The 133,093-nt window shown below is 49.1% G+C and overlaps 11 protein-coding genes across 20 annotated transcripts in view; 5 read left to right on the top strand and 6 right to left on the bottom strand.

Moving 5' to 3' along the window:
- Positions 1-5,749: 5,749 nt before the first annotated feature.
- insl3 (insulin-like 3 (Leydig cell)) lies at positions 5,750-7,044 on the bottom strand. Its single transcript, XM_062481533.1, has 2 exons — positions 6,836-7,044; positions 5,750-6,510 (listed from the first exon to the last, which is right to left on the bottom strand). The coding sequence occupies exons 1-2, from the start codon at positions 7,020-7,022 to the stop codon at positions 6,239-6,241; spliced, it is 459 nt and encodes a 152-aa protein (XP_062337517.1). The 5' UTR covers positions 7,023-7,044; the 3' UTR covers positions 5,750-6,238.
- A 3,494-nt stretch (positions 7,045-10,538) lies between these two features.
- On the bottom strand, positions 10,539-15,633 carry si:rp71-39b20.4 (potassium voltage-gated channel subfamily V member 2). The gene is made up of 2 exons (XM_062482379.1): positions 14,111-15,633; positions 10,539-10,871 (listed from the first exon to the last, which is right to left on the bottom strand). The coding sequence occupies exons 1-2, from the start codon at positions 15,416-15,418 to the stop codon at positions 10,575-10,577; spliced, it is 1,605 nt and encodes a 534-aa protein (XP_062338363.1). The 5' UTR covers positions 15,419-15,633; the 3' UTR covers positions 10,539-10,574.
- A 1,544-nt stretch (positions 15,634-17,177) lies between these two features.
- rps28 (ribosomal protein S28) lies at positions 17,178-18,614 on the top strand. The gene is made up of 4 exons (XM_062481149.1): positions 17,178-17,301; positions 17,599-17,646; positions 18,016-18,141; positions 18,531-18,614. Exons 1-3 carry the CDS (start codon positions 17,263-17,265, stop codon positions 18,136-18,138), a joined length of 210 nt encoding a protein of 69 aa, XP_062337133.1. The 5' UTR covers positions 17,178-17,262; the 3' UTR covers positions 18,139-18,141; positions 18,531-18,614.
- A 10,931-nt stretch (positions 18,615-29,545) lies between these two features.
- angptl4 (angiopoietin-like 4) lies at positions 29,546-40,273 on the top strand. Its single transcript, XM_062481922.1, has 7 exons — positions 29,546-30,032; positions 32,612-32,722; positions 32,813-32,894; positions 35,985-36,101; positions 37,323-37,418; positions 38,014-38,307; positions 39,155-40,273. The coding sequence occupies exons 1-7, from the start codon at positions 29,550-29,552 to the stop codon at positions 39,337-39,339; spliced, it is 1,368 nt and encodes a 455-aa protein (XP_062337906.1). The 5' UTR covers positions 29,546-29,549; the 3' UTR covers positions 39,340-40,273.
- Positions 40,274-46,793: 6,520 nt separating this feature from the next.
- Positions 46,794-49,818, bottom strand: rps15 (ribosomal protein S15). The gene is made up of 4 exons (XM_062481921.1): positions 49,669-49,818; positions 49,089-49,174; positions 48,304-48,538; positions 46,794-46,943 (listed from the first exon to the last, which is right to left on the bottom strand). The coding sequence occupies exons 1-4, from the start codon at positions 49,669-49,671 to the stop codon at positions 46,830-46,832; spliced, it is 438 nt and encodes a 145-aa protein (XP_062337905.1). The 5' UTR covers positions 49,672-49,818; the 3' UTR covers positions 46,794-46,829.
- A 2,396-nt stretch (positions 49,819-52,214) lies between these two features.
- cnn2 (calponin 2) lies at positions 52,215-57,290 on the bottom strand. 2 transcript variants are annotated; one of them, XM_062481355.1, is made up of 8 exons: positions 56,993-57,290; positions 55,625-55,746; positions 55,084-55,150; positions 54,720-54,857; positions 54,374-54,490; positions 53,674-53,820; positions 52,540-53,589; positions 52,215-52,495 (listed from the first exon to the last, which is right to left on the bottom strand). In XM_062481355.1, the coding sequence occupies exons 1-7, from the start codon at positions 57,047-57,049 to the stop codon at positions 53,287-53,289; spliced, it is 951 nt and encodes a 316-aa protein (XP_062337339.1). In that variant the 5' UTR covers positions 57,050-57,290; the 3' UTR covers positions 52,215-52,495; positions 52,540-53,286. The 2 variants fall into 2 exon arrangements, with proteins under 2 accessions (XP_062337339.1, XP_062337340.1); XM_062481356.1 differs by having other exon boundaries at positions 52,215-52,491.
- Positions 57,291-62,283: 4,993 nt separating this feature from the next.
- On the bottom strand, positions 62,284-66,153 carry crsp7 (cofactor required for Sp1 transcriptional activation, subunit 7). 2 transcript variants are annotated; one of them, XM_062481951.1, is made up of 4 exons: positions 65,599-66,153; positions 64,476-64,550; positions 62,745-64,355; positions 62,284-62,540 (listed from the first exon to the last, which is right to left on the bottom strand). In XM_062481951.1, the coding sequence occupies exons 1-4, from the start codon at positions 65,668-65,670 to the stop codon at positions 62,532-62,534; spliced, it is 1,767 nt and encodes a 588-aa protein (XP_062337935.1). In that variant the 5' UTR covers positions 65,671-66,153; the 3' UTR covers positions 62,284-62,531. The 2 variants fall into 2 exon arrangements, with proteins under 2 accessions (XP_062337935.1, XP_062337936.1); XM_062481952.1 differs by having other exon boundaries at positions 62,284-64,355.
- A 3,735-nt stretch (positions 66,154-69,888) lies between these two features.
- Positions 69,889-82,665, bottom strand: crtc1a (CREB regulated transcription coactivator 1a). Its single transcript, XM_062481828.1, has 13 exons — positions 82,480-82,665; positions 78,723-78,851; positions 78,046-78,159; positions 77,694-77,755; positions 77,426-77,511; positions 75,394-75,482; positions 74,988-75,028; positions 74,595-74,838; positions 74,105-74,293; positions 73,098-73,184; positions 72,419-72,502; positions 72,103-72,283; positions 69,889-71,800 (listed from the first exon to the last, which is right to left on the bottom strand). Exons 1-13 carry the CDS (start codon positions 82,603-82,605, stop codon positions 71,598-71,600), a joined length of 1,635 nt encoding a protein of 544 aa, XP_062337812.1. The 5' UTR covers positions 82,606-82,665; the 3' UTR covers positions 69,889-71,597.
- Positions 82,666-89,613: 6,948 nt separating this feature from the next.
- On the top strand, positions 89,614-124,802 carry LOC134036031 (microtubule-associated serine/threonine-protein kinase 3-like). 7 transcript variants are annotated; one of them, XM_062480736.1, is made up of 28 exons: positions 89,614-90,031; positions 91,514-91,545; positions 97,930-98,018; positions 98,566-98,638; positions 100,470-100,490; positions 102,032-102,110; positions 103,153-103,325; positions 103,436-103,511; positions 104,812-105,018; positions 106,110-106,211; positions 106,768-106,915; positions 107,030-107,085; positions 108,505-108,590; positions 109,449-109,657; positions 109,965-110,103; positions 111,601-111,733; positions 113,525-113,690; positions 113,779-113,880; positions 114,386-114,508; positions 114,860-114,981; positions 115,072-115,232; positions 115,942-116,060; positions 116,179-116,370; positions 116,555-116,775; positions 120,297-120,419; positions 121,370-121,506; positions 121,707-121,933; positions 122,292-124,802. In XM_062480736.1, the coding sequence occupies exons 1-28, from the start codon at positions 89,993-89,995 to the stop codon at positions 123,119-123,121; spliced, it is 4,185 nt and encodes a 1,394-aa protein (XP_062336720.1). In that variant the 5' UTR covers positions 89,614-89,992; the 3' UTR covers positions 123,122-124,802. The 7 variants fall into 7 exon arrangements, with proteins under 7 accessions (XP_062336720.1, XP_062336723.1, XP_062336721.1 ...); XM_062480739.1 differs by lacking the exon at positions 100,470-100,490 and having other exon boundaries at positions 121,710-121,933; XM_062480737.1 differs by lacking the exon at positions 100,470-100,490 and having other exon boundaries at positions 89,615-90,031.
- Positions 124,803-126,808: 2,006 nt separating this feature from the next.
- Positions 126,809-129,905, top strand: LOC134036691 (gamma-interferon-inducible lysosomal thiol reductase-like). The gene is made up of 7 exons (XM_062481729.1): positions 126,809-127,030; positions 127,441-127,623; positions 127,712-127,786; positions 128,088-128,177; positions 128,277-128,429; positions 128,723-128,791; positions 129,454-129,905. Exons 1-7 carry the CDS (start codon positions 126,893-126,895, stop codon positions 129,520-129,522), a joined length of 777 nt encoding a protein of 258 aa, XP_062337713.1. The 5' UTR covers positions 126,809-126,892; the 3' UTR covers positions 129,523-129,905.
- A 3,146-nt stretch (positions 129,906-133,051) lies between these two features.
- LOC134036727 (cAMP-specific 3',5'-cyclic phosphodiesterase 4C-like) overlaps positions 133,052-133,093 on the top strand; it is a 23,057-nt gene continuing 23,015 nt past the window's right edge. For both annotated transcript variants that reach the window (XM_062481785.1, XM_062481784.1), the window contains exon 1: positions 133,052-133,093. This exon is cut by the window's right edge and continues 193 nt beyond it. In XM_062481785.1, the coding sequence (XP_062337769.1) occupies positions 133,072-133,093 (22 nt within the window). In that variant the 5' untranslated portion in view covers positions 133,052-133,071.

The following is a 133,093-nucleotide window of genomic DNA, read 5'->3' as shown; positions in this document are numbered from 1 at the left end:
TACTGCTAATGCATAGTATGAACCAGGAAAGAAAGTGTAGGTAAAAAAAGGGTATGAGGAAGAGAGAGATGGACAACAAATGTGTATATTTTTGGTGGTAGAGTATTTGACTTTACAGTACAGTTTTTTTTATTCGCTTTGGTACTATTTTCACAAGTAAGGTGTACATTTTCAAAATTCTTAGTACAAAAATCCAAACTGATCACACTTGTAACGCAGCTAGTCATTCTTTCAAAACCTGATGGAATGCTTTCAGTCAGTTGCACATGTTTTCCAGTCCACATAATCATTGTTTCAAACACAAGATTATTGTAATATGTAATGGGAACATTTGGTTTAATGACCGAAACACAACAGTATGATCTTCTTTCAGTTTAGTACTTTTAACAATCAGTTCATCCAACTGCAAACAATGCAAGATACATGTTTCAAATCGGCCTTAGAAGTGCTGAAATTAATATGCTACAGTACTATGTAAAAGACAGATTACACAGTTTCACATTAGGCAATACACTTACATTACTCACATTTACATAATAAATAATAATTTCCAAAATATCCATCCTATGTGTAATCAAGTGAAGGATCAATGAAGACATCGTCTACAATCATTTGGGCAAATTACGTAGTTTTGACTATTTTTCAGATATAATTGTAACATAGGTATACTTTCTATTATGTAACTAAATGAGAACAAAACATAACATTTAGAGGCCCCATGCCCACCTCTCTGACCTCTCTGTTGGTGCCCATGCCCACCTCTCTGACGGATCGCTTGTCCACGAGCTCTTCCTATTCCTTGCTGTCTATCCTGCTATGTTGAAAGAAATTGCCAGTGTTTACGCCCCCACTTTTACGTATGTCTAATAACCAATTGTGGTTACCCCAATCTGAAATCAAGTAGCAATAACAAGTATTCATCATGTGTGGTTAATTTATATGTTCGTACAAAAACACATTTTATTTCTGTAGTTCTCAAAATCAATATAATGTTTATTGCTGAAATGAAAATATATAGGTTTACCAAACAGTTCAGTGATTAACCATTAAGATCAGTTGGATTAAGTGTTGGTCAAATGTATTTACGCAAATTAGATGAGAAGCATATCAAAAGTATTGTGAGCATTGCATTGTGAAATACAATTATTTCATATGAAAGGTATTTCTTTGATGACACACTGATTAGGTGTGGTGAAAAAGTGATTGTGTAATTTTGTGCATTGTACTTTGTCAATTGAACATGTGATTACATGTTTGAAAAAACAGACTTTTTGATGATCTGCTGTGAGTTTTGTACTAACAGTTGTAAGGTTTTACTTGTGAAAATAGTACCAAAGCGAATAAAAAAAAACTGTAAAATCAAGAGGTTGTATACACAGTAATCAGTGTGACAACACATAATTCATCCACATTGCTTTGTCGATCATATCCACATCTCTATGACGATCATTTCCCTGGTAAGATGATCAGATCCATGAAGTAAAGGGTGTCAAATTAAGGTAGGGAGGTGGAAGTCTGTGTGTGTGTGTCTGTGTGTGTGTGTGTGTCTGTGTGTGTGTGTGTGTGTCTGTGTGTGTGTCTGTGTGTGTGTGTGTGTGTGTGTGTGTGTGTGTGTGTGTGTGTGTGTGTGTGTGTCTGTCTGTGTGTGTGTGCCTGTGTGTGTGTGTGTGTGTCTGTGTGTGTGTGTGTGTGTGTGTCTGAAGGCAGAATATGGAAATGAGAAGAGAAGCTCATCACAAGGCTCAGGTTGTGACTCAGCTCGGTCCAAAACCTTTCATTTTAATTTCTATTAAATAATTAAATTGGTTTTACCTCATTCTGATACTGATATTAGAGTAGAAGTCGAGTGTATTCCTGCAGGTGCACTTGATGGAACCGCTAACTTGACCCTAACCCTAACCCGCTGATCGATATTATAATTTACCTGGAAACTCCCATTGGGCTGTGGCTCTGGGAAGGGTTAGGGTTAGTACTCCTGGATAAATATTAAACAGCATTATAGAAGCTTTAGTTTCTTGTTCTGATCATTGATACCTTCTTCTTCCCTAAGGTTCTAGCAGTGCTTGTTCCACATTCTCCTGTAAGAGGGCATCATTTTTATGTGGAATTTGTGTTTTTTAGTAAACATGATTCAGGGTGTGAGTGTGTTAGACTTGCTTCTTTGCAAGCTTCTCGAGCTGACTGGAACAGCAGAAGATGTAGATCAAGACATGACATGAGCTGTATGACCTTGTGACGTTCCTAAACTGGTGCGGGGATTCCTGGAGCTATTTTTAGATCTGGGCGGAGTAGAGTGCGGGGGTGGAAGAGATAGGGAGGAGGGATAGAGAGAGAAGGAGGGGGAGAGAGAAGGAGGAGGGGTAGAGAGAGAAGAGAGAAGGAGGGGGAGAGAGAAGGAGGAGGGGGAGAGAGAGGAGGGGGAGAGAGAGGAGGAGGGGGAGAGAGAGGAGGGGGAGAGAGAGGGAGGAGGGGGAGAGAGAGGGAGGAGGGGGAGAGAGAGGAGGGGGAGAGAGAGGGAGGAGGGGGAGAGAGAGGGAGGAGGGGGAGAGAGAGGAGGGGGAGAGAGAGGGAGGAGGGGGAAAGAGAAGGAGGAGGGGGAAAGAGGGGGAGGAGGGGTTCCCATGCAGACAAAGCAGCCTGCTGTTGTAATCGTGACCAGGAAGGGAAATGGAGAATCAACGACCAGTGGTATTTTATCTCTCCCTCACTACTACAGAGTACATAACCTTCTCCAAAGCTGCAAGCCTTACTGTAAAATATTACTGATTTGAGAGAAAATTATGGCCAGAGTAAGCTAGTTCATGTGAGCGGAAACTGGGGTATTATAAGTGAATTATTTATAGAATATTTATAGACGAATTGGGCATTTTGACAAATGAATGTCCAGTTGAGAACAGATTTTCTTTTCATGTTCCACTGCATGGTACCTCTGCTCCAGTCCTCTGGTCAGAAACCAGGCTCTAAGGCTCTACCACCTCAATTGTACAATGTATTTATGTCAGTCAAATATAATAACCAAACATTTCATCCACATTTTTTATGCTACACAGAGAACATTTAAAATTCCATTTTTGACAAGTAGGTATGGAGAGATGAAGTGGGTGTTGGGGTTGATGACAGAGTGGGTGTTGGAGGTGAGGAGAGACAGCAAGATGGGGGAGAGTGAGGCTGGGAGAGAGAGGCTGGAAGAGAGAGAGAGAGAGAGAGAGGGGGGGGTTTGAGGTGAGTATAGAGAGTGAGATGGGGAGAGAGAGAGAGAGTGGGGGTTGGAGGTGAGAAGAGAGAGAGAGAGTGGGGGTTATAGGTGAGGAGAGGGAGTGAGATGGGGGAAAGAGAGAGAGAGAGAGAAAGGAGGTTGTGGGAGGTATTTCTCACCAGCAGGTTATTTATAGCTGCTGTCGTGTGTGTCGAGGCTTTCCGGTGCTCTGCAGGTTTCCCTGTCACCTGGGGTCAGGCTGGGGGAGGGCTGGGGGAGGGGTGGCGGAGGGGAGGGGTGGGGGAGGGGTGGGGTCAGGCTGGGGGAGGGATGGGGGAGGGGTGGGGGAGTGGGGGGACAGAGAGGAGAGAGAGAGGAGAGCCTGTAACAGAGTCTCTAATTGTGGCCTCTCCTCTGCCCCTTCTCTGCCTTTACTTTGCCTCTTCTCTTCCCCTCTTCTACCTCTCCTCTGCCTCTACTCTGCCCCTCTTCTGCCTACTCTGCCTCTACTCTGCCCCTCTTCTGTCTCTACTCTGCCCCTCTTCTGCCTACTCTGCCTCTACTCTGCCCCTCTTCTACCTCTACTCTGCCCCTCTTCTGCCTCTACTCTGCCCCTCTTCTGCCTACTCTGCCTCTACTCTGCCCCTCTTCTGCCTACTCTGCCTCTACTCTGCCCCTCTTCTGCCTCTACTCTGCCCCTCTTCTGCCTACTGTGTCTCTACTCTGCCCCTCTTCTGCCTCTACTCTGCCCCTCTTCTGCCTACTCTGCCTCTACTCTGCCCCTCTTCTGCCTCTACTCTGCCCCTCTTCTGCCTACTCTGTCTCTACTCTGCCCCTCTTCTGCCTCTACTCTGGCCCTCTTCTGCCTACTCTGTCTGTACTGTGGCCCTCTTCTGCCTACTCTGTCTCTACTCTGCCCCTCTTCTGCCTACTCTGTCTCTACTCTGCCCCTCTTCTGCCTCTACTCTGGCCCTCTTCTGCCTACTCTGTCTGTACTGTGGCCCTCTTCTGCCTACTCTGTCTCTACTCTGCCCCTCTTCTGCCTACTCTGTCTCTACTCTGCCCCTCTTCTGACTCTATGCAAGGTGGAGAGTGGAGGACAAGGTCATAGAGAGATAAATAAAAGGTGTTTGTAAATAAAGTGTGCAGTGTAGCCTGATAAAAACAGCTGTGCTGCCCTCTGCTGGCCAGAACGATGTGGGACATTTAGACCCTGGAACAGTGAACCCCCAGTCCCACCGACCACACGTACTGTGGAACAGTCCCAGTAGAGAAAGGGAAAGCAATGCAAACACACAGATACACACATACACACATATGCACACAGATACAAACACAAACAAATGCACACGCATCAAGCTAACCCTTTCCTGCTAATCCACCTCGTGAGTTTGCGTTGGGGGCTGGAGGCTGGGGGAGGCTGGGGGAGGCTGGGGGAGGCTGGGGGAGGCTGGGGGAGGCTGGGGGAGGCTGGGGGAGGCTGGGGGAGGCTGGGGGAGGCAACTTCCGACCCATAAGCTTGTAAATCTCTAATGGACCTTTTAAGATGCTATTCTTTTAATTTGTTAAAAGCATATGAGCTTTCTTACTGTATACTGTACTCCCTTGGGAGAGGAGAGGAGGGAAGAGGATGTAAGAGGAGAGGAGAAGAGAAGGAAGGAGAGAAGAGGAGAAGGGAGGAGAGAAAAATGTTTCTGTCTGCCTGACAATCTGCTCTTTGCCTTTGTGCCTGTCTGTCTGCCTGTCTCTCTGTCTACCTGCATACCTGCCTGTCTGTTTGTGTGTGTGTGTCTGTCTATCTGTCAAGACAAGGAGGTTGTTTCCATGGCAGCAGCGTCCATGTGCTGCAGGGCCCAGCAGAGGCTGACTGTCTCTTCCAATCAGCTTCAACCTGCAGCAATGCAGGCTGGGTAACAGCAGCATGTTAGACTAACCACACCAAAGTTGTGTGTGTGTGTTTGTGTGTGAGCTGCCTACACATCCTTTGCTGCAATAACACTCCTTTTCATATGTCGACGAGGTCACCAACCAATGTTTTAAAGTTGGAAGTGGATGAGACTAGAGACAGGAAGACTAGAGACTAAGGCCGAATCTCAATACTCTGTCTTACCCCTAGCCCTTACTCCTACCCCTTAGTTTACTCCTGCTGTACACTGTGTCTGTTAGCTGAGATGTTACTGTACACTGTGTCTGGTATCTGAGATGTTACTGTACACTGTGTCTGGTAGCGAGATGAGGAGAGGGAGGAGGAGAAGAGGGAGGAGGAGAGAGATGAGGAGAGGGAAGAAGAAGAGAAGGAGAGGGAGGAAGAAGAGGGCGGTACAAGTATTTACCGCCCTAACCCTAACAGAAGGAGGAGGGTGAAGAGGTTGAGGAAGTGAAGAGGAAGAAAGGACCAGTTAGATGGATTATTATCACTGTGTGAGTTGTGTATGTGTGTGTATGTGTGTTTGTGTGCGTGTGTGGGTGTGTGTAGGTGTGTATGTGTGTGAAGGGGGACATCCATCTTGTTCATCAAGGCTCTGGTTTGTAACAATCAGATGAATCACCTCATGATGTTCACAATCTTTATTACCCAGCAACACCAGACCTACAGCCATGTTTTTACATCGTTCCTCAGTGATCCAGCTGTTGGTCGTTGTCGAAATGTGTTATCATACAGAGTTTCTCAAAATAAATCGTTTTTATAACTGTAAATTAAATGTTCTTTAACAATTGAAAGTATTGATACTGTTCATCAGTTCACAGGCCATTCAAAAACAGCGACCCTCTGTTGTGAATTCAACAGTCTAGTCAACCATTTGGACACTTCAAATTTCAGACAGTATTTACGTTTTAAAGAGATGGAGCCTACTTGTGCTATCTAAATTGATTTGATCAATTTAACAATACCTTTCTCTAACCTTCTCTCACTAGCAGTATATCTCTAACAGTATCTCCAACAGTATTTCTCTAACAGAATCTCTAACAGCATATCTCTCTAACAGTCTTTCTAACAGTCTTTCTAACAGTATATCTCTAACAGTATCTCTAACAGTCTCTCTAACAGTATCTCCAACTCAGATCGTTCAGGTTGCATCCGAACTCACAGCAGATCTCTTCTATTCTCACACTACGACGAGTCCTTGGATAGGAGGAAGTGAAGGATGAAGAGGGGGAGGAAGAAGAGGAGTATGTGTGTCCTTGAAGGTCAGAGGGCAGAACAGGAGTCCCTTGGGCCTCTTTTGGCTCCTCCTCCATCATCTCCTTCTTCCCCCTCTCTGAGTGGTCCAGGCCAGACTCCTCCTCCGCACTCAGCCAGTCTAGGATGGATCCTGTCACAGCAACAATGTGAATGATCAGACAGTAGAATAGGTGTAGGCTCCTCCTGTGGACCCACCATGGTGTCCCTGGTCTCCCCTGGTCTAGTCTGGTTTCTCCTGGTTTCTGTGCTAGTCATACTCCTCTTTCCTCCTCCTCCTCCTCCTCCTCCTCCTCCTCCTCCTCCTCCTCCTCCTCCTCCTCCTCCTCCTCCTCCTCCTCCTCCTCCTCCTCCTCCCTCCCTCCCTCCCTCACTCACTCACTCACTCACTCACTCCCTCCCTCCCCCCTCCCTCCCTCCCTCCCTCCCTCCCTCCCTCCTCGTCTTCCTCCACTCACCATGAGGGTCAGCAGGTGTGCGATGGGAGAACTCCAGCAGACTCCTCCTGAAGCGAGGGTTCCCGCAGGAGGAGAGAACAGCTCGTACCAGGCTTTTCCCACACATCTTCACCCTGGGCTCCTGCCCCAGCACGCCCCACAGCCCCACCCCCAGCACTACACACACCAGCCACGCTCCTCCCTGCATGCTGCCAGACACACAGAGCTCGGTGAAGGAGAGAAGCAGGCTCAGGGGCTCTCGGCTGGGGCTTATATATGGTGGCTCAGGGCCCCGCTGGCCTTGCAGGGGACAGGCATGTCCTGGTATGGAGGCTGCACCAATCACAGAGCCCTCTCAAGGCTGCAGCCCAGGTGAAGATAAAGAGCTGTCAGCTCAGTGATCTACGGTAGGAAAGTAGACTCCTACTCCACCTCCTCTTCCTCCTCCCCTTCCTCTTCCTCCTTTCCCACTCCACCTCCTCCTTGAGTTGTTGAGGGGTGAAGCCCTCTGGGAGCATAACTGGCTGCATGCTGACTAAGCTACCCATAGCGAGTTTCTGTTTCATTAGGGACTCTGATTCTGGAAGGTTGTTTCATTTCTGATGAATCTATTTATTATGAGATTACTCTACATGATAACCACCTTTTCAATTAAGTTGCCATTAGATTAAAGCCAGATCGATGTATCATTGTAGACCTCATGACTACAGGTGATGCTGTTAACGCGACTAACGCAATCTGCATATAACCTTGGAGACGTGCGTTGCTGCTCAGCATCCTGTGTACGTCATCCATCTGCAGGCCGGGGGGAGCAGGTCCAGATAAGGAGCATGCTCACACCAAGGACACGTCGGCATTCCACACGTTGTCAGTCCCAGGGTGCCGCTGCTGCAACCTGGAGCTGCTGTCCTCCTTCTCACAAGAACGTTTCATCCAAAACAACTAAAATGGGTATAGCTCAGTGGTGGAGGATGGGGATCAACTCCCCCGACCCCTGTATTTTGCTTTGCCTGAAAGTGTTGGCTAAATTAATACATTATTTTTATCTCATGATGTGGTTTCTGACAGGGAGTCAGTCTGCCACTTCTGTTGAACCCTGTTGAACTTTATTAGAGATCCATGTTAAGGGTTCAATTTGTCCGGCTTTTAGGAACCCTAAATGTTTCTTTCTGTCCTCTGGAAAGGGTTCCAGATTAAACAAATGGTTTCTTGTATTGTTACTTGTGGTTCTTAGTTCTTGTATTGTCATTTGTATGACACCGCCAGGTACCTGTATGAAGTAGACCCATCTCAACAGGAAGTCTCAGTATAAACATGCAGTACAAATAGGTGTATCTTTAATGTGCAAGTTAGTTTCAGTTATATTTCTACACACATATGACAAGAGAAACATGAAAGTACATGTTTATATAGGTCAGCAGGGACTTAAACAGGATGTTCACACTGGGGTCCTCCAGCTTCTTCCTGTCATGTTGGGATTGTTTGTTAGTGACACTAATGTGAGTAATACTCCTTAAACTGTCCAAGAATTCAAGACACATAAAACATATGCTGGCTTTCTTTAATCATCCTGTACAAACCTCTGCTAAAAGTAAAATGTAGGCTACGTCAATCACTTTGTTGTTTTAAGGTTTGGTTTTACACTCATTTTAAAGTAGGTTAGTGTCAGCATTTGTAGATCTTAGAGCTGTTTTTGCCTCTATTTAGTCGGAGAAGTGTGACTTCTCTATAAATATTACAGCTGATCCATAGTGGTGCCATTCATTGTGTAATGCGCCCTGCACATTTACAAACACATAGAATAGACTTATACACAGGGATGGGCAGTATTTAGTAGTTAGTTAGTTGAGTAGTTTAACAATATATACATGTATTTCAATTTGGTATTTCGAATACCTGATAGATACCGATACATGATTTTGTCATTTTTATTTGATAGGTTTGATGGAAGTAGCTATATATTTTGTATCAAAATACTTTAGTGTTTTGTGTTTTGTCATTAAAAACACTGTAAAATACTTTGTGACAAGACTACATGATAACATCGTAAAAAATAGTGCCCGTCATGCAGTCAGTGATATGTTTTTCTCAGTGGCTTTGGTATCTACAATTCTCAGATCACAATTGAAATTTTCAAAAGTACTTGTTCAATCTCCACATCATCAATTCACTTATGCACATCATAAAATCATTCTTTTTCATTCTTTTGACCAAATTGCCAATGCTCTGGTACATTCATGAAAATGAATATGTAGCCTACAATTGTCTGCTGTTACCTTCATTATCAATTACTTATGTCCTGTTGATCAAAATGTAATATATTGGTTCTTTGTTAAATACTCTTAACCCCACAAACATCTAGACATTTGTTACGGTGTAGTACGGAGTGGACCCAAACTCAGCACAAAATCTTTCTGAAACGTGAAGCTCTCATCTGTCAACCGCAAAACCGCCCGTCCTTGGGTCCTAAGTGCCCGGTTTACAAGCTAATCGTTTCCCCCCAAAAAACACTATAAACTTGGACAGACAGACAGACATGAATAGCATTATAGTATAGATGCTGCATCTGATTGGTGGCCAGACTTGTTGAGATCAGTGGTTGGAGTTGGGTTAATACTCCTTGAGTGGTTCTGTTGCTACTTTCTGATTGCATTTCTGGCTACATTTAAAATCTAAAGATATGGATCATTTCTATTAACTGTTGACAAAGTGCTGAAATGTTTGTTTTCGACTTCCAAATAAGTACCCAATGATTGATAAATAAATAATGTATTGCTAAATGTTTGTACCCTAACTGAAGTAGCTGTCTATTAGGATCATGATTTTGCATACCATTGCGTGAATGCCTGACACATAATATTTGATTATATTTGTGATTAACAGTCCAATGATTAATTACTTAGAAATGAGTTGCTATGAATAAAGGTGCCATCAATTGTCTTCTAATGAATGATTTGTTTGTCACTCAAAGTAGGCCCTTCTTTACCAAACAACCAAGTAACTAAATCAGGGTACAATTATGAGTCATTAGCAAACTGTTAGTTAAACATGAAACTGTTGGTATTACTGTAACTTTAAACTAACCTTCATCTGGGTGATCACAGGGATATGTGAATATTTGATCTGCTGGGTGCATATATCAGATGTATTGCTTTACTAGTTAGGCACAGAAAAGTCGTTGCTATCAAACATTGTCTACTTAATCAACTGAGTCAGTGTACTGGTGAAGGGATAGATCAAATAGGCAGAGGGAGGGGGAAGGAGGGAGGGAGGGAGGGGGGAGAATGACAGAGAGGGAGGGGGAAGGAGGGAGGGAGGGAGAATGACAGAGAGGGGAGGGGAAGGAGGGAGGGAGGGAGAATGACAGAGAGGGAGGGGAAGGAGGGAGGGAGGGAGAATGACAGAGAGGGAGGGGGAAGGAGGGAGGGAGGGAGAATGACAGAGAGGGAGGGGGAAGGAGGGAGGGAGAATGACAGAGAGGGAGGGGGAAGGAGGGAGGGAGGGAGAATGACAGAGAGGGAGGGAGTCTGGGTGATTCTCCTGTGTGATGAGGGCAGCCCTCACCCATAGCGTGCTCTGCAATGTAAAGCTGCAGCGAGGGCTTAACTTTGTTGACTCCAAGCCCAGGCTCAGAATAGCTGGGGGCAGATGGGGTCTCCCTGCTGCGGGCCAGGGGGTGGGGCCAGGGGGTGGGGCCAGGGGGTGGGGCCAGGGGGTGGGGCCAGGGGGTGGGGCCAGGGGGTGGGGCCAGGCCTGCAGTTTACCCTCTCGCAGGGTTGCCGGAAGCAACGTCCTCGTCAGAATCGTCAGGCTGCGGCTCAAAGCAGTTGTCAAACTTCCTGCGCAGCCGGCGGCGGAGCTGGAAGCTGCGCTGCACGTTGGTCTGGGTGTACTCCTGGGCCTTCAGCTTGGCATAGTAGTCGGAGAACTTGTTGAACAGGATGGAGATTGGCATGCCATTCAGAATGATGCCGAAGGAGATGCAGCCGAACGCCACACAGCGGCCCAGATAGGAGATGGGAACTACATCCCCGTAGCCCACTGTGGAGATGCTCACCTGCAGGCACACAGGAAGCTGTTATCAGGCACACAGGAAGCTGTTATCAGGCAGACAGGAAGCTGTTATCAGGCACACAGGCAGCTGCTATCAGGCACACAGGAAGCTGCTATCAGGCAGACAGGAAGCTGTTATCAGGCAGACAGGAAGCTGCTATCAGGCACACAGGAAGCTGTTATCAGGCACACAGGCAGCTGCTATCAGGCACACAGGAAGCTGTTATCAGGCACACAGGAAGCTGTTATCAGGCACACAGGAAGCTGCTATCAGGCAGACAGGAACCTGCTATCAGGCACACAGGAAGCTGCTATCAGGCACACAGGAAGCTGCTATCAGGCAGACAGGAAGCTGCTATCAGGCACACAGGAAGCTGTTATCAGGCACACAGGCAGCTGCTATCAGGCACACAGGAAGCTGTTATCAGGCACACAGGAAGCTGCTATCAGGCACACAGGAAGCTGCTATCAGGCACACAGGAAGCTGCTATCAGGCAGACAGGAAGCTGTTATCAGGCACACAGGCAGCTGCTATCAGGCACACAGGCAGCTGCTATCAGGCAGACAGGCAGCTGCTATCAGGCAGACAGGAAGCTGCTATCAGGCAGACAGGAAGCTGTTATCAGGCACACAGGCAGCTGCTATCAGGCACACAGGAAGCTGTTATCAGGCACACAGGCAGCTGCTATCAGGCACACAGGCAGCTGCTATCAGGCAGACAGGAAGCTGTTATCAGGCAGACAGGCAGCTGTTATCAGGCAGACAGGAAGCTGTCAGGGAGGGTGGAGTTCAGTGGTTGGAGCACTTGACAGTAGATTAAGAGGTTGCAGGTTCAAATCCCCCTGTACTGTGTAAGATGCTAGTGTTGCGAGTGTCTCACTCTCTAGTGTCTATATACCATGCTCATCACATCAGAATAAGAGGAAGCCCAACCCTTCCACATCCCTCTGGCGGAGCCATTCCTCACTGAATTAGTCTCTCTCTCTCTCTCTCTCTCTCTCTCTCTCTCTCTCTCTCTCTCTCTCTCTCTCTCTCTCTCTCTCACCTCTCTCTCTCTCTCTCCCTCGCTCTCTCTCTCTCTCCCTCTCTCTCTCTCTCTCTCCTCGCTCTCTCTCTCTCTCTCTCTCTCTCTCTCTCTCTCTCTCTCTCTCTCTCTCTCTCTCTCTCTCTCTCTCTCTCCCTCTCTCTCTCTCTCTCCCTCGCTCTCTCTCTCTCTCCCTCTCTCTCTCTCTCTCCCTCGCTCTCTCTCTCTCTCTCTCTCTCTCTCTCTCTCTCTCTCCCTCTCTCTCTCTCTCTCTCTCTCTCTCTCTCTCTCTCTCCCTCGCTCTCTCTCTCTCTCTCTCTCTCTCTCCCTCGCTCTCTCTCTCTCTCTCTCTCTCTCCCTCTCTCTCTCTCTCTCTCTCTCCCTCGCTCTCTCTCTCTCTCCCTCTCTCTCTCTCTCTCTCTCTCTCTCTCTCTCTCTCTCTCCCTCGCTCTCTCTCTCTCTCTCTCTCTCTCTCTCTTTCCCTCGCTCTCTCTCTCTCTCCCTCTCTCTCTCTCTCTCTCTCTCTCTGTTCTGTGGGTGTCTGTGAAACTGCTTGTAAACACATTTTGATTGATTAATCTATAGCGCTAATAATCTCCTGTAAAAGTGATGTAACAGGAAAACCAGCCAACCAGTATTACAGTTTTTCACAATTGCTAAAACACATTTCTTGAAACAGTCACCCACTTTCTCAAAACTGTAAACACAAAACCTCATCTTCAAGCACTATTTACAAAACCTCTGAATCCTCTTGCAAAATGAAACTTTCGCCTCAAAACAGATTTACCTGTGCTCAAAATTCAAACACTGCTTTCAAATCATAAACAAAGTGATCAAAATTATATACACTATCAAGCAGTCAGTAAACAATACACCAAAAAATAGAAAACACATTGTTCAAAACATATAGTTCTCAGGGAGAAGTACATTTTTACGTAATCTCAAAACAAATTTCATATTTATCCGTCATTGTCTTTTGATGAACAAAAACATGTTCTATCATAGTAGCTCAAAATTGATCAGAAATTACTACTCTTTGCTCTTTGCAATTTATTTGCTCTTTCTCCTCCTTGTACCCCTATACAGTACTGTACCCTGCATCTCACTACTCACAACTCACTCTTGTTCTTTGTTGATATGAACCTGCAACCAGTCAAAATCTATTGAGCAGTCAGTACTGTTACTGTAACAAATGGAAAGCACAATGTTCAGGGCCATACAATTTGTTCATTGTACAGTATACAGCCTACAATGCACTGTACTACAGTATACAGTACTACTACCAAAAAGGACAAAAATATAAGAAGTAAACATGTGATCAATGTGCTTCTTCTTGTCTTTGGGCTGGGACAGGCCAGAGCACTTTGTCGACATCACAAGCAATATTTTCCCACCTTCAACAACCTGTTTGCTCTCTGAACTGGCTTATATTGGTTGTAACACATCATTTGAAACAAGTGAAATCAATTTTGAGTGGTTGTGTTTTAAAAATGAGAATGTGTTTAGAGTTTTGCTGAAAATTCTAAGTGAGATCTGCAAATTGGTTAGGGCAAGTTGGTTAAGGTATTGACAACAGACAGGCACAATTAGCTACATGAGTTCAGGCAACTGAGAACTTTGTTCAGCCAATGGGTTTTAGTGTTTTAGCAATTGAGAAAAACTATAACTATCAGGACCAACAGAACAAAACTTTCCCTCTACCAGAGGACATTCAACACATTTCTTTTCGTACTGTCACAAGTTGAAATCATGCTTTAAAGGAAAAGCATTACATGGAATTACACGGGATTAGACACATACAAGCTAACAGCTGCCAGCAGCGGATCAAGCCTAATGTTGTTCTGTGAGGAGAGGACACAGAGCAGACAACATGAATGCTGCCCCATGTTGAAAGAATCAAATAAATTAAATGAAATCTGTTGGATTATGATGTTTTCATACTGAACATCAAAACAAAAGATTGCAACAATTGAGTCTTTTGTAACTCCCTCACATCTGTTCATGTGCCTCTCTCTCTGCCTCTCTCTCTGCCTCAGATGAGAACATATAATGGTCTTCTGAGCTGTCGAAGTAGGAATTAATTTCTAAATGTTTCAAAACAGTCATAAGGGACAGCTGTTGGGACAAACATGGTTCCTACAAATGCATGAAGAACACAATAATAGCATCCAATGTTCCATTGGAACACATCTCCTCCTCCTGCCCTGCCGGAGACTCACCGCCGCCCACCACCAGGCGTCTGGGATGCTGCTGAAGGGAGTGCCCGGCTGGTCCACCTCCACAGAGTGCATCAGCGCAGAGAAGGTGAAGATCCCCATTGCGATGAACAGAAAGAGGCAGCACACCTGCTCAGAGCACTGCCGGATGGTGAAGCCGAATGCCCGCATGCCAGTGGAGTGACGCGCCAACTTCAAGATGCGGAAGATGCGCATGAGCTTCACCACCTTGAGCACCTTGCTGACCTTGCTGACCCGGGCCATGGTCTTCAGGTCCTCCTGCGCGCTCAGGTCCTCCGCGTCTGAGAAAGTCTCAAACACAATCTGCAGGAAGTAGGGCATTACGGCCACCAGGTCCACGAAGTTCAGGGCGCTCTTCAGGAAGTGTTTGATATCGCAGGTGGTGAGTAGGCGCAGGAAGTACTCCAGGGTGAAGAACAGGATGGAGCAGATCTCCACACACTCCATATAGGTCTTGCCGTAGACGGTGTAGGTCTTCAGCTCTTTAACGGTGTTCAGGGTCATGGCCACAATGGAGATGAGCACGAACAGGCTGGAGAACACAGCGAAGCCCTTGGCCGCAAGGGAGGAGTACGGGTTCTCCATCAGGTCCCACAGTGCCTTGCGGAAGCCGCCCAGGAACATGGTCTTGAAGCCCTCTTCGTCGTGCTGCGGCTGGATCTCTGCTATCAGCTCCTGGTTCACCTTCAGTTGGTCCTTGATCTCATCCACCTTTTCCTCAAACAGGATGCGGCAGCAACGAGGAGTGTCTTTCATGCGCAGCCCCCAGAAGGTCATCTCCTCCTCGAAGTTGAGGGGACACAGGCTCTCCATCACCCACATGACGTTGCTACAATAGAAGTGGAAGATGTAGTGGAAGAAGGTGGGGTCTCGGTCGAAGAAAAACTCGTTTTTGATAACGGAGTAGTCGTCGCAGAGCGTGAGACGCTTGACTGGGTCTGTGCAGAGCACCAGCGTGCCGATGCGTGTTTTGGGGTAGCGCAGAACGAGGTGTTTGGGGATGAGGAACACCTTCCCGCCCACGTTGATGTTGACGATAGTGGACTGCCGGTTCCTCTTCTCCCACTCCTCCCTCTGCAGGGTACGTTTGTCCTTGGCGATGTCTGGAGCTGCCAGGCTGTCCAGGTTGTCCATGGACGTCCATGCTTTCACTGAGCTGTCCTGAGCAAAGGGGAAGCTACTCTCCTTCTCGTCGGTGCTCTGAGAGAAACTGTCATTCAGCTTCACGCTCGCAAAAAGACTGGATCGGCGCTTCTTTAGTTTCTTCAGGTTCCTCCCCTGGAGATTCATGTTGACTACGTCTGCTCAATTGCTCTGGGTCAGCTAGCAGACAAAAGATCATGTCACTGTCACTTTAAACAGAGAGATATTCTGCAAAATATGTCTCAGAGTTTAGTCAATTGAAAAAGTCAGTAACACTTGAAAAATAAATAAAAATCCATCATGATTAATGACTTCTATGAGAGATTCAGCTGTGATCGGGAGCAAGAGGTCTGTTGTGTCTGCCTGGGCATGGAGAAGATCAGGAGAGATTCATCCTCTTCACTGATTTTTTAATCCCATTGCTGTTCTTTCCGTCGAAACGGGAGTTAAAAATACTGTTGGTGGAGATTAGAGTTGTGATTTAAGGCTTTGGTTCTGAGAGGAGGAAAGGCAGAGGAGGGCAGGTCGTTACAGGCTAACAGGTAGCCTACTAGCTGAGCTCTGCACACCAAGGTAGCTACAATGGTCTGTACTGATGAACAGTAGCCTAAATGTTTATTTGAATCAGTTCAGAAGTATCTGAATTATCTAAACCAGAGAGGAGAGTCTTTGTCCATAATCTAATTAAGACTTTCTCTTACAGACAGACTTATGTATTTTAAGAAAGCAATTTTGAGTTCATTGGAGATGTTTTGTTGAATAAAAGGTGATATGTTTACATCTATGCCATGGACCAATTATTTAAAAGTTTGAAGTTTGAGTTGTATATTATTAGGAAATCTGAATGTGTATTATAGCATGTTAGTGGATGATCCGGGAACGTTAACAGATTTGTCTAGGGGCATACTGGTCTGGGTGCTGGAACGTTGCGGATTCCAGGTTCTAGGTTGTTTTACCATGGCGACGTTGCGCCCTCGTAGATAGTTGGATTACGACGAACGGAGACGGGATGTTAGCTAATGTGAATAAGGCAGGGAGAGGGAATGAATCAATGCCCATGGATTGGTCTTGATAAAACGTTAGGCAAAGTGGGAGTGGAGTGAATGCTTGACCTGTCCCTCTAGGCGAAAAGCCGTTGTATGGGGAAAGGTGAGTAGTGTATTTTTTTCTGCTTAGGCCTATGTGTTGGTGGTCGGACAAAATTGATTATACCTGCTGTTGTGATTTGATTTTGAAATGGTTTAATGGGCATGTCTACGATTGTACACACAACAATTGTGTACATTGCAAAGTTTTGAACAAAAGTACGACCAGCCACAGGCCAGGGATTGCTAACTGGTTTAAAGAACATTACATTTACATTACATTTAGTCATTTAGCAGACACTTGTATCCAAAGCGACTTACAAGAGAGAGCTTTACAAAAAGTGCAGCCAAAACATGAAGCATACATTGTGAAAAGCAAACCAATTTAAACCAATTTAGTTTTAACCAATTTAAATGGCCCGTCAAGAACTTCCAGGCATTTTTTGAGGCCACGTGAGGCACTTGACGATCAAGCATTTTGGACTTCCGTTGACGCGACTTTCTCTTTACATGGCTCTGAGCTATCTATGGGAACGGATTCTATAAAAAAACGGAAATGTAAAATGTCTAAATATAATAGACATTTATAAATGTCTTAATATTATAATTATCGCCGTCCATGAAAATGTACTCTTCACTGTTGTGACGTCACAGGATTCAGAAATGGTTTATTCCTCACACCCCCATGTCTCTTAATGGGATCATACGATCGCAATCATACTTTAAAATTTGTATTCACATTTATTAAATATGCTTATACTATATACTATTTAATAACAAGAAAAAATGTGTAACCGTAAAACAAACAGAACTAGTATAGGCTAATAGAGGTAAAGAATGTTTTTTTAAAATATATATATCGCATGCGCGTATCACACGACTTCCTTTCCGGTTCAACCTGACAACATGGATGCCAGCCGCGTGCAGCCGATCAAGCTTGCAAGAGTAAGAAAATGCAATATTTTGTCATTTACTGGCCAGAAATTATATTGAAAGGCATTGGTAATACATGGGAGTTTACGGTCCTGTTTTCAAAAAGCTCATGCAAGGTGTATCGGTAGATTTGTACATGGTATTTTCGGCCTGATCTTTTCATCATGGCGGTGTACGCTACTAGTAAATGTAACATACCCTTATAGCTACCAAGCTAGCTTTTTAAGAAGACGGCTATTATTCAGCCGTATAAACGTTTATGCTGCTACATCCGGTCGTGTTTGAAAAATTGTATTCTTGTTTTTCCAGGTCACCAAGGTACTCGGAAGAACGGGATCCCAGGGACAGTGTACCCAGGTATGTTGGGTTCGCTAATTCTCTAACTAGCCTAGCTAGCTCACACTCGAGAATATGACTGACTAGCCAGCTTAGCATGGGGGCCCGCTGATGAAACACGTTGGGTGGACGTTACGACCTACAGATTACGTTTATTTCAACGCTGTCGTGTCCTTGAAACTTTATATAAATGGTCGACAGCATGCTAGTTTTAGCTAGCCGTGTGGGTGTCTTTGGTAGCTAACTGACAAGCCATCAACATCCTTCCGCAAGGCCTACTTTCCCATGCTACAGTGTAGTAATGAAATAACCGGTATACTCGGTGTAATAACTGTCGTTATGAAACAACTTTAGCTTGTTAGTGTAGTTAGCTGTGCTGTGTTTGCGCAGGTCCGAGTGGAGTTCATGGATGACAGCAACCGCTCCATCATCAGGAACGTAAAGGGTCCCGTGCGGGAGGGCGACGTGCTGACTCTGCTGGAGTCTGAGAGAGAGGCCAGGAGGCTCCGATAGAAGGTACCTGAACCTGCCCAGTGTCTAGCTATCGTTAATGGTGTTTGGCTGTAGCTTAGTTAGCAGATAATGTAGGTTAATATCCCACCCTGTAAATTGTTTTTACACACCTCACACACCAATCTGCACTCTTCACCCCGTACCACAAACCCCACCTTACACACACTGCGCACACTCCACACATAGTATTCCTGCATGTGGAAACTGTCCTAGTCTCATCAGAAATTGTCATCCTGCATGTGGAAACTGTCCTAGTCTCATCAGAAATTGTCATTCATATATCTGGTTATTGTTGGTGTTAATTGTTAAGCGTAACAAACTAACTGGGCTGTTCCAGGTATCTTCAGGTTCTTGTGCTGAGATGCTAATGTCCCCCCTCCTCCCTCCCGCAGGGTGAAGATGCCAGCCCACAGGGCCAACTTTCCTGTGTGCCATGCTCTTCTGGTCAGATTTTGAAATAAAAACATGATAAAAGACCCCATGTTGGTCTCTTTTTTTGAAGTGGTTTGACAGTTATTCTTAGTAGAAAACAGGTCGGTCTACACCTAAAGATGTGACTTCAGTCCAGTTTTGATTAGTTGGGTGGGAAGAGTAACAGCAGATGAAGAATAACTAAGTAATAAAGAAATTGGACTCAGGAACAATGTATAAAATAAAAACTGGTCTGCTAAGTCTCTGATGTGTGAACATCAGGAAGTGTTTGATAAAGTTACATAACAGAGGAAGTGTTCTGTAAAGTTCCACTCCTAACCCCTAACTAGACCAGGGGCCTGTTCCATAAAGGCCGCTCCAAAAAGATGGGATTAAAGTTCCAAATCTGACTTGAACCTAACAAGTCGGTCCGGGCTGAAGTGCTTCCATAAAGACCAATTCTAGTTCACGCAATTGGGACTATTTGTACTATGACAGCTCCCTCATCCACCACCTAATTAAATAAAATGACACTATGATTGACATGAACGATATGTAGCTTGAGGTCCTTTTTATAGACCTTTACTTCATTGATTACAAAAAACATGGCTCATTACACACGCCTACGTTGACTTGATCTAAATTGTTTTAAACAGCCTACAATTAACCAATTGAAAGTTTTTAACATGGTTTTTGTATTGGGAAAATGGAGGATAGAGGCATGGATTTTATTGGGGTAATGTAGATCGAGACATATTTTATGTAGCATCAGCCTAAACATTTGATTTCACAAACTACCATATTTACATTTATGCATTTAGCAGACACTTTTATCCAAAGCGACTTCCAAGAGAGATCTTTACAAAAGTGCATAGGTCAATGAACATAACGAGATAGCCCCAAACATTGTGGGTAACCAAACATGAAGCATACGTTGTGAAAACCAAATAAGTCCCAAAGGGAAGAACCATAAGAGCATGTAGTTAGACAAGTTACAATTAAACAGCATGAACCTCAAAAGTGCAAGGGTGTACCTGTGGAAAAAGCAAGCAACAATAATGTATTTCACAGCGAGTATAATCATTTTGTCAGTTAACTACAACAACAACTAACCAAAAAGAGCAACAAGTCTCTCAATAAGAGTCATTGTGATCCTGGAAGAAACTAACATCAGGTCCAGCCAAACATTCCTAAGTAGCCAGAAAGGAGAAGAGCTTGGGTTGTGAGCGGGGGCTCTTGACAGGTGGGACCACCAGACGGTGGTCAGAAGAAGATCGTAGGTGGCGGGTGGGGGTGTAAGGGTGGAGGAGAGACTTGATGTAGTCGGGTGCAGTCCCGTTCACCGCTCGGAAGGTCAGTACCAGGGTCTTGAATCTGATACGGGCCATGATGGGAAGCCAGTAGAGGGAGATGAGGAGCGGGGTAACATGGGAGCGTCTGGGTATATTGAAGACCAGGCGGGCTGCCGCGTTCTGAATCCTCTGGAGAGGGCGGGTTGCGCATGCTGGGAGACCGGCGAGCAGCGAGTTGCAGTAGTCCAACTTTGAGAGTAACAAGTGCTTGGACTAGCAGCTGGGTGGAATGCTCAGACAGGTATCTCCTTATCTTCCGGATGTTGTAGAGGGTGAATCTACACAACCGGGAGACCGCAGCAATGTGGGCTGTGAGGGAGAGCTCGTCATCCATGGTCACCCGAGGTTCCTGGCAGAGGATGAAGGGGTCACTGTCGCAGATCCCAGGGTGATTGAGAGATCATGGGAGATGGAGGGTTTGGCCGGGATGATGAGGAGTTCTGTTTTGGAGATGTTCAGCTGGAGGTGGTGCTTGGTCATCCAGGCGGAGATGTCTGTGAGGCAGGCTTCGATCCTAGCTGAGATCCCCGGATCAGTCGGGGGGAACGACAGGTACAGCTGCGTGTCGTCAGCGTAGCAGTAGTAGGAGAAGCCATGGGAGGTGATGATTGGTCCAAGCGAGGTGGTGTACAGGGAGATGAGGAGGGGTCCAAGGACGAAGCCCTGTGGGACACCAGTGGAGAGCTGGCGGGGGGGCCTGACACTTTGCCTACCCAGGAGACCTAGTAGGATCTTCCCAACAGGTAGGATGAGATCCACTGAAGTGCAGTGCCAGTGATGCCCATCTCAGAAAGTCTGGCGAGCAGGATTTGATGGTTAACCGTATCTAATGCTGCAGAAAGGTCCAGCAGAATGATGACGGATGACCTTGAAGCCGCTCTGGCAGACTGGAGGGCAGTGGTGACTGAAAGGAGGGCGGTTTCTATGGAGTGGCCAGTCTTGGAGCCCGATTGGTTGGGGTCGAGCAGGTTGTTCTGAGAGAGAAAGTTTGACAATTGGTTAGATACAGCGCGTTCAATTGTTTTTGAAAATAAGGGTAGCAGTGATACCGGTCTGTAGTTCTGGAGGACCATCCTCCATATATCCATCCATATAAGTAAAATGTAGGCTATGTAGGTTTGTCTCTGCCCTGGACCAGGTAGGTCTTTCAGCATAAGTTGACATAGTAACTGACTTTGGGTTACATTAAACTGGCTTAATGGAACCGAATCAACTGGAAATGAGTCAGACTAACTGACATAAGCCTGGCTTATTCGGTAAACTGGCTTTATGGAACAGGCCTCTGCTGGGGAGATGTCGGCTGTCCGGACTGAAACCTGGCTTTAGGTCCTGGATGCTGCCCTCTTCACACAGGTTCATGTTACATCCACGTCTCAACATGGGAGTTCCAGATCGCTGGGCCAATGATGAGTCACCCGATCTCACACTGCAGGCTACTGAGGTTCAGGCCTGAGTTCTACTGAGATACAGGCCTGAGATATACTGAGCTACAGGCCTGAGTTCTACTGAGGTAGAGGCCTGAGTTCAACTGAGGTACAGGCCTGAGTTCTACTGAGATAGAGGCCTGTGTTCTACTGAGGTACAGGCCTGAGATCTACTGAGCTACAGGCCTGAGTTCTACTGAGATACAGGCCTGAGTTCTACTGAGCTACAGGCCTGAGTTCTACTGAGGTACAGGCCTGAGTTCTACTGAGGTACAGGCCTGAGATCTACTGAGGTACAGGCCTGAGTTCTATTGAGGTAGAGGCCTGAGTTCAACTGAGATACAGGCCTGAGTTCTACTGAGATAGAGGCATGTGTTCTACTGAGGTACAGGCCTGAGATCTACTGAGGTACAGGTCTGAGTTCTGAGAATCCACGAAACTGTTGCCAAGTTTCTGTATTGGTCCATGTGGCCCAGCAGAGGGCAGTCTTGGTCCACTGTTGTAGCTAGTTGTAACTAGCTCCATTGTCCTGATAGGCAGGCATTACAGAATAAGGCATGTCCTTCTGCAGGGGAAACTGCATTCACATTTCTTGTGAAAATGTCCTCACATTTTGACATTTTATTAATTTAGCAGACACTTTTATCCAAAATGACATACACATAGTGCACATAGAAAGTACAGCAGTATACATTCAAGGATCAGAAGTGCAGAGTTCTAATACTAATTTGATGGTCAGAGTCCAGGAATGGTCTGTATTGACCAGGGTTATGGTTAAGTACCACATCTCAGCTACCAGGATTAGGGTTAGGTACCACATCTCAGCTACCAGGGTTAGAGTTAGGTACCACATCTCAGCTGTTAGGGTTAGGTACCACATGTCAGTTACCAGACACAGTGTAAAGTAACCACATCTCAGCTACCAATATAATGTCTAAAGTGCAACATCAACTACAACCAGTTTAGCTGCTTGGAGACTTATGAAACCTGGAGCTGGCTACAGATGACGTGTCTGTGTGAAAGACATGTTTTTATAGATGTGCTGGATAGTTTGCCGTGCACCCGAGCCGCCGGCTGAGCAGCTTCAGCCTGGGACATTCCTGCAGCCTGCCTTGGGGTTAGGTTTGGGTTAGGCTAACCCCAACCCTAACCCTTGGGGTTAGGGTTGGGGTTAGCCTAACCCCAAACCCACCCAGAGAGACCCCCAGGAGGTCTTGTTTATTCCCCAGGAGACTGTAAACACTGTGTTTATGTACTTCTTCATGCTAGTTCTGTGTATATGTGGTACTTCATGCTAGTTCTGTGTATTTGTAGTTTTACTTTCATTCCAGATTCCAGACATGCCGACCAACAGGCTCCTCAACTGAACTGTAAATAAGGAGTCAGATTACCATCTCTGCAAACCCACCCAGACCATGTTTACCGTTTACTCACACACACCCACACAAATACACACACACACACACACCCAGACCATGTTTACCGTTAACTCACACACACCCACACAAATACACACACACACACACACCCAGATCATGTTTACTGTTTACCTCTACAGTCTTCCTCACATACACACATAGTCCCGGGCCCCTCGCAGACCTGTTTACCACCCAGCTCTCCGGAAACAGGAAAGCAGAAATTAGGTTATGAGTGATTGGTTCAAAAACATCTGACTTCTAGGACTGATCTGGAAAGATCTCTCGGATCCAGAACAGAGCTGCTGGCATGATGAGAACCCCCCCCCCCCCATCGTGTGTGTGTAGCAGTGATCAGGGCTGTGCTGCAGGATGTGTGTGTGTGTGTGTGTAGTGATCAGGGCTGTGCTGCAGGATGTGTGTGTGTGTGTAGTGATCAGGGCTGTGCTGCAGGATGTGTGTGTGTGTGTGTGTAGTGATCAGGGCTGTGCTGCAGGATGTGTGTGTGTGTGTGTGTAGTGATCAGGGCTGTGCTGCAGGATGTGTGTGTGTAGTGATCAGGGCTGTGCTGCAGGATGTGTGTGTGTGTGTAGTGATCAGGGCTGTGCTGTAGGATGTGTGTGTGTGTGTGTGTGTAGCAGTGATCAGGGCTGTGCTGCAGGATGTGTGTGTGTGTAGCAGTGATCAGGGCTGTGCTGCAGGATGTGTGTGTGTAGTGATCAGGGCTGTGTTGCAGGATGTGTGTGTGTGTGTAGTGATCAGGGCTGTGCTGCAGGATGTGTGTGTGTGTAGCAGTGATCAGGGCTGTGCTGCAGGATGTGTGTGTGTGTGTGTAGTGATCAGGGCTGTGCTGCAGGATGTGTGTGTGTGTGTAGTGATCAGGGCTGTGCTGCAGGATGTGTGTGTGTGTGTGTGTGTGTAGCAGTGATCAGGGCTGTGCTGTAGGATGTGTGTGTGTGTGTGTAGCAGTGATCAGGGCTGTGCTGCAGGATGTGTGTGTGTGTGTGTAGCAGTGATCAGGGCTGTGCTGCAGGATGTGTGTGTGTAGTGATCAGGGCTGTGCTGCAGGATGTGTGTGTGTAGTGATCAGGGCTGTGCTGCAGGATGTGTGTGTGTAGTGATCAGGGCTGTGCTGCAGGATGTGTGTGTGTGTAGTGATCAGGGCTGTGCTGCAGGATGTGTGTGTGTGTGTGTAGTGATCAGGGCTGTGCTGCAGGATGTGTGTGTGTGTGTGTAGCAGTGATCAGGGCTGTGCTGCAGGATGTGTGTGTGTGTGTGTAGCAGTGATCAGGGCTGTGCTGCAGGATGTGTGTGTGTGTAGCAGTGATCAGGGCTGTGCTGCAGGATGTGTGTGTGTGTGTGTAGCAGTGATCAGGGCTGTGCTGCAGGATGTGTGTGTGTGTGTGTAGCAGTGATCAGGGCTGTGTTGCAGGATGTGTGTGTGTGTGTAGTGATCAGGGCTGTGCTGCAGGATGTGTGTGTGTAGTGATCAGGGCTGTGCTGCAGGATGTGTGTGTGTGTAGCAGTGATCAGGGCTGTGCTGTAGGATGTGTGTGTGTGTGTAGCAGTGATCAGGGCTGTGCTGTAGGATGTGTGTGTGTGTGTGTAGCAGTGATCAGGGCTGTGCTGCAGGATGTGTGTGTGTGTAGCAGTGATCAGGGCTGTGCTGCAGGATGTGTGTGTGTGTGTGTGTGTGTAGCAGTGATCAGGGCTGTGCTGCAGGATGTGTGTGTGTAGTGATCAGGGCTGTGCTGCAGGATGTGTGTGTGTGTGTGTAGTGATCAGGGCTGTGCTGCAGGATGTGTGTGTGTGTGTAGCAGTGATCAGGGCTGTGCTGCAGGATGTGTGTGTGTGTGTGTAGTGATCAGGGCTGTGCTGCAGGATGTGTGTGTGTGTGTGTAGTGATCAGGGCTGTGCTGCAGGATGTGTGTGTGTGTGTGTGTAGCAGTGATCAGGGCTGTGCTGCAGGATGTGTGTGTGTGTGTGTGTGTAGTGATCAGGGCTGTGCTGCAGGATGTGTGTGTGTTTGTAGTGATCAGGGCTGTGCTGCAGGATGTGTGTGTGTGTGTAGTGATCAGGGCTGTGCTGCAGGATGTGTGTGTGTGTGTAGTGATCAGGGCTGTGCTGCAGGATGTGTGTGTGTGTGTAGTGATCAGGGCTGTGCTGCAGGATGTGTGTGTGTGTGTAGTGATCAGGGCTGTGCTGCAGGATGTGTGTGTGTGTGTGTAGTGATCAGGGCTGTGCTGCAGGATGTGTGTGTGTGTGTAGCAGTGATCAGGGCTGTGCTGCAGGATGTGTGTGTGTGTGTGTAGTGATCAGGGCTGTGCTGCAGGATGTGTGTGTGTGTGTAGTGATCAGGGCTGTGCTGCAGGATGTGTGTGTGTGTGTGTAGTGATCAGGGCTGTGCTGCAGGATGTGTGTGTGTGTGTAGTGATCAGGGCTGTGCTGCAGGATGTGTGTGTGTGTGTAGTGATCAGGGCTGTGCTGTAGGATGTGTGTGTGTGTGTGTAGTGATCAGGGCTGTGCTGCAGGATGTGTGTGTGTAGTGATCAGGGCTGTGCTGCAGGATGTGTGTGTGTGTGTAGTGATCAGGGCTGTGCTGCAGGATGTGTGTGTATGTGTAGTGATCAGGGCTGTGCTGCAGGATGTGTGTGTGTGTGTAGCAGTGATCAGGGCTGTGCTGCAGGATGTGTGTGTGTGTGTAGCAGTGATCAGGGCTGTGCTGCAGGATGTGTGTGTGTGTGTAGTGATCAGGGCTGTGCTGCAGGATGTGTGTGTGTAGTGATCAGGGCTGTGCTGCAGGATGTGTGGGAGCTCTCTGGAGGATGAAGGGTTTACTGTGCTGTCCTCCAGGGGGCCCCTTTCACATGTCTGACCATGACCCTGCAGGGAGACCAGGCCCCCTCTCTCTGGGGTTACTGTGGGTCACTTTGCTGACCGGACCTCCCCTCCTCTCTCGTCTACTCTCTACGGCACAGTCGTGTATCTGCTCTTCTTCTTCTCTCCTCCCAAGGTCTGGGTTAGGGTTAATCTTCCAAGTTAACATTTGCACTTCCTGTGTAGAGAGCTGGGCTGATTTTACATCCTCCTTCCTGCCGTGCATACATTGGGTAACCTTGATCATCCATGGAACCTTGAACCAGATGCTGTAAAGATGTCTCCAGTGGGAATATATATGTTGGGAACAACTAATATTAGACTGGAGAGGAATTCCCAGGCTAACCATTATAAACATGCTTTCCCATCATCATTCCACTTGTGTTGGTGGTGTGTGCCCTGAGAGAGGAGGGATCTGGGAGGAGAGCGTGTGTGAGTGTGTGTGTGAGTGTCTGTGTGTGTGCGTGTGTGAGTGTGAGTGTGTGTGTGAGTGTGTGTGAGTGTCTGTGTGTGTGTGTGAGTGTGTGTGAGTGTCTGTGTGTGTGTGTGAGTGAGTGAGTGAGTGAGTGAGTGAGTGAGTGAGAGTGTGAGTGTGTGTGTGTGTGTGAGTGTGTGTGAGTGTCTGTGTGTGTGTGTAAGTGTGAGTGTGTGTGTGTGTCTGTGTGTGTGTGTGTGAGTGTGTGTGTGAGTGTCTGTGTGTGTGTGTGAGTGTGTGTGTGTGTCTGTGTGTGTGTGAGTGTGTGTGAGTGTGTGTGAGTGTCTGTGTGTGTGTGTGTGAGTGTCTGTGTGTGTGTGAGTGTCTGTGTGTGTGTGTGAGTGTCTGTGTGTGTGTGTGAGTGGCCATACGAGAGCCTTGACTGCAAATGGCTGTGGACGTATTTTTCCCAATGTAATATGGACTGCAGTTCCCTGTCTCACCACTAGATGTCAGAGGTGTAATTCACCACGTTCCCCCTACAACCCAGCATTGTCCGACACTCACGAGGGGAACACGGGCGGAACACAAGAGTCTACTGAAGTCTAACCCTACCCCTGTTCTACGATACTCCACTGTTCTCCTGTGGCGTGTAATATGCTTCAGCTGCTGTGTGGAGAGGACCTGTCTAACCCCAACCTGTCTAACCCTAACCTGTCTAACCCTAACCTGTGTAAACCTAACCTGTCTGACCATAACCCTCTTGATCTACAGTATCTAACCCTATTGATCTACAGTCAAAATCAGATTTAGAGCTTTTTGTTTCCACTCCTTCGCTCATCCACACATGAACACATTCAGCCATCCACTCCTTCATTTATTCAACCATGCACAACTCCACTAATATACTCATCCACTCACTGAGCTAGGGTTAGGGTTAGGGTCATCCACCTCTCATACACATAACACCTTGGTGGATCGTCTCCATGGAAACCAAAGTTCACCAGTCGCTTCCTACATGGTTAGGAGCACATGCATATGGTCTCTCCCTCCCTCGTTCTCTACATCCCCCCCTCCATCCCCCCCTCCCTCCCTACCCTCCCTATTTACACCTCACTCACTCCCTCACTCTACATCTCTCTCTCTCCCTCTCTCCCCCTCCCTCCCTCCCTCCCTCCTTCTCTACATCTCTCTCTCTCCCTCTCTCCCCCTCCCTCCCTCCCTCCTTCTCTACATCTCTCTCTCTCCCCCTCCCTCCCTCCTTCTCTACATCTCTCTCTCTCCCTCTCTCCCCCTCCCTCCCTCCTTCTCTACATCTCTCTCCCTCCCTTCCTCTCCCCCTCCCTATTTACATCTCACTCACTCCCTCACTCTACATCTCTTTCCCTTCCTCTCTCCCTTCTCTCCCTCTCACCCTCTGTCTTTTTCCCTCTCTCGCCATCGCTCCCTCCATCTCTCCCTCACTCTCCTCCTCCCTCCACCTCTCTTTCCATCCATCTCTTCCTCCCTGTCTCTACAGATGTTCAATGTTTAGAATCTGGGTAAAAGGTCGTCTTGCTGACCAGGGGGAGGGGCCATATTAGAAGTGAAGGAACAGCTGTGGGTGTGATTCTGCTCAGTTAATCAGACCGTTCCCCTCCTCTCTTCTCCTTTTTTCTCTCCTCTTTTCCCTTACCCTCCTCCCCTCCTCTCTCCCCTCCTGAGTTCAGGTTTGTTGGTTGGGGTTCAGGGTTAGGTCCCTACCTATCCAAGCCCTCAAAGCCATGAAAGCATCACTGGTGTCCTGGCATCCTAACCCTTCGTCCCTCTCTTCCTCTCTCACAATGTCCCTGAAGCATGCATCTGCATTCCTTCCGTATAAACTCAACCAGCAGTGAGTGTGAGCCGTGTGGTACGTGAGCAAGCTGGAGGGATGATGCTGTTCCTGGCTGCCTCGCCACGGCCTCACCGCTGTCTCACCACTGCCTCTGTTTTCCACCTGAACAGAACCCATGTGCTCTTGGGGTGAGCAGCTGAAACGGATCAGTACAGAAGCAACATGAGCCCCAAGTTTCAACAGTTAAAAACCTTCATCTGCCTTACGCCTCTCAGAATGTGAGAGGCGTAAGGCAGATGAAGCAGCCAGGGGCAGCAGCTCACAGAAGAACAGCTGCTTGTTCTGAGTCTCCCCAGAACTCTTACCTTTCACCCACTTAGCCAGCGCTGCGGTCAGTAGATGGTTAACTCCTGGATGCTGCTGGGGTCTGGCTGTAATCCTGTATCCTCCCCTCCCTCTGTTCCTCCCCTCCTCCCTCTCTCTTTATCCCCCCCTCTCTTCCACCCTCGTCCTCCCTTTGTCCCCCTCTCTTCCTTCCTCCTCTCTTCCTTCCCCCTCTCTTCTTCTTCCTCCTCTCTTCCTCCACTCCCCCGTCTTCCTTCTCCGTGTCTTTTCCTGCACCTCTATTCTCCCTTGTTCTCCCTCTCCTCCCCTTTCCCCCTCCTCAACCTCTGTTTCCCCTCTCCCCCTCCTTCCCTCCCTTCTTGAGGGTGCAGTCTGGGGATGTGGACAGCAGGATAATGTTGGCTTTCTGTGAGCTGTGAACTTTGCTTTACTTCTCCCAGTGCTCCGGCAGGTCTGAGAGGATCACCTCAGGAGCCCCCCCACGTCCCACATACTCCTGAGGTCTTCAGGGGGCCTGTGACTTCACCCAGTCACTCTTTGATGCTTGGCTCTCTCCCCCCCTGCCCGCCTCTCCCCCTTTCCCGCCTCTCTTTCCCTTCCTGCCTCTCTCCCCAGCCTTCCTCTCTCTCCCTGTCACTCCTCCTTTCCTGCCTCTCTTTCCCTGCCTGCCTCTCTCCCTGCCTCAAGCCCCTTCCTGCCTCTCTCCCCAGCCTACCTCTCTCTCCCTGTCACTCCCCCTTTCCCGCCTCTCTTTCCCTGCCTGCCTCTCTCCCTGCCTCAAGCCCCTTCCTGCCTCTCTCCCCAGCCTGCCTCTCTCTCCCAGCCTGCCTCTACCTGCTTCTCCCCCAGCCTCTCTCTCTCTCTCTCCCCTGTCTCACTCTCCCTGCCTCTCTCTCCCCCTGCCTGTGTGAGCTGTGTTGAGACAGTACAGTACAATGTGTAATATAGAGATGGCAAAAGTACACACATCCTTCACTCAAGTAGAAGTACAGATACTCATGTTTATACTCGATCCGCCAGAAGAACATTTAGAACCAAGACGAACACCCTACCGGGTTGTGTTCTCTGGTTGTGATGGCAACAGGCAGCATTGTTACATCATGAGGCTTCTCCCACCCTGAAGGGGTTAACAGCAACATGAGAGCCCTCAGCGTCAGGCCAATCAGAGCGCCTGCAGGGCTGCAGTGCAGGACTGCAGTGCAGGACTGAGACAGTATAAAGGACCGGAGCGTGCTCAGACAGGCACGAGCAGCAGCTCTGAAATCAGACCTCGCTCTGTTTCTCTCTCAGCACCACCTCACACACAGAACAGACATGAAGATCAGCCTTGCCTGCCTCACCCTGCTCAGAACAGACATGAAGATCAGCCTTGCCTGCCTCACCCTGCTCCTGGCCGTGTCAGGGTTCCCCATGCAGAGGAAGGGGAGCGCAGGGGGCCGGGGGAAGGAGCGAGCGGTGCAGTATGCGGCCTGGGAGGATGTCAACGTGATTGCCCACGGGCTGCTGCAGCTGGGACAGGGGCTTAAGGAGCACGTGGACAAGACCAAGATGCAGATGAGAGACATCTCAGCCCACATGAAGGCCCTGGATGCCTCTGTGTCGCGGCTGGGGGAGGAGGGCCAGAGGCTGCAGGAGGAGGGGGAGCAGCTGCAAGCGCGGGTGCAGGGGCTGGAGCAGCGGGGGCTGGAGGAGCGGGGGCAGGAGGAGGAGGGGCAGGAGGAGAGGAGGAGGGTGGAGGAGAGGATGAGACGTCTGGAGGAGAAGGTGGATGGGATGATGCAGGGGGAGGGGCTGACAGACATCGCCCCGGGAAACGGCAACTACACTGAAGCTCTCCAGGTAGGAAGAACCCTAACCCTCGGTAACCCTGGAGACCAAGCCATAACCCTTGGTAACCCTGGAGACCTAGCCGTAACCCAATAGACCCTATAGACCTAGCCCTAACTAGCTGTGTGTGCTGTAATGCATGCAGTTGCTGTGTAGATGGATGATGTGTGGATGGAGGATGTGTGGATGGATGTATGATGTGTGGATGAATGGATGATGTGTGGATGGAGGGAGGATGTGTGGATGGATGGATGGATGATGTGTGGATGAATGGATGATGTGTGGATGTGTGGATTGATGAGGTCTGAGAATGAGGCAAATTACTATTTCAAACAACAGTTGAGTTGAGGAAGTGTTTATGTGCTGCTGCTGTCTGTAGCTCCTATTGGCCAGGTCATGGGCCTGTGAATGCTAATACATGCTTAGTATTGTAGCTAGCTATTTTGTACAGTACTGCTTACTAGCTATCATAGGTACACAGAACTGCATGGTATTTATCTTACACAGTACTGTATGCTAGTTACTGTAAACAGTACTGTATGATAGCTAGCTTACAAAGTACTGTATGCTAGTTACCTTAGGTACACAGAACTGTATGCTAGCTACCTTACAAGTATTGTATGCTAGCTATCAAAGTTACAAATTACTGTATGCTGGCTTTCGAACGTACACAGTACTGTATGCTAGTTACCATACACAGAACTGTATGCTAGTTACCATACACAGTACTGTATGCTAGTTACCATACACAGTACTGTATGCTAGTTACCATACACAGTACTGTATGCTAGTTACCTTACACAGTACTGTATGCTAGTTACCTTACAGGAGGGCAGCAAGGTTAGGCCAAGGAGAGACTGGTAGAGAAAGAGGGGTACATTTATGGGGTAGGAGGAGGTACAGGGTATGGGAGGGTAGGGGGTAGGGCAGGGGGCTGGAAAGGGGGTAGGGCAGGGGCGTGCATTGTGTGGGGGTATGTGGAATATGTGCAGTGCAAACCCTGTAGACGACACAGTGGATGAGACAGAAGACTGGCAGATAAAAGAGCATCTGAGTAGAGAATGTGTGAATGATGTTTTACAGCTGCTTCGTATTTCGAAATCAGGAACAAGCTGACCCAGTTAAGATGGAGACCTGAGTTACGATGCTCCAAGAAGCTCCTGGCTGCCGAGGAACGCTCTTATATAACTGCTGTGCTGGTTGGGCTCAGAGCAGGGGGAGGGCAGGGGGAGAGAGCAGGGGGAGAGAGCAGGGGGAGAGCAGGGGGAGAGAGCAGGGGGAGAGAGCAGGGGGAGAGAGCAGGGGGAGAGCAGGGGGAGAGAGCAGGGGGAGAGCAGGGGGAGAGAGCAGGGGGAGAGAGCAGGGGGAGAGCAGGGGGAGAGAGCAGGGGGGGAGGGCAGGGGGAGAGCAGGGGGAGAGCAGGGGGAGAGCAGGGGGGGAGGGCAGGGGGAGGGCAGGGGGAGAGCAGGGGGAGAGCAGGGGGAGAGAGCAGGGGGAGAGAGCAGGGGGAGAGAGCAGGGGGAGAGCAGGGGGAGAGAGCAGGGGGAGAGAGCAGGGGGGGAGGGCAGGGGGAGAGAGCAGGGGGAGAGCAGGGGGAGAGAGCAGGGAGGGAGGGCAGGGGGAGAGCAGGGGGAGAGAGCAGGGGGAGAGCAGGGGGAGAGCAGGGGGAGAGCAGGGGGGGAGCAGGGGGGGAGAGCAGGGGGAGAGCAGGGGGAGAGCAGGGGGAGAGAGCAGGGGGAGAGCAGGGGGAGAGCAGGGGGAGAGCAGGGGGGGAGCAGGGGGAGAGCAGGGGGAGAGCAGGGGGAGAGAGCAGGGGGGGAGAGCAGGGGGGAGAGCAGGGAGGGAGGGCAGGGGGAGGGCAGGGGAAGAGCAGGGGGAGAGAGCAGGGGGGAGAGCAGGGGGAGAGCAGGGGGAGAGAGCAGGGGGAGAGAGCAGGGAGGGAGGGCAGGGGGAGGGCAGGGGGAGAGCAGGGGGAGAGAGCAGGGAGGGAGAGCAGGGGGAGAGAGCAGGGAGGGAGGGCAGGGGGAGGGCAGGGGGAGAGAGCAGGGAGGGAGGGCAGGGGGAGAGCAGGGGGAGAGAGCAGGGAGGGAGGGCAGGGGGAGGGCAGGGGGAGAGAGCAGGGAGGGAGGGCAGGGGGAGAGCAGGGGGAGAGAGCAGGGAGGGAGGGCAGGGGGAGGGCAGGGGGAGAGAGCAGGGGGAGAGAGCAGGGGGAGAGCAGGGGGAGAGCAGGGGGGGAGGGCAGGGGGAGAGCAGGGGGAGAGCAGGGGGAGAGAGCAGGGGGAGAGCAGGGGGAGAGCAGGGGGAGAGAGCAGGGGGAGAGCAGGGAGGGAGAGCAGGGAGGGAGAGCAGGGGGAGGGCAGGGTAGATGTAGCTGGGAGAATCTGGCCTCTGTAACTTGATACAAGGTATCTTGTGGTTGTCAGGACAAGCATAATAGCATTGAGGGAGCTGTGTATCATGCAGAGCTGTTAGAATATAGGCTGTCTAACTTAGAAGAGGTCATTCATAAAGTGTGTGTGTTGCAGGAGACATTAACACAGGTCTGTATGTATATGTGTTGCAGTAGGCATTAACATGTGTGTGTGTTGCAGAGAATGCTGGAGACCCAGAACAAGCGCATTGACGACCTGGTGGATCGTACCCGCCTGCAGCAGGAGAAGCTGGACAAGCAGACCATCCGCATCAGAACCCTGCTGAACCAGGTTAGCTGGTCCTAGCTTTCTCACCCTCTCATCTTCACCCTCTCATCTTCATCCTCTCATCTTCATCCTCTCATCCTCTCCCCCTCACAGATTCAGGTGACTAGAGAGAGAGCGTTGAAGCCAGAGGACAAGGTTCAGCCTGGCGCTGTGGAGCAGCAGGACACCCCCAACAGTGAGTAACACTGTTAATCCTTAACCCTAACCCAGTTAATCACACTGACTTTAAGATCCTGAGACAAGGACTGATGAACCATCTGCTCTCTGAGCTGTAAGCGGTTTACCTCCTCCCCAAGTACAGTCAGACTTACACACGCCTACACACGTACCTACACACACCTAAACACACACCTACACCCACTCCTACATTTACATTTACATTTAGTCATTTAGCAGACGCTCTTATCCAGAGCGACTTACAGTAAGTACAGGGACATTCTCCCCAAGGCAAGTAGGGTGAAGTGCCTTGCCCAAGGACACAATGTCATTTAGCACGGCCGGGAATCGAACTGGCAACCTTCAGATTACTAACCCGCTTCCCTAACCGCTCAGCCACCTGACTCCCACCTCACTCCTCCCCTCTCCCTTCCTCTCCTCTCCTACCCCTCCTCCCCTCACCTCATTTTCTCTCCTCCTCCCTTTACCTCCTCTCCTCTGCCCTCCATTTCTCTCCTCCCCCTCCCCTCCTCTCCTCCTCTCACCTCCTCTCCCACCTCTTCTCTCCCTCCTCTCCTCTCCTCCCCACGACAGTCAAGAGGGCAGCTGGGAGGGATTACACTGAGCTGGGGGAGGGGGGAGGAGGAGAGAAGGGGAGAAGAGGATGGGGAGGGGAGAGGAGGGGAGAACAATTCATTCCCCTCCTTTCCTCCACCTCCCCTCCCTCCCATAGTCCCCCACCTCCCCTCCCTCCCCTAGTCCCCCACCTCCCCTCCCTCCCCTAGTCCCCCACCTCCCCTCCCTCCCCTAGTCCCCCACCTCCCCTCCCTCCCCTAGTCCCCCACCTCCCCTAGTCCCCCACCTCCCCTAGTCCCCCACCTCCCCTAGTCCCCCACCTCCCCTTCCTCACTTCCATTGATCAATACCAATACTAATATATATATGACATTGATAAATGAATATGAGCGTCCATAGTCACGTCAATAGGATCATCTGAACCAATTTGTGTATACACACACACGCTCACAAATATCCACACACACGCACACACACATCCACTCACTCACTCACGCACACACACATCCACTCACTCACTCACACACACACACAGCAGCAGCCCATGCAGGCATCAGTCCCTGAGCATGCGGCAGCCATGCTGCGACCATGCACTGGCCATGCCTGGGGGACACGTGAGGGAGGAGACAGGATAGGAGGAGGGGAGGATGGAGGTTGGAGGTAGGAAGGGGGGAGGGGGAGAGGAGGGGTTAGGGGGAAGTAGAGGAATTTGAGCGATTTGATGTGTAATCAATAGTCCTGGCAGCTGGGGGGGGGATGGGAACTGGGGGAAAGGTCATGTTTACTACGACCCCCCCCTCCACAGACACACAGAAGCTCCCATGCAGGCATCACTCCCTGAGCATGTGGTTCCATTGCAGGCATCACTCCCTGAGCATGTGGTTCCATTGCAGGCATCACTCCCTGAGCATGTGGTTCCATGCAGGCATCACTCCCTGAGCATGTGGTTCCATTGCAGGCATCACTCCCTGAGCATGTGGTTCCATTGCAGGCATCACTCCCTGAGCATGTGGTTCCATTGCAGGCATCACTCCCTGAGCATGTGGTTCCATTGCAGGCATCACTCCCTGAGCATGTGGTTCCATTGCAGGCATCACTCCCTGAGCATGTGGTTCCATTGCAGGCATCACTCCCTGAGCATGTGGTTCCATTGCAGGCATCACTCCCTGAGCATGTGGTTCCATTGCAGGCATCAATCCCTGAGCATGTGGTTCCATTGCAGGCATCACTCCCTGAGCATGTGGTTCCATGCAGGCATCACTCCCTGAGCATGTGGTCCCATTGCAGGCATCACTCCCTGAGCATGTGGTTCCATTGCAGGCATCACTCCCTGAGCATGTGGTTCCATTGCAGGCATCACTCCCTGAGCATGTGGTTCCATTGCAGGCATCACTCCCTGAGCATGTGGTTCCATTGCAGGCATCACTCCCTGAGCATGTGGTCCCATGCAGGCATCACTCCCTGAGCATGTGGTTCCATGCAGGCATCACTCCCTGAGCATGTGGTCCCATGCAGGCATCACTCCCTGAGCATGTGGTCCCATGCAGGCATCACTCCCTGAGCATGTGGTCCCATGCAGGCATCACTCCCTGAGCATGTGGTTCCATGCAGGCATCACTCCCTGAGCATGTGGTCCCATGCAGGCATCACTCCCTGAGCATGTGGTTCCATGCAGGCATCACTCCCTGAGCATGTGGTCCCATTGCAGGCATCACTCCCTGAGCATGTGGTCCCATGCAGGCATCACTCCCTGAGCATGTGGTCCCATGCAGGCATCACTCCCTGAGCATGTGGTCCCATGCAGGCATCACTCCCTGAGCATGTGGTCCCATGCAGGTATCACTCCCTGAGCATGTGGTCCCATGCAGGCATCACTCCCTGAGCATGTGGTCCCATGCAGGCATCACTCCCTGAGCATGTGGTCCCATGCAGGCATCACTCCCTGAGCATGTGGTCCCATGCAGGCATCACTCCCTGAGCATGTGGTCCCATGCAGGCATCACTCCCTGAGCATGTGGTCCCATTGCAGGCATCACTCCCTGAGCATGTGGTCCCATTGCAGGCATCACTCCCTGAGCATGTGGTTCCCATGAGGAAGCCATGCATGTGCTTTCACGTGAGAAGTGTGATGTGTTATTAGCTGGAGAGGGGTGGGGGTTGGGAACTGGGGGAAAGTTCACATTTACTACGAACCCCCTCACCCTGCCCTACCCCTCATCCCAACCTAGCCCACCCCTCCTACACACATACACACACACCGTAACCCTACCCACCCACCCTACCCCACCCCAACCCTCGGACACACAAAACTTGTCTATTAGAAGCTGCCTTCAACATCAGCCCAGTTCCCTATTCATCATCATGAGGGGAACCTTATCTCCAGTCAGCAGCAGGACAAAACCATGTTGTTGTTTTCAGACTATGAAAGTTGAATCACTTCTTTCTGTCTGTGATTCTGAGTGTTCAGACCACTGGCCCTGATGGAGCTTGCATGTATCAGTGTGCTTACCATGTTGTTGTGTTGTTGTTGCAGAGCTGGCATCAGACTGCCATGAGGTGTTCCTGAGGGGGGGCAGCAGCAGTGGGGTGTACACCCTCCAGCCCCCCCACGCCAACCAGCCCTTCCAGGTCTACTGTCACATGACCTCTGGTGAGTTCCAGCTCCCCGGCCCCCCCTAGCCCCCACTAACCCCCCCTGGCCCCCACTAACCCCCCCTAGCCCACACTGGCCCCCACTAACCCCCCCTAGCCCCCACTAACCCCCCCTAGCCCCCCCTAGCCCCCCCTAACCCCCCCTAGCCCCCACTAACCCACCCTAGCCCCCACTAACCCCCCCTGGCCCCCACTAACCCCCCCTAGTCCCCACTAACCCCCCCTAGCCCCCACTAACCCACCCTAGCCCCCACTAACCCCCCCTAGCCCCCACTAACCCACCCTAGCCCCCACTAACCCACCCTAGTCCACACTAACCCCCCCTAGCCCACACTAACCCCCCCTAGCCCCCACTAACCCCCCCTAGCCCCCACTAACCCCCCCTAGCCCCCACTAACCCCCTCTAGCCCCCACTAACCCCCCCTAGCCCCCACTAACCCACCCTAGCCCACACTAACCCCCTCTAGCCCCCACTAACCCACCCTAGTCCACACTAACCTCCCTAGCCCACACTAACCCCCCCTAGCCCCCACTAACCCACCCTAGTCCACACTAACCTCCCTAGCCCACACTAACCCCCCCTAGCCCCCACTAACCCACCCTAGTCCACACTAACCTCCCTAGCCCACACTAACCCCCCCTAGCCCCCACTAACCCCCCCTAGCCCCCACTAACCCACCCTAGTCCACACTAACCTCCCTAGCCCAAACTAACCCCCCCTAGCCCCCACTAACCCCCCTTAGCCCCCACTAACCCCCCTTAGCCCACACTAACCCCCCCTAGCCCCCACTAACCCCCCCTAGCCCCCACTAACCCACCCTAGTCCACACTAACCTCCCTAGCCCACACTAACCCCCCCTAGCCCCCACTAACCCACCCTAGTCCACACTAACCTCCCTAGCCCACATTAACCCCCCCTAGCCCCCACTAACCCACCCTAGTCCACACTAACCTCCCTAGCCCACACTAACCCCCCCTAGCCCCCACTAACCCACCCTAGTCCACACTAACCTCCCTAGCCCACACTAACCCCACCTAGCCCACACTAACCTCCCTAGCCCACACTAACCCCCCCCCCCAGCCCACACTAACCCACCCTAGCCCACAATAACCCCTCGTAGCCCACACTGACCCCACCCTAACCCTACCCTAGGCTAGGACACCCCAGACCAGACCTCTGTGACTAAGCTAGAGAACAAATTCTCTCCCCCCCCACTAGATGGAGGCTGGACGGTGGTCCAGAACAGGCAGGATGGCTCAGTTGACTTCGACCAGCTGTGGTCGGCCTACCAGACAGGGTTCGGGAGTCTGAATGGTGAGCAAATCCTCCTGTCCAGCATCATAACTGGGCCGTGAGGCTCCCTCTCTCTCTCTCTCTCTCTCTCTCTCTCTCTCTCTCTCTCTCTCTCTCTCTCTCTCTCCCGCTCTCCCGCTCTCTCTACCTCTTATTTATCTCTACCCTCTATCCCTCTCTTTCTCTCTTTCTTCTCTCTCAAACACACACTGAGCTACAGTCCTGGCCCATCCCATCTAGCTCCTGAGTGTCCCAGGGAGGTAGATGAGGAGCACCAGTTTGACAGTAATGCTGGGATGTACAGCTCAGGATGGTGAGAGGGAGGGAGGGTGGAGGCTGGTGTGAGCTGGCCTGGCAGGTCCATCATGTAATCCCCACACAGATCTCCTCTCTCTGGTGGATTAAGACGCCCAGAGTGACAGAATCCCATGTCTGTCTCTCAAACCCATTAGTAGATCAAAGATTGGTGATTAAAGAGGACGTAACTAGGCACATGCACACATGCCACCTCCACACTCTCAGAGTTAACCCACCTCCACACCATCTCTGTTCTCCAAGAGAATTCTGTCTGGGTCAAGGGTCAGGGGTCAGAGTTTAACCCTGTGTTGTTCTCCAGGAGAGTTCTGGCTTGGTCTGGAGAAGATGTACGCTGTGATGCGGGACTCAGACTACCTCCTGAAGATCCAGTTTTCTGATTGGAGGGGCGACTCTGAGACACTGAGCTACAGGCTCCGCCTGGGCGGTGAGGAGAGCCACTACACCCTCCGGCTGGAGCCTGGCACGCTGACCTCTGACCCCGAGGGCAGTCTGCACAGTGCTCTGACCCCTGACCCTGCTGGCCTGCCTTTCTCCACCCGCGACCAGGACCACGATCTGAAGAACAACGCCAGCTGTGCCAAGCAACTCTCTGGTACGAGTCACCCCCACTCTCACTCCTCTCCCGGTCTCCTCCTCTCCTGGTCTCCTCTTCTCCCGGTCTCCTCCTCTCCTCTCCCGGTCTCCTCCTCTCTTGGTCTCCTCCTCTCCTCTCCCGGTCTCCTCCTCTCCTCTCCTGGTCTCCTCCTCTCCCGGTCTCCTCTTCTACCGGTCTCCTCCTCTCCCGGTCTCCTCTACTCTTCTCCTGGTTTCCTCCTCTCCTCTTCTGGTCTCCTCCTCTCCTCTCCTGGTCTCCTCCTCTCCTCTCCTGGTCTCCTCCTCTCCTGGTCTCCTCCTCTCCTCTCCCGGCCTCGTCCTCTCCCGGTCTCCTCCTCTCCCGGTCACCTCCTCTCTTGGTCTCCTCCTCTCCTCTCCTCTCCTGGTCTCCTCCTCTCCCGGTCTCCTCCTCTCCTCTCCTGGTCTCCTCCTCTCCTGGTCTCCTCCTCTCCTGGTCTACTCCTCTCCTGGTCTCCTCCTCTCCCGGTCTCCTCCTCTCCTCTCCTCTCCTCTCCTGGTCTCCTCCTGTCCCGGTCTCCTCCTCTCCCGGTCTCCTCCTCTCCTGGTCTCCTCCTCTCCCGGTCGCCTCCTCTCCTCTCCCGGTCTCCTCCTCTCCTGGTCTCCTCCTCTCCCGGTCTCCTCCTCTCCTCTCCTGGTCTCCTCCTCTCCCGGTCTCCTCCTCTCCTGGTCTCCTCCTCTCCCGGTCTCCTCCTCTCCTGGTCTCCTCCTCTCCCGGTCTCCTCCTCTCCTGGTCTCCTCCTCTTCCGGTCTCCTCCTCTCCTCCCCTGGTCTCCTCCTCTCCTGGTCTCCTCCTCTCCTAACCTGGTCTCCTTCCCTCTTGGCAGGTGGCTGGTGGTTCAGTAACTGTGGCAGGTCCAACCTGAACGGGCGCTACTTCCAGAGCCCGCTTCCCAAGCAGCGGCACCAGAGGAAGCAGGGCATGTTCTGGAAGACCTGGAGGGGGCGCTATTACCCCCTGAAGACCACCCGCATGATGATCGCACCTGCCCAGATACACAATAAGTCATAGAGGAGAGAGGCGCTCCCCACTGAACTGAAAAACCCTGAGAGACGGGTTTGCCCCCCGAGGGGCCCCCAGCCCATAACAAAGGCCCTGTAGAGACACACCCTCTCAAACGACTGTAGAAAAAGAGAAAAAAAAGAAACCAAGACATATGATTCTGTATTGGTGTCTGGTTGAGTAAAGTGTGTGTGTGAGAAAGAGAGCTAGAGAGAGAGAGAGCAGCACAGCTCATGATATGACTAAATGCCAGAATGCAAAAACAGGCCCCAGCCTGTGAGCCTGCCATCTCAGGAACACATGCAGTCTGTTCAGACCTGCCCTACCCAACTGTACCATACCCAAATGTACCCTATCCAACTGTACCATACCCCAACTGTACCCTACCCTACTGTACCCTACCCCTACCTTATCCTGTATACCCTCACGTATCCTGTGGACCAAACAGCTGACCAACAGCCTCATGGCACACCAGCTCCAAGGGTTAGGGTTAGGGACACCACTCCACTGTCCACTGGGATGGGTGGAGCTCAGAAGTGGAGCATTTCACTGCAGATATAGAGGCTGCGGGTTCAATTTCCCCCTGCATGTCACTTTGGATTAAAGTCTGCTATCATGTAAATATGCGAGAGGTCTAGAGGAGTCCAGTAGCAGGTAGGACTCCTCCACTCCTCCACTCCTCCCCTTCCTCTAATCTGCTCCTCCTCTCCTCTCCTGCCCCTCCTCTCCTGCCCCTCATCTCCTCCCCCTCCTCTCCTGCCCCTCCTCTATGCTCCTCCCCCTCCTCTCCTCCCCCTCCTCTCCTGCCCCTCCTCTATGCTCCTCCCCCTCCTCTCCTGCCCCTCCTCTATGCTCCTGCCCCTCCTCTCCTGCCCCTCCTCTATGCTCCTCCCCCTCCTCTCCTGCCCCTCCTCTATGCTCCTCCCCCTCCTCTCCTGCCCCTCCTCTATGCTCCTCCCCCTCCACTCCTAACCCTCCTCTCCTGCCCCTCCTCTATGCTCCTCCCCCTCCTCTCCTGCCCCTCCTCTATGCTCCTCCCCCTCCTCTATGCTCCTCCCCCTCCTCTCCTCTGCCTGCTCTACTCTCCTCATACTCTCCTCCCCCTCCTCTCCTGCCCCTCCTATTCTCCTCCGGGTCACGGATGTTAGACTACTGTTCTGCAGTTGTTATTTTGAATCAAAGTAAACTCCACTGTAGTGTGTGTGGAGGAGGTAGTCCTCAGTCATATTGACTGCTATTAAAGATGTTTCCTTCCTTCTCTATGTACACTGATGCTGCCTGTCCTCAACCCTCTCTCAGCCAGAAACCTGCTTTTGTGTGTGGCGCTATTTAAATGTTTTCTGTTTCCACTTGGTTATAATTTATATTGTGTATTTTAAGTTTTCCAGATGTTCTGTTGATGATGTTTTTTAAGAGGAGAAAATGAACCTTTGGCTGGATTAAGCCAATAAAAATGATTTAAAGGAACATCTTGTCTCTGGTCTCGCATAACTCCCTCGTCACGCCATCCAATCACGACTCAGAACTCCCTCCAGCTGTTGTCAGCCTGCAGTGAGAGGACGCTGGCTGGCCGCTGGCTGGCTGAGAGGAATGTCCTGGCCGTGCTCAGGCCTGTCTCTCCTCCAAGCAGAAACAGAGCAGCTGCACAACACAGCCTCCCCAGAGAGAGGGATCCTCCCCCTGCTCCTCCTCCTCCAGGAGTGTGTGGTACAGGAAGACCTCCAGGAGTGTGTGGTACAGGAAGACCTCCAGGAGTGTGTGGTACAGGAAGACCTCCAGGAGTGTGTGGTACAGGAAGACCTCCAGGACTGTGTGGTACAGGGCAGTCTTGCAGCTCTGTGTCCTGAAGGCACATGGACCAGCAACTTCTCCTCTGAGCTGCAGGAGATTTTTACAGCTCAACTCTCCTGGCCTGCCGTCCCCCCCTCCCACCAGGGTGATCTGCCATGTCTCACACCTACCAGCAGTCAGGATTACAGCCAAGGTGTTTCAGACATCTGTGCTTCTCTGGCAGGGAAGGTGACAGGAAAGGTGTCCAAATCCAAGCCAGTGAGGGTTGATGCAGAGACTGGAGCATGTTGTTCTTAAAGGTCCTGTAAAGTGGAATTGAAAATTAGCTTTAAGTTCATCACACATCCACATTCGAATGAAAAAAAAACACAGACAAGTATGTTAATTTAGGCTTTGAAATCAGCAGTCTTCTCTGCTTGAGACTGGGGGGCGTGTCGCCTGAAGGAGCTGAATCTCCGCCTCCTCGAATTTATTGAATTTAGCAACAACAGCAACACTAGCTAAATCAATTGCAGATATCAGAACAGACCTACCTGCAGTCTCTGAGTGTTTTATGTATTAATTACTTTGTCTTTGCATCGTACCAGCTGAGTATCAGAATGCAATTGTCTATGATCAGGTGGCTGAGCGGTTAGGGAATCGGACTAGTAATCAAAAGGTTGCTGGTTTGATTCCCGGCCGTGCCAAATGGCGTTGTGTCCTTGGGCAAGGCACTTCACCCTACTTGCCTCGGGGGAATGTCCCTGTACTTACTGTAAGTCGCTCTGGATAAGAGTGTCTGCTAAATGACTAAATGTAATGTAAATGTACAAAGAAAAGCTTCTTATGAACACTGAGGGAAGGCAGTACTCTACAAAGAGAAGCTTCTTATGAACACTGAAGGAAGGCAGTACTCTACAAAGAGAGGCTTCTTATGAACATAAATCACTCCCACCTCCTCCTCATCCTTCTCCACCCACAGTTTTACAAAACACAAGCATCAATCATTGGTTAGCATGGAAACACTATTCCAGGAACTTTTGCGATGTTATAGCAGACTAGCAGAGTATACTGGTAGCCTATCGCAAAAGTGGATTGGTTATCCGATATACTCCATTGTAACATGGAAGTCGCTTTGGATAAAAGCATCTGCTAAATGCATAAATGTAAATGTAAAATGTAACATGATTGGCTACCAGAATGCTCTGTTCTAACATGATTGGCTACCAGAATGCTCTGTTCTAACATGATTGGCTACCAGAATGCTCTATTCTAACATGATTGGCTACCAGAATGCTCTGTTCTAACATGATTGGCTACCAGAATGCTCTGTTCTAACATGATTGGCTACCAGCACGGTCGGAAATATAAGAATGGAACATCTCATGTAACAACAATCAACAGATTTCTGATGAAACTACCAATCGACAGATCAGACAGTGCTTATAATGATACAAGTGAGAATATTTGATCAATTCAGAATTCCAACAGACAGAAGATGGCTAGCAAGGCCCTATTAGGGACCGTTTAGTAAATAATTTAGACTGTCCTTACACAAACACATATTAAACACATACGTTCACACTTATCCATACTACTGAAAACTCACATCCACGTGTGAAATGCAACCCCCCTAAAAACTCTGACTAGGAAGGTGCCACATGCATGAAACCTACTCTGGTTACTCATACTAGTCCCCTCAATGTACAGTAAGAATCATTTGTTGCTGGGATATACAGAACAGAAAATACATGGGGGGTGCATTTCAGGGCAGGGCTGTAGAAATGAAGCGACAGCCAAAAGTCTTTGCACTCAATCAAATTCCAGAACCCTGCTTCCTTAACTTTTTCTAGATATGTTTGTTTGGTCACCCAGTTTTTAAAACATTTGCATTCTAGTTTAAAGCTATTTTTCTCCTGTTTCTTTACAATTGCTAAACTACTGAAATGTCTTCCGGATAGACTGAAAATGTTCTCACACTCTTACATTCTCAAAGCTTCTTCCTCATCCTTATAAGACTTGAACATTTGATACAACCCCAAATCCAAAAATGTTGGGACGTTGTGTAAAATAAAAAACTGAATACAATGATTTGCAAATCTCATAAACTCATATATTATTCACTATAGAACTGTTTAAACATATCAAATGTTTAAACTGATGAAAAAATACGGTAATTGGGATGTTCTTGCCTTTGGCGAGCACAAACCATTGTTCTCTCTCATATATATATTTATTATATTTATTTATTATTATTTTCCCACCCTTAAAACAACTTGAATATTTACACTACATAGACAACGTCGGTGTCAAAGTGTTCGTCTTGGTCTCGATTGAGTTGCTTGTATTCGCGCGAACATTCCGTTTGACGGTTTAGGCTTGAATTAAGTTTTTGTGGCACAAGGGAACTCAGTGCTGGCCTAACGTCACAACGTCATCACACGTTAGCAACGATGCATAGATACGACGTTTCAGTAAAACAGGCAGCGATATCAGCGAGCCCTCAGCATTAGTACCATAGACCAGCTCAAATGTAGCTGGTCTCCGGTACTAATGCTGAATACTTATTTAGCGCTAGCGTTGCTACCTGCATATACAGCTGGCAGCTGTGCTCCGTTAGTTAGCTAAACCTAACCCTAACCAGCTGTTCTCCGTTAGTTAGCTAACCATAACTAGCTGTGCTCTGTTAGTTAGCTAACCCTAACCAGCTGTGCTCCGTTTTGCTCCTGTTCATATTTACGTTTTGCACAGCGTCCCAACTTGGGGTTGTAGATGATTGGGGTTGTAAATGATTGTGGTTGTAGATGATTGGGCTTGTAGATGATTGTGTTTCACATGCATCTGTGCCAGCATTTCATATGTATGTGTATGTAAATGTTCAGTAGTATGAATGTGTGTAAACATTTCACGTGAACGTGTTTAATGTGTCTATGCAAGCATTTCACATATGTGGATGTGAGTTTTTAGTAGTTTGAATGCGTGCGAACATCTTACATGTGAATGCGTTTCATATGTGTGCATGTAAGGACTGTTATGTTAAATAAAGGTTAAATAAGTTAAATAAAATTAAAAAGTCCTAAACGGCCCCTCATAAGGCCCTGCCTCTCTGCTGAAAGACCAACACTGCCCCCTGGAGGACAAAGGAGCTGCAGCGATGGAGTGTGGCGCAGGAGCCAGTGGCACAATCCCAATCCCTCACAGATTTTGAAGCGCGTTCTCGCTAAATCTGTGAGGGTTTAGGGGCTGTCCCACTGGCTCCCGAAAAAATTACTTTGAGAAAGACACAGATCTCAACTCACCTGTCTTCACACATAGGAGGGAGAGGAAGGGTCAGGGTGCCTTGAACATGTTGGGTCTCTGGATGGACACCATCCATGTGAAGCTCACCTGGTGAAACCTGTGTGAGGGGGAACCCTACAGAACCCTAACGCCAGTAGGTTAGGGTTAGGTTCATGGTCACGTCTGCATCAAAAGGTCAAAACACCTCTTCTCCCACTGATCAAAGATGGTACAGTACACACATCCTTCACTCAAGTAGAAGTAGAGATACTCATGTTTAAAAAAACCTCTGGTCAAAGTGGAAGTGCTGATTACACTTTTTCAACAACAAAAAACACTAAAGACACAGAGCATTTGCCAGGAATCCTTTTTGATGCTGACAATTTCAAACATCTCCCTCATATATGGCCATGGTTGATCAGGAATGTGTCTATTCTCAGTCATGTCCACATCACTAACTCCCTCTGTCTCATCCATAACGTACCTTTTTAGCGCCTAAACAAAGCAGAGTACAATAGAGTACAGCAGAGTACAGTGGAGCCCTCATCAGTGATGCATTTTGGGGGGAATTTCTTCAGCCTTTTGAACCTTTGTTTTTTTTACCTTCCAAAGCCTTGTTTTAAATATGTTTTGAAATTTTTATCACACACAATGAAAGGAGGGAGAGAACTGAGAAGCCTAAACAGAGAAGAGTACAGTAGAGTACAATAGAGTACAGTAGTAGTCCTCATCAAATAGGCCTACTCATCAATGCAAACCTTGTTTTGAAACTTTTTTAAGTAAAAAGTAAATTATGTAAAAATTTAAGGAGTGAAAGTAAAAAGTTGTTTAAATAGTTTAGTACTTGTGTTGTAATGGCTTCATGTGCGGCACACAGCCTCCATTGATACACATATTGATAGTGATATTGTGTGCATGTGTGTTTCTTTCCATCTGCTACTGGCCACAAGGCCAAGGACAAGGACTCCCATTGACATTCATTCACTTATTTAACTATAAGTCCATCTAATGGCAATTCAGTATGCATAAGCCACTTTATCTCAGTATCCGACTGCACTATGTTGAACATTCACGCTGCTCATTATTCTTAATTTTATATTTAAATTGTTGTATTCTTAGATAGTTTAGTTCTTAGAAATAGTTAAACTTTTGTACTTTTACTTAATTTAAGATCTGTATATGTTTAGTGTTTTGCACCTCCCTGCCACAGTAAATTCCATGTTCGTATAACATACATGGCAATTAAACCGAATTCTGATTCTACGTCAGTACGTGAGTTACGAACAAGCAGCAGGTTGATGCTGTCGTGTGTATTGATGAGTTACTTTAACCCTCGTGCTGCCTTCGGGTCACATGACCCAAAGGTTCATAACGAACCATCGTTGTGTTTACCCAATTTTACCCAATACAAAAACAAATTAAAATAATTTTCTTTTAACCTTTGCAATGTGGGGGGTCTGAGACAGCCCAACGGTTAAAAGAAAATGCTTCACTTTGTCTTTGTATGCGGTAAATCTGTCGCAATACGACGGTGGGTCACAATGACTGATGGGTCAGAATGACCCGAAGATAACACAAGGGTTAATAAACTTTTGAAATAACTCCTGCTGATTATTTACATTCGGTAATTCTACAGTACTGATACCAGGAAAATCTACTATCTTAAGTAGTCTTGCCCTCTCTGCCACTGATACAGTAGTGTGTGACGTGGTCAGACTTGTATGACTGGTAAACGTAGTACCCTACCAAGATACGGAAAAACTCAAACCTAAGTTGACACCTTAAAAGCACTGATGGGTGAGCTGTTCCAGTGCTGCCTCAACTTGACATTTACTATACATGCCAGCACACAGCTCTGGTACAAATACATTATACTGGGTAGTCACGGTAGCACTGTTTACTGTCCTCAAATCACTATGCCGATAAGATTATTTTCACTGTAGTCTCCACAGGTTCCCATAGCAACAGTGCTGCTTCACTCCCAGCTGCATGCAGTACCAGCCCATACCATCCTTTGAAGACATTTACATTGTCATTTAGCAGACGCTCTTATCCAAAGCGACTTACAGTAAGTACAGGGACATTACCCTGAGGCAAGTAGGGTTTAGTGCCTTGACCAAGGACACATTTTGCACAGCCTGGAATCAAACCGGCAACCTTCTGATGACTAGCCCGATTCCGTAACCGTTGAGCCACCTGACTCCGTGGGCGAATCGGCTATATAGGTACCTCAGTCCCACTGACCAATCAGCTTAAGTCTTCTGTCCGGCCTGTTGAAGCAGAGGGAAGCTCACCTCCAGATTGACCTCTTGCTTTGCTTTTGTAACGTACTGTAAGCACTAGCGTTATAAATCAAGGTCAAAACCTAGGGTAAACTCAAGCACAAGTTACTGTATCCAAGAAAAACACACCAGTGGAGAAAGCAACATTTTATTATTCCACAGACTGCTCTACTTCAGAGGGATGAAGCGGGAGGAGTGAGTGGCTCCAATGCCAGGGCGCCCGTGCTTCACCGGCTTGTATGTGATGGAGAACTCCCCCAGGTAGTGCCCACACATCTCAGGCTGGAGGACAGAAGGAAGATGGGTTAGGAGATTAGACACAAGACTCAGATCAACCACACCTGCTGCGCTCTCCTGTTCTGCGCTCTCCTGTTCTGCGCTCTCCTGTTCTGCGCTCTCCTGTTCTGCGCTCTCCTGTTCTGCGCTCTCCTGTTCTGCGCTCTCCTGTTCTGCGCTCTCCTGTTCTGCGCTCTCCTGTTCTGCGCTCTCCTGTTCTGCGCTCTCCTGTTCTGCGCTCTCCTGTTCTGCGCTCTCCTGTTCTGCGCTCTCCTGTTCTGCGCTCTCCTGTTCTGCGCTCTCCTGTTCTGCGCTCTCCTGTTCTGCGCTCTCCTGTTCTGCGCTCTCCTGTTCTGCGCTCTCCTGTTCTGCGCTCTCCTGTTCTGCGCTCTCCTGTTCTGCGCTCTCCTGTTCTGCGCTCTCCTGTTCTGCGCTCTCCTGTTCTGCGCTCTCCTGTTCTACGCTCTCCTGTTCTACGCTCTCCTGTTCTGCGCTCTCCTGTTCTACGCTCTCCTGTTCTACGCTCTCCTGTTCTACGCTCTCCTGTGTAATCACAAGCAGCATCAGCAGGAACACGTGTTTGGTTCCCTGGTTGTTGACATCCTGGCTGATCTGTTCAACCTCTGGTCTGAGGAATGACATACCAAACTCAGCTGGTCCTGACAAATGTACTGTAATATTAGGATTGAGACATTGTTGAGACTGTTAGAACTATGTACTTCTGACCCTTGATCTACTCCATTTCCTAGTTGCACTATTTATACATTAGGATGAAAGCATCTGCTATATGATGACATTAAACAGAACAGGTCTGAGCTCCCCCCTGAGTCTCCCAACAGGCCGGACCCCATCCTCACCAGGGGCCTCATTTAGACAGGCCGGACCCCATCCTCACCAGGGGCCTCATTTAGACAGGCCGGACCCCATCCTCACCAGGGGCCTCATTTAGACAGGCCGGACCCCATCCTCACCAGGGGCCTCATTTAGACAGGCCGGACCCCATCCTCACCAGGGGCCTCATTTAGACAGGCCGGACCCCATCCTCACCAGGGGCCTCATTTAGACAGGCCGGACCCCATCCTCACCAGGGGCCTCATTTAGACAGGCCGTACCCCATCCTCACCAGGGGCCTCATTTAGACAGGCCGTACCCCATCCTCACCAGGGGCCTCATTTAGAAAGTGCGCGGAGGGTTAGGATTCCTTTTAAAAAGTGTGGCACTGCTCATGTACGTTCTCCTGTCAAGAAGGCTGAGGTGATGCAATGTTTACAACTGAGGCCCCTGGACTCAGCCATCACCTCTACAGCATTAGTCTCATCCTCCCCCCACTATACCAGATTAACCCTGTCCTCCAGTACCCCCTCACCTTGATCTCCACCTGGTTGAAGGTCTTGCCGTTGTAGACTCCCACCATGGAACCCACCATCTCTGGCAGGATGACCATGTCTCTCAAGTGAGTCTTCACCACCTCAGGCTTCTCCATGGGCGGAGCCTCCTTCTTGGCCTTGCGGAGTCGCTTCAGGAGGGACTGCTGCTTGCGGCGAAGCCCCCGGTTCAGCCGCCGCCGCTGGCGGGCGCAGTACAGCTGCATCAGCTGCTCACTGGAGGGAGTCAGATGGATGTCATATTTTTATATATGTACACACACACACACACACCACTAGTAAATGGTGATACAATACACTGCCAAACTGATGTTATACACTAATAAAGTGGATGAAGTGGGAATTAAGACCTATAAACAGCCATAGTTTATTATGGTGGGAATGGGGGTTTTGGATTTAACAACTAGTAATTAGCTGCCAGGAGAGAAGTTCCAAAATCAGTCTGATACACCAGAAGCTTCCACCATACAGCAGTTACACTACAGGGAGCAACCTGGCTACAGTAACAGTAGTTGGGTGGATATCCCTTCAAACTGCCTTTATTACTTAATAAGCAGCTTGCAGAAGGGACAAGTTAATAAACACACTAATTAACTAATAACAAAATTCACGAATTAACAGTGGTTACAAGATTATACCCTCAAACTTTTAACTCATGACTACATTAGGAACTTCCTAATCTGTATCTAGACCATCAGGCCGTGCTGGAGCAGCTGGCTAGAGAGCCTTAGTCCGGCCGTGAGCTCCGGAGAGCGACAGCACTTACTAGGACATGTCCAGGAGCTGGTCCAGATCCACGCCGCGGAAGGTGAACTTCCTGAAGGTCCGCTTCTTCTTGATCTCGGTATCCGCCTGGGGACGGAGAAAACATTGTGAGGCGGAGGCGCGAGCTGACAGCAGACACTCAGCGTATTCCTTCATTATTAAAACTTCTGCTACATCGTGGTGTATAATATACAGTTTACTGAGGCGATCCGTGCCGTACGGAATCCATGTTAGACACTCAGCGTATTCCTTCATTATTAAAACTTCTGCTACATCGTGGTGTATAATATACAGTTTACTGAGGCGATCCGTGCCGTACGGAATCCATGTTCTTAGCTTTGAAAGACCAACATGGTGATATCGATTTAGGTTTTAGCCTAGCTAACTAGTACCCCGTCTGAACAAGCCCAAATCCAATCAATATAAGGCAATCGTAGTCTGTTGACCTAAAATACACCAATAGATAGAATGCAGAGGTATTTGACATTAAGTGTCTGGTTTACAGTTACTTTGGTGTTATAATATGGCTCAGATGAACTAAGATTTTGATGCAAGGGTGACTGGATTTCTCTGGTACCTACCATCTTGTCTGATCTCCCGGAGAAAAGAACATCCGGAAGTCTCGTTAATCCTCATATCGCGCGACCCTCTTTCATATCCGGTGTGTTGAGGTCAGCTTCCTGTGCTTGCTTGACTTGGGCTCTCTCCCTTCTCTCTTCTCTATTGCTGTCTGTAGATGGCGATGTTGGAAAAGACATCTACGCCACGTGTCGCGTCAAGTAGGGTTAGTGTGTGTGTGTGTGTGTGTGTGTGTGTCCAGTCTATGTGTAGCGTGTTAGTGTGTATGTCCAGTCTGTGTGTAGCGTCTAGTAGGGTTGGTGTGTGTGTCCAGTCTGTGTGTAGCGTGTAGTTTATATGGAATAATAATATGGAAACTTGTTTTTGTGCATTTTCGGAAAGAAACATTGCCTCGGGATTCTTGTGAATTAATACATCAGGCTTTTCAATAACAAATTACAACATGACCATTATAAATTCTTGTCATTTCTTAATCTTGAATTTACTTTTACCTATTTAATTTACGAGAGTAAAAGGCGAATTTAATTGCAGTTAAAAACGTAACTGACCATGAAGATGCTAATAATATTTAAGTACTAAAAGTACTGCAGTTTCAACAGCACTGCGCTTTATGAAAAATCATTTTACCGCTCATTGATGTTCATATGGTGAGATTGCAGAATCTTCCATAGTCACCTACTTGAAGAGATGACTCTACATCCATAGTCACCTCCTTGAAGAGATGACTCTACACATGGCTGGAAAACTCTGGAAGTCCCCTGGTAAATTCATACCCCTTGTGTTATTCTGCACTGTAGTCGTACTAATGGAACACACTTGACTCATTTAAAGATGCTAATGTCTGTAGTTATACATACAGTTAGGTCCATAAATATTTGGACATTGACACAATTTTCATTCATGACCAAAAATAATTGGACAAACTAACATAATCATAAATCTAATTCTCACTTTTAATACTTGGTTGCAAATCCTTTGCAGTCAATGACAGCCTGAAGTCTGGAACCCATAGACATCACCAGACGCTGGGTTTCGTCCCTGGTGATGCTCTGCCAGGCCTCTACTGCAACTGTCTTCAGTTCCTGCTTGTTCTTGGGGCATTTTCCCTTCAGTTTTGTCTTTAGCAAGTGAAATGCATGCTCAATTGGATTTAGGTCAGGTGATTGACTTGGCCATTGCAGAACATTCCACTTCTTTGCCTTAAAAAACTCTTTGGTTGCTTTCGCATTATGCTTCGGGTCATTGTCCATCTGCACTGTGAAGCGCCGTCCTATGAGTTCTGAAGCATTTGGCTGAATCTGAGCAGATAATATTGCCAGAAACACTTCAGAATTCATCCTACTGCTTTTGTCAGCAGTCACATCATCGATAAATACAAGGGAACCAGTTCCATTGGCAGCCATACATGCCCACGCCATAACACTACCTCCACCATGCTTCACTGATGAGGTGGTATGCTTTGGATCATGAGCAGTTCCTTCCCTTCTCCATACTCTTCTCTTCCCATCATTCTGGTACAAGTTGATCTTCGTCTCATCTGTCCATAGGATGTTGTTCCAGAACTGTACAGGGTCTTTTAGATGTTTTTGGCAAACTCTAATCTGGTCTTCCTGTTTTTGAGACTCACCAATGGTTTACATCTTGTGGTGAACCCTCTGTATTTACTCTGGTGAAGTCTTCTCTTAATTTTTGACTTTGACACAGATACGCCTACCTCCTGGAGAGTGTTCTTGATCTGGCCAACTGTTGTGAAGGGGTTTTTCTTCACCAGGGAAAGAATTCTTCTGTCATCCACCACAGTTGTTTTCCGTGGTCTTCCGGGTCTTTCGGTGTTGCTGAGCTCACCAGTGCGTTCTTTCTTTTTAAGAATGTACCAAACAGTTGATTTGGCCACACCTAATGTTTTTGCTATCTCTCTGATAGTTTTGTTTTGATTTTTCAGCCTAACGATGGCTTGCTTCACTGATGGTGACAGCTCTTTGGACTTCATATTGAGAGTTGACAGCAACAGATTCCAAACACAAATACCATACTTGAAATGAACTCTAGACCTTTTATCTGCTCCTTGTCAATAAAATAACGAACTCCCATGAGGGAATAACATACACCTGGCCATGGAACAGCTGAGCAGCCAATTGTCCAATTACTTTTGGTCCCTTAAAAAGGGGGGGGCCACATATAAAATGTATTGTAATTCCTACACCGTTCACCTGATTTGGATGTAAATACCCTGAAATTAAAGCTGAAAGTCTGCACTTAAAGCACATCTTGATTGTTTCATTTCAAATCCATTGTGGTGGTATACAGAGCCAAAATGATGAAAATTGTGTCAATGTCCAAATATTTATGGACCTAACTGTATACAATAGGCTACATTTGTATCCATATCTATCTTTGTAGTTTGTATCCAACTGGTGGAACTGTGGGTGTAGTTAGAGGGGGGAAGGGATATATGTGTAGGGCTGTTACTGTGTGTGTGTTACTGTGTGTGTGTGTGTGTGTCTCCTATGATGTGACCCTCTGACCAGGCAGGCTCAACAGACATCACTTACTCTATTACACTTTATTCACAATCCAACTTGAACAAATATTCCCATCATCAAGTGAACAAATTCATCCATAATAACTCTGACCCCTCCTTTGACTCTGACCCCACCACTGTCCCTACCGCTGACCCCTCAAGGTTGTAACAGCTGGCTTCCCTTCTCATGTTTACGGAATAAAACACAAATAATTACTTGATAAGATTCAGTTCAAATGCAACTTTGGTCCTCTCATCAACCACTGATTCCATGTAAAATGACCCAACAGAAAGTCTTCATGTTCTCCCTAGGGTTAGGGTCCAAACAGGTTCACATTCCACTAACCCTAACCCTATTCAGGGTGGAATGTGGACCTGTTTCTCCAAACAAGATTTTCTCCGTTGGTCTTAAGATCTGTCATTCATGTCAATGAATGCTATACTGAACACAAGCAGGTGTAACAAATTCACATTCTTGTTCACATCTGTTTATAAACAAATATAAAATGTTTACAGTTTATAATATGATTTAAATACAAGGATGAATGTAACTATTCCAGCCATAGACACAGATCCACTTTCTCATAATATCAATAAAAACAGCGGTTGGAATCAGACTGGATTAGCATGAGTCAATATGGACCCAGCGAGTATAACTACGGCCTTCATGTTCAAACAGACCCAGGGAGGGGCTGTAGGCCTCTCACAAGGGAGGGGCTGTAGGCCTCTCACCAGGGAGAAGTGTGAGCCTGGTCATAAAATAGTGGCAACATTATAAAAACACTGAAATGACCACGTGTTCAGAATATAAAAATCTACGCTGGCAACCTGCTGTGCATTCCTTCTGTGGTACATTTGGAATTACCTTCAATCACACGGGCAACATCACAGCAGAGGCCTGGACCTATGGACCTATAGATATACATCACACACCATTTCCAAATGTTAATTTAACAACAGGAGTATTTATACAGGTTCATCTCTTGAGAGGAGACATATAAACACTCAACAAGTAAAATGAACTCCCAGTGTTAAATTGACACTCTTCAAATTATCTGTGATCAAACACTAATGTTGATATTCTGCATTCCGGAACTTCCTAATACTCTGGCCCCTCCTCCTGGTATACCACCGCCTCCTCCTGCTGGTATCCTTGGTAACCCTCGTCATGGTAGTCAGGGACGTACTCCCCGGCCCCCGCTTCATTATCCCCGCCCCCCTCCTGGTTCTTGGGGCAGTACTTGGCGTCGTAGATCTGGCGGCCCAGCCCAAAGTTCTGTCCACGCTGGCTGGCTCCCTGGTTGGAGCCCATCTGCAGCGACATGGTGCTGTTGTCACACTTATCCATGCCCAGCTTCTGGTCGTATATGGCACGCCGTGTCCCTGGGGCTGTCATGCCCGCCTGGGGAGGGAGTGAGGGAGAGAAAGAGAGGGAGGTTACCTTGAGGAGTGAGGAGGGAGAGCATGTCATAGCTAGCAGGCCTACCTGGCTGGCCCCCTTGTTGGTTCCCATCTGCAGGCTGATGGTGGAGTTGTCCATGGGGGGCAGGATGTGGGCCTTGGGGTCGTACAGGTGCCTCCTTGTGCCGTAGGCATTCATGCCCGCCTGGCTGGCACACTTGTTGGTGCCCATCTATACACACACACACAAACACAGTTTAGTTCAGTTCAATCAACGTCCTTTATCCTCGTACAGTCAGTATCTACTGTGGTCATCCAATCACACACTGTCTCTGTACCTGTAGTCCAATCACACACTGTCTCTGTACCTGTCATCAATCACACACTGTCTCTGTACCTGTAGTCCAATCACACACTGTCTCTGTACCTGTAGTCCAATCACACACTGTCTCTGTACCTGTAGTCCAATCACACACTGTCTCTGTACCTGTCATCCAATCACACACTGTCTCTGTATCTGTAGTCCAATCACACACTATCTCTGTACCTGTAGTCCAATCACACACTGTCTCTGTACCTGTAGTCCAATCACACACTGTCTCTGTACCTGTAGTCCAATCACACACTGTCTCTGTACCTGTAGTCCAATCACACACTGTCTCTGTATCTGTAGTCCAATCACACACTGTCTCTGTACCTGTCATCCAATCACACACTGTCTCTGTATCTGTAGTCCAATCACACACTATCTCTGTACCTGTAGTCCAATCACACAATGTCTGTACCTGTAGTCCAATCACACACTGTCCAGCCTTCATCTTCTCGTCATCGAAGGCTCTCTCCTGTTTGTCAGCATACTTTACTCCGATGTCCACTCTGGACAGCTGACCCTTGGTCTTAGCCTGCAGACAAACAGCAGTGTGTTCATGTGTGTGTGTGGTGTTCATGTGTGTGGTGTGTGTGGCTACTCAAAATGTTTTTAGGGCTATCTCGTTGTTTATGATCATTGACCTATGCACTTTTGTAAAGCTCTCTCTTGGAAGTCGCTTTGGATAAAAGCGTCTGCTAAATGAATAAATGTAAATGTAATGTGTGTGTGGTGTTCATGTGTGTGGTGTGTGTGTGTCTCACCATGCCTGCCAGGGCCAGCAGTGTGGTCTGGACTTGGGTCATGTTGCCGCTCTCAAACAGGTCGTTGGCCTCAAAGATGTCGTGGGGTTTCAGACCGTACATGGTGATTGCTTTGATGAAGTTGGTCAGGTTCTCCAGCTACAGCCAGCACACAACATCATCATCACATCAACAACGCAAACACATCTACCAACCAGCCACACAGAGCTCAGACCAGAGCAGAGAGCTAGACTACTTCTTCTCTCTCCACTTGGAAAGGAGCACGTTTTCTCTGCAACACTGAAGTACAGACCTCAAGATAACACAAACACACCCCAACATGTTGTCACGCACACACACACACTAACTCACACAGACAGCTCACCTGGTGCCAGTTCATGGAGGACTGGTTTATCTTTTTTACAGAGCCAGGTTGGAGTGTGTTGATCAGGCTGGGAGAAGAGAGGGAGTGGGGGAAAGGAAGGGGAGAGAGGGGAGGTAGAGAGAGGGGGGGAAGGGGAGAGAGGGGGGGGAAGGGGAGAGAGGGGGGTAGAGAGAGGGGGGGGAGAGAGAGGGGGGGAGAGAGAGGGGGGGAAGGGGAGAGGGGGGGTAGAGAGAAGGGGGGGAGGGGAGAGAGGGGGGGAAGGGGAGAGAGGTGGCGAAGGGGAGAGAGGGGGGAGGGGAGAGGGGGGGGGGGGAAGGGGAGGATGAGTGAAGGAGAGGGGAATAGTTTACTAGGTTGAACCCTTGACCCTGGAAGGTCAAGTACAAAAAAATTATCCTATCCTTATTTACACGACGGAATGTCATTTCTGTCTCTACAGAAATGACATTCCGTGTCATTTCCCCCTCCCCCCCCCCCCCCCACAGCTGTAAACCTAGAGGAAACACTGTAGTGAGATATAGGATGAGAGGTGGGTGCTCACTTGCACAAAATGACTCCATTTTTCAGGCCTTTCTGGAAGTCGTCTCCGACGGAGCAGCCTGTCACGTCCTCAATCCAGACCCTCAGCTCCTCCTCCCTCTGAGAGTCGTACTTCTGAGCAATCTAGGGGTCAGGGGTCAGAGGTCAGTCACTCTTATAAGGGCCCTATTTCTCTGTTCTGCACCTCATCTCTCTCCTCTAAACAGTCAGCAATGACACCATCTCTTTTTGATGCAAGAGATTATTACAGTGAATATGCTGCTAGAGATTATATACTGCTAGAGATATAGCAATCTGTATGCTAGAGATGCTACTATATAATAGAGATGATACCAGCCTACACTATACATGCAAACATGTGAGTCCCGTTCACCAGAGGTGTATAAGGGGGTCTTTCCTACAATACCTCACATTTCACAGAACTTCCTATATGTCACACTGACAGGAAATGCCAGAGATGTTCTTGTGCTCTCTGCTCCGCTAACCTCAGCAGCAGGGAGGGACCAGGAATCTCCTCACATCCAGAACACTGTGTTCTGAGGGCCCAGCCCGAACGGCTTTCTGAAGTTCACATGGGTTCTGGTCTGTACACGTGTGCAGTACTGGAGACTGGACGTCCTTCTAACATCGCAGCAAAGCCCTCGTGCATATGGGTCGTTGTCAATGACGCCACCGGGAACTTGCGCCTATTTGCTCTGCGGAAATCAGACCTAGACCTACTCCGTCCAGGACAGCTGTCTTGTTATTGTTTAGTCGAACTTCAGGCTGACTCACTGTTTATGAGGATTCTAGAATCCCAAGTCTGACATATACCCCTCCTGCTCGAAGCTTTATAACAAATACAATAATTTGAAAGCTTTATCTTCTCTTCATGTGTCCTTATCTGTTCTAACTATAGCCTAGGTTCATAAATGGGACACCGGGGGAAGATGATGCCGTCATCCTTGATCAGCTGACACAGGTGACTGATAACAAAACTAGCCGTTCTACCGAACACTTCCCCCGCTACCGCGACATTCAGCCGAAACTGCCATTTAGGACAACGCCCATGAAACACTTTTAAAGCGCTCACCAATGAGGCCCACATTCTTGTAAAGACTAAACTCAAGGACGTCTTCCTTCACACATTGACAGAAAAGTTAACAATTCAATGTTTTCATTAAATTGGACTACAGTAGGCTACTAAATAAAACATTTCCTGGTAGACCTGTAGACACGTGAAAGCAACAACAACTGTTAATGGATATAATAGTAGGCTATTCTACTCCCGGTCTATTAATTTGATTTAAAAACAGTTAGACTATTATAACAATTAAACATCCTGTTTTATTGAAACCTTTTTTTTTTTTTACTAACTTCTGATTCTTACCTTGCTCTTTACTTCGGCGGAAAACCCGTAGGCAGGTCCTCTATTAAAGCCCGACATTGTTTTTAAACTTTTCACTGGACTGTCCTGCTAGTAGACTGAAATGTTACCGCTTTTAGCAAAGATGGAGGTAAACTTCTATTTTTGTTTCTCTTCCAATGAAACTCCGTGAGTGAACTAAATACTTCCTTTCTCTTTTCTTTCCACCAATTAAAACTCTTACCGGAGTTAGAACGCTTCGTTAATCGATCCGAGGCTCCGCCTCCTCTTCAGCTCGCGCGCTGTGATTGATATCAAAAACTCCTTATATGGAAGGAAAGTCCCGCATTCCTGACTGGTGGGAGTACCCTCGAGGCCCGCCCGACCCGTCAGACAGGGAGCCGGGGGGGTTCTTGAGTCAGGAGAATTTGGAGTAACTACCGAAATACAAAAGCTACTGGATGACGTTATCATATCACCATTGAACCTTAGTGTAAACAACACAGAGGCGCAACTCATTCCAGGGCTGTGAGCCGTTTGGAATGACGAGAATGTTGTGAAATCAGCATAAAATGTGTAGAACGTTTAAACATGTATTTAGATATCAATGTTTAAATATGGGCATGAAACTGTTGAGGTTGACTATGTGAACTAGCCAGTGGAGTTCCTTGTCACATTTCTCAGTTTTGGAACTTGGGCCAGATCCAGACCTGTACAGGCCCAGCTATGCTGTCAACACCAGCCACACCTTGCATGTACAGCCACCACACATTAATTAGGGGAGGAGAATGGGAGGAGGATAGGAGGTGAGAGGAGAGGGGGAGGAGGATAGGAGGTGAGAGGAGGAGGATAGGAGGTGAGAGGAGAGGGGGAGGAGGATAGGAGGTGAGAGAGGGATAGGAGGTGAGAGGAGAGGGGGAGGAGGATAGGAGGTGAGAGGAGAGGGGGAGGAGGATAGGAGGTGAGAGAGGGATAGGAGGTGAGAGGAGGATAGGAGGTGAGAGGAGAGGGGGAGGAGGAGGATAGGAGGTGAGAGGAGAGGGGGAGGAGGATAGGAGGTGAGAGAGGGATAGGAGGTGAGAGGAGGATAGGAGGTGAGAGGAGAGGGGGCTAGGAGGTGAGGGGAGAGGGGGATAGGAGGTGAGGGGAGAGGGGGATAGGAGGTGAGGAGAGAGGGGGATAGGTGAGAGGAGAGGGGGAGGAGGTGAGTGGAGGATAGAAGGTGAGAGGACGATAGGATGTGAGAGGAGAGGAGGATAGGAGGTGAGAGGAGGATAGGAGGTGAGATCAGAGGGGGATAGGAGGTGAGAGGGGGAGGAGGATAGGACGTGAGAGGAGCATAGGAGGTGAGAGGAGAGGGGGAGGAGGATAGGAGGTGAGAGGAGAGGGGGATAGGATGAGGGAGAGGGGGAGGAGGCTGGAGGTGAGAGGAGAGGGAGATAGGATGTTAGAGGAGAGGAGGATAGGAGTTGAGAGGAGGATAGGAGGTGAGAAGAGAGGAGGATAGGAGGTGAGAGGAGAGGGGGATGAGGATAGGAGGTGAGTGGAGGATAGGAGGTGAGAGGACGATAGGATGTGAGAGGAGAGGAGGATAGGAGGTGAGAGGAGAGGGGGATGAGGATAGGAGGTGAGTGGAGGATAGGACGTGAGAGGACGATAGGATGTGAGAGGAGGATAGGAGGTGAGATGAGAGGGGGATAGGAGGTGAGAGGAGGATAGGAGGTGAGAGGAGGATAGGAGGTGAGGAGAGGGGGAGGATAGGTAAGAGGAGAGGGGGATAGGATGAGAGAGGAGGGGGAGGAGGCTGAAGGTGAGAGGAGAGGGAGATAGGATGTTAGAGGAGACTAGGGTAGGAGGTGAGAGGAGGATAGGAGGTGAGAGGGAGGAGGATAGGACGTGAGTGGAGGATAGGAGGTGAGAGGACGATAGGATGTGAGAGGAGAGGAGGATAGGTGAGAGGAGGATAGGAGGTGAGATGAGAGGGGGATAGGAGGTGAGAAGGGGAGGAGGATAGGAGGTGAGAGGATAGGAGGTGAGAGGAGAGGGGAGGAGGATAGGAGGTGAGAGGAGAGGGGGATAGGATGAGAGAGGAGAGGGGGAGGAGGCTGGAGGTGAGAGGAGAGGGAGATAGGATGTTAGAGGAGAGGAGGATAGGAGGTGAGTGGAAGGAGAAGAGGTATTGGGAGGAGTGGAAGTGAAGAGAGGAGATGAAGATAGAACATGATGAGGAGGTGGTGAGGGAGGAGGAAAGCAGCTAGGAGAGGAGGAGAGCAGGTGAGTATGTGTGGTGATGATGCATGTGTTCTTCATGAGGTCATGTGGAGAGCAGGTGAGTATGTGTGGTGATGATGCATGTGTTCTTCATGAGGTCATGTGGAGAGCAGGTGAGTATGTGTGGTGATGATGCATGTGTTCTTCATGAGGTCATGTGGAGAGCAGGTGAGTATGTGTGGTGATGATGCATGTGTTCTTCATGAGGTCATGTGGAGAGCAGGTGAGTATGTGTGGTGATGATGCATGTGTTCTTCATGAGGTCATGTGGAGAGCCGGTGAGTATGTGTGGTGATGATGCATGTGTTCTTCATGAGGTCATGTGGAGAGCAGGTGAGTATATGTGGTGATGATGCATGTGTTCTTCATGAGGTCATGTGGAGAGCCGGTGAGTATGTGTGGTGATGATGCATGTGTTCTTCATGAGGTCATGTGGAGAGCAGGTGAGTATGTGTGGTGATGATGCATGTGTTCTTCATGAGGTCATGTGGAGAGCAGGTGAGTATGTGTGGTGATGATGCATGTGTTCTTCATGAGGTCATGTGGAGAGCAGGTGAGTATGTGTGGTGATGATGCATGTGTTCTTCATGAGGTCATGTGGAGGGCAGAGACCTTGTCTCACATCAGACAGGTTTTCACCCAGGCAGGTTAGCATGACATCAGGATAGCATGAAAAGTTAGCATGACATCAGGATAGCATGATGTTAAGCTAGTCATGTTAATTATGACTTCAGGTTAGTATGACAGCAAGTTAGCATGTCAGGTTCTTGTGACATCTGGTTTATGAGTTGTAATGGTCATTTTGCTGATTAAAAACCCTACCCACCATACACTTCTTAGAAACTGCAAACCCAAAGGCCTCCCCCTTGTGGACTCCTGCAGTACTGCACAGATCTTTCCTCTCCTGCCTCACTTACTGGTAAACACACTTGTATCTCATAAAGACAGGCTTCTAATGGACTAAGTGTATCAACATTACAAAAAACAACCAACCACACCATGAGAGAATTTAGATTACTTTATTTTTTCAAAACAACAGAAATGTTGAACACTGAACAAATAAAGAAATCTCAATCAAACTGAGCTGCTCAGGAGTCACACCCCCAAGGGAGGGGGGGGTCTGGTCACACCCCCAAGGGAGGGGGGTCTGGTCACACCCCCAAGGGAGGGGGGTCTGGTCACACCCCCAAGGGAGGGGGGGGTCTGGTCACACCCCCAAGGGAGGGGGGTCTGGTCACACCCCCAAGGGAGGGGGGTCTGGTCACACCCCCCAGAGCACAGTCTCTTCCTCTGGCAGTGCCCCCCTCCCCCTCCACCCAGGCAAGCGTTGAGCAGAACGGTGCATTCCCCAGGTGATCAGACATGGCATTAGGAATCATACAGACCTGGGTCCTGGCTAGGTAGCTCTGTGGAAGCAAATCCAGACATGGAAGGCACATTGGTAGAAACACACACAGCCCCCTCTGGGACACAGCACCCCCTTGGGACACAGCCCCCCTCTGGGACACAGCCCCCCCTTGGGACACAGCCCCCCCCTCTGGGACACAGCACCCCCCTCTGGGACACAGCCCCCCTCTGGGACACAGCCCCCCCCTCTGGGACACAGCACCCCCCTCTGGGACACAGCACCCCCCTCTGGGAAACAGCACCCCCCTCTGGGACACAGCCCCCCTCTGGGACACAGCCCCCCTCTGGGACACAGCACCCCTCTGGGACACAGCCCCCCCCTCTGGGACACAGCACCCCCCTCTGGGAAACAGCACCCCCCTCTGGGACACAGCCCCCCTCTGGGACACAGCCCCCCTCTGGGATACAGCCCCCCCCTCTGGGACACAGCCCCCCCCTCTGGGACACAGCCCCCCCCTCTGGGACACAGCCCCCCTCTGGGACACAGCCCCCCTCTGGGACACAGCCCCCCTCTGGGACACAGCCCCCCCTCTGGGACACAGCACCCCCCTCTGGGACACAGCCCCCCTCTGGGACACAGCCCCCCCTCTGGGATACAGCCCCCCCCTCTGGGACACAGCCCCCCCTCTGGGACACAGCCCCCCTCTGGGACACAGCCCCCCTCTGGGACACAGCCCCCCCTCTGGGATACAGCCCCCCCCTCTGGGACACAGCCCCCCCCTCTGGGACACAGCCCCCCTCTGGGACACAGCCCCCCCCTCTGGGACACAGCCCCCCTCTGGGACACAGCCCCCCCCTCTGGGACACAGCCCCCCCCTCTGGGACACAGCCCCCCTCTGGGACACAGCCCCCCCCTCTGGGACACAGCCCCCCCTCTGGGACACAGCCCCCCCTCTGGGACACAGCCCCCCCCTCTGGGATACAGCCCCCCCCTCTGGGACACAGCCCCCCCCTCTGGGACACAGCCCCCCTCTGGGACACAGCCCCCCCCTCTGGGACACAGCCCCCCGCTGGGACACAGCACCCCCCTCTGGGACACAGCCCCCCTCTGGGACACAGCCCCCCTCTGGGACACAGCCCCCCCTCTGGGACACAGCACCCCCCTCTGGGACACAGCCCCCCCCTCTGGGATACAGCCCCCCCCTCTGGGACACAGCCCCCCCCTCTGGGACACAGCCCCCCTCTGGGACACAGCCCCCCCCTCTGGGACACAGCCCCCCGCTGGGACACAGCCCCCCCTATGGGACACAGCCCCCCTCTGGCCATGTCTCCTTAGATCACACAAACCCTGACCCAAACGTCTTCTATGTAAACGAAGAAACCGGTCAGTTTTACAACAGTGATCTTCATTGGTCAGAAATCTAAACATTCTGACATTAATCAAAGGAGGAAGGATGGACTGACCACTTTTTGGAAAAAGAAACATGGTTGCTAGGGCATCATTGGTGAGGAGTAGCTGGCTGTGGTTGCTAGGCGCCGTGAGGAGAGGAGTACACCTGGCCAACCCTAGAGACAGCTGACACAACACCTGCTCAGGTGAACACTAAGAGATTATACAGCTCAAACAGGGTTGAATCAGTAAACCATTAACCTCAAAACAAAACAAAGAAAAGGTCAAATAAATAGATGATACATGATAAGAACTTATAATTTATTCTTTATCTCACATAAAGCTTCTTGTAACTGCGGTAAGCCCACCCCCCATTCACTAGTAGCAGCACTCTGCAAACCGGGTGCCTCATCACAACAGAAACAGCCCTTGTTTGACAACAACACAGTTCCTCTTCATCTCCTCCTCTCCTCCCAGGCCCGTTCAGACACTCTGGCCAGGGTCAGGCTAGATTAGGCAGATCAAACCTGTCCAGGCCAGGCCAGTGCCCCCGTCTCAGTCCAGGCAGACGTAGGGCAGGATGTGGAGTCTGCTCTCGTCCCCGTCTCAGTCCAGGCAGACGTAGGGCAGGATGTGGAGTCTGCTCTCGTCCCCGTCTCAGTCCAGGCAGACGTAGGGCAGGATGTGGAGTCTGCTCTCGTCCCCGTCTCAGTCCAGGCAGACGTAGGGCAGGATGTGGAGTCTGCTCTCGTCCCCGTCTCAGTCCAGGCAGACGTAGGGCAGGATGTGGAGTCTGCTCTCGTCCCCGTGGGGGTCCAGGGAGATGCACTGCGTCCAGTCGTACCAGACCTCTTGAGTGTCGTAGCAGCCGTTGACCCCGGGCCAGTGCTGCGTGTGTACCCTGCTCACCTCCTCCCCCTTCACCTCCCCCCCCTCCCACCCAGAGGCCGAGCCGGTGGTCTGCAGCACGTGGGTCTTCCTGCCCTCCCGGGCCTGGCTGTCCTCCTGACGAAGGCAGCCAGACAGGAGGGATTGAGTGCTGGGAGCCCCGGAGGAGGTGAGGACGCTGCTCTGGAGGCTCAGGTATGACCGGATGATCTCGTTACGGGAAAGCTCCTTCCAGTTTGTGTGTTGGAAGGTGCTGGGGGTCGGAGAGGGGGCGGGGGCAGGGGGATGCAGGGTCCTCTCTGTCCTGGGCTGGAGTTCAGGGGGGGGCGGGCTGGGGGGCACATCTGAGTGGGAGGGCTCTCTGTGCACCATGGGCTTGATCTGTCCCGTCACAGGGTCAAAGGTGATCCTGCGTTCCTTTAGCCTGACAGGCTTGGTGGCGTCTGTGTTCTGGCCCCCCAGGTTCACAGAGTAGTCTCTGGAGCGGTACTTCCTCCTCCGCTTCCTGTCTGAGGGGGCAGGGCTCCCAGAGGAGGGGGGGGGGGGCGAGGGGCGGAGGGGCGGACAGCCATCAGGCGTGTGTGAGGAAGTGGGGGACAGGGAGACAGAGGGGGGGTCCAGTGTGGTGGTGCTGTAAGGGGAGTTATTGTCTAAGGAACTGGACCAGTGTGTGTGCGTGGGGGCCGAGGGGGGCCCCTCCACACAGGGCACCCTGGCAGGGGAGGCTGAGGGCTGGGAGGGGCTTGGGCCTCGGGGGGTGTTGGTTAGAGAGCGTTTAGAAAGAGTCTCCTGTCTTGCACTGCGGGGGCTGGAGGAGAGGCAGCGCGGGCTACGGGCCTGATAGGCCCTGCCCCCTGTTTGGCAGGCCCCGCCCCCTGTCTGGCAGGCCCCGCCCACTGTCTGGTAGGCATCAACCCCCTCGTCCAGTGCAGCTGTCGGCAGCGCCAGGGCACCAGGGGCCCACGGGCTGCTGGGGGAGCTGGGGCGCGGCTTCACAGCGTTCACTGGGATCCTGCTGTGCTTGTCCTGGTCAAGCTGTGGTTCCGTCCAGGCCCGCTCAGGCGGAGCCCCCTCAGGCGGAGCCCCGGGGCTCCTGGCGACCCCATTGGTCAGTGGCGAGGAGGAGTGGTGCTCGAGGGTCCTGGGCAGCTTGGCAGGAGGCGAGGCGCCCCGACGCTTACGGCTCGATTTCTCCGCCTTCGGGGAGTAGGTGTTGTGGACGTCATGTCGGAGTCGCACCTCCGGCCCGCCCCTTCCTGCCAGCGACACACCCCTTCCTGTCAGTGACACGGGAGGAGGGACTTCTGTCCGGCAGGGGTGAGCCCCGCCATTGGCTGTGGAGGGTGTGGAGGCTCCTCCCCCCCGGGCTGGCTCCGCCCCTGGCTGGATCAGCCTCTGCCAGCTGCGCAGCAGCTTCTTGGCACGGCGCGCCAGGTCCTCATCTCCGCTACACTTCCTCACGTCGTTGATCAGCTTCCCCAGCCGCGTCTCCTGCAGAGGGATGTTTACATCAACCTGTTACCACCCTCACAACTGGCGCAAGACAACCATCATGGGTATAGCTCAGTGAATAGATTATTCCATCAGATGCTAAAGGGCCTGTTGTCTCACCTCAAGTGCTTCTTTGGTAATGGGGTACTTCTCCAAATAGGTGATTACTTCTAATACAGCCACCATGTTGTGAATCTGCAAAAAACACATTTGATAAGATAACATTTTGTATAATTTGTAGCATAAGACAAGTGTGTGCTGATCACAATAATCAAGGACTCCATTTCCTGTAGCTATGAAGAGGAAGTTAGCTAACTAGAAGTAAACTTCTGACCACACAAGTTCACTTGGTTATACTAGCTTGCAATACCGTAAGTAGCCTGGTAAACAACATGCTAATCTGACAACTGTTCAACTAGCTAAATATCCCATACCAATATCCTTTCAGACAACTGATCATCGACCCAGACAACTGATCATCGACAACATTGAACATTTACTAGACTTACTATACAGACATGTTGAGTTGATGAGCTTGCTAGTAAGCTAACTAGCTTTGTCAACTACATAGCTAATTAACAGTTGTTTGGCATCTCATGACTCCCTCGTTTCACAACGTCAAATAAAACATGGCAGGAAATAAACAGTCTGTGGTGTGTTAATGTAGTAGTTACATAAATGTGAAGTACATTTCACCTTCTGATAGCATCCAACCAAATGTGTATGACAGGAAAAGTCAACTTGGGATGGGCGGAAGGTAACGTTAGCGCGTTAGCTAGCTAGTCATGGTAAACATTTACGCCGATTTACATGTTTTAAGGTCATTTTAGGTAAATTAACTAGGTAGTTGAATACCGGTGTGGTAAATACCTTGCTAGGCTTATACACGTTGTCAGCTAACTAAGGCACTTAACAAATCTAATACAATAGCTTTGAACGAGGAAAACAGCAGCTAAGCTGGGTATGCTACGAATGCTACTCTAACCAACCCAGCTCACCCAGTACAGCGGTTAACAAGCTCACTGCCTTGCTAGCTAGCATAACTAACGTCAGACAAGTGTCAACACATTAACTTGGCTAGCCTAACCATTGCCATCTAGTTAGCAAGGTAGCTAGTTATGATATAACTGGACAATTGTGTTGTTTTTCACTCTCAAACATAATGAAACTATTCTTTGTTAATGTTCCATTATAACTAAGCAAGTAGCCTATACCGGGGCTAGTTGAGCAGACGCTTGCTTACATTGCTGTGGCTATCGATGGCCTCAAGCAGCCGGTCTCTCATCTGCTGCGGAGTTGCTGAAGCCGTTGTCATTGCCTGTTCGGTACGATACGGCGGACGGGGGAGGAATCCTCCAAAATGAAAACTGGGTGATTCAAAGACACTCAAAAGCCTCGATAGGAGTATGCAGAAACCCCGAGCTACATATTAAAGTGATGTCTGTGTGCTTAAAGGTTCACTATATGTCACATGGAGTGGAACTAGTGTTTTACTCTCCGTCTCCTGTTGCCGCCGCGGCTCTCTGGTAACGAGCTCGAGCTCCCAGCTACTGCTCACAGCGGCCGCAGTGCATGCTGGGAGGTGACGTCAAAGCCACATACACCTGGTTCAAGCATTTCAAAAGTCCGGGTTTAATGTCTAGCTCTCAAACTATCGTCAATGTCTTAACAACATTGTATTTCCTGAAACCACCATTACAAGTTCCATAATGGCAGGATCATGTAAAATGTGAAGATCGTAATTGTAAAGAGTTAACATTATTGGTAGGTCAAACGTTACAGCGTAACCCCGCACTCACACCGGCAGACCGCAATGTCCACTAGGTTAGACCTGGGATATGTTACTAACAGGAGCAAAATATGAGGCACGCCACGGCACTCTCACCCCCTTGTGGCAACTTTACAATCATTCAACGTTAAGTATAAGAGTCTGAGACCAGTTGAAATACTTTACACACATGAAAAAAAGGCCAATTAATCGTCAACTGATATTTTATCACGTGTAACCTAGCTTAAACATTATTTCAGAACATTCGTTGTCGTTAACTTGGCGTCAGGTAACGCCGGCAGGTGGAGCCACAGCCCAACAAACTTTATTGAAGCCGAAGGAAATTCAAAACATTGTAGGCAAGGAGACGGGTCATATCTTTGCTTTGATTTATATTTAATATAATTTCATTTACAAATAGTACTGCAAAGATACAAAGACAGAAGCCTTTACACAAGAAAAATACATAATTATACTATGAGCTTGACATACTTTTTCAGTTGTAAGCAGATACACAGTACAGGCAATGGTTTTTCGTCCGCTTTTTAAACGTTTTTATATAAAAAGCATAATTGAAAGAACTGTTTTTGATCCACATATTTTAAAGGGTTTAGCTCAACAAACGTAAGGGATTGCCAAGCTGTGCGGCTGAAACTGGTTTTGCATATTTGAAGCATAACTGTCTCGTTCCTGTGTAGGGTGCCGACATTGCAGTCCAATGCACGTGCAACGCTCATGAAGTTGTCAGCTACTCAGAAATAAAATACAGTATATTACAATATAGCTGCCGTGGGTGGAGAACACCGTCGCTGCCTGGGGGCAATGTCCTCAAATGCACATTTCAGAGTAGTAGTAGTAGTTGCCATAGGTACGGAGTGTCCTTCCTGTTGACGCTCCTACAATATCTGGTTGGCTTTCCTTTCACGCCACTAGTGACTGTAAGAAATCCCACACCGCGTCATGTCTAAATAGTGTGTCCTCATGCTGGGTACACAAAATATTTTTTTTATCTTTTAAGATTTTCAAAGACGAAAAAATCCTAGACTTAACCGTTTTGCTCCCCCCACACATCAGGATTTCTGATCGTAAATATCGGGGCGGCTCAGACGTTCTTCCGAGCAAATTCGGTCACTCTTAACACACCTCACACCAAGGGAAAATCTGATAAAATAATCTGTAGATAATCGGGTCATAACCTAGGATTGTCGGGACATTACCTAGGATTGTCGGAAGGGGGTAATCAGCCCCAAATCAGCCTTATCATGTGGTGTGTACCCAGCATTAGGGAGACCGTTTGGATATGACTGTTCGTCTACATGCCTAGGGTTCTGCTTCAGGTTACAGGTGCATGTATACTTAAATAGCCTACTCAATAAAAGCAAAACATTTAAATTACAGCAAGGCTTGTTGAAGTGCAGTTTGTAACATGCAAAGAGAATCAGGTAAAACAGTCATCAATGACTCTCATAAACAATCTCTTTCATTACAACTCATGAATGACATAGCACCTAGCAGTTAGGGACAGAATCAACACACTACTAAATATGAATCAACTGGAAAAGCAGAAAGCCAGCTGATTCAGATATTGTAGTGTGTTGATTCTGTCCCTGACTGCTAGGTGCTAACACCCCTCAAAGCCAGGGCTAAAAGGAAGCCCAGGGTCAGGGGTCAGACCAGCTGGGTCCTCCAGACCAGCCAGCTGAATATGAAGACTCTCAAGAGACATGCTGGGTGTTAAACAAAATGTTTTGTGTGTGTTTTAGTAGTTAAAGCCCTGGTGGCATGTTGCCACAGACACACATGCAGCCCAGGTTATCTGTCCTGGACATTGAAGTGTCGACTAAAAGACAGATGGTGAAATCAACTTGTTTGATTGTAAACAGCTGTCTGTAAACATAGTGGCAGTACCTGGGTCCAGCTAGTGGGGAAATACTTGGGCCCAGATGGGGAAATACCTGGGCCCAGCTGGTGGGTTAGTACCTGGACCCAGCTAGTGGGGCAGTACTTGGGCCCAGCTAGTGGGGCAGCACTGGGGCCCAGCTGGTGGGTTAGTACCTAGGCCCAGCTGGTGGGTTAGTACCTGGGCCTAGCTAGTGGGGCAGTACTTGGGCCCAGCTAGTGGGGCAGCACTGGGGCCCAGCTGGTGGGTTAGTAGCTGGACCCAGCTAGTGGGGCAGTACTTGGACCCAGCTGGTGGGTTAGTACCTGGGCCCAGCTAGTGGGGCAGCACTGGGGCCCAGCTGGTGGGTTAGTACCTGGGCCCAGCTAGTGGGGCAGCACTGGGGCCCAGCTGGTGGGTTAGTACCTGGGCCCAGCTAGTGGGGCAGTACTGGGGCCCAGCTAGTGGGGCAGTACTGGGGCCCAGCGGGTGGGGTAGTATTTGGGCCCAGCTGACGGGGCTGGCAGAGATGAGGTGGAGCAGGACTCTCTACTGTACGGAGGGATTGTGAGGAGGGCTGCAGGTCAACAACACAGAACTGTAACAGGAAGTGGAACGATACGGAGACAGACTGCAGGACGTTTCAGAGCATCAACAACATCTATCACTTGGACATCATATCACAGAGCACAAAAACATTATTTCTACCAAGAAAGCAGTTAAAACAGCTAGTCTGTACACTCGACAAACTGAAGAGGATTGAGTGGGTCAAAGAGGGGGATGGGGTTGTCACACAGTACCAGACAAGTTCACCAATGTGGCTGAAACCGAAACAAACACAACATACCAAACATAGAACAACATAATGGGAACAACATCTTTAAAAAAAGTTATTCAACTTCTCTGTTCGTCTGGTAAAGTTCTATGACGTTAAAGCAGCAGGAAAACATGAACTTGTGTCTGGGGACTAACCCTAACCCTGTGCAGTTACAAAATAAGAATGGATTGGGCTCTTCACCACGGACACACAGAAAAACAAACACAAATACAAAACAAGATCAAACCCAGAAACAGGAGCCCTGAGGCCTGTTCCATAAAGCGAGTTTACCGAATAAGCCAGACTTATGTCAGTTAGTCAGACTCATTTCTAGTTCATTCGGTTCCATAAAGCTAACTCAACGTAGTTCAAACTCGGTTACTATGGCAACTTAGGCTGCGAAACTAGTCTGGTCCGGGGCAGGCTAACTGTCAGGCTTAGCGTGACTTGGTGCTTAACCAGACCTTCCTGTAACACTGACCCAACGGGAAAACGATGATTTATTCTAATTTTCTTATTCTCATCAGTTAAATATGTTCAACATTGATAGAAAATCAACTTAAATAGCCTACATAGGCTACAACATTTAGCCTAATGCATTAAACGATGATGAACAATGATTTGATACACGCCACGTTAAACGTAGCCTATGGCTAGCCTAGTTTGTGATTTCAAATGTTTAGGCATCCGGCATAGGCCTATCTCAATCTAAATTATGCGAGTATAATTATCGCTATATAGTTGTTAACAGTAGTCTACAATTGCAAAACAAACCTAAATCCATAGGCTACATCTATATCCTCCATTTTCCCGACACAACCATGTTAAAAAGTTGGGCTACTGGGTAATGTATTGATTAATAGTAGGCTATTTATTTAAAACAATGTCAAACAAGTAAATTTACGTGTTTAGAGGGTGTCTGTTTTTTAATCAACGAAGTAACTAAAGGTCTAAAAAAGGACCTCGACCTACGTAGCCTATCGTTCACGTCAATCATGGCGTGTCATTTTATTTTGATAAAGCGGTGGATGAGGGAGCTGTCATAGTAGGCTACAAGGCTTAAAGGGAACGTTCTTTCTGGAAGAAGTCACGTGGCCGTGTGCATTGCTTTTGCCGTGGTGGATTGTATGATCCATGTTTTACCTCTCGGGCTGTTTAAGAATAGGGTGCACGCGCAATTAGCTTGACTACTTAAATCTGACTTGAATTAGTAGGACTGCGTGAGCTGAAATTGGCCTTTATGGAACCGCTTTAGCCCCGCTTGACTTGTTAAGCTAATTCAAGTCTGGTTTGGGACAAGTCCAACTTATTTGAGCGGCCTTTATGGAACAGGCCCCTGGACTAATACAGACTAGTATGGACTAGTACACAGGGTTTCCCGCAGCACTTTTCAGTTAAGGCGGCCGCCTAAGCAACACACGCCTGTCGCCTTAACTACGGAGTCCCCGTAGTTTTTTTGTTTTAATAGCGATATCCGCCATTGTCCTGTTTTCTCCCTTCCATTCCAAACCGTGACCAACGCCAGTCTCCCTTCTCTGCAGAACGCATTAGTCTATCGCACAAACTAGACCCCCCCTCCCAGGTCTGATGGCAAACCCCACCCTACCACCTTAACTAACACATTTTCTGCGGGAAACCCTGGTACGGGAACAGTGAAAATTTTGATTGTTACCAGATGTGAGTCCAATAAAGGAGGTGGGGGGCTCACGGGGGAGGAGGGACCACCAGAACCTGCTAGAACTAACTGAACCTGCTAGAACTAACAGAACCTGATCCAACACCTTCATACCAGCAATCCCAAACTGGAACATCATCAAGTCAACAATATTAGACACCTAAAAAAAATAGTCAAATGTTCTTCAATAGAATATACACGTTTTCAAAAAATACACTCTTTTCTTCCTCAAACACAAAGGCAAGTTTGACCAGATATATGGCATAACAGTCACCGGTGTCCTGTGATTGAGGGTCCTGTGAATGAGGTTCCTGTGATTGAGGGTGGGGTGTCCTGACAAAGAGAGCTACCACTCAGATCCCATATATTTACCTATTCTACATCCTGTTTCCTGTCCTGTAGATATAGTGATTCTACTTCCTGTCCTGAAACATTTAGGAGGCCATCTTCCTCAAGTAATATCAATATTCATCCAATAAACATCTCAGATATGCCAACGTTATATATAATATCAAAACTATCTTCTTCACACAACTAGTTTCTTATTAGCTCAGATGATGATGTTGGTGATGTAGCAAGATGACTGGTCAAGCTTGAGGGCTACCACAGCCAGGAAAGGGGACAGTATCCTAGGCTAGGGTCCAGGGTCAGGATTGCGGTCAGGCCAGGGTTACGGTGAGGCAAGTCAGGTTTAGGGCCAGGGGCTAAGGTCAGGGGTCAAGGGTCAGGGTCATAAAGCCATGGCTCTTTTCCATCTTTACAAACGCCAGGCTAGAAGGGATCCTGCATGTTTAAAAACAAGAACAAAGAAGGGCTCTGATGTCTGTTTAGGGTTAGGGTTAACCCAACTGGTCACAACAGACTTCCTTCTTTACAAACACCACCATGTGACCAGAGACAAAGAAAGGTTACTAAGGTAACCATCCTCCATATTCATTCTTCCTTTCACTAGCCTATCCATCCTCAGCTCTTGGAGTGGGTAGCTGGTGGGAGTGCAGCCTGGATGCTGTCTCATCCTAGGTCTCGACTGACTCCTACACCCCAGAAAAAGGCTTTTCTCTTGGGATATTTGCCCCAGCCTCTCTCCCCAGGCCTACGCTGGGCTACAGGCGGTCCAGCCGGAAGGTGTCCTCAGTGGCAGGGTCAGCCAGTACCATGTCTGGGTCATGGAGCATGTGTAGACCATCCAGAGTCAGAGGGTCAATCTTCAGCTCATCCAATGGGAATGCAGCATCCACATCGAAGCTGTCAGAGGACAAGGAGCTGGCGAACTCTTTAGCCAGGTGGCTGGCCGACTCCTCGGTCACTACGAGAGGGAGAGAGAGACGGAAAAGAGAGAAGAGGTGCAAAGAGAGGTGGAAAGAGAGAGAAAGAGGAGGAAAGAGAGAGAGAGGAGAAAAGAAAGGAAGAGGAGGGAGAGGTGGAAGAGGAAAGAAAAAGTAGGAGAGAGAGAGAGCAGGAGAGAAGAGGTGGTCAGGTGAGAACGAGTATTACTAATAGGAGGAGAGAGTGAGATAGAGGGAGAGAGAGAGAGAGAGAGGGAGAGAGAGTGAGATAGAGAGAGAGTGAGATAGAGAGAGTGAGATAGAAGGCTGTGATGTAACAGACCTGTCAGGATGATGTTGGGGATGTTGCCATGGCTACTGTAGCCCAGTTGGGGGGATTCCTGCAGGTTGCCATGACTACCGGTCAGGCCCATCATGGCAGCCTGGGTGTAGTTGAGGGTGGAGGCGGGTCCGTAGAGGGAGGCAGAGCCTAATGAGCTGTCAATCATGTTGAACTGCTCAAGCTGAAGTCACAGAATACATAAACATCACATGACTGGATCCCAGAGAGTTGATAGGCTCTGCTAAATGACTAAATGTAAATGTAAAATGTACAGGACAGTTGAGCTGGCTGGTGTGTGCAGGTGTGCTGCACTGACCTGCAGGGAGAGGGCGCTGGTGTGCCTGGAACTCATCTGCTGGTCGTACAGGTCAGAGAACACACTGGCCAGAGATGAGCTATGCTGCAACACACACACATCCCTGGTTAACACACACACACACATCCCTGGTTTACACACACACACACACATACACACACACACACACACACACACACACACATCCCTGGTCAACACACAAACACAGCATCTCTAATGGGTTCAAACAGGTCTACAGGTCAACATGTGGTCACTGGTGAAAGGTCACGGGTGAAAGGTCACGGGTGAAAGGTCACGGGTGAAATGTTGGACGACTCACATTGTAGGAGCAGAAATTTCACAAGGCTGACAACATGTGTTTGTGCTGAAGCATCTCCCTGGGTTCAACTGTGTATCAGCTAGTGGTTCAACCCACCCTAACCCTAACACACTAAGCACAACGCAAGCACATACAAGGCTGGAGGCTAATACAAGACTTGGATTGATACATTTCTTCTGGATGTTTTAGACGGGGGAGACTGGGGAAGGAAGAACTACACAGCTACAGGACCAGGGAGGAGGCAGACAGACACACACCAGCCAGCCAACCAGCTAGTCAGTCAGTCAGACAGCCAGTCTGCCAGCCAACCAGCTAGTCAGTCAGTCAGGCAGCGTGAGCCAGGCGGTTGGGTGCCCTTACTTGAGGGGAGCTGCCAGGGGAGAAGGCTTGATTGGAGACGGGAGATGTTGGAGACGGGAGCGCTGAGGACCCTAGCCTGGAGCGGTACTGAGGGTACAGCACTGCAGGTTAGACTCTAGCACAGGACTAGACTCTAGTGCAGGACTGACACAGGAGAGGGTATACTGAGAGTAGAACAGGTTAGATTTTAGTGCAGGGCCAATACCAAAAACACTCTAGTACAGGTCTAGAATAGAACACTCTGGTTCAGGACTACAATACCCATGAACACTTTAGTACAGGACTAGGGTGCTCAGAGCACTGTAGTACAGGACTAGCATAGACAGAGCACTGTAGTACATGACTAGAATACTGAGAGCGCTGTAGTACAGGACTAGGTTACTCAGAGCACTGTAGTACAGGACTAGGATAGCCAGAGCACTGTAGTACAGGACTAGGATACTCAGACCACTGTAGTACAGGACTAGGATAGCCAGAGCACTGTAGTACAGGACTAGGATACTCAGAGCACTGTAGTACAGGACTAGGATAGCCAGAGCACTGTAGTACAGGGGTGAGAGGATGTTCTAACCCACACCTCAGTATCTCCTTCAGCCCCATGATGGATGTGCAGTTCCATCCGGCACCCAGGTGTTGCCTAGGCTCCTTAAACAGGTGTTGCCTAGGCTCCAGAAACAGCTGCTACCTAGGCTACAGAAACAGGTGTTGCCTAGGCTACAGGAACAGGTGCTGCCTAGGCTACAGAAACAGGTTTTGCCTTGGCTACAGAAACAGGTGTTACCTAGGTTACAGAAAAGAGAAGGCCCAGGCGCTCTGCAGGGCAACTCAACAGGCTGAGCCCTGTAGAGTTAGTACATTAAGTCATTTAGCAGACACTCTTATCCAGAGCGACTAGTAACCATGGTAACCAATGTTGACAACTGAGCCTTGTTGACAACATGATGATGTGCTGCAGGCTGCTGTAGTTTGCCATGTGCTGCTGCTGTACTGATGGGGAGAGAGCGTACCGAGCTGTTGTCCATGCTGCCGTAGGCTGGACCCTGGGAGCTGCTGAAGGAGGGCAGCTGCTGCAGGAGCTGGACCAGGCCAGGGGGGGTCTGGCTCTCGGTCATGTCCTGGTCCTGGTCCTGGGCAGTGACTGGGAGGTAGAAGGCATACTGGGACAGATGCTGCTCCAGAGTCATGGTGTCGATAGCCTGGGTACACAATCACACATACAAATATACACACACACACACACACACACACACACACACACATTGTCACTGTTAGTCACAGAGACTGAGGGGAGGCTCAGTGTAGCTTTGTGTGTTTCTGGGGGGAAGCAGGAGAAGGTGAGGATTACCCTAACCCTCACCCAGTCCAGGGTGTGTGGACATGGGAGAGGGTGTGTGTACCTGGGAGAGGGTGTGTGTACCTGGGAGAGGGTGTGTGTACCTGGGAGAGGGTGTGTGTACCTGGGAGAGGGTGTGTGTACCTGGGAGAGGGTGTGTGTACCTGAGAGAGGGTGAGGGGGGGAGGCAGGGCAGGGGAGAGCTGGGGGCGGTCTGTGTCCAGGGCAGCAAGGTCCCCGGTGCTGTTGGAGGAGCTGCCCTGCTCCTCTGGGTCCAGTGGTGGGTGCAGCGGCGGGGGGAACTGCATGGTGGTGAGGTCTGGGAGGGAGCCCCCGGTACCCGGGCCCGCCGACACCAAAGAGGTTAACCCTAACCCTAACATCTCCTGGTCCGGGGAGAGGAAAATGCTGCAAGAGGAGGAGGAGACACTGTCACACAACCTACTCAGAGAACTAGGAGAAGAGGATAGGAGATAGGAGTTAGGAGAGGAGGTAGGAGGTATGAATTAGGTGAGGATGTAGGAGATAGGACAGGAGGTAGGGGGTAGGAGACTTACTTGATCCCTGGAACTTTGCAGGGCTTGGAGCAGGAAATGTTCTGTAGTGGATGAGAGAGGGTTAGGGGTCATCAGAGGAGTTACATTCTGTGCTGCTGTAAGCGTCCGAGCAGTCAAGGAGGAAGCAGGAACCAGCCAGGTGCTGGAGCTCGTTAGATCCATAGCTCGTTAGCTAATTAGCTCTTAGCATGCCCTCTGATAAGGCAGAGCAGCCATGATAGCTGCAGCTAGCTAGCAACACAGTAGCAGAAGACTTCTGACATTGCTGCTACACAGATATTCACACACACACACACACACTTATGCACACTCACACACATGCACACATGCACACTCACACACACGCACATGCACACTCACACTCACACACACACACACACATGCACACTCACGTCAGACCACTCACCTTTTTGCCATCCCAGTGGTGGTTCAGTCCCTCTGTGTCGTTAGGGTTAGGTGCGTTGTCCTGCTCGTTAGGTAGGGTTAGCAGAAGCACTGAGGGAACATCACAGCATCAAACACACTTCAATTATTTAAAAGTCATGCATAATATCAAAATAGTCACATGTATTTAGCACTTTGGCACCAAATGACTCATTGCCATTGAAGTGATTGGATAAAGCCTTTTACTCTGCCTTCAAAGAGACTCAGGCCAGCGTCAACAGGCCCCTTTAGCTGGTTCTCAGTTGGGTGAGAACCTCCTTCAGCCCTCTGCTCATCAGATACAGCTGGTCTGTCCTCTCAGACACTAACAACCTGGCCTGCTGGTCTGTCCTCTCAGACACTAACAACCTAATTTTTCTTGGTGCGCTTCTCAGGAGTAAATCCTAGTGCGTAACTAAGTTGAGTAGCCTGAGATACGTTTACGTTATGCTGATGGAAAGTAGATATAAACCAACACACGCGATGATTAATCACATACTATCAGCTCAAGCTAGCAACAGGAGAAAGCGGCATGATTTCGCGGAAGAGCGCTGAAGGGGAAACGGGAACTGAATATTCCAGAACTGTTTGCAAACTCAGGCAATGTTTGTTTAATTTTCCTTACTGTGCAACCGTTGTTAATAGAAAAATAATGTACCTTTTATGAGTGGGAACAGAAACACTCGGTGCTATTGTAGCACTCACCAGGGGCGTCGTTAGACCCTTTTTACTGGGGCACGTGCCGCAGTATAAAACTGCTTTGCCCCAGTAAAATCTAAAGTTTGAGTTTTAACAATTTACTTCATTAGTCAGTGCATTAATTTAAATCGATAAACCCAGATTTTTTTTACACAGTATCCCAATCAACGCTTGTAAAAGTGTTTAACCGAAAACACCTATATGCATGCAGAATTCCATGTCAGCGCTCTTCTGAGCTTGACAAATAGCCACTGCAGCACGGACACAGAAGTCCAGGGGAGTATTCCAGAAAGCAGCTATGCAACATAACCGGGTAAATTAACCCACCAGCAATGTTGCTACATCACTGGGTGTCAGCTGGGGAGTTAACTTACCCGGGTATGTCACATAACCTGCTTTCTGGAATACCCCCCAGGTGTCGGACTCGGCACACAAGTCAGAATTGAGGTAGGCTAAGAAAACATTACAAAACTAAAGATAGTTTCTAAATGATAGGCCTACCGATCATCTTATTTTGACTAAAACATAAAAACAATATTACATGAAGTATTTGTGCTCAAATGAATGCGAAAAAAATGTGCACGCTTGCATTAGCTATTGATGTCCCTGCCAAAGCTGATATCAAACTTGCGTCCCTGAACTGTTGTATAGTGGGTTAAGCAAGGGGAGTTTCTATAGCCTAGTAGTGCATTGTGCGCAGCAAGCTTGAAAGAAAAAAGGAATATGAATAGGGGCCTGCCCTGTGCCCCAGTAGAGTTTGATGTCTAACAACGCCTCTGGCACTCACTACTTTCAAGCTAGCATGTTAGTATTGGGAAATTCTATAGTAGTTTAACCTATTGCTGGTGAGCTATGCATCCCCTTTAAATCTCTCAGTTCTCGCCAGCGTGGAAAAGCAACACCGATATTGACTCTGGTTTTACGTCTTGCTAAATCCAATCTCTTTTTGCTGGTAACCCTTTCAACTGTCTTTTTTCTCTTTCATCTTTTAACTGTAAAATCTTGGACTGTATTTATCGCCTGCTGTTTCTCCACCATTCTTGTGCCTCTAGCTCTGTTGTTTCAAATACCTCTGAAAACTACAGTAACGGGCATTGTGTGCAGGGGCAGAGTACGCAAAAGGTAGATAGACAGACAGCCTGTCCACCCTAACCCGGCTCACTCAGACTGAAGAGCTGTTCTGTGTGTGCTCTATTGTGTAACTGTACTTCAGGACAGCACAGGGGGTCTGGAAGAGGGCTGAACCCAAGGAAGTAGGATGCTGGATGGCAGAGAGGAGGCAGGAGAGGAGCTAGGAGGTGTAGAAGGGTGCTCACCTCGTTTTGACGGCAGCTCCTGTGAGTCGGCAGCCTGCACGGCGGGGCTTAGCGTGCTCTGGTGCAGCGCAGAGTCAGAGTTGGTCCTGAAGCACAGCAACACACACTGATGCACACTTCATACACATCACAAACTACACACTACACAGCAACACACACTGATGCACACTACACAGAAACACACACTGATACACACTACACACTAAATATTACACACTACACACATAATACACACTATCACACTTGGATGGATGGACGGATGACTCACCTTCTCCAGCTTGTGTCTGGTGGAGGTGACAGGTAGACTGAACCATAGGGACAGCTGTCTATGTGAGAGCCCATTAAGGAGAAACAAACATAAGACATGAACTTGGACATGACAACAAATCTCTGCAGTGTTCCCAGGGAGGGGCTGTGTATAATAACTGGCCATGTTCAATCAGTATTTGAGGAAAATCCCCCAAATAAATATTTGCGAGAAATCCCCCACCCATAACTTGGGTTATTAACAGCGGGAACCCAGCGGGAACCCAGCGGGAACCCAGCGGGAACCCAGAGGGAACCCAGAGGGAACCCAGAGGGAACCCAGAGGGAACCCAGTGGCCCAGCAAGAAGGATATCTGCCGGCCGTTCTTGTCCAGCGCCAGGGGGCGGCGGTGCGGAGAGGTGATGCGGCCGCGGTCCCGGTACACCCGCTCCACCAGGCCGTGGCGCCGGGTGCTGCGGCTGCTGTCCTGCCCCGCAGGGAGAAATGCTGTCTGGAGGAGGGACACAACGGGGCATTACACACCGGGGCCTTACACACCGAGGCCTTACACACCGAGGCCTTACACACCGGGGCCTTACACACCGGGGCCTTACACACCGGGGCCTTACACACCGGGGCCTTACACACCGAGGCCTTACACACCGGGGCCTTAAACACCGGGGCCTTACACACCAAGGCCTTACACACCGGGGCCTTACACACCGAGGCCTTACACACCGGGGCCTTACACACTGGGGGCCTTACACACTGGGGGCCTTACACACCGGGGCCTTACACACCGGGGCCTTACACACTGGGGGCCTTACACCTGCTCTGGACCTGTTTTAAACATTATCATTATGACCCCCTGCGTGTCTCTGTTTACAGATCAGCAATTTACATTAAAATAGTAATATGATTAGGGTTAGGGATATGATTAGGGATATGATTAGGCATATGGTTAGTGTCAGGGTGCTTAGGGAGACCACACTCACGTACCGGGAGCAGGGATGGAGCTAGGGGTCAGGGGTCAACGACAGGGTCACACACAGTTGTTCTGACCTGGAAGGGAAGGTCGATGGCGCTGCTGCTGATCTGGTTGACGTTGGGCAGAGAGCCGCCATAACACTGCCCCCTACTGGACCCCAGCTGCAGGTACTGCATATTCTGCCTCTGCAACTGGAACAACAACACATTAAACATATTATGCATATTAAACTATATTTAGACATACTGTACACATATTTACATATTGCCTTATACACATTGTTCTAAAGATTACGATGGGCAGTACCTCCCCCTTCCTCTCAGCCCAGAGCTCACCTCTCTCACCTCCCTCCTCTCTCTCTCACCTCCCTCCTCTCTCACTCACCTCCCTCCTCTCTCACTCACCTCCCTCCTCTCTCACTCACCTCCCTCCTCTCTCACTCACCTCCCTCCTCTCTCACTCACCTCCCTCCTCTCTCACTCACCTCCCTCCTCTCTCTCTCATCTCCCTCCTCTCTCACTCACCTCCCTCCTCTCTCACTCACCTCCCTCCTCTCTCTCTCACCTCCCTCCTCTCTCACTCACCTCCCTCCTCTCTCTCTCATCTCCCTCCTCTCTCACTCACCTCCCTCCTCTCTCACTCACCTCCCTCCTCTCTCTCTCATCTCCCTCCTCTCTCACTCACCTCCCTCCTCTCTCACTCACCTCCCTCCTCTCTCACTCACCTCCCTCCTCTCTCTCTCATCTCCCTCCTCTCTCACTCACCTCCCTCCTCTCTCTCTCATCTCCCTCCTCTCTCACTCACCTCCCTCCTCTCTCACTCACCTCCCTCCTCTCTCTCTCACCTCCCTCCTCTCTCACTCACCTCCCTCCTCTCTCTCTCATCTCCCTCCTCTCTCACTCACCTCCCTCCTCTCTCACTCACCTCCCTCCTCTCTCTCTCACCTCCCTCCTCTCTCTCTCATCTCCCTCCTCTCTCACTCACCTCCCTCCTCTCTCTCTCATCTCCCTCCTCTCTCTCTCATCTCCCTCCTCTCTCTCTCACCTCCCTCCTCTCTCTCTCATCTCCCTCCTCTCTCTCTCATCTCCCTCCTCTCTCTCTCATCTCCCTCCTCTCTCTCTCACCTCCCTCCTCTCTCTCTCATCTCCCTCCTCTCTCACTCACCTCCCTCCTCTCTCTCTCATCTCCCTCCTCTCTCTCTCATCTCCCTCCTCTCTCTCTCACCTCCCTCCTCTCTCTCTCATCTCCCTCCTCTCTCTCTCACCTCCCTCCTCTCTCTCTCATCTCCCTCCTCTCTCTCTGATCTCCCTCCTCTCTCACTCACCTCCCTCCTCTCTCTCTCACCTCCCTCCTCTCTCTCTCACCTCCCTCCTCTCTCTCTCATCTCCCTCCTCTCTCTCTCATCTCCCTCCTCTCTCACTCACCTCCCTCCTCTCTCTCTCACCTCCCTCCTCTCTCTCTCATCTCCCTCCTCTCTCTCTCACCTCCCTCCTCTCTCACTCACCTCCCTCCTCTCTCTCTCACCTCCCTCCTCTCTCTCTCATCTCCCTCCTCTCTCTCTCACCTTCCTCCTCTCTCTCTCATCTCCCTCCTCTCTCACTCACCTCCCTCCTCTCTCTCACCTCCCTCCTATCTCTCTCACCTTCCTTCTCTCTCTCACCTCCATCCTGTATGAAGGGTTTGCCACGGGAAGGGGGTGTGGCACACACACACACAGCTACAGATTCTACATTTCACCTCCACCTCACATCATTACACCATCACATCACCAATGTTAAATGGACTGCGTTTTCTACCTTAGCGGCACTCAAAGTGCTTCATAAGTTTTGCCTCTCATTCACCCATTTACACTCACACATACCGACGGCGGCAAGCTGCCGTGCAAGGCGCCGCTCTGCCCATCGGGTTAGGGTTAGTTAGAGTTAGTAGATGTATTGTGTACTAACCCTAACCCTAACCGGCCTGCCCATCGGGTTAGGGTTAGTTAGGGTTAGTAGATGTACTGTGTACCAACCCTAACCGGCCTACCCATTGGGTTAGGTTTAGTTAGGGTTAGTAGATGTACTGTGTACTAACCCTAACCGGCCTGCCCATCGGGTTAGGGTTAGTTAGGGTTAGTAGATGTACTGTGTACTAACCCTAACCGGCCTGCCCATCGGGTTAGGGTTAGTAGATGTATTGTGTACTAACCCTAACCCTAACCGGCCTGCCCATCGGGTTAGGGTTAGTTAGGGTTAGTAGATGTACTGTGTACCAACCCTAACCGGCCTGCCCATCGGGTTAGGGTTAGTTAGGGTTAGTAGATGTATTGTGTACTAACCCTAACCGGCCTGCCCATCGGGTTAGTGTTAGTTAGGGTTAGTAGATGTATTGTGTACTAACCCTAACCGGCCTGCCCATCGGGAGCAACTTGGGGTTCAGACTCAGAGTCTTGCTCAAGGATACTTCGGGACATGGCCTTGGAGGAGTCGGGGATCGAACCGACAACCTTTTTTTAACAGACGACCCTCTCTACCCCCTGAGCCACAGCTGCCCAATAGTGATGTTTGTAACCAGTCTGCTTGTGTGGGCTTTACATGAACAACATTCTGATGCAGAATCTTCATTAGAAGGCTTACATGTTACATGTCACACATTATCTCTTCATTAGAAGGCTTACATGTTACATGTCACACATTATCTCTTCATTAGAAGGGCTTACATGTTGCACCATATCTATTGTGGCACGCAGTTTATGAACATAATCTCCCCTCTGATTTCACACACCTGGCCCCCTGTCTGTCTGAACCCTGTCTGTCTGCCCCCTGTCTGTCTGCCCCCTGTCTGTCTGCAACCTGTCTGTCTGACCCCTGTCTGTCTGACCCCTGTCTGTCTGCACTCTGTCACACAGCGCTGGAACCTTTGACTTTAAAAAGCTGATGTACATTTCATAGACTGAATACAACCCGGAACCGCCTGTTTCTCTGATACTGAACACAACCCTGAACTGCCTGTTTCTCTGATACTGAATACAACCCTGAACTGCCTGTTTCTCTGATACTGGAATACAACCCTGAACTGCCTGTTTCTCTGATACTGGAATACAACCCTGAACTGCCTGTTTCTCTGATACTGAATACAACCCTGAACTGCCTGTTTCTCTGATACTGGAATACAACCCTGAACTGCCTGTTTCTCTGATACTGGAATACAACCCTGAACTGCCTGTTTCTCTGATACTGGAATACAACCCTGAACTGCCTGTTTCTCTGATACTGGAATACAACCCTGAACTGCATGTTTCTCTGATGCTGAATACAACCCTGAACTGCCTGTTTCTCTGAGACTGAACACAACCCTGAACTGCCTGTTTCTCTGATACTGGAATACAACCCTGAACTGCCTGGTTTCTCTGATACTGAATACAACCCTGAACTGCCTGTTTCTCTGATACTGAATACAACCCTGGACTGCCTGTTTCTCTGATACTGAATACAACCCTGAACTGCCTGTTTCTCTCTGGGGCTCTGACCCTAAGCTGTGTTATGAATGCCGCTGTCAAACACGCGAGCACGCCCCGCGAGCACGCCCCGTAATATCACTGCTGCGGGGTGATGGTGTCCAACTTTCCGTGACAACAGGCCCAGTAACATTCTCTCAATTTTCAACAGCCAAATCAATATGTTTAACCGTCTGCATAATGTCAGCACGGTGATAGCTGGCACTGGAGCCGTTTGTTATTGTTTACCTCGACAGTCGAGCTGTATAACGGCCGCACATTTTTATTTATTTATTTCTGATTTGACAACTAGCAAATTGTGTTAAAACAGGCAGCCTTACCCTCGCCGCTCGGGTAATGCTCAGGTCTTTCATCACTTCGTCAAACGCCGCCGTCTCCTCTGCTTGCTTTTGGGTATGTAAAGCGATTTTCTCGCTGAATTTCCGTGGATTATTCGATGTCGCCATGTTTCGCTTTTCTGCTCCGCTTTCCCTCTGCGCTGCGTGCCCACGTCCTTGCTTGCGCGTGGGCGCTGTCAGTCCACGCTCACATCTGGATCTCCCGCATTCTGCGGCTTCCTGAGGAGGGATGGTCCACGCGCGACCCCGGGCTGACTAGTGTAGCAACGTGCTCTTTCCGTTCCTTCAGGGTACACTTTTTAATCGGTTTGACTCAACATGCCAAAGTATTTACAGTTTTTTTTATTCGCTTTGGTACTATTCTCACAAGTATGTGGTAAAACCTCACAACTGTTAGTACAAAACTCAAAGCAGATCATCAAAAAGTCTGTTTTTTCAAACATGTAATCACATGTTCAATTGACAAAGTACAATGCACAAAATTACACAATCACTTTTTCACCACACCTAATCAGTGTGTCATCAAAGAAATATCTTTCATATGAAGTAATTGTCTTTCACAATGCAATGCTCACAATACTTTTGATATGCTTCTCATCTAATTTGCGTAAATACATTTGACCAACACTTAATCCAACTGATCTTAATGGTTAATCACTGAACCGTTTGGTAAACCTATATATTTTAATTTCAGCAATAAACAGTATATTGATTTTGAGAACTACAGAAATAAAATGTGTTTTTGTACGAACATATAAATTAACCACACATGAAGAATACTCGTTATTGCTACTTGATTTCAGATTGGGGTAACCACAATTGGTCATTAGATATACGTAAAAGTGGGGGCGTAAACACTGGCAATTTCTTTCAACATAGCAGGATAGACAGCAAGGAATAGGAAGAGCTTGTGGACAAGGGATCCGTCAGAGAGGTGGGCATGAGAGAGGTCAACAGAGAGGTCAGAGGGGTGGGCATGGGCACCAACAGAGAGGTCAGAGGGGTGGGCATGGGCACCAACAGAGAGGTCAGAGAGGTGGGCATGGGCACCAACAGAGAGGTCAAAGAGGTGGGCATGGGCACCAACAGAGAGGTCAGAGAGGTGGGCATGGGGCCTCTAAATGTTATGTTTTGTTCTCATTTAGTAGTTACATAATAGAAAGTATACCTATGTTACAATTATATCTGAAAAATAGTAAAAACTACGTAATTTGCCCAAATGATTGTAGACGATGTCTTCATTGATCCTTCACTTGATTACACATAGGATGGATATTTTGGAAATTATTATTTATTATGTAAATGTGAGTAATGTAAGTGTATTGCCTAATGTGAAACTGTGTAATCTGTCTTTTACATAGTACTGGAACATATTAATTTCAGCACTTCTAAGGCCGATTTGAAACATGTATCTTGCATTGTTTGCTGTTGGATGAACTGATTGTTAAAAGTACTAAACTGAAAGAAGATCATACTGTTGTGTTTCGGTGATTAAACCAAATGTTCCCATTACATATTACAATAATCTTGTGTTTGAAACAATGATTATGTGGACTGGAAACATGTGCAACTGACTGAAAGCATTCCATCAGGTTTTGAAAGAATGACTAACTGCGTTACAAGTGTGATCAGTTTGGATTTTTGTACTAAGAATTTTGAAAATGTACACCTTACTTGTGAAAATAGTACCAAAGCGAATAAAAAAAACTGTAATGACACGATATTACATGATTACGTATTATGGAAAATACACACACACATACATAGCCTAGTCACACACACTCACGCATGTAGTCACACACACACACACACACACACACACACACACACACACACACACACACACACACAGTCACACACACACACACACACACGTAGTCAAACACACACATGTAGTCAAACACACACACACTCTCATGTAGTCAAACACACACACACACACACACACACATTCGAGCGAAGGACCCAGAGCACAGGGAGGCCCCCCTGCTTCACAAGGCCACAGGTTACCTAGGAAACCATTGCTGTTAGGTTACCTAGGAAACCACTGCAGACTGCTATGCTGGGGCCACAGAGGAGGGGGAGGGGTGTGGTGTGTGTGTGGGGGGAGTTAAGTATGTATCTGGGTTGAGAATAAAGGTGAGGGAAGTGAGGGTCAGGGTGTTTTTGAGGACTGTAACACATTCAGGTACACAGACAGCAGGGGGAGCTAGAGAAACAGAATACACAGAATCTTCCCTCTCCCAGTTTTTTTATCTCTCTTGTGCTCTGTCTCACACTCTGTCTCACACTCTGTCTCACACTCTGTCTCACACTCTGTCTCATACTCTGTCTCACACTCTGTCTCACACTCTGTCTCACACTCTGTCTCACACTCTGTCTCATACTTTCTTTCTTTCTCTCTCATTTTTCAATGGGCTTTATATTAGCATTAAGAAACAAATGTTCATATTGCCAAAGCAATGTTGGAATTACAGAAATAGTATTTTTATTATTAGGGGCCAAGCAGCAGCGAAGCTGATGTGGCACCTATTGTTTTTGTTAGTTTTTATTATTATTATTATTATTATTATTATACTTAGGACTAGGAGTCTATGGCAGCCCATAGAACCGATTGGTGCGAAGTTTTGAAATTTGGCACACTGATTGGGAACGGTCTCCTGATTATTGTCTATAGTAATCTGTATAGTAATCTGAAGGTTACCGGTTCGATTCCCGGCTCTGCCGAATGACGTTGTGTCCTTGGGCAAGGCACTTCACCCTACTTGCCTCGGGGGAATGTCCCTGTACCACTGTAAGTCGCTCTGGATAAGAGTGTCTGCTAAATGACTAAATGTAAATGTAAGTAATAGCGAATGTTGTACAAAGGTAGTTCCTTGGTAGGTATTTGATTATTACTAAATAAATATATCCTCATTGAGAACTACTTGTGAACTATGACCAATTAAGAAAGAATAACCAATGAATTACTAATCACAAAAGTAATGTCTAAAAAGTGAACAATTGTGTTTTTTTTACTCTTAACATGGTCATAACATTTCAGAAGCTTGTGCCTGAAATTAGTTCTTTGTGGAAACCAGTTAATCAACCAATTAACGTTATAACACGCCCCCCCCCTCCCAATATTTGCTCATACTGTATGATTATGCGGGCAATTTAGATGTGTCTGCTATTAGGTCTTTCTGCAGCTCAGAAAAATCAAATCACGGCCGGTCCATTTTCCAAATCCAGCCGACTTGGCTTACCGAAACCTATTTGTACTTAAGTCCATGTCATGTTTTCCCTAAACCTATACTCAAGTGTAATGTCAATGAGTGAGTTTGGAGCGCGAAATCATTTTGCAGTGACACATTGTTATCAGAATCAGAATCAGAATGGAATTTATTCGCCATGAAAGTTTGCACAGACAAGGAATTTGCTTTGGCAGGAAGGTGCAAACAATAAACATATAGGGACCTAAAATTTAAATATGTGGACTATCTATACTAAGGGTACATAAACTAGCAGTACTAAGTGGGATTAGAATTAAATTAAATATACAATAAAATATAAATTGCCGTAAATTACAATATAAAAATACAAAAATACAAATATTACAAAAAGTACAAATGTACAAGATACAATTTTGTAATGCAGTGCAAAAAGCAGTGTGTTTTAAGCAGGAAGTCATTAGAGTCAGTGTGGTCCCTTGGCCTTGTTGAAGAGGCCAACAGCGGAAGGGAAGAAACTGTTTTTGTGGCGTGAGGTATTGGTCCTGATGGACCGCAGCCTTCTGCCGGAGGGGAGTGACTGAAACAGGGAGTGTCCAGGGTAGGAGGAGTCGGCCACAATCTTCCTCGCTCGCCTCAGGGTCCTCGAGGTGTGCAGGTCCTCGAGGGTAGGCAGATTGCAGCCAATCACCTTCTCAGCAGTGCGGATGATACGCTGCAGCCTGCTCTTGTCCTTGGCAGTGGCAGCAGCGTACCAGACGGTGACGGAGGAGGTGAGGATGGACTCAATGATGGCTGAGTAGAAGTGCACCATCATTGTCTTTGGCAGGTTGAACTTCTTCAGCTGCCGAAGGAAGTACATCCTCTGTTGTGCTTTCTTGATGAGGGAGCTGATGTTCAGTTCCCACTTGAGGTCCTGGGAGAGGATAGTGCCCAGGAAGCGGAAGGACTCCACAGTGTTGACTGGGGAGTCACACAGGGTGATGGGGGTGAGTCGTCACTGTAGAGGGGGGGAGGTGGATGGTAAATATCCAGTATTCAAATATCCAGTAGCCAAATATCCAGTATTTGGCTAACATAATCCCTTACGACAACAACGACTAGGTGAATTTCACTAAAATTTCGAATTGTAGAATTAGTGCAAATTTGGAATTTTAGAATTAGTGAGAAGTTTGTATGAATGGGACTGTTAACAAGCTAGCCGACAGCTAGCCTGGCTTTACAGCTAGCAACAACTGTAGCTAGTGTTTTGGGCCATGTTCCTGTTCTCTGAATTGGGTTATCTAGCAAGTTATTTTACAGTCATGCCATTTGTTTTTTCTTCCTTCATCATTTTCTTTGGAATTGCGTTGCTGTTGTATTTCGCAGTAGTGGCCAATGCTAGACTCATTATAGAGTGAGTAGGCCTACACGTTGATTTGGGTTAGGGTTAGCCATGTACTTACTTATTACTTATTTAGCCATTATGTTTGACTCAGTTTATCATCACAGTTTGTTGAATGTTTCGTTCCAAAATATAGAATTTTTGTTTAAATGCTAGGTTTCATCATTGTGCCAAACAAAGAATGTTTAATTCAGACATATTTTACAAAATGCTTTATTTTTGCATGCCCATGTGCATTTTTGCATGATGTATTATTTTCTTTTACGATTTCATGGAAATCTTCTAGTGCATATAATTAAAAAAAAAGTGTCCAATCACTGCAGTTGTTTTATGTTGTAGATCTTGCGTGATGACATGTTAGTGAGGTGTTAACCTCACCACCCAGTTCGACCAGCCGATCTCCTCGAAAGACACACTGATGGACTTCCTGCAGCACAGCCCCTCCTCCTCGCAGCTCTGCTCCCCCCTGGAGCGCCTCCTCCTTATGCCCCCCCGGACACCCTGGCCCCGCCTGGTAGGTGCCAGGTCCAGCTCCAGGGCCAGGATGGGGGGCCCAGTCACAGATGACTCCTCCCCCCCGGCCCACAGCACCCCCATCTCTACCACCAGCTTCCCCCCCCTGGGCCCCGCCCTCCACCTCCGCACCTCCCGACCCACGTCCACGCTGGCAGCCACCGGACCGGAGGGCTGCAGGGGGAGCTGCTGCTCTGGGGGTCTGACTGCTGTATCGTTCAGCTGTGTTTTCTCATACACCCGGACCTGGACCACCAGTCCAGGGCCAGGGCCAGGGGAGAGAGAGGGAAGAGAGGGAGTACTGAAGGAGGGGAGAGAGAGGGAAGAGAGGGAGTACTGAAGGAGGGGAGAGAGAGGGAAGAGAGGGAGTACTGAAGGAGGGGAGAGAGAGGGAAGAGAGGGAGTACTGAAGGAGGGGAGAGAGAGGGAAGAGAGGGAGTACTGAAGGAGGGGAGAGAGAGGGAAGAGAGGGAGTACTGAAGGAGGGGAGAGAGAGGGAAGAGAGGGAGTACTGAAGGAGGGGAGAGAGAGGGAAGAGAGGGAGTACTGAAGGAGGGGAGAGAGGGGGAAGAGAGGGAGTACTGAAGGAGGGGAGAGAGGGGGAAGAGAGGGAGTACTGAAGGAGGGGAGAGAGGGGGAAGAGAGGGAGTACTGAAGGAGGGGAGAGAGGGGGGAGGAGAGGGAGTACTGAAGGAGGGGTTTGTCCCCGGCTTGGGAAACCCACTCAATTCTGGTTAGATGTTCAGGGAGATAATTGATATCTCGTTAATATCTGACTCCAATTTTAGAAATGTGCACAAGTGCGTTACCTGTAACCTTGAGCGCTAAACAGTTAATGACATGAAACTCTGGCGTAGGTAAAAATCGTCTGCTTGATCAGAGCATCGACCCTAAAGTATGCGTGTTCACTAATCAGTAGTAGACCTAGTATGTAAACCAATCACTCAGAGGCTCCGGTAAATTCCTTCGGAGCGTGGAGATCCACCGTAAGTGACTCAGAGGCCTTAAGTTAAAACCTACTTCAAAAGTCTATGTTTATAATCAGTATTAGCCGCATCAACCAGACTAGATCAAAGTTTTCACCGCCGTAGCGTGAGAGATACGTTTCAAGGAGAACAAGTAACTTAAAATGCACAATAATAGTTTATTATCTAAATAGTAAGATAATCAATACAATGATAATGAAATATCATCAAATACAAAACATACCTTCAGAGCAATGGTTAACAAAGGTATTCACAATGAAGACTAGGCGCCTAACGCACCGGAGCTGTATCGTAAACAGAACTCAAAGTTAGTGGTAAAAACTTCTTCCTATATACACCCAAACCTGACTAAAATGGGGACACCAGTCATATGACTGAAAAGTTGTCTAACGCATACAAATTCAAATTGGATCATTAATCAAGGCTGCAGTAGACCAAGTGGTGCCCTTGCAAGACAAGGGAATATGTTAACACGTTGGTTTGCTGCAAGCACAAACTCTGTAAACCCTGTAAATGTACATGTTACAGTATTATAATTATTTCTAGAATGTAATACATAAAATAAGAAACAAAATCATATCAAAAATGACATTAAAAGCTGTTTAGAACAATATTTACAAGAACACAACTTTCAATGATAATTTCAGAGTCTTCCTCGGTCCACCTTCCTCTTCAACTGTTGAGACCACCTTTCCAGAGGTGTGTCATTAAGGTGTGATTGTCATTTTAGCATTCATGCAAATCAACGACTGTCCCAGACGAGTGTCTGGGTGACCAGTGACAAAGGGGCTGCCAAAACAGCCCTACAAGAGTCAGACTGAGTCAGAATACAGACTGAGCAGCAACAAAACAAGGCCTGATTGAGAGTCTGACCTCATCAAACACCAGGACCACATGACAGAGAGACACGCTGCTGGTGCTGCTGGTGTCTTCTGGAGACTGACACCCCACACACACTGACTCCAAACCTATTAGACCACTGCTCCCTCACCTTGTCTCCTCTTACCCTCCTGCCTGAACGCAGTGTAAAGGTTAGGTTATGATGGTGACCATTATCTCCGTGTGATGGACGCTAGACAATGTCTCAACAGCGGAGTCTGCATCCACGAGTCTGTGTGGCGGAGGCTGGATTCCTCAATGAATTCACGTTAACCAGAGGGACTCAACGTGTGTGTGCGTGCGCGCATGCGTGTGTGTCACACAGCCACCGGGGACAGCAGCGCCCCTCCCTTTAATTCACTCCAAAATCCGAACCGATCAGGAGACCGCAGGACTGATAAACCAGACCCCAGGGACGTGGTCGTTTGTGTCGCTGTTGACTTGAGACACGCGAGACACAAGGTGGCGGGCGCAGTATGGGCTGAATCGGCTGGAGCTTGTCGTTTGGTGTTTTGCCTTTCACGATGGATGAACCAAACATTCTGAGACGCCGCGGGTTGCAGGTAAGACCCACACAGTTCGGCTCTGTCTGCTAGTTGAAGATGCCGATGTAACAAAGCAAGAGCAGAGACGTTGTGGCCCACGAGCGCGTTGTTGCGCGGAAGGAGCGTGTATGCTCAGTGATGAAGCGAGATTAGGCTATTTGATGTTACAGGGGCGTATCTGGTTACACCCTCGCCTTCTGCGGTAGGCTACTGAAGAACTCTCACTTAAACATCTATCTCGAGATGAAAAAACACCCTGGTAGGCCGGTATTGTTTTGAAATGGTAATGAACTGGTTATCGATCCCTTCTTTACGTTCCTCAGTTCCTGACCGTGACAGTGACCAGTTGTCGTGGTGATAGGGATATTAAGGTTGACGGGGACGCCCACACTTGTTTGATTCATCAAGTCCCGTTGGTTGAAAGTGTTTATTTTTCGATTCAACCTGTTTTGATGAAGGTTTAGTCTTCCAATCCCTGAAATCAGTGTTTCAACACACACATTTCGAGAGATAAGGTGAGTACACATACACAAACACACACACACATTCCATCCAGACGTTCAACATATCCACACACACAAAATAGAGACACAAAATTTACATTTGACACTCTTAGCCAGAGCGACTTACAGTAAGTACAGGGACATTCCCCCGAGGCAAGTAGAGTGAAGTGCCTTGCCCAAGAAGGACACATTTTTCACTGCCGGGAATCGAACCGGTAACCTTCTGATTAATAGCCTGATTCCTTAACCACTCAGCCATCTCACCCACAATATTTCTCCTCCCTTTCAGTTGAGAGGGGATGAGGCAGGGAGGTAGGGTGGTAAGGGAAATGGGGTTAGGGGAGAGGGGATGAGGCAGGGAGGTAGGGTGGTAAGGGAAATGGGGTTAGGGGAGAGGGAGTAGGAGGGTAAGGGGTAGGATAATGGAATGTAGGTGAAATGAGGCCCAAACTGAACATCCCACCTGCACATGAGTGAACAAGAGAGACCAGAGAGAGAGGTAACTGTGGAGGGAGGGAGGGAAGGAGAGGAGGCGAGGAGGGAAGGGGGAGAGGAGGGAAGAGAAGGAGGAGAGGACCAGAGGGGCTCTGCCAGAGCAAGAGGAGGTTGCTATGCGGTTGCTATGTGAGGCCTGTAAACTTGGCTACAGTGTGTGTACTCTGTGGAGGGACGACCAATCACAAAGCAGCTGTCAGAGTTGTGGACGGTAGTGTGTGTTCAGGGCTCATTTATAAAGTCTGACACAAAGAGGAAAATTCTCCTGAATGCAACGATTTATAAACAGATGGAGGGTTGCGTAGGCATGGTTTTTGTGCGTATGCATCCTTTATAAATGAGGCCCCTGGTCCTAAGCATGGGGGAATGCTGCTGCAATATGAAACAGGGCCAGGGGTCAGGGATCAGGGGCCAGGGTCAGGGGTCAGGGTCAGGGACCAGGGGTGGTCTTTCCTTGATCTGGTATGAATGTTGTTGATGCTGGTCTCTTCTTCTATTGCAGAAAGAACTGAGTCTTCCACGCAGAGGAAACATGTAAGTATTATAGTATTACAGGATTTGTACACAGTATTACAGAGTATTACTGCACAGTATTACAAAGTATTACTGCACAGTGTTACAGTATTTTGTAGGATTAGTACATAGTATTACAGTATTAGAGTATTATTGAGTAAATGCAGATTATTACTGGGGTATTGTGTATTATAGTGGTTTTACAGAGTACTACTGAGTATTACTCTATACATTCTTACTGGGTTTATGTGTATTACAGATTAGTCCAGAGCAAGGATGTAGGTTTGCATAGGGACCATACGGACTAGTCACGACCAAAGTTTGGGAAAGACACAATCGTCTCCACCAATATTTTGTTAATTTTCGAAAAAAATATCTATTTGCAAAACTCATTTGTATTATTATCTATACTATGTTCATCGCCGAGAAAAGTGAAAAATACATTTCCAAGTTAACCAATGCGCCCTCGAGCCTGAGAGACAAGATTATGGCATTTAAGTTAATTGGCTGAAATGGCAGTCAGAAACACTTCGTGAATCGTGGCTTGCAGAAAGAGAGCTGGCAGTACAGATAGGAAAATGTCACCCAAAAAGAAGAGAGATATCAGAAGTTTTTTCACCACCCAGAGAGTAAGTAACGTTAGCTATCAAGAAGGTCGTTGTTAGTTAGCTAGTAGGAAAACTACACACACAGTGCAAACCTGCTAGCCTTACATCGCCACCCATTGTACAATGGAAACATGTTTTGAAAGTTGTTAGTGTAGTAGAGCATGTAACTTTAATGGGACCGTGCTAGTTTAGCCTAGTACCAGCAGGCTAGCAACTCAAAAGTGATATTAACTGATAATAAGTAGGCCTATATGATCCCTTGGATAGTAATATGGCTATCCCTGTAATCTCGACCAATTTCAGCAGTCAACTAAGCATGGTTAGTGTCTGTATTAAATTGATGAATTACTGTGCAGGAAAAACAGCACTCTGAAGCTACAGATGTAGAGCAGGTTGGTGATGAATCAGCATCAGGGGTTCAGGTGAGAAGTTGAATTGTCCATTTTGGTAAAGATTGCATTAAATTGCAGTTTTTAAGGGATGTTTAGACAATGTTAACCATGAATGTTATCATTCACACTTATACTTGTAGATAGTAAAAAGGTGCTATAAATTGGTATGCCCAAATGTATGCATCATATATGATTATTTGCTCAGAAGTCCAGTACAGATGATGTAGGCCTAGTACAGCTCCATAAAACCTGAACCAATTACCTACATATAAAAAAGAATATTTCTGAACAAACAAGTGTCCCTACCAAAGCTGAGACCAAACCTATGCCCTTGGTCCAGAGTATTAAAGAGTAAGTCTCCAAGTCTACGATGGAGTAACACTGTGTTACACAGTATCACTGAACTAGTGTTTTAGTGCATCGCATTATTACAGAATAATATACATTATTACTGTGTATTACAGTATTATTGCAGAGATTATCTGTGTATTACAGAATTGTTACAGTTGTATAAGAGAGTATTCTGTGTATTACAGTAGTATTACAGTTTATAAATGTACACTCAATTAGTATTAGAGTATTACTGTATACTCCAGTAGTATTACAGAGTATAACTGGGAGGGAGTCAGGTGGCTGAGCGGTTAGGGAAGCGGGCTAGTAATCAGAAGGTTGCTAGTTCGATTCCCGGCCGTGCAAAAATGACGTTCTGTCCTTGGGCAAGGCACTTCACCCTACTTGCCTCTGGGAGAATGTCCCTGTACTTACTGTAAGTCGCTCTGGATAATAGCGTCTGCTAAATGTAAATAACTGTATACTCCAGTAGTATTACAGAGTATAACTGTATACTCCAGTAGTATTACAGAGTATAACTGTATACTCCAGTAGTATTATAATATAACTGTTGTGGCATCACGAGAGGACATGTGGTAGAGGGGCGGTATGTTCCTCTCTGTGAGTGGCTACCAAGATGGCTGACGGGAGAACTACGCCTCCCAGAATGCACCACGCCGACAGGTGCAAATGCCTCAGTCCTCTGAGGCGGGAGCTCAGGTGGGGGAGGGAGAGAGGACAAAAGGCTGGACACACACACCAAGCGAGAGAGAGCGTACCTGGCACAAACAGAGATCGATGCCAGAGGAACTTTGAGTTGAGGAAACCATTGGTAGGATCCAATGCGAGGAGCAACTTTTTGTGTTCAAAGTGATTTTATGTTTTGCTTCCTGACCTACGTTGTTTTGTTGGTGAATAAACCGGTTTGTTTGTTTGAACCCATTTTTGCTGCTCTGTCCGGTTTTGACACACTGCCCTACACCCCGCACCGTGGTCTAGCCTCTCATGATACCACACTGTATAGTCCAGTAGTATTACAGATTATTACTGTTTAATCCAGTAGTATTATAGTATAACTGTATACTCCAGTAGTATTACAGAGTATTACTGTATACTCCAGTCGTATTATAGTATAACTGTATACTCCAGTAGTATTATAGAGTATAACTGTATACTCTAGTAGTATTACAAAGTATTACTGTACACTCCAGTAGTATTACTGTGTACTCCAGTCGTATTATAGTATAACTGTATACTCCAGTAGTATTACAGTATAACTGTATACTCCAGTAGTATTACAGAGTATTACTGTATACTCCTGTAGTATTATAGTATAACTGTATACTCTAGTATTATAGTATAACTGTATACTCCAGTAGTATTACATAGTATTACTGTATATTCCAGTAGTATTACAGAGTATAACTGTATACTCCAGTAGTATTACAGAGTATTACTGTATACTCCAGTAGTATTATAATATAACTGTATACTCCAGTAGTATTACTGTATACTCCAGTAGTATTATAGTATAACTGTATACTCCAGTAGTATTACAGAGTATTACTGTATACTCCAGTAGTATTATAGTATAACTGTATACTCCAGTAGTATTACAGAGTATTACTGTATACTCCAGTAGTATTATAGTATAACTGTATCCTCCAGTAGTATTACAGAGTATTACTGTATACTCCAGTGTTAAGGAGAGCAGCTGCCAGTCCTGTTCCCTGCACACAGTCTTCAGACACTCCTGTAACAGCTTCTCTGCAGGACGTGTCTCCCAGACAAGCAGATGCAGTTCCACTGCCCCAACCAGTTCTCCAGCGCCGGGGGCAGAGAGGCAGGAGCTGAAACGATGTCTATGATGGGAACCAGAAATTAGGCTGTGTGGTGGGGTGACGCTGTTTCAAAATGTCAACAGAACAACATTTAACTGTTCCTAGGCTGTGTTCAAGCCCCCTGATTCCTATAGGAGTTCCTCGGCTGTAGGATGTTAGGTTAGGGGTTAGTCTGGGCTGTAGGATGTTGGGTTAGGGTTAAGCACGGTAGACGTAGACCTATAGCTGACCCCTACAGTAGGCCTATAGCTACGTAGACCTCGTTCCTAGCAGTGGTAGTTAGTGTGAGACCTGATGTTGTACGGAAATGAATCAGTGTGCAGGCTGGACAGCTTTACCGCAGAGCAGTGGAAATTCCTGGCAGCCACACGATCACACTGAGATCGCTGTACATAATGAGCACTTACATCCTATATGACAACTTCCCCCCTCCCCCCCTCCTCCCTCCTCCGCTCCTCCTCCTCGCTCCGCTGACAGCTCTGCGCTGTCTCCGCCGCTGGAAACTTTGTATCACTGGAAACGTTATGGCGATAAAGAGGCCAACGTCCGTTGAAAGAGGAGAAAACGTTTAGTTGTGTCAGAGGAATTAAATAATACGACAATGGCTTTAGTGGTTGTTTAGTCGACCGGAGTAGCTACCAAGGAAATGGGGCCAGTTTGTGACGATCCTGCGGGAGACAGACTGGGACGTCTCGTCGAAGACATTGTGATGGCTTTTTGACTAGCTACGTTTCCGAACATTTTAAGACTTTATCTTATCGTTCCGGATCCAAGTTTGACCCCACATCGCCCATGACAATCATGTCGGATCAGAACTACTATTGGACCGTCTTGCCTAGCTACAAAACTAGTTTTGTAACTGGGGCCATGATGAAAAGATCTAAAAGGTAACCTGATGTTCCATTAACTTTAGTCTCTGGAATGATATATGGCCAAATAGTTTAGCCAACAGCATAATGCACAATAAAGATGAAAGAATGCGAAATACTAGCTAATCTCAGATAGCCTACTATCTCTTTCTGTTCCTGTCGCAGCCACTGTGTCATTCTCTGACCCTGATGTTTCAACGGCTAGAACAACAAAGTGTTGATCATTATTGAGCTCATAGACCGGCTCTTCATTCGCGACTAAAACAAACACACGCCAGCGTTTGTTTATCATTAACATCGTTTCTCGTCTTGTGGTCACACTCATTCACTTCGCATCGCGCAGACTACATCCGGCCACTTTTTGTTTCCGACTCAGGAACGTGGCGGGGCGGACTGAGCGGTATTGTTGTGGAGATTTTGTGTTACGTCCAGCGGTGCTAAATGGACACAGTGTCCTAATGCATCTCATCTATGTAGGCCTAGTTATGAATAGAGGTTTGACTATACGCGCGACCAGCCGTTTATAAAATAGCAGGACGTTCTTGTACATGATATCCACTCCGTCACACAGTGTGGAGGGTGTGACATCACTGCTCTCCACAGCTGTTTCAGTGGCCTCTCTACCCCTGCCTGCTTTTCAAAAATCTGGGCCTTTACTGGCCTCTAATCAGCCTCTCTCTACCAATGCCTGCTTTAAAGGATCTGAGCCTTTACTGGCCTCTAATCGGCAGGGGGTTAGAGGGGTTGGGGGTTACTGTCTGTGTCCTCCTGTCTCTGTTGACATGTTGGTGTCATGGTGACCCAGATCCTTCAGGGCCTGTCATCGTCTGAGCTCCTCCAAAGTTAGACATCGCTCTGATTGGACGATCCTGACTTACCAGCTCTCAACCCTAACCCTTAATGAGACAGACAGACAGACAGACATACAGAGGGACAAGGTTCAGGTTGAATACATCAAGGTTCAGATAACAACATCATCACAATGCAGGAGTTTGGACTTCCTGGGACTAGTGGTATCCTTTACCTATAGCAACAGAACCCTAAATGGTTGCTGAATGTCACTCCTTAAAACTAAACACTAAGCGCCTCCTCCCTCACATATGGATCCAGGTTGGACCTCCTGGTTTTAAAGGTGACATGACATGAAAACTTCACTTTAGGAGGTTATTTAACATTAATATGAGTTCCCCTAGCCTGCCTTTGGTCCCCCAGTGGCTAGAATTTTCGATCGGTGTAAACCAAGCCCTGGGTGTTCTTCTCCGCCTTTCAGAAAATGAAAGCTCAATTGCTCTGTTTGAAAATCTCCTCTTTGTTACGTCACAAGGAGGAAGGTTACCTCCCCTCTCTCTGCTTTGCCCGCCCAGATAATCTGGCCCGCCCATAAGAAACTGAGCTAGACAGTGCAAGTGTTTTTATCCTCGAGAGACATCATGGCTTGCAAACGAACAAAGCATTACATTTGCTCAGTTTGGATGTACAAAGGAAAACAAAAATATTTTTACAGTTCCTTCATCCGAGCCTCTGAAGACCCAGTGTCTTAATTTTATTTTCTCTGGAAATGCGCCTACACAACTTCTGTTGTAGGCGCATTTGTTTTGTATGTCTGCGGCAAACACTTCAGCCACGACTGTTTCCTCAACTTGAGCTAATACAAAACTGGCCTTGCTGAAATTAAATTCTGGATCAGTACTAACTCTCCTTCGTCCAGCTACTAACCTCGGACAAGTAAGTTAACTAACACTATATCATTTTGTAGCTTTACTGTATATGGTTACCTAGCTTGCTACCCTTAGAATGTGGCTGTAACATTAGCTCTGCAGCTAACAGCTGAGTTACTGTCGCTAATGGAAAGGTAGATAGCATCAAGTATGTGTGTGAATACACATGCTGTAACGTGAGTGTTGTACACTTCTTTGTTATTTGGATAACCGTTCTGCTGTTGGTGTTATGGCGTGATATCCGCCTTTCCCCTCATTGAAATGACTGAGTGTGTACCTCTGCAAACCAGGGTTATCAGATGAGAATGGGTAAATTCGAGGCATCTTACAGCAACGGGGCTACAGCCATTGCGATACATCCATTGTAAACATTAGCGCATGGTGCCGCCCCTCCGCTCCTCATTAGCATTTAAAGCTACAGACACCAAAACAGACTGCTAGTAGTGGCTGTAATTCTGCACCAAGGCTGAATTTCGGGAAAGAGACTTCTGATACAGTATTAGGGGACCACTAAGGCTTATATAAAAGCATCCAAAAACAGCATGTCATGTCACCTTTAACTTCCTGCTTTGTCAGGTGGCCAGTCAGGTGATCGGTCAGGTGACCTACCATTCAGATGTCTCATCTCTCCTCTTTGTTCTCCACAGTTGCCGTAACAACAAGAGGAGAAGCCTGGCGGTTGGCACTCCCTCACCCACTCTCTCCAGACCCCTCTCTCCACTCCCTCTCACCACAGGTACCCAGTCTCCACTGTGCTCGCACGCCCCACAGACAGTAAATACAGCAAACTCGTTAGTCTGATGATAAGACTCACACACATTCACACACACACACACACACACACACACACACACACACACACACACACACACACACACACACACACACACACACACACACACACACACACACACACACACACACTCTCACAAACAAACACACAGAGACAGCCCCAGACACATCTGACCACATGATACTGTGTTAGGAGCTGTTTCTGTAGCAGCTGACAGTCCAAGAGCTATTCTGTGGTACAGCTGCTGTAGGCCTGGTGTGTGTGTGTGTATGTCTGTGTTTGAGTGTGTGTGTGTGTGTGTGTGTGTGTATGTCTGTGTTTGAGTGCACAGGCAGTAAATTACTGGTGTTGCTGCAGGCCTGAAGTTGAGGTTCATTAAACAATTTTCTTTCTATTTAAACTGCCCTCTGATTATCATGGTGTGTGTATTTTCTGTGTGTGTGTGTGTGTGTGTGCAGTAGAACTGATCCAGGGTGTGTGTGTGTTTCAGCTGGCAGCAGCCCGTCGGACAGCCCGAGAAATGTCTCCACCTCCACCTCAGCTAACTTCCAGTTTGCTCGCAGGTGAGACCCCACACCTGTCCACACACAAACCTTGCCTTCCACACACACATCTAGCTCCTCCTTGTCCTCCCCCTCCTTGTCCTCCCTCCCCTCTTCCCCCCTCCCCTCTCCTGACCAACGCTGCAGTGCAGTATTTATGCTTTCGCCCATCGGTGCCTCTCGTCCAATCGGATCACTGCATTCACATCTTGAATACACCATGACACTGCATAAACTCATATCTCATTATACAGACAGCATGACTCAGCATTGATACACTCTGAAACTACATATATACACTACCTAATTATATAGATGACACTGCATATATATTGTAAAACTACATAGATACATTACCTCACAATATAGATGACTCAGCATAGGTATACAGTTGTGGCCAAAAGTATTGGCAGTGACATACAGGAGGAGGGGTACAGGGAGGAGGAGGAGGGGTACAGGAGGAGGAGGAGGAGGGGTACAGGGAGTAGGAGGAGGAGGGGTACAGGAGGAGGAAGAGGAGGGGTACAGGGAGGAGGAGGAGGAAGCAGGGAGGAGTAGGAAGGGTACAGGAGGAGGAGGAGGAGGGGTACAGGGAGGAGGAGGAGTACAGGAGGAGGAGGAGGGGTACAGGAGGAGGAGGAGGGGTACAAAAGGAGGAGGAGGAAGCAGGGAGGAGGAGGGGTACAGGAGGAGGAGGAGGGGTACAGGGAGGAGGAGGAGGGGTACAGGTGGAGGAGGAGCAGTACAGGAGGAGGAGGAAGCAGGGAGGAGGAGGGGGATGAGGGGTACAGGAAGGAGGAGGAGGGGTACAGGGAGGAGGAGGGGTACGAGGAGGAGGGGTACAGGAGGAGGAGGGGTACAGGGAGGAGGATAAGGGGTACGAGGAGGAGGAGGAGGGGTACAGGGAGGAGGAGGAGGAGGGGTATGAGGAGGAGGAGCAGGAGGGGTACAGGGAGGAGGAGGAGGAGGGGTACGAGGAGGAGGGGAAGGGGTACAGGGAGGAGGAGGAGGAGGGGTACAGGGAGGAGGAAGAGGAGGGGTACAGGGAGGAGGAGGAAGCAGGGAGGAGGAGGAGGGGTACAGGGAGGAGGAGGAGGGGTACAGGGAGGAGGAGGAGGGGTACAGGGAGGAGGAGGAGGGGGATGAGGGAGGAGGAGGAGGGGTACAGGGAGGAGGAGGAGGGGTACAGGGAGGAGGAGGAGGAAGCAGGGAGGAGGAGGAGGGGTACAGGGAGGAGGAGGAGGGGTACAGGGAGGAGGAGGAGGGGTACAGGGAGGAGGAGGAGGGGTACAGGGAGGAGGAGGGGTACAGGGAGGAGGAGGAGGGGTACAGGGAGGAGGAGGAGGGTTACAGGGAGGAGGAGGAGGGGTACAGGGAGGAGGAGGAGGGGTACAGGGAGGAGGAGGAGGGGTACAGGGAGGAGGAAGAGGGGTACAGGGAGGAGGAGGAGGGGGATGAGGGAGGAGGAAGAGGGGGATGAGGGAGGAGGAGGAGGGGTACAGGGAGGAGGAGGAGGGGTACAGGGAGGAGGAGGAGGGGTACAGGGAGGAGGAGGAGGGGTACAGGGAGGAGGAGGAGGGGGATGAGGGGGAGCCTGGCACAGAGGGTATTGGAAAACAAGCATGGTTATGTGTTAGCATGGTTGTGTGTGTGTGAGTGTGAGAGTGTGTGTGAGAGAGTGTGAGAGTGTGTGTGTGTGAGTGTGAGAGTGTGTGTGAGAGAGTGTGAGAGTGTGTGTGTGTGAGTGTGAGAGTGTGTGTGAGAGAGTGTGAGATATGAACACATACACACACCACAGACAGCAGGGCGATGTCTGTCTGTCTCACTTTCCATCTTCCTCCCCCTCCCCCAGCCACCTGGCTCGTACTGAAAGGTAAGGTCTTCTCTGTTCTCTGTCACATGACTCTATCACATGACTCTGTCACATGTCCAGTCAGGTGTAGGGATGCAACGATTATAGATTTTGATGGTAAGGTTATAATAATCACGGTTTCACGATTATTAGGCATAAATGTATTTCACAACACTAGGGATGTATAAAATCTAGTGGTGGGCATAGATTAATTTTTTAAATCTAGATTAAAATGGCTCATTTGAATTCCGCCGAAGGCATTCAGAATATGTGTGCTAAGCAAATAAGGACTAAAAGTAAGTCTTTGAGAACGGGTTTCTCAAGCCAGGTGGCGCATTAGACCAGGACCTCATCTCCTGTTTCCAAAATGCATCACAAACTGCTTGAGAAAGCTGTTCTACTATGATAATTGGTGATGAAAATAAATTATGATCAATAAGATGTACTTGTGTTTATTAACTGTTTATTAGATTAGTTAGCTTGGCTGATAGAGCTGTGCTGACAGGCTTGCCTCGGTTGCACTCAAACATCGTAGTTTGACGACGACTCTTCCCCTGCGCTACATCAGTGCTTGGCCCGGCATCTTCCGCATTAGCTAAGGGATGCTTTGCGTTTAGGTGGTATTTGAGACTGGAAGAACTCCTACAGTAAACTAATTCCGCATAGCACAAGGTGCAAACAACCTTAGTCTTGTCGAGGTTTCCATTGGGAAGCTTCTTAAAAATACATTCTCCCTGAAGCAAACCAGGCGGCTTCATAGCTGCATCCATGTTAGCACGTCACGTTTGATGTCATAATTTCATACACAAGGCATACACACAGGTTCGAAGACTCGTTCTCACCCCCTACAGTGCAATTCGGCTAGGTATACATCCGCGCTAAAATATCAAGGTGAAAATCATCATAGCTTGCATAGTATAGACCCAGCTCCCAACCCAACTTTGAGAATAGATTAACGGCGATATTTTTTTTATCGCCGATAAGAGTCGCAGCGCGTTAACGCCGATAACGGCCCACCACTAATAAAATCACATGAACACTTAGATGCATTGGTAAAGCCACGTTTTCAAAACTCTTCACACAGTCAGCAAAACAGAAGTGTACGTGGACCAAACTGTGAATCATTTTTCACTGCTTTTACACAAAATGCATTTAATTACCACATTCTTCAAAATCCATGAACTCTTTTCTCATTCATACTCCACCAACTGCAAAACACAATTTATAAACACACTGTTTCCAAAACTCTTAACAACACATTCAAAATTGAATTATTGCTGTGCATTTCCAAACATGCATGTCCTTTTTTTTGAGGGTGAGAACACAAACACTCGATGTAGCTGAGCCTTTACGGTTTGAAAACCGAGACGTTTTAAATCGCGTACGTTTTACATTTCCTTCCCCCTCCAGTCATTGATGCTGCATGCTGAAAGTCTGTCATTGTTTACTGATGTTGATGTTTACTGATGTTGATGTTTATGTTGTATGTGTGTGTTGTAGATGTTTTTTGTGTTGCATGGTTAGGGTTAGTGTGTGGTAATGTTGTGTGTTGTGTGTTTCAGGGCGGATGGGAGGAGGTGGTCAGTGGCCTCTGTCCCCTCGTCTGGTTACTGCAGCAACCCCCCCAGCTCCTCAGTGTCTGTAAGCACCAAGGGTGCTCCGCTATCCAGGACACACACACACACCCTGACCAGAACACACACCCTGACCAGAACATACACCCTGACCAGAACACACACCCTGACCAGAACATACACCCTGACCAGAACACACACCCTGACCAGAACACACACCCTGACCAGAACATACACCCTGACCAGAACACACACCCTGACCAGAACACACACCCTGACCAGAACACACACGCACCTTGAACAGAACACACACACACGCCCTGACCAGAACACACACACAAAAACCCTGACCAGAACACACAGCATCTAACACAGAGCTGACTGGCTGGTTGATTGGTTGATTGGCTGACTGACTGGTTGACTGTCAGTTAGTCAGACTTTAATCCCCACTTCTCTTAGCTTGCTTTATGGAACAAGCCCCTGCTGTTACAAGTTTAATATTAACCAAGACCAGTGGCCTGTTAGTCTCACACTATATCTCTCTCCCCTCCCGTCCCCTCCCGTCCCCTCCCGTCCCCTCCCGTCCCGTCCCCTCCCGTCCCGTCCCCTCCCGTCCCCTCCCTTCCCGTCCCTTCCCGTCCCTTCCCGTCCCCTCCCGTCCCCTCCCGTCCCCTCCCGTCCCCTCCCGTCCCGTCCCCTCCCGTCCCCTCCCTTCCCGTCCCTTCCCGTCCCCTCCCGTCCCCTCCCTTCCCGTCCCCTCCCGTCCCCTCCCGTCCCGTCCCCTCCCGTCCCCTCCCTTCCCGTCCCTTCCCGTCCCCTCCCGTCCCCTCTCGTCCCGTCCCCTCCCGTCCCGTCCCCTCCCTTCCCGTCCCCTCCCGTCCCCTCCCGTCCCCTCCCGTCCCTTCCCGTCCCCTCCCGTACCCTCCCGTCCCCTCCCTTCCCGTCCCCTCCCGTCCCTTCCCGTCCCTTCCCGTCCCCTCCCGTCCCCTCTCGTCCCGTCCCTTCCCGTCCCCTCCCGTCCCCTCCCTTCCCGTCCCGTCCCCTCCCGTCCCTTCCCGTCCCTTCCCGTCCCCTCCCGTCCCCTCCCGTCCCCTCCTCCTCTTCTCTAGTCCTCTTCCTCCTCCCAGGAGCTTCTTCACCAGCTTCCCCACCAGCCGACGGTGGACGACCTCCACTTCCTGTTCAAGCACTTCCGCAGCTCTGAGAGTGTAGCTGATGACGAGTCCTCGGCCCCGCCCCCCACCTCAGCCCCGCCCCCCAGACTGCGCTCTCGCAGCCTCAGGTAACTTTATTATACAGGACAATCAAGAATACTAACTGTATAATAAAAGAAGATTCAGTACAATGACTTTATTATCCAGGACAGTAACTTAAGCTCTGTGTGTTTCTCAGTCCCGGGCGCTCGTGTGGCTCATTTGATAACGAGATCGTCATGATGAACCACGTATACAAGGAGCGCTTCCCCAAGGTGTGTACTTCCTGTCTCTCCACATGTCCTTCCTGTCTCTCCACATCTCCTTCCTGCCTCTCCACATCTCCTTCCTGCCTCTCCACATCTCCTTCCTGTCTCTCCACGTCCTTCCTGTCTCTCCACATGTCCTTCCTGTCACTCCACATCTCCTTCCTGTCTCTCCACGTCCTTCTTGTCTCTCCACATCTCCTTCCTGTCTCTCCACGTCCTTCCTGTCTCTCCACATCTCCTTCATGCCTCTCCATATCTCCTTCCTGTCTCTCCACATCTCCTTCCTGCCTCTCCATATCTCCTTCCTGTCTCTCCATATCTCCTTCATGTCTCTCCACATCTCCTTCCTGCCTCTCCATATCTCCTTCCTGTCTCTCCATATGTCCTTCCTGTCTCTCCATATGTCCTTCCTGCCTCTCCATATCTCCTTCCTGTCTCTCCACATTTCCTTCCTGCCTCTCCATATCTCCTTCCTGCCTCTCCATATCTCCTTCCTGTCTCTCCACATCTCCTTCCTGCCTCTCCATATCTCCTTCCTACCTCTCCATATCTCCTTCCTGCCTCTCCACATCTCCTTCCTGTCTCTCCACATCTCCTTCCGGTCTCTCCACGTCCTTCCTGTCTCTCCACATCTCCTTCCTGCTTCTCCATATCTCCTTCCTGTCTCTCCACATCTCCTTCCTGCCTCTCCATATCTCCTTCCTGTCTCTCCACATCTCCTTCCTGCCTCTCCATATCTCCTTCCTGCCTCTCCATATCTCCTTCCTGTCTCTCCACATCTCCTTCCTGTCTCTCCACATCTTCTTCCTGTCTCTCCACATCTCCTTCCTGCCTCTCCATATCTCCTTCCTGTCTCTCCATATCTCCTTCCTGTCTCTCCATATGTCCTTCCTGCCTCTCCATATCTCCTTCCTGTCTCTCCACATCTCCTTCCTGCCTCTCCATATCTCCTTCCTGCCTCTCCATATCTCCTTCCTGTCTCTCCACATCTCCTTCCTGCCTCTCCATATCTCCTTCCTGCCTCTCCATATCTCCTTCCTGTCTCTCCACATCTCCTTCCTGTCTCTCCACATCTTCTTCCTGTCTCTCCACATCTCCTTCCTGCCTCTCCATATCTCCTTCCTGTCTCTCCACATCTCCTTCCTGTCTCTCCACATCTCCTTCCTGTCTCTCCACATCTCCTTCCTGTCTCTCCACATGTCCTTCCGTTCCCCTGTGGCCAGCTGTCAGGCCAGCCTGTCAGCCTCTCAGGTCAATAAAGTTGTGTGTCAGGCCAGCCTGTCAGGTTAATAAAGTTATGTCTCAGGCCACGGCGCAGATGGAGGTTCGTCTGCGGGCGGTGCTGGAGGAGAGCTCACGGGAGGTGCTGCCGCTAGCAGACGGCGTGCTGGGTTTCATCCAACACCAGCTGGTGGAGCTGGTCAGAGACTGCCTGGACACGGCCCATGGAGGCCTCATCTCCTCCAGGTACTTCCTGGAGCTGCAGGAGAAGCTGGACAAGCTGCTGCACGAGGTAGGACACCCCTTAACAACTGTCATCCTCATCAACATGATCATAATAACAAGCAAATAGTAAACATGTCATCCAACCATCTCCACCTGTTTCTCTGTAGAGAGATGCTCTAGATACATCTCCACCCTCCACTTCAGCACTGCAGACAGCAGACTGGCTTCTGTTACCTGTGGAGATCCATAGGCTATCTTAGTGTCTGGATAGTCTTGAGTTGTCTATGAGTAGTCTGGTTAGTGTCTGGTTGCATGCTACTCACAGACTCTTAACAATATGAGACTCAAGGCCAACACAATAAATATCTTCTGAAACTGATGGAGAAAAGATTCTGTTTTTGTATGATTCCCTGCACATCATCAGGGCATGAGGCTGTGTTTTCATGACTGGAACACTGGAACATTTACATTAAGTCATTTAGCAGACGCTCTTATCCAGCGCGACTTACAGTTCGTACAGGGACTTTCCCTAGAGGAAAGTAGGGTGAAGTGCCTTGCCCAAGGACACAACATCATTTGACACGGCCGGGAATCGAACTGGCAACCTTCAAATGACTAGCCCAATTCCCAACTGCTCAGCCGCCTGACTCCCTTTTACACTGGAACACTGGAACACTGCACTGGGGCACTGGAACACTGGTCCCCTGCTGTGTTGTCAGCCTGTCCTGCATGTCAGGAAAATGATCCAGCAGGATCCCTTACATAATGATCTGTTACCCTAATGGTTAGGGTAACAGGTCCTTGTATACGGTTTGGGTTAGGGCCTAACCCAAACTGTCCCATAGGAGAGATGCCGAGGCCATGTTCTCTCTGATAAATGTAGACTACCCTTCTATAGACCACCATCATCTCTACTCTTTCTCTTGTTTGCATTGTGTCTGGTAAATACAGACTGTTCCTCAACTCTGACCACCGAAACACTGGTAGAATTCTGCACTTCTGATCCTTAATCTGCTGCTGTCGTTTCTACATGCACTGTTTGTGTCTTTGGACAAATTAATGAAATGTGAACGTAGTCCAGATGAGCTAATGTCCTGGCCCCTCCCCTTCTGGCCCCTCCCCTTCTGGCCCCTCCCCTTCTGGCCCCTCTCCCGCCAGGCGTACGAGCGCTCGGACAGCGAGGAGGTGAGCGTCATCATCAAGCTGGTGAAGAGGATCCTCATCATCATCTCCAGACCTGCACGCCTGCTCGAGTGTCTGGTGAGGTTAAGCCCTGTTATTGGCTGAAAGACTGATGACCCACAAGGGCCACAACTGAGTTGTGTTACCTGCTTTAGATATTATAGATTATAGTCAACAGGACTTCTGTAATAAGTACTTAGTTGATCACAGATTCTGGGAGGTTTTGACATTTCCATATGTAAGCAAATTTATAAATTGGTTAATATCACTCCTCAGTATAAATACCTACCTACATACCCGTAGACCACCTGTAGACCACCCGCAGACCACCCGTAGACCACCCATAGACCACCTGTAGACCACCTGTAGACCACCTGCAGACCACCTCTAGACCACCTGCAGACCACCTCTAGACCACCTACAGACCACCTACAGACCACCTCTAGACCCCCTGCAGACCACCTCTAGACCACCTGCAGACCACCTACAGACCACCTCTAGACCACCTGCAGACCACTTGCAGACCACCTGTAGGCCACCTGTAGACCCCCTGTAGACCCCCTGCAGACCACCTGTAGACTACCTGTAGACCACCTGTAGACCACCTGTAGACCAGTTCTCTGCTCCTCTGCAGGAGTTTGACCCTGAGGAGTTCTACCAGCGTCTGGAGGCGGCAGAGGGCCAGGCCAGGGAGGGCCATGGCAGGGAGGGCCAGGGCATCAAGGCTGACATCCCTCGCTACATCATCAGCCAGCTGGGCCTGACCCGAGATCCCCTGGAAGGTGACCGAACCTAATCCTCACTAACATCCTCCTTTCCTCATTCACCTCCTCACTAACCTCCTCTTCTCCCCTCCTCGTCCTCTCCTCCTCTCTGACCTCCTGCTCTCTCCACAGAGGTGGTCCACCTGGAACACAGCAGCTCCAGCCACGCCCCCAACACCAGCACAGAGGTACGCTACTACAGACACCAGACACAGCTCCAGACACTGCTCCAGACACTGCTCCAGACACTACAGACACAACACTACAGACACCAGACACATCTCCAGACACTACAGACACAGCTCCAGACACTGCTCCAGACACTGCTCCAGACACTACAGACACGACACTACAGACACCAGACACAGCTACAGACACTACAGACACAGCTCCAGACACAGCTCCAGACACTGCTCCAGACACTACAGACACGACACTACAGACACCAGACACTGCTCCAGACACGACACTACAGACACCAGACACAGCTCCAGACACTACAGACACAGCTCCAGACACTGCTCCAGACACTACAGACACCAGACACAGCTCCAGACACTACAGACACAGCTCCAGACACTGCTCCAGACACTGCTCCCGACACTACAGACACGACACTACAGACACAGCTCCAGACACAGCTCCAGACACTGCTCCAGACACTACAGACACAACACTACAGACACCAGACACTGCTCCAGACACGACACTACAGACACCAGACACAGCTCCAGACACTACAGACACAGCTCCAGACACTGCTCCAGACACTACAGACACGACACTACAGACACCAGACACAGCTCCAGACACTACAGACATCAGACACAGCTACAGACACTACAGACACCAGACACAGCTCCAGACACTACAGACACAGCTCCAGACACTCCAGACATCAGACACAGCTACAGACACTACAGACACAGCTCCAGACACTGCTCCAGACACTACAGACACGACACTACAGACACCAGACACAGCTCCAGACACTACAGACACAGCTCCAGACATCAGACACAGCTACAGACACTACAGACACCAGACACAGCTCCAGACACTACAGACACAGCTCCAGACACTACAGACATCAGACACAGCTACAGACACTACAGACACCAGACACAGCTACAGACACTACATACACAGCTACAGACACTACAGACACAGCTACAGACACTACAGACACAGCTCCAGACACTGCTCCAGACACTACAGACACGACACTACAGACACCAGACACAGCTCCAGACACTACAGACACAGCTCCAGACACTACAGACATCAGACACAGCTACAGACACTACAGACACCAGACACAGCTCCAGACACTACAGACACAGCTCCAGACATCAGACACAGCTACAGACACCAGACACAGCTCCAGACACTACAGACACAGCTCCAGACACTACAGACATCAGACACAGCTACAGACACTACAGACACCAGACACAGCTACAGACACTACATACACAGCTACAGACACTACAGACACAGCTACAGACACTACAGACACCAGACACAGCTACAGACACTACAGATGTCAGCTTGTGTTAGAGCCGACAGGTGGTTCTGGGTTGATCTGTGTGTGTGTTGATACGCAGGGCCGGGCTGTCTGCACCCCCCCTCGTAGGAAGCCTGTGGAGAGCGACTTTGACACCATCAAACTGATCAGCAATGGAGCCTATGGGTGAGTGTGTGTCTGTGTGAGTGTGTTCTGGGTTTGAGTGTGTGTGTTTGTTCCTGTTACTTTTGCTCCTAGTAATCAAACTAGGATTACTAGTTCCTTTGAACAAAATGGTGACGTATGAATGGCTTTTCGAGGAACTCTGTTTTCTCACAGAGAGGGTATGTGTATGATAGTTAGCTCTTAGTTTAGTTTAGTTACAAAACCATGAACCTCCCTCCCCTACCCTCCCCTCCCTCCCTCCCCCTCCACTCCCCCCCTCCTTCCTCCTCCCCTCCCCTCCCTCCTCCTCCGCTCCCCCCTCCCTCCCTCCTCCACTCCCCCCCTCCACTCCCCCCCTCCACTCCCCCCCCTCCCTCCTCCTCCCCCCTCCCTCCCCCTCCACTCCCCCCCTCCTCCCCTCCCCTCCCTCCTCCTCCGCTCCCCCCTCCCTCCCTCCTCCTCCATCCCCCTCCACTCCCCCCCTCCCCCCTCCGTCCTCCTCCCCCCCTCCCTCCTCCTCCGCTCCCCCCCTCCCCTCCCCCTCCCTCCTCCTACATCCCCCTCCCTCCTCCTCCATCCCCCTCCACCCCCTCCTCCCCCCCCTCCTCCTCCCCTCCCTCCTCCTCCCCCCCTCCTCCTCCCCCCCCCCCCCTCCCTCCTCCTCCGCTCCCCCCTCCCCCTCCCTCCTCCTACATCCCCCTTCCATCCTCCTCCATCCCCTTCCACTCCCCCTCTCCCTCCTCCTCCGCTCCCCCCTCCACTCCACTTCCCTCCATCCCTCCCCCCCTCCACTCCCCTCCCTCCCCCTCCACTCCCCTCCATCCCTCCCCCTCCCCTCCCTCCCCATCCACTCCCCTCCATCCCTCCTCCTCCCTGCAGGGCTGTGTTTCTGGTCAGACACAGAGAGACGCGTCAGCGCTTTGCTATGAAGAAGATCAACCGTCAGAACCTACTGCTGAGGAACCAGATCCAGCAGGCCTTCGTGGAGAGGGACATCCTCACCTTTGCTGAGAACCCCTTCGTGGTCTCCATGTTCTGCTCCTTCGAGACACGCAGGCACCTCTGCATGGTCATGGAGTACGTGGAAGGTAAGCGGCTGTGTGTGTGTGTGGAGTTGTATTTAACCCTGAACCCCCCTACTCTAACCCTGACCCCACCAACTCTAACCCTGACCTCCCCAACTCTAACCCTGACCTCCCCAACTCTAACCCTGACCTCCCCAACTCTAACCCTGACCTCCCCAACTCTAACCTTGACCCCCCCAACTCTAACCCTGACCTCCCCAACTCTAACCCTGACCTCCCCAACTCTAACCCTGACCTCCCCAACTCTAACCCTGACCTCCCCAACTCTAACCCTGACCCCCCAACTCTAACCCTGCCCCTTGCCACCCAGGGGGGGACTGTGCCACCCTGCTGAAGAACATGGGTCCCCTCCCAGTGGACATGACCCGGATGTACTTCGCTGAGACGGTGCTGGCGCTGGAGTACCTCCACAACTACGGCATCGTCCACCGAGACCTCAAACCTGACAAGTACACTTACACACACGCGCTCAAACACACACACACACACGCGCTCAAACACACACACGCTCAAACACACACACACTCACACACACACGCGCTCAAACACACACACGCTCAAACACACACACGCTCAAACACACACACGCTCAAACACACACGCGCTCAAACACACACACGCTCAAACACACACACACTCAAACACACACACGCTCAAACACACACACACTCAAACACACACACGCTCAAACACACACACACTCAAACACACACACGCTCAAACACACACACGCTCAAACACACACACACTCAAACACACACGCGCTCAAACACACACGCTCAAACACACACACGCTCAAACACACACACGCTCAAACACACACACACTCAAACACACACGCGCTCAAACACACACGCTCAAACACACACACGCTCAAACACACACACGCTCAAACACACACACGCTCAAACACACACACGCTCAAACACACGCTCAAACACACACACACACACACACACGCTCAAACACACACACACTCACACACACACGCGCTCAAACACACACACGCTCAAACACACACACGCTCAAACACACACACGCTCAAACACACACACGCTCAAACACACACACGCTCAAACACACACGCGCTCAAACACACACACACTCACACACACACACGCTCAAACACACACACACTCACACACACACACGCTCAAACACACACACACTCACACACGTTAATGTCTGCTTCAAAAGGTTCCATGGCCAGCTAGATATCACAATGACTGTGTTTACATGACCATGAGAAATTGTCGGTTTATGCCAATAATACAATTACTCCATTTACATGTGTAATTAGTTATGCGATTACTCAATAAACGCGTCTACATGATTCTTTTTATTAATCGTTGTATGCTCCACGGACAAAACTTGCACCATCATCCTTCAGCAACAAAGTGTCGCCGTGTCTTCCTGTATCGGCCCTACTGCTGTATGTTTCATTCCATCAACACATTGAATCCTACTAGGCTAGCTAGCTACAAACTTCTGATCGGCGTCTAGCTGGCTACTTGATACTGAGGGAGTCAGGTGGCTGAGCGGTTAGAGAATCGGGCTAGTAATCAGAAGGTCGCTGGTTCGATTCCCGGCCGTGTAAATGACGTTGTGTCCTTGGGCAAGGCACTTCACCCTACTTGCCTCGGGCGGAATGTCCCTGTACTTACTGTAAGTCGCTCTGGATAAGAGCGTCTGCTAAAAAGTAACAACTTTGTTGCACGAGCATGCTAGCGCCACAAACACACGTTAAACACAGTTGTCCTTTCTCCGTGTTAACAACTAGTTATTTTGCTCAATGTCTATGGTATGACAACAACAAGGACTAAATACTCATCATGGCTCACTGTCTGTCTGCCTGTCTGTGTGTGTGTGTCTGTGTGTGTGCCTGTGTGTGTGTGTGCTTGTGTCTGTCTGTTTGTGTGTGTGTGTCTGTGTGTGTGTATCTGCAGCCTGCTGATCACCTCCATGGGGCACATCAAGCTGACAGACTTCGGCCTGTCTAAGATGGGCCTGATGAACATGACCACCAACCTGTACGAGGGACACATCGCCAAGGACACCCGCGAGTTCCTCGACAAACAGGTCTCTCTCTCTCTCTCCCCCCTTCTCTCTCTCTCTCTCTTAGGGTGACAGTGTGGTTACAGTGTGCTGGGTTAGGGTTACAGTGTGGTTACAGTGTGCTGGGTTAGGGTTACAGTGTGGTTACAGTGTTCTGGGTTAGAGTTACAGTGTGGTTACAGTGTGGTTACAGTGTGCTGGGTTAGGGTTACAGTGTGGTTACAGTGTGGTTACAGTGTGCTGGGTTAGGGTTACAGTGTGGTTACAGTGTGCTGGGTTAGGGTTACAGTGTGGTTACAGAGTGCTGGGTTAGGGTTACAGTGTGGTTACAGTGTGCTGGGTTAGGGTTACAGTGTGGTTGCAGAGTGCTGGGTTAGGGTTACAGTGTGGTTACAGTGTGCTGGGTTAGGGTTACAGTGTGGTTACAGTGTGCTGGGTTAGGGTTACAGTGTGGTTACAGTGTGCTGGGTTAGGGTTACAGTGTGGTTACAGAGTGCTGGGTTAGGGTTACAGTGTGGTTACAGTGTGCTGGGTTAGGGTTACAGTGTGGTTACAGAGTGCTGGGTTAGGGTTACAGTGTGGTTACAGTGTGCTGGGTTAGGGTTACAGTGTGGTTACAGAGTGCTGGGTTAGGGTTACAGTGTGGTTACAGAGTGCTGGGTTAGGGTTACAGTGTGGTTACAGTGTGCTGGGTTAGGGTTACAGTGTGGTTACAGAGTGCTGGGTTAGGGTTACAGTGTGGTTACAGTGTGCTGGGTTAGGGTTACAGTGTGGTTACAGTGCTGGGTTAGGGTTACAGTGTGGTTACAGAGTGCTGGGTTAGGGTTACAGTGTGGTTACAGAGTGCTGGGTTAGGGTTACAGTGTAGTTACAGTGTGCTGGGTTAGGGTTACAGTGTGGTTACAGAGTGCTGGGTTAGGGTTACAGTGTGGTTACAGAGTGCTGGGTTAGGGTTACAGTGTGGTTACAGTGTGCTGGGTTAGGGTTACAGTGTGGTTACAGTGTGCTGGGTTAGGGTTACAGTGTGGTTACAGAGTGCTGGGTTAGGGTTACAGTGGGGTTACAGTGTGCTGGGTTAGGGTTACAGTGTGGTTACAGAGTGCTGGGTTAGGGTTACAGTGTGGTTACAGTGTGCTGGGTTAGGGTTACAGTGTGGTTACAGTGTGCTGGGTTAGGGTTACAGTGTGGTTACAGAGTGCTGGGTTAGGGTTACAGTGTGGTTACAGAGTGCTGGGTTAGGGTTACAGTGTGGTTACAGTGTGCTGGGTTAGGGTTACAGTGTGGTTACAGAGTGCTGGGTTAGGGTTACAGTGTGGTTACAGTGTGCTGGGTTAGGGTTACAGTGTGGTTACAGAGTGCTGGGTTAGGGTTACAGTGTGGTTACAGAGTGCTGGGTTAGGGTTACAGTGTGGTTACAGAGTGCTGGGTTAGGGTTACAGTGTGGTTACAGTGTGCTGGGTTAGGGTTACAGTGTGGTTACAGAGTGCTGGGTTAGGGTTACAGTGTGGTTACAGAGTGCTGGGTTAGGGTTACAGTGTGCTTACAGTGTGCTGGGTTAGGGTTACAGTGTGGTTACAGAGTGCTGGGTTAGGGTTACAGTGTGGTTACAGAGTGCTGGGTTAGGGTTACAGTGTGGTTACAGAGTGCTGGGTTAGGGTTACAGTGTGGTTACAGTGCTGGGTTAGGGTTACAGTGTGGTTACAGTGTGCTGGGTTAGGGTTACAGTGTGGTTACAGAGTGCTGGGTTAGGGTTACAGTGTGGTTACAGAGTGCTGGGTTAGGGTTACAGTGTGGTTACAGTGTGCTGTGCTCCAGGTGTGTGGGACCCCAGAGTACATCGCCCCAGAGGTGATCCTGCGGCAGGGCTATGGGAAACCGGTGGACTGGTGGTCCATGGGGGTGATCCTGTATGAGTTCCTGGTGGGCTGCGTACCCTTCTTTGGAGACACGCCTGAAGAGCTGTTTGGACAAGTCGTCAACGGTAACCTCTCTCTCTCTGCTACAGCTCTGTTGTCAAGGTAATGTCTTGGTGTTGGTGTGGTAACGAGTTGCTATGGTGTGTGTTCTAGATGACATCATCTGGCCAGATGGGGATGATGCGTTGCCGGGCAACGCCCAGGACCTCATCACTAGGCTGCTGAAGCAGTGTCCTCTAGAGCGCCTCGGCACCGGTGGGTGACTGTTTACCTGACTGACTGTTCACCTGACTGTTTACCTGACTGACTGTTAACCTGGCTGTTCACCTGACTGACTGTTCACCTGACTGACTGTTCACCTGACTGTTTACCTGACTGACTGTTAACCTGGCTGTTCACCTGACTGACTGTTCACCTGACTGACTGTTCACCTGACTGACTGTTAACCTGGCTGTTCACCTGACTGACTGTTAACCTGGCTGTTCACCTGACTGACTGTTCACCTGACTGACTGTTCACCTGGCTGTTCACCTGACTGACTGTTCACCTGACTGACTGTTAACCTGGCTGTTCACCTGACTGACTGTTCACCTGACTGACTGTTAACCTGGCTGTTCACCTGACTGACTGTTCACCTGACTGACTGCTCACCTGGCTGACTGCTTACTTAGATGACTAACTGATTGACTTGCTGACTGACTGACTGACAGACTGGCTGGCGGTGATGGTGTGACAGTGATGGTGTGTGTGTGTGCTGCAGGAGGGACGGGGGAGGTGAAGGCTCATGTGTTCTTCCTGGGGCTGGACTGGACCGGCCTGCTCAGACAGAAGGCTGAGTTTGTCCCTCAGCTGGAGACAGAGGACGACACCAGCTACTTTGACAGTAGGAGGCGCTCTCACACACACACACACATGAACAGCTCTCACACACACACACACACACACACACACACACACACACACACATGAACAGCTCTCACACACACACACACACACACACACACGAACAGCTCTCACACACACACACACACACACATGAACAGCTCTCTCACACACACACACACACACACACATGAACAGCTCTCACACTCACATGAACAGCTCTCACACACACACACACACACAACATAATCAGGTTTCAGACTGTCATGAATTTGGTTTGAAGAGAAGTCACAAGTTGATAAAAGTTTAAATAGTTTGTTAACAAAGCAGTGTGTGTGTTGCGTGTGCTCAGCGCGGTCGGAGCGGTACTGTCACCTGGGTTCTGAAGAGGATGACGAGGAGACGAACGATGAAGAGCCGTGTTCCCAGAGAGAGCTGCGGCAGTTTTCCAGCGTGGCCCATCGCTTCAGCAAGGTCACGCCCTACACATGACCTCTGCATAACCTAGACCTCCATATGACCTTGGTCTAAACCCTGACCTTTTTGACACACCCCCTCCCCCAGGTGTACAGTAGCACAGAGTACCTGTCCACATCCACTCCGTCCAATCACAGCCTGTCGTCCTCGGATCGCAGCCACAGCGAGGAGAAGGAGGAACAGGGGGGCGGTGTCTCTCCTGGAGAGGGACACAAGCACAGCACCAGGACGGACGGACCCAGGGGAAGGTGAGGAGGAGGGGGAGGGGGGGAGGAGGAGAGAGGAGGGGAGAGGAGAGGAGGAGGGGGAGAGGGGAAGGAGGAGAGAGGAGGGGAGACGAGGAGGGGAAGAGGAGAGGAGGGGGGGAGAGGAGAGGGGGAGAGGAGAGGAGGGGAGAGGAGAGGAGGGGAGGGGGAACAGGGGGGCGGTGTCTCTCCTGGAGAGGGACACAAGCACAGCACCAGGACGGACCCAGGGGAAGGTGAGGAGGAGGGGGAGAGGAGGAGAGAGGGGGAGGGGAGAGGAGAGGGGGAGAGGAGGAGGGGGAGGGGAGGGGAGGAAGGGGAGAGGAGAGAAGGAGGAACAGGTGGTGTCTCTCCTGGGGAGGGACACAAGCACAGCACCAGGACGGACCCAGGGGAAGGTGAGGAGGAGGGGGAGGGGGGGAGGAGGAGAGAGGAGGGGAGGGGAGAGGAGGGGGGGGGGAGGAGAGAGGAGGGGAGAGGGGAAGAGGAGAGAGGAAGGGAGGGGAGCGGAGAGGAGGGGGGAGGGGAGAGGAGAGGGGGAGAGGAGGAGGGGGAGGGGGAGAGGATGAGGGGAAGAGGAGAGAGGGGAGAGGAGAGGAGGAGGGGGCAAGGAAAGGAGGAGGGGGAGAGGAGAGGAATAGGAAGGGACAGGGGAGAAGATGAGAAGGGGGGAGAATAGAAAGGCACTGATTAACACCCCCGCCCCCCCCAGCCTGCGCCCCAGAGCCTCCTCCAGTGCCTCCTCCGAGCGCTCCTCCAGCCCCCTGCTGATGAACAGCACCCAGAGCCTGGACACCATGCCTCGCTTCTCCTTCTCTACAGAGGACGACGGTGAGACACACACACATGTATACACACACACACACATGTATACACACACACACATGTACGTACACACACACACAAATGTATACACACACACACCAGTGTGTAACTCCCCTCTCCTCAGACTGTGTGGTGTCCAACCTACGTCGGATCCGTCTCCGTAGCAACAGCACTGGAACGCGGCCGTCCTATAGGAGAGGAGCGTCCAGACGCATCACCCACCAGCTGGATGCGCCAGAGAAGCCCCGCCCCCCTGCCAGCTGCAAGGTCACCAAGTCCGCCTCCGTCTCCAGCCTCTCTCTCGTCATCACCCCGGGTAACTAGCTCCTCCCCCTCTCTCTCTTCATCACCCCGGGTAACTAGCTCCTCCCCCTCTCTCTCATCATCACCCCGGGTAACTAGCTCCTCCCCCTCTCTCTTGTCATCACCCCGGGTAACTAGCTCCTCCCCCTCTCTCTTGTCATCACCCTGGGTAACTTGGTCCCTAACCCTCTCCCCAGACGACCCTGCCGGCCCCCCCACCAGCCCCAAGTCCTCCCTGTCACTGTCGTCCAACCCATCGTCCCGGGACTCGTCCCCCAGCAGGGAGCTGGCGCTGGGCTGCAGCCTGCGCCCCCCCCTGGTCATCCTCAGCCAGGGCAGGAGGTTCGGCTTTGCCTTGCGAGCCATCAGAGTCTACATGGGAGACAGTGACATCTACACTGTTCATCACATGGTCTGGGTGAGTAGGTCACATGGTGTGGGTGAGTAGGTCACATGGTGTGGGTGAGTAGGTCACATGGTGTGGGTGAATAGGTCACATGGTGTGGGTGAGTAGGTCACATGGTCTGGGTGAGTAGGTCACATGGTGTGGGTGAGTAGGTCACATGGTCTGGGTGAGTAGGTCACATGGTCTGGGTGAGTAGGTCACATGGTGTGGGTGAGTAGGTCACATGGTGTGGGTGAATAGGTCACATGGTGTGGGTGAGTAGTTCACATGGTCTGGGTGAGTAGTTCACATGGTGTGGGTGAGTAGGTCACATGGTCTGGGTGAGTAGGTCACATGGTGTGGGTGAGTAGGTCACATGGTGTGGGTGAGTAGGTCACATGGTGTGGGTGAGTAGGTCACATGGTCTGGGTGAGTAGGTCACATGGTGTGGGTGAGTAGGTCACATGGTGTGGGTGAGTAGGTCACATGGTGTGGGTGAGTAGGTCACATGGTGTGGGTGAGTAGGTCACATGGTGATTTCGCAAGCATCTCGCAAAAATGTTTTGACCAGCTGCCGAAACGATCGCTGCAGATCGCAGGCAGTGTGGCCGGTCCCATTTGATAACATGGGTTAGGGTTAGAGCCGGTCCCATTTGATAACATGGGTTAGGGTTAGAGCCGGTCCCATTTGATAACATGGGTTAGGGTTAGAGCCGGTCCCATTTGATAACATGGGCGCTGAAAGAAAAAAGGCCGCGCTTCCAGGTGCTTCGCAGCAAATCACAGCCAATCCGTCCCAGGCGTAACACACTTCGGTCGTGGATAGGAAGTTCAGAATTTAAGCCAAGTCACTCATTTAGTGGCAAAATCCATTGTTATGTCTACAAAATAATTTTAGATGTAGTATCAGTTTAGCTAGCTTGCAAATCCTGAGGAAAGCCTACTGTAGCAGACCTTTCTATGTTCAACGGAAAAGGGTGTTTTGTCCCTCGGGAATTGCCGTAGGCATGATGCTGACCTAAGCATTACGTGAAGTCAGTGAGCAGAGTTGCCCAGTCCACGGTTTTCCCGTGGAATTGGGCTACTTTTGAAGTGTTGCCGTGGGTTGAATTTTTTGTCCGCTGGTTCAGGTAGACCTATTTTGCATGCAAATTACATGAATATCTTTAAACAAAAATCCATATTTTAAATTAAATTATTTATTTATACCCAAATCCTACCAAACTGACTCCAAATCAGCACGTACACACATTGACACATGGGACAAGCCCACATACACACACGCACCGTGCGTGTGCACACGTGCCTAATGCTCTCAGTCTCCTGAGAAAACCTCCTGAAAACTGCTTTTAATGCTGGCATACTAAACATTTGGTGTTACTTTGTAGATATTACAAGACATTTGGCAATGATAGCAATGCTGTTGGACTTTAAAAGCAGTGTATATGGTTTGGCAGGGGCATATTTTGAGTTCTGATATTGGGATGGTTTTATTGGCCATTGGGCTAGTTTTGGGCTGGTTTTGATTGGTCATTGGGCTGGTTTTGTCACACAGACCTGGCAACCCTGTCAGTGTCGAATGGCGATGTCAAGAAGAGCAGTGGGAAAATACAAGTTGTGAAAAGAGACCCTGTCCGTGTCTTATTGTCCACACGACCAGGTACAATTATATCTAAAATAAACCTACAAAGAGCTTGGTTAAACTACCTTAGTTGAATTAGCCAATGCCAGTAGCGATGCTAGCTAATGTTAGTTTGCTAGCTGTATAACATTTCACTGGGTAGCTGTTAGATTTACATTTACATTTAGTCATTTAGCAGACGCTCTTATCCAGAGCGACTTACAGTAAGTACAGGGACATTCCCCCCGAAGCAAGTAGGGTGAAGTGCCTTGCCCAAGGACACAACGTCATTTGGCATGGCTGGGAATCTAACTGGCAACCTTCAGATTACTAGCCCGACTCCCTCACCGCTCAGCCATCTGACTCCCAGATTTACTGAAATTGTTATGAAATGTTATGTTCTACTAGCCATTTGCCTACTTTAGCAAGTCACTGTATTTCCAAGCCCAGATAGTGTAACTGAGACACAGTAAATAATTCCTCTTACAAGTAATAAGCCCCCGTTCCAGTGTTGAGCATTAAATTAGCTGCACGGTCTGTAGAGATCTTGGGATGAAGCCACTTTTTTGTTTTAAAACCGGGCTATATGCCGCTTTGAAATATAAGCCGTACAACCACAAGAAAACTGTAAAATCGGGGTACAAGCCGCGGCTTTATTTCCGAAAAATACGGTATGAGGGAGATGTTTGAAATTGTCGGTGTCAAAAAGGATTCCTGGCGAATGCGCTATAGTGTCTTTTTGTATTAAAGGGGCGATTGACTGCAAAACCGATTTTACCTTGTCATAGTTGAAAAATGACAGTTTGGTGTGTAAAATAGACATACAGTGAAACTCAAAGTCCATTGACGCCTCTTTCCTATATAAATCTCACAATTTGTAACTGCTGCTGTGAAACGATAGCTTTCAAAAGCTTTCAAAAACATTCCCCGCTGTGACGTCTCAACGGGGCTCCTCCTTTTTTGGCTCTTTGTCACGCCCTGTAGGCATGTAAACTAGTTTAGCTTGCTAACGCAAGAGCATAGGTTGAATGTGTGATGATTTAGCGTAGTTTATTGGCAATGGAGCTAACGTTATTTCATGTTCCTGACTGTGTTTCATTCAAATAAATAACCCGTGTTGTCATGTACAACTACATTTCAAGATGTTTGTCCAGATCTATTTTTCAGCAAGATAGCTAGAGCTAACTGAAGCTGAGTTGAATCACGATAGTTTGTTTGCTAAGCTGTAGTGCTAATGTTACCCACCTAAGTCGATCCTGTTTGCTTCGACAACAGAAGTGGAAACAACTAGGGTAATCATTTCAAATGATATCTAGTCAATCTGTTGAAAACAGTGTTGTTTAGACAAAATAGATTTATTTGTACGTTTTTATTTCAAGTCTCCACTTTCGATGTTTCAGTGAGTGTTGGCCATGTTCCGTCTTTGCTCCGCAGGCAGCTTCATTCGTTGTAGACCAACCAATCAGCGCGCAGCTCATCTATATATTCATGAGCATACCATAAAAGGAGAAAACCTAGCGTTTTTTCCCGGGAAAATTTCACTGGGTGTATAAGGGGGCATAGAACAGCACCCGGGCCATTTTTAGCCCAACCAATGTTGCATACCCTATTCGGAGACCTTAAGGAACAGTGTGAAATACCCCAAAAACCCAGTCAATCGCCCCTTTAATGTGCTAATATGATGTGAGGTCTAACAAGTAGTAGTAATGGCTACTTTTTACTTAAGTAATTGTCAGAGCCCACACTACTTTACTTTAACTTGAGTGAAAAGGTGTTGTCAATTCTTAAACTTTTACCAGAGTCCTTTTAAACATGAGTACCTGTACTTCTACTTGAGTGAAGGATGTTTGTACTTTTGCCATCTCTGACTATATGTGTGTTGCTTTAGATAAAGGCATCTGCAAAATGACAAACCGTGTGTGTGTGTGTGCAGTGTGTGGAGGATGGCAGCCCAGCCCAGGAGGCGGGGCTGAGAGCCGGTGACCTCATCACCCAGGTGAACGGGGAGTCTGTCCAGGGGCTGGTGCACACCGAGGTGGTGGAGCTGCTGCTGAAGGTACGTACCATGGCAACTGCTGCTGTTGTTGACCTACAGAGAGGTACCATGGCAACTGCTGCTGTTGTTGACCTACAGAGAGGTACCATGGCAACTGCTGCTGTTGTTGACCTGTAGAGCGGTACCATGGCAACTGTTATATTATTGTACAAGCTAACTGTTGTTGTTGTTGACATGGAGCCTATTTCATAAAGCGAGTTTACCGAATAACCCAGGTTTATGTCAGGAAAAGTAACTAAGATAAGCTTGTCTTTATCGGTAAATTTCCTTTATGAAACAGGCCTATCCATAGCGCTAAAGGCCGATATATGCTTCTGCGTTTTTCGAAAAACGGACACATGGGAACGCCCTCGTCTCCGTGGAACGCCCTCTACGAGCTCTCTCTCAGCCCTCGGAGAGCCCCGGAGAGCTCGACGTGCACCTCCTGAATTTTCTAACTATCCGTCGTAATTTCGGAGAGCGACGGAGAGCTACAGAGACCCCCTTGGCTGTGATTGGTCAGTATTAAGAATCGCTTGCGTCAGGGGCGAGGGCGGGGTTGCCGTGATAAACAGGACGAACAGAATCCTTTGACCGCCATTGCTGTAAGTTTTCACAATTCATATTTCAGCTAAACAGTACATGTAAATCAGCATCTGAATTAAAATGTGACGAGAAATGGTCAGTGTAGTTGTTGAAAATGTGCTTATTTTATTGATGAAACGGCTAATTTGTAAATTTGCTCCGACTTCTCGATAACCTAGGTAAATAAACACTCCACGACGACTTACAAAAAACCGTTGCGCCACCTACTCTTCTGGCGGTGAATTGTTTTCAGCACCCACAGCCTACGGAGAACCATAAACAAAGTCTATCCGTCCGTATCCGTGCGTATCCGTGCGCCCGCCCATCCGTAAACGGAGACGCAGAAGTATATTTCGGCCTTAACTGTTGCTGTTGTTGCTCTTCAGAGTGGTACCAAGGTGACACTGCAAACCACAGCTCTAGAGAACACCTCCATCAAGATTGGTCCCGCACGCAAGTCCAGCTACAAGGCCAAGATGGCTCGACGCAGCAAGAAGAGCCGCAAGAAGGACGGACAGGACAGGTAGAGGTGGGGTTAGGGTTACAGGGTGGGAGGGGTCAGGGTCAGTAGGGGGAGGAGTCAGGGTCAGTAGGGGGAGGAGTCAGGGTCAGTAGGGGAAGGAATCAGGGTCAGTAGGGGGAGGAGTCAGATCAGTAGGGGGAGTGGCTTCACCGCAGAATGACCCGTCTCCAGATGTTGAATCCTCTGCTCCATCTTCCCAGTAGGAGACGCAGTATCTGGAAGAAGCTGTCCAAACAGACCTCTCCTGCTCCTCCTCCTGCTGCTCCTCCTGCTGCTCCTGCTCCTCCCATGCACAGTAGCAGGAGCTTCTCCTCAGGCTTCCAGCCGTCCGTGTCCTCCAGCGACAGCCTGTCTGGCTCCCCCACCCAGAGCCTGTCCCCTGGGCCGCCCACACCCTGCTGCTCCCCCGCGCCCGACCACTCTGGAGGTGAGGCCTCCAGCACACCAGCACCGCTTCCACAGTCTAGAAGACCTTATCACCCTTAATGAAACGAGAGGGAGGGAGAGAAAGAGAAGGAGGGAGAGAGAAGAAGGGGGAGGGGGAGAAGGAGGGGGGAGAAGGAGGGAGAGAGAGAGAGAAAGAGGAGGGAGTTGGACGGAGAGAGAGAAGGAAGGAGAGAGGGAAGGAGGGAGAAAGGAGAGAGAGAGAGAGAGAGAGAGAGAGAGAGAAAGAGAGAGAGAGAGAGAAAGAGAGAGAGAGAGGGAGAAAGAGAGAGAGAGAGGGAGAAAGAGAGGAGAGATAGAGCCCTTCAGAATAATCTGTCCTCTGTTGTTTCTGTTTGCAGACTCAAACTCCCCCCAGAGCTCCTCCCCCATTTCCAGCTCCCCCAACTCGCCCGCCCCCCAGCCCCGCCCCAGCTCGCTCCATGTGATGGGTCGCTACAGCAAGGGGGGGCGCTGCAAGTCCACCAGCAGCATCCCCCCCTCTCCTCTGGCTTGTATCCCTCCTCCCCAGCCCCTCTCCCCCCAGTGCTCCCCCTCCACCCTCCCGGGGCTCTCCAAGGGCCTCCTCCACGGGAAGTCCCCCCCCACCCTGGTGCGCCATGCGGCCCGGCCCCGCAGCGCCGAGCCCCCCCGCTCCCCCCTCCTCAAAAGGGTCCAGTCCGCCGAGAAGCTGTCGGGGGGTTACCACGGCGACAAGAAGGCATACGCCACGCGGCACCACACCATGGAGGTGCCTCTGTCTGAGGGGGAGGGGCTGGAGGAGGAGGAGGGGGGGGAGGGGGAGGACGGGGCCATGGGGTTCATGTGTGTGGGGGAGCACGGTCACCAGGGGCGGTTCCACCTGGGGGGGCCGAGAGGCATGCGGGAGGGGGGCGGGCCCGGAGAAGTGTTGGTCATGAGGAGGCGGGCCCTCACGGAGAGGAGGGACTCCTTTAAGAAGCAGGAAGCTGTGCAGGAGGCCAGCTTTGACAACCAGGAGGCCCAGAGCCCCACCCTGCTCTCCACCCTGCCCCAGAGTCCCACCCTGCCCACCCAACAGCGTCAGAGTCCCAGGCAGCAACGCTACAAGGCCTCCTGGATCAACCAAGCCCAGTCCGAGTCTGGCCCGGAGCTGTCAGGGAGAGGAGTGCAGGGCTTGTCCCAGAAACCCAGAGGGAAGGACCCCCTCTAGAGGGGGAGGGCAGGAGGTTCCTCTCTCTAAGCTCCATGGTCCTGCATATCTGGACATCCTAACATTACCAATCCCAGACCATGACTAGGGTTAGGGTTAGGTAGCTGAGGCTGTCAAGAAGGACTATGTGACAGTTGGCCTGTTGTGAGTCCTGTTATCCATCCCACTGTACCTACCACACTGTAGAAAAGAAAGGGCCTGTGCCAAAGTGAGTTATTTTCCCGCTCCTGTGTTTGCTTTGGTTTGAGGGTCATAACATGCACACCTGGATCTAATGGATTTTGTAAGTATCCTTTTTTATGAAGCAACCTATTTATGATGTTTTATGCTTTTTAGGGTTTATTTTCTGGGGCCCTGAAAATGCAGCCATATTTCTTTGACCGTTGTTGTGAAATTGCACAAACCATCCTGTAGTACTAATAGGAATATTACAAGTTGAAAACAAACTATTATAATTATGAAATGAAAGAACAATGATTAATTGTGGTCAAAGAAGAAAACAATTATTGATTTTTATTTGGTTTTGTTTTTATTTGTTTTTATTTTTATTTGGTTTTATTTTCTTCAAAGATGTGGTTCCCCTCCTGAGATGTTGTGCAAACCTGCTCTAACCCTTTCACTAAATAGCAACATAGCTAGCAAGCCAACATCACTATGTCTTCTGGGGAACCAGGGATTACAAGTTCAAAGGTTAAAGGTTGTAAATCCACTTTTCTGCTCTAGTTAACCAGCCCCTTGTGCCACTGCATGAAGTTGTCATAGCAACTACTTTAACAGGTACAGCCATGTAGGACGCAGATGCTAGGGGCTGTAAATCATCTACTGCTGACGTCATCAACCTGGGACTCTGTTGATGTCATCAAACAGGGACAATCCCAGGACAGACGTCTCTACTCATCCTACCATCATATTTAGTCCTTTCTGGAGGCAGTGGTACAATAGCAGACCATCAGGAACATGACTGCCAGTTCAATGTGCAGTTATGTGACAAAGTAATTTGTCCTAAATAGATTGCATTTTAAGCATACAACCTGCTAACAGTCCAGTAGAGCGAGCAAGCACCTGGCGTCTGGACCAGGAGACTTCCTCTAGTGTCTGTTGACTTTCACTGCTGAGGCATACTGAGGGAGAAGACTGGGGTTCTTTAGCTCACAGATGTGTGATAGGAATGAATGAGTTAGGGAAGGACGTGACTGTTGAATAATGTGCCAGGTTAGGGGACGTGACGTTGAATAATTGTAATGTTGAGTTGTGCGGCATTCTACCTGTGGTCCACTTGGTAATTTGGACACATGTTTTGTGTTAGGGGGATGTGGGAAGTGGGCCCCAGTGTGTGGGGTTCTGAGTGAGTCTGCATGCTGAAGTCATCCTCCCCTAGAGATGAGCTTTAGTCATCAGCCTCACATGTTTTAGTCCAGTGGAACCGAACATCATCACAGACTCACAGAACTCAATGATGGAGAGAATTCTGCCCTGAGGTTTAGTCTGTTCTGATTCCATCAGTGTCGCCAGTCACTTCCCAGAGTGTGTTCTGCTAACTGGTTGCCCCTAGCGACCTGTACATCCTTCAGTCTGCCCTATTCAGCAGCAGACCTGTCTGAAAACGGACATGACATTGTTTGTATTGTCTAACAATGTTTTCTATTGTTTAACATTGTTTGAATAAAGGAACGGCAGGCGACTAATACTGTGGACGGATTCCTTTCTGCTACAAGCACTTATTAGTGCTTATTGGTGTTTATTAGTGCTTATTGGCGCTTATTAGCGCTTATTGGTGCTTATTAGTGTGCTTGCTATCAGCAAGGCATGTGTTCCCTCACATATATGTTTGCAAATTATTATATAGATACATCTCCACTATACAGGTTGGGTTAGTATACATCTCCACTATACAGGTAGTGTTAGTATACATCTCCACTATACAGGTAGGGTTAGTATACATCTCCACTATACAGGTAGGGTTAGTATACATCTCCACTATACAGGTAGGGTTAGTATACATCTCCACTATACAGGTAGGGTTAGTATACATCTCCACTATACAGGTTGGGTTAGTATACATCTCCACTATACAGGTTGGGTTAGTATACATCTCCACTATACAGGTAGGGTTAGTATACATCTCCACTATACAGGTAGGGTTAGTATACATCTCCACTATACAGGTAGGGTTAGTATACATCTCCACTATACAGGTAGGGTTAGTATACATCTCCACTATACAGGTTGGGTTAGTATACATCTCCACTATACAGGTTGGGTTAGTATACATCTCCACTATACAGGTTGGGTTGGCATACAGTACATCTCCACGCGTCAGCTGGATGCAGGGATTTACAACAATAAAGATGTTCAGTCTGACTGTCCCTGTAATGCTGAGACAGCATGGAACATGGACTACAAACCCAGCAGTAACATGACTACAGACCCAGCAGTCACATGACTACAGACCCAGCAGTCACATGACTACAGACCCAGCAGTCACATGACTTGAACGATGTCACCTGTTGGTCTGTCCTTACCATGCTCACATTGACACACACACAGTCCTTACCATGCTCACATTGACACACACACACACACAGTCCTTACCATGCTCACATTGACACACACACAGTCCTTACCATGCTCACATTGACACACACACAGTCCTTACCATGCTCACATTGACACACACACACACACACAGTCCTTACCATGCTCACATTGGCACACACACACAGTCCTTACCATGCTCACATTGACACACACACACACAGTCCTTACCATGCTCACATTGGCACACACACACAGTCCTTACCATGCTCACATTGGCACACACACACTAACTCATACACAAATGAATACACACACCTCTAACTGCTGACAGTGCAGCTCTACAGGGAACCAGCATTTGCATGAGTGTTGGCTTCCTCTCCAGAGTGGATTCCAATTTAATCTCATGGTCTGACCTTCCTCATAGTTGCTATGATTTTAATCTTTACTTTGGAAAAGCTTTTTCTTGGTATCAATATTGTCATTGGAACATTGTTCTAAAAATAACAACATTCTTGTTCGGTTGAGTTCATCTGAAATTAAGTCATCTCAACTCTGGCCCAAGGAAGTGACCAAAATGGCAATGGAACAATTCCTGAAATAATAATGTACGTTTCATTTTATACGTTTCAAACTACAAAAATAAATAATCCAATCACTCAAGTGACACCTGTACCCCACTAGTTATAGACACCTGCACCCCACTAGTTTGATCATTTACATTTTTTGTCATTTAGCAGACACTCTTATCCAGAGCGACTTACAGTAAGTAGAGGGACATAGCCCCGAGGCAAGTAGGGTGAAGTGCCTTGCCCAAGGACACAACGTCATTTTGCACGACCGGGAATCGAACTGGCAACCTTCTGATTACTAGCCCGCTTCCCTAACCGCTCAGCCACCAGACTCCCGATCACTGCCACCTCATCAAACAAAGTTTAGTCACAGTTAGTTTGACAAAGTAAGTATGTCACGAGAAGACTGCATATCTTGAGTGAGTCTGATGACATGGTGAATCATTTTCTAAGTCTCACAACGCAGTCCCGTGATATTCGCTCCTCCGCTCTTCCAATTCTGTGTTGCCAGAGATGAGTGACGCGGTTGTGGTCACATGACTTTGTACCAATCATCGAAAAGAAAAAGTAACTTTTTTAAAGAAACCAGACCCTTGATTCACCAGGTACTTTACCAGCCTCCTTTAGCCCAGAAGACACTTTCTTCCTCGTCCTGAGCCGAAAGATGAAGCTCGTGATTGTGCCGCTTCTACTCGTTGCCGTCTGCTCGGTAGCAGACCGATGCCTCGGCGAGCCACGGTCGTCCTGCTCGTACTCTCCCTCGCAGTGGTGCAGCACCGTGGACGCCGCTATCGAATGTGGGGTGAGATAAAATCATCCGGTGGGCCGTTACAGAGATTATTTTTTTTTTTACCGCTAATGTTCTCCTTGGTTGACAGTAGCAATCAGCAATCAGTCAGAAAATATTTTAACACGTTAACAGTTTTAGTTAACGTGTTCACGTGTTAGCGTGTTAACGTAACACTGTTTTAGTGTTTATTTTGTGTGTGTAAATCAAACGTAACTTCACTTCACTGATTGAGGAAGTTGAAACTTAAATCTTTCCTCACTTTCACTTGAGGAAAAAGTGATTTAGTGTCATTTAGGGCCTTTCAAGCAAGACATTATGTCGATCAAGAGCAAGATAATGTGTGTGTCTGTGTGTGAGGGTGGTAATGTGTGTGTCCTTACTCCAAGGACAACTTTCAACTTTCTCTGCCCCCCCTCTTGCAGGTGTTGAAGCAGTGCCTGGAGGCTAACGCCACCAAGATCCAGTCCCAGGCGGTGCAGGTGGGGCTGTACTATGAGAGCTTGTGTCCTGGCTGCAGGGGCTTCCTCACCCAGGAGCTGTTCCCCACATGGACCCTGCTACAAGACATATTGGACATCACACTGGTGCCCTACGGCAACGCACAGGTCACTGGCTCCTCCCATCCCCCCCACCCCCGCTCCTGACCAGGAAGTGTAATCTGTTCTGTGTGTAACGTTCCTGTCTGCTCCCCAGGAGTCATTTGATGGGAAGATGTACCACTTCACCTGCCAGCATGGAGAGGAGGAGTGTCTGGGAAACATAATGGAGGTCAGCCCCTCTCACATCCTGTACTGCTGACAATACTGCTGCCTGATTGGTGCAGCGCAGCAGTGAGGGGGCTCTCACGCAGAAGGGCTACACTGATGTCTGAAAGGGTGACTGAATATTGAAACTGTATTTACAGTTCTCTCCTCCTCTTCTCTCACCCTCTCCTCTCATCTCCCCTCCTCTCCTTATCCTCCTGCCCTTTTCTCTTCCTCCTCCTGCCTTCTCCTCCTCCTCTTCCTGCCCTCTCCTCCTATCCTCTTCTCCTCTTCCTCCTCTCCTCCTCCTGCCCTCTCCTCCTCAGACCTGTATAATGAACCTGACTTCCAGCTCAGCATTCCAGATCATCTACTGTATGGAATCCTCCACTGACGTGGTAAAGGCTGCTCAGAGTGTGAGTCTGTCTTCACACACACACACACCAACGCACACACTGTATGAACAGAAACACACAGCCGTATCTACACACAGCTAAGGCCCTGTGTGTCCCCAGTGTCTGCAGCTGTACTCCCCGTCGCTGCCCTGGGAGAATGTGATGTCCTGTGTGAAGGGGGACCTGGGGAACGGCCTGATGCACCAGAACGCCATGAAGACCGACGCTCTGAAGCCCTCACACCAATACGTCCCCTGGATCACCATTAACGGGGTAACACACACATACACACCCTGCTGTCTCACACACACGCACACACACCCTGTTCTCTCTCACACACATACACACCCTGCTCACACACACATCCTGTTCTCTCTCACACACATACACACCCTGCTGTCTCACACACACGCACACACACCCTGTTCTCTCTCACACACATACACACCCTGCTCACACACACATCCTGTTCTCTCTCACACACATACACACCCTGCTCACACACACATCCTGTTCTCTCTCACACACATACACACCCTGCTCACACACACACCCTGTGTCTCCAGGACCACACTGATGACCTGCAGGACAAGGCCATGTCCTCCCTATTCCCTCTGGTGTGCAGCCTCTACAAGGTAGGACCTGCACCATGTACCAAATGTAGGACCTGCACCACATACCACATGTAGGACGCATTAACACACCTAGGGCTAGGTACCAGATGTGTAGGACTTGGTACCAGATGTGTAGGACTAGATACCAGATGTGTAGGACTAGGTACCATATGAAGGTCTAGGTACCAGATGAAGAACTAGGTACCAGATGTGTAGGACTAGGACTAGGTTCCAGATGAAGGACTAGGTACCAGATGAAGAACTAGGTACCAGATGTGTAGGACTAGGATCCAGGTGAAGGACTCGGTACCAGATGTGTAGAACTAAGTACCAGATGTGTAGGACTAGGACTAGGATCCAGGTGAAGGACTAGGTACCAGATGTGTAGGACTAGGACTAGGATCCAGGTGAAGGACTATGTACCAGATGTGTAGGACTAGGACTAGGATCCAGGTGAAGGACTAGGTACCAGATGTGTAGGCCTAGGACTAGGTATCAGATGTGTAAACAGCTTTATTCGCCAAGTAAATTTGCACAAACAAGGAATGTACTGGCAGGAAGGTGCATAGGGTAAACATGTAGTTTTAAATATAAAATGTAGAAAATATAAAACGTAGAAAATTGAGAACAGTATCTAACAGCTCGAAGTGTTCTGATCTCTTCTAACGTGTGTGTGTGTCCAGGGCACCAAGCCTGAGGCCTGCGGAGCAGCTTCAACTAGGAGACACAGGAGCTATTGCCATGACGATTAGAAAACACCTGCTGGGCGCCCAGAGGGAGAGAGAGTGTGTGTGTGCTTGGGGTCTGACACCTCTGTGTCACTCAGGGTTTTAATCTGTATAGCCTCATACAGAACTGGGTTTAATTAACCAGCTGCTGATTTAGCTATTGTGTAATCTGTAATCTGATGTTTTATAAAGGGTTAATAAAGGGAAAGTATGAATTATTAGCAAATAAAAAAAGTACTGTATCTTTCATAACTAGAGAGGGTACAATTTCTGGGGAAATTGTAGGGTGTGCTTGCTTGCGTCGGTTGCACAGGGGTCCGTTTTTGAATGACATTTTTACAACTTATATTTCTGTATATGTTATATAAAAATGCATACATATTTATAAAGATTACATAGATTTAAAAGCATTTTTTTTTTGCTGCTCATTTACAACTGAAAATACGAGTGAAGTGTAGAATGAAATAGATGTCTTCTCATTTCCCCTGCAAGAGGCAGCCTCATCGTTGAATCAAAACGAATACATTTGGCAGACCGGTGTAAAAATTGACCTAATCTCTATGACTTAAACGTCCTTTTAAGTTTTTCCCTTCTCGTGATATTTTAAGGAATTTAGTCTACTCATATTGCATTCATTCATGAATAAAGAACCCCCTTTGAAGATTATTCTACGACGTTACCGGCAGTAGAAGATGGAATCGCGATTTAAACAGTACCACCTGCTAACTGAAAATATGCCCCCAAAAACGTAAATAAGCTTGACATTTATTTAGTGGAAAATCGCTTTCATAAAAAGCTCAGTGGTAGCGATCATTGTCAGTAACAACGCCAAGTGTGATATAGCCCTGTGTGGAGAAGCTGCCCCGGTAAATTGTACTACTACTACGGTACAGTACTAGACTACTCCTGTGTTCGTTCGTCTTTGTAGCGATTGCGTTGGTTGAATTGGATTTAAGATATTTTTGTAGTGTCGGGTAGGCTACAGCGTTGCAGTGAGCAACACTGTTTTGAAACAGTGTTGCACACTGTTTCAAACACAGGTAATTATAATTTCACCCACAAATCGTTTACTTGTAATGTAATGTCATAATAAATCCTACAACAAAAATGTATTTGTGAGGAATGTTTATTTTAACGATTGAAAACAGAAGCATCATAGACCACTGTAGTATGTGTTGCCCGGGCAACAGAGGCTAATGTCATGATGCTAATACTTCAGTGACATAGTAGACTACTGTTTCCGAAAGTAGATGTACTTCCTTAATAAAATCATCTTATATTGTACATTACACGTCACAATTGTGTGTCATATCACAATGTAAAATTAGTAAATAGTTATCACCCTGGCCTCTTTGCTTGTGGCGTTTCTGCAGCTGCCTTGCAGTAAAGCAGTTAGCTTAGCTATCTCCCAGAAGTTAACAAGCTGCTAAACTAATGTTCTGCTAGAGGTAGTCACGCGAGTTTTCGTGACGTTAGTGACGTAAGTAGCGTCATTGACTGTGGCTAGCAAGTTAGCCACCGTTAGCTTCACTTTTCGCCACAAAAACTTAATTTCCACTTAAACCATGCAACGGAACGTAAATCCCAATAGAAGCAACTCAATCGCTACCAAGACGAAACTTTTGACACCTAGGTTGTCTATGTAGGCCAAATATTGACTGAGTTTTAGGGGGGCAAATAGAATAATACAAATAATAATATATATGTGAGAGAACAAAGGTTGTGCCCTTGCCGAAGGCAAAGCACACCCAATTAAAATGTATGTACTGCAACCTTGAAAAAAGATTCTCTCACTACTGCAGCCTGTTAGATCTGACCTGAGACCAGCCTGTTAGATCTGATCTGAGACCAGCCTGTTAGACCAGCCTGTTAGATCTGACCTGAGACCAGCCTGTTAGATCTGACCTGAGACCAGCCTGTTAGGTCTGATCTGAGAACAGCCTGTTAGACCAGCCTGTTCGACTTGATCTGAGACCAGCCTGTTAGACCAGCCTGTTAGATCTGACCTGAGACCAGCCTGTTAGATCTGACCTGAGACCAGCCTGATAGATCTGATCTGAGACCAGCCTGTTAGATCTGACTTGAGACCAGCCTGTTAGATATGATCTGAGACCAGCCTGTTAGACCAGCCTGTTAGGTCTGATCTGAGACCAGCCTGTTACACCAGCCTGTTAGATCTGATCTGAGACCAGCCTGTTAGACCAGCCTGTTAGGTCTGATCTGAGAACAGCCTGTTAGACCAGCCTGTTAGGTCTGATCTGAGACCAGCCTGTTTGTCAGAGTTGTGACCGTTTGTTGGCCACCAGAGGCCCTCGCTGTGTTTTCTTGGTTTTGTTTCTGTTAATCTGTTCTCATTAGGACATATTGTTTTCACCTGTGCCTTGTTTGTTCTGTGCTTTTTCAGTGGCTTGGATTCTTAGTTCTGTGCTTAGTTTTTCTCACATGCCACAGTGTCAATTAGAGTTACTTGGTTATGCTTTTGACGGTTTGCTTTTTGTATATTTTCTACTTCCAATAAAAGAAGGAAAAACTCATTTTTTGAGCATCAGAGGAGTCTGCTTTTGGGTCCACACTTGCATTCTTGACACTGTTAGATCTGACCTGAGACCAGCCTGTTAGATCTGATCTGAGACCAGCCTGTTAGATCTGACCTGAGACCAGCCTGTTAGATCTGACCTGAGACCAGCCTGTATGAGAAGCTTGTGGCTGCAGTCTGAAACACTCAGAGCTGTAGGTGAAGCGTGTCGCTGCAGTCTGAAACACTCAGAGCTGTAGGTGAAGCGTGTGGCTGCAGTCTGAAACACTCAGAGCTGTAGGTGAAGCGTGTGGCTGCAGTCTGAAACACTCAGAGCTGTAGGTGAAGCATGTCGCTGCAGTCTGAAACACTCAGAGCTGTAGGTGAAGCATGTCGCTGCAGTCTTAAAATCAGTCTGACCATTTAGTCGGAGTGTTCATGTCTTTGTTTGGAGTTGTCCCTGAACAAGGAGTTCATTAGGTAGTGATGTATGATGTCATGTAGTGTCGTCACGGTACCAACATTTCAGTGGTCGGTACCAATACCAGTGAAATTTAATTATAATAATAGGTTACTGAACAACTCTCATTTGTTGACAGTAACAGTCACCTACAATATCTAAGTATGTAGCCTGACAACAACAGAGCATTAATACAATCACAATGCATGCAGGCTTAAAGGCAAAAAGGGGGAGGGGAGGGGTAAGATGTGCATGGTTAATGTTTATACTCTGGGGAGTGGAGAGAGGAAGAGAGGAATGGAGAGAGGAAGTTATTCTGGAGAAGGAACGTCTGAAAGAGCAAAAGGGAGCTGGGGGTGGTTCTCTGTAAATCTAACCTCCATATTTAGTCGGAAAGAAGGGGGAGAGACTTAGAGCCTGGGGACTCTGTAAACAAATGCTTGGAGGGGAGGGGGATGGAAGGGGAGGACCAACACTATGGTTCAGTGCACGGCCATTCTCTCTGGGAACACTGAGAGACCAGTCTAGTTGAGTACAGTTGCGTGACGGAGACTGAGTCAGGAGAGGAAGAGAGGCACACCCACCCACACAGACCAGCATGAGTGAGGAGCAGCAGGAGG

Source organism: Osmerus eperlanus, chromosome 16 (genome assembly GCF_963692335.1).
Source record: "Osmerus eperlanus chromosome 16, fOsmEpe2.1, whole genome shotgun sequence".
NCBI lineage: Eukaryota > Metazoa > Chordata > Actinopteri > Osmeriformes > Osmeridae > Osmerus > Osmerus eperlanus.
This window is presented reverse-complemented; position numbering and strand designations above follow the sequence as displayed.

Bases quoted from the DNA above. Each gene is read 5' to 3' on its own strand.
- si:rp71-39b20.4 (XM_062482379.1), bottom strand. From the start codon at position 15,418: ATGAATCTCCAGGGGAGGAACCTGAAGAAACTAAAGAAGCGCCGATCC. The intron at 10,872-14,110 runs GTGAGTCTCCGG...GTGTGCCTGCAG, and splicing joins ACGCCTGGTGGTGGGCGGCG to GTGAGCATCTCCACAGTGGG.
- crtc1a (XM_062481828.1), bottom strand. From the start codon at position 82,605: ATGGCGACATCGAATAATCCACGGAAATTCAGCGAGAAAATCGCTTTA. The intron at 73,185-74,104 runs GTACGCTCTCTC...CTGTACCCTCAG, and splicing joins GCAGCATGGACAACAGCTCG to TACCGCTCCAGGCTAGGGTC. The intron at 72,284-72,418 runs GTCAGTGCAGCA...CTGTGACTTCAG, and splicing joins CCAGCGCCCTCTCCCTGCAG to CTTGAGCAGTTCAACATGAT.
- rps15 (XM_062481921.1), bottom strand. The intron at 48,539-49,088 runs GTAAGTGCTGTC...GACTCCCTCCAG, and splicing joins CAGCTCCTGGACATGTCCTA to TGAGCAGCTGATGCAGCTGT. The intron at 46,944-48,303 runs GTGAGGGGGTAC...TCTGTCCTCCAG, and splicing joins TCAACCAGGTGGAGATCAAG to CCTGAGATGTGTGGGCACTA.
- LOC134036031 (XM_062480733.1), top strand. From the start codon at position 95,488: ATGACAATCATGTCGGATCAGAACTACTATTGGACCGTCTTGCCTAGC. The intron at 113,691-113,778 runs GTAACCTCTCTC...TGTGTGTTCTAG, and splicing joins GTTTGGACAAGTCGTCAACG to ATGACATCATCTGGCCAGAT. The intron at 116,371-116,554 runs GTAACTAGCTCC...CCCTCTCCCCAG, and splicing joins CTCTCTCGTCATCACCCCGG to ACGACCCTGCCGGCCCCCCC.
- cnn2 (XM_062481355.1), bottom strand. From the start codon at position 57,049: ATGTCGGGCTTTAATAGAGGACCTGCCTACGGGTTTTCCGCCGAAGTA. The intron at 54,858-55,083 runs GTGAGCTGTCTG...TGCTGGCTGTAG, and splicing joins CCTCCATGAACTGGCACCAG to CTGGAGAACCTGACCAACTT. The intron at 53,821-54,373 runs GTACAGACATTG...GTGTGTGTATAG, and splicing joins AGTGTGTGATTGGACTACAG to ATGGGCACCAACAAGTGTGC.
- LOC134036691 (XM_062481729.1), top strand. From the start codon at position 126,893: ATGAAGCTCGTGATTGTGCCGCTTCTACTCGTTGCCGTCTGCTCGGTA. The intron at 127,787-128,087 runs GTCAGCCCCTCT...TCTCCTCCTCAG, and splicing joins GTCTGGGAAACATAATGGAG to ACCTGTATAATGAACCTGAC. The intron at 128,792-129,453 runs GTAGGACCTGCA...GTGTGTGTCCAG, and splicing joins TGGTGTGCAGCCTCTACAAG to GGCACCAAGCCTGAGGCCTG.
- rps28 (XM_062481149.1), top strand. From the start codon at position 17,263: ATGGATGCCAGCCGCGTGCAGCCGATCAAGCTTGCAAGA. The intron at 17,302-17,598 runs GTAAGAAAATGC...TTGTTTTTCCAG, and splicing joins AGCCGATCAAGCTTGCAAGA to GTCACCAAGGTACTCGGAAG. The intron at 17,647-18,015 runs GTATGTTGGGTT...GTGTTTGCGCAG, and splicing joins CCCAGGGACAGTGTACCCAG to GTCCGAGTGGAGTTCATGGA.
- insl3 (XM_062481533.1), bottom strand. From the start codon at position 7,022: ATGCAGGGAGGAGCGTGGCTGGTGTGTGTAGTGCTGGGGGTGGGGCTG. The intron at 6,511-6,835 runs GTGAGTGGAGGA...TTGCTGTGACAG, and splicing joins CACACCTGCTGACCCTCATG to GATCCATCCTAGACTGGCTG.
- crsp7 (XM_062481952.1), bottom strand. From the start codon at position 65,670: ATGACAACGGCTTCAGCAACTCCGCAGCAGATGAGAGACCGGCTGCTT. The intron at 64,551-65,598 runs GTAAGCAAGCGT...TGTTTTTTGCAG, and splicing joins CCATCGATAGCCACAGCAAT to ATTCACAACATGGTGGCTGT. The intron at 64,356-64,475 runs GTGAGACAACAG...ATCCCTCTGCAG, and splicing joins TTACCAAAGAAGCACTTGAG to GAGACGCGGCTGGGGAAGCT.
- angptl4 (XM_062481922.1), top strand. From the start codon at position 29,550: ATGAAGATCAGCCTTGCCTGCCTCACCCTGCTCCTGGCCGTGTCAGGG. The intron at 30,033-32,611 runs GTAGGAAGAACC...TGTGTGTTGCAG, and splicing joins ACTACACTGAAGCTCTCCAG to AGAATGCTGGAGACCCAGAA. The intron at 37,419-38,013 runs GTGAGCAAATCC...GTTGTTCTCCAG, and splicing joins AGGGTTCGGGAGTCTGAATG to GAGAGTTCTGGCTTGGTCTG.